Source organism: Mirounga angustirostris, unplaced genomic scaffold, assembly GCF_029215605.1.
Source record: "Mirounga angustirostris isolate CCGP_5_RB_7025 unplaced genomic scaffold, mMirAng1.0.hap1 SCAF_1, whole genome shotgun sequence".
NCBI lineage: Eukaryota > Metazoa > Chordata > Mammalia > Carnivora > Phocidae > Mirounga > Mirounga angustirostris.
In genome coordinates this window covers 23,960,261-24,104,439 of record NW_026991709.1, presented here as the reverse complement: position 1 = coordinate 24,104,439, position 144,179 = coordinate 23,960,261, and positions in this window count along the sequence as shown.

Sequence of the window (144,179 nt, the reverse complement as noted above, 5' to 3'; positions counted from 1 at the left end):
CTTATTCATTCTCTTAATGGTATCTTTTGATGAATAAAATTTGTTTAAATTAATGTAGGTCAAATTATCCTTTTTGTCTCCATGTCCTGTTTAAAAAATACTTGCTTACCTCAATATCATGAAGATCATAAATATCAAGATATTTTTTCTTCTAGATAGTATTGTTATGTCTTTCATATTTAAGTGTACAATATGTCTGGAATTAATTTTTGTGAATTCAGTGATATAATTAGGTATGTGTTATCCAGGTTATTAAAGTGATTTTATTTATTTTATATACTCTCATTCAGAATACTTTTCCACTACGTTTCATTGGATTGAAAATACAGAATAGATGCACCTGTTGAAGGTGACTTAAAGCATTTTGAAAGCAATCTTTTGCTAATGGTTAATGAACTGTCCTAGGGATGAATACTATTCATTAAAAGAACTGTGAAATAATTTACACTTGATTGTTATAAAATAGTTACATAGGGTTGCATTTGTCATTTTTATTTGGCAAAGTCATTCAGTTTGAAAATCAACAAACATTTATTAAGTGCCTTCTGTTTCTGTTTGTCATGTACTTTAACCAAATATTTTCACGTAATACTCAGAAATGTTAAAATGTGATTTTTTAATACTAAAAAACTTTTAATAGACATCGAGTTTTATATTTTTAAGTGACTAAATCTAATAAAAAAAAAAAAAACAGGTTTACTAAAACGGGACCAAAAGACAATACAAAAGATGTTATACATCCAAAACATGACGCTCCTCCTCATCAACACCTGAGTGCCACAGCCCTGACAGAACTCAGCAACTGAGAATCCAAACTACCTACACACTTTAGGTTTTGTTTCCTTAATTTTAAGGGTTTTTAAAATGCTACCCCCAGCCTTGGGCTGTGGGACCCGGTCAGCAGCACTTCTGGCCCAGCGTCCTGTTTTCGCGCCGCCTGGGCTCCCTCGTGCGCCGCACCCCTCAGCACCCTAGTTGGCGGTGTAGGCGAAGGAAGGCTTTCAAGCCACCTGTAAGGCACTGGTTAGCCAGTGAGTCTATGGTGCGGTTGGCCTGCGGGAGTCCCTGAGCCCATGGAGGGGCTGAAGCCCCCTCGGACCGTGGTGCGGCTCCCTCTGGAGCCCTGTCTGGTACGCGCAGAGTTTGAGCTGAGCGCGTCTCGTGCTTTCTGGTTTTCTTTAATTTCCTCCATGAGTTAAGGAAGTAAGTCACAAAACATTTTGTCTTTTGAGTGAAGCGTTGAACTTCGGGCTGCCAGCAGGGAAGCGTCAAGTCTCTCCACTGGCCGGGCTGGGGCCCTTCTGGGTCATGAAGCTACGGAGGTGAGGACGGTGGAGACCGACCAGGCAGTGTTGCACATGTCTGGGTGGAAATCTGTGATGGAAAGACAGCGCGCATTGCGCTTAAATCTTCCATCGGGTGTTGTATAAATTCTAGGAGGTTTAAAAAGATATTCTCTGGAAAAAAAAAAAAAATAGTTGTCTACGATAAGAGCCACCTTCAGGATGAGTCAATCATGTCCGGGCCTCGGGCCACATAAGTGCCATCCAAGAATATGGGAAGGTGGGGCGCTCAGGACATGCGTAAGGCACCAGGTCTCTCTTAATTCGAAGGCAGTCCTGCTCCAGTCTCTGGGTCGCTGTTGTTGGAGCTCTCTGATTGTTACTGTTGCTTGTCTCTCCTGGTTGTGGCTCGCGCAGGCTCGGGGTGATGGAGGCAGGCGCTGGGTGCGCGAGACCTGAGCGGCCGTGGGACAGGTGCGCTGCACCTGCACCAGCCCCCAGCCCACCGCCGCCTCAGAGCTGCTGGCTCAGGATTCATATTTTTGCAAGTGGCTATCCGACTGACCCACTCCCAGGAACAATTGGGATTATTGGGTACTTTATCGTATTCCCCTTGTTTATTTGTCTATTCCTGAACTCATGGTATACTATCATATTTATTATATATTTATAATTCATCTTTATACCTGGGAATAAAGGTTCTTCAGCTTTTTTATACTTCTGCCAAGATGGCACAACTCTTCTCGAATCTTTATTTTTCTTTCTTTTTTTTTTTTTAAGATTTTATTTATTTATTTGACAGAGAAAGATACAGCGAGAGAGGGAACACAAGCAGGGGGAGGGGGAGAGGGAGAAGCAGGCTTCCCGCGGAGCAGGGAGCCCGATGGGGGTCTCCATCCCAGGAGCCTGGGACCATGACCTGAGCCGAAGGCAGACGCCTAACGACTAAGCCACCCAGGTGCCCCAAATCTTTATTTTTCATATAAATTTTGGAAACAGCTAATTTTGCTAAGGTACCTGCTGGGATTTATACTGGGATTGCTTTGAATCAATATATTAATTAGGAGAAAATTTTTATGTTTACCATGTTGATTTTCCCAAACCCAGAACCTGGATTAGTGTATTTATTGAGATCTTTAATTAATGCTATTCACATTTTGTAGCTCTTAGGGGAGGACTGTTGTTCCTCTTCTGTTAGATTTATTACTATGTACTTTGTTTCTTTTGCAGGAAATATTATCTTTTATCTTTTATTTCCTAATTGTTTTTCCTCATATATAGAACTTGATTTTTGTATATTGCCATTGCTAAGTTCCATGCTTATGATTTGTATATAATTTGTTCATTTACATATATATAATCACATATATAGATACACAATCATATTATTTGTGAATGAAATCGTTTTAATAATTGCCCTTCAATCTTTATTCCACATTTAAAAAATTTGTCTTGGTGCGCCTGGGTGGCTCAGTTGGTTGAGCGGCTGCCTTCGGCTCAGGTCATGACCCTGGAGTCCCAGGATCGAATCCCACATCGGGCTCCCTGCTCAGCAGGGAATCTGCTTCTCCCTCTGACTCTCCCCCCTCTCATGTTCTCTCTCTCATTCTCTCTCTCTCAAATAAATAAATAAAATCTTAAAATAAATAAATAAATAAATAAATAAATAAATAAATAAATAAATAATTTGTCTTATTGCACTGGCTATAATTTCAGAATGATGTTGGTAGACTACAGTATCATTTTTTAAATAGCCATAAAATGTTCTCAGATAAAAACCCATATAATTCTTTTTAAATAAGCACCCTTTCATTTTCTTTCCTTACAGTGCAGTCACTCAAAATAGCACAGTTAGTATCCCTTGTTCCTTAATTCTCAATCATTTTACCACCACACACATACTGACTTTATCCTATTTCAGTGACTCTGCCAAATGCCATCCATCATTCTCTCCAATTGTGTAATTTTCATTTCACTTCTCTGTTGTGTCTATAATCCTTTTGAGAATCTTTATTGCCTTCTGTGAAACCATGCTCTTACCATGTTTCTGAGTTTTAGTTCTTAGGAGAGGAATTTCAGAATGATGAAGGCTTATGTTTCTGGCCATCGGGAGTTTATTTGACCGTTTTAACTTATCAAAGCCTAATTTCTTTATTTTGACAAGAGATAGTATATGCGTACAAGATATTTTTAGGAAAGTTGTGTGAAGGGCCTATTAGATGGCCAGGCACATGATAGATGAGTACTTTTATTTCTTTGAAGTGTCTACTTCTATTTTTGTACACCTTAATATTAGAGTTTCCTATAGGTTTCATTGAGAGCTTTGTTCTCATTCCAATCATTATACTTGAGTGATAGGATTTTATTAATGTCTTTTAAAATTCAGCTTGAGCTTTTCCTCCTTCACACTTCCTAAGCAAGCCTAACTTAAATATGGGGCGCCTGGGTGGCTCAGTTGGTTAAGCGACTGCCTTTGGCTCAGGTCATGATCCCGGAGTCCCGGGATCGAGTCCCGCATCGGGCTCCCTGCTCAGAGAGGAGCCTGCTTCTCCCTCTGACCTTCCCCCACTCATGTACTCTCTCTCTCTCTCATTCTCGCTCTCTCAAAATAAATAAATAAATCTTTAAAAAAACCCCAAAAAACCTAACTTAAATTTTCTTTATTTGTGCTCTCATGTTATTCTCACATATTACTTTGTATACTGTAATAACATATACTTCCTATTTTCTCAAACTTGTTAATTTGTTTTTTGAAAGGAAAAATCCCATTTCTTTTCTTTTCTTGAGGATTTTGGGACTTGAGGTTTTATCAAGCCATTCAGTCTTCCATTTGCAGATTATTTTATTTATTTATTTACTTATTTATTTATTTGTTACTAAATTTTGCAGATTATCACTTACGTATATGACTGCTTACCTTTATACAAGACTTTCACTGTTATTATTCACTTGTAAGTATATTAGGAAACACATAAGTTATCCAGAAAATTTTAGAAGAGGACTAGTATATACACAGATAATGGAATTATCATTTATGTGTATTTCCTACTCTGTGCTCCTCCATTTCTAATGAGATTTCTTTCCAAATTTGCTTTTCAAACAATGCTGCATTGAATCTTTGTTTCCCTATGGCACTCTTGATGGGTTTGGCAAAGAGCACTTTAAATCATACCAGTTATTCAGGAAATTATCTCTTAAGTATTTAGGAAATTTATGATCCCACCAGCAGTTTATTAGTACTTCTTTTCCATTTTCCCTCATGCTGGCCAAAACATGGGATTTTGGCGTGCCTGGGTGGCTCAGTCATTGTTTGCCTTCGGCTCAGGTCATGATCCCAGGGTCCTGGGATTGAGCCCCGCATCCTGCTCCCTGCTCCACGGGAGGCCTGCTTCTCCTTCTTCCATTCCCCCTGCTTGTGTTCCCTCTCTGGCTGTCTCTCCCTCAGTCAAATAAATAAAATCTTAAAAAAAAATATGGGATTTTGAGAGTACCTAATATTTACTAATTTAATAGAATAAACTGTCATCACAATTGTAGTTAAATCATATATTCATTAGCCTCTGTTTTTTCCTCTTCTGCTAATTCTCCTCTGTTGTTGTTTGTTGTTCTTGTTTGTCTTTTTCTTTTTGATATATGGTTGTTTTTAAATTTTGTATTTAAATTAGCTACTTGTTGTCTTATATGTGACTATCTTTCCCCAGTTCTTTATTTTTTAACGTTACTCATTATGCTTTTGACATCACAGAGATTTAAAAATTTTAATAGTGCCTAATTTTGATATGCAATGTGATGTAGCAAACTTTCCCTTTAAATTTGAAAAGTTCTTGTAGGATCATATAATAAGTTATCTGTCATATTAAATGGTACTTTTTCTTGGTTTTTGTAAATATAAATTCTTTACTATTGTTGATTTATTTGAATGCTATTATTTTTATATTTGATACAGTTACTCTGCTAAGAACATCTTAGCTGAAGAAGAGTGAATATTGATTTTCTTGGATTTTTGACATCATTATGTAATTTTTAAGAAAATCACCTTTTCTTTTCATTTTTTGCTTTTTGTTCCTCAACTTTTTGGTTATATTTCTTTGGCTAAGACTTTTAGTACTTTGCTGATTGTAAGCTATAATAGTGTGCAAACTGGTATTTTGCTTACAGTAAAGGAAATGACTGCATTTTTCCCCCTTCAGTATGATGTTGCTTTGATTCTTGGCAGAGAGGTTTACAAGTTGCTAGGATTTATCATAATTGGTACATTTTTACCAGATGTCTTTTCTGGATCTACTCTGAGTTTTTCTTTTTATCTTCAAGCTGTTAATGTGGTGATTTACAATGATAATTTTTCAATACTAACCCATTCTTGCATTCCTAAGGCAAATTATACTAGATAATGAGTTTAACAGCTTTCAATTTTTACTCTTTGTCCAAGTTATTTGTATAATACATAGGCTTATCTCTGTCCCTGATATTTTCCTAAAATTAAAATTTGATAATCTGTGGAACACCTATGTTTTCAGAGGGAAAGTTTTTGACTATTGATTTGATTTGTAAAAGACTATTTCTTTTTTAGAGTTTCTTGTTATTCTTAAATCACTCCTGTACTCTTGGGTAACTGTATTACTTTTCTGTTTCTGCCTAGCAAGTTGGCACAAATTTAGTGGGTTACAACATCAGACCTTTTTATCTCCTTTTCCACTGGTGAAGAATCTGAGTATAGCTCACCTGGGTTCTCTGCTCAAGGCATCCAAAGTCTGCAGTTAAGGAATCTGCAGAGATGTATTCTTATTAGGGGCTGAACTGGGAAAAAGATTAGTTTTCAAGCGACCTTGGTGGTTGGCAAAACCTATTTCCTTGTTGATAAAGAACTTACAGCAGCTTGCTTCTTCACTACCACTTGGGAGAAAACCTCTCACCTCAGGGAAAGTCCCTGTCCCTTCTTTAAGAACTTTAACTTGTAAATCAGGTCTATTCAAGCTAATCTTTTGATTTAACTCAATATCAACAGATTTGGGATTTTAATTACATCTGCAACATTTACTTTTTCTGTATTTTTCTGGTTACAAGCAAGTCACGGGTTGCACTTGTACGTAAGGGGAGGGGACTATATAAGGGTGTGGCTTATTATAGGTAACCTTAGGGTGTGTCCACCACAAAATATGCCCTTATAAAAATGATTTCCTAGGGTGTGTGGAGAAATGTCCCATTTTTATATGCCTAATATAACTGAATTCTTCTTTCCCTTTGTTTTTCATCGGTCTTGCTATTGGTTGGTATATTTATTAAGAGTTTCCAAGTCTTGGATTTTTGGCTTAGTTGATATGGTCATTTTTACAAGTAAATTGGAACATAATTATGAGAGTGCAGAGTTCTACTCACGTAGAACATTTCAGTTCCTGATTCAGATAACTTTTAATAGAATTTATTTTTTAGAGCAGTTTTAGGTTCACAGAAAAATTGAGCAGGAAGAACAGAGAGTTCCTATACATGCCCTGACCCCACTTCCATGCAAACTCCCCCACTATCAACATCCTGACTACCGTGGTACATTTGTTACAGTTGAAGTACTTGCATTAACATGTTATCATGAAAGTCCATAGTTTACATTAGGGTTCACTCTTGGTGTTATACATTCTATGGGTTTTGGCAAATGTGTAATGACAATTATCTACCATTATAGTATCATAAAGAATAGTTTCATTGTCCTAGAAATTCTTTGTGCTCCCTGCCCTGGCCTCTCTGGCAACTGCTGATCTTGTTATTGTACCCATAGTTTTATCTTTCCCAGAATGTCCTATAGCTGGAATTATACAGTAGGTAGTATGTTCAGATGGGCATCTTTCACTTAGTAATATGCCTTTAAGTTTCCTCCATGTCTTTTCATGGCTTGGTAGTTCATGTCTTTTGAGCAGTAAATAATGTCTGCTATGTGGATATACCAGTTTATTTATCTCTGTGTATTTACTTGCCAAAGGACATCTTTGTTGCTTCCCAGTTTCAGCAACTAGGTAAACATTTGCTTGCAGGTTTTTGTGTGGACATAATTTTTCAATTCCTTTGGATAAATATCAAGGAGTGTGATTGCTGGACTATAGGGTGAGATTGTTTGGTTTTGTAAGAATCCACCAATGGTCTTCCAAAGAGGCTGTACCATTTTGCACTGCCACTAGTAACAGAAGAGAGTTCCTGTTGTTCCACATCCTCACCAACATTTGGTGTTGTGAATGTTACACATTTTGGTTATTCTAACAGCTCTGTAGAGGTATCTCATTGTTGTATGAATTTGCATTTATCTGATGACAAATGGTGTGGAACATCTTTTCTTATGCTTATTTGCCTGCCATCTGTAGGTCTTTTGTGAGATGTCTTTTCAGGGTTTTTCGCATTTTTTTTTTTTTAATCAGTCTGTTCATTTTCCTATTGTTGAGTTTTAAGATTTCCTTCTGTATTTTGGAAAATGGTCCTCTATCCAAATATGTGTCTTTTGCACACATTCTTCCTAGTGTGTGGCTTGTCTTCACTTTCTCTTGACAGTGTCTTTCTCAGAGCAGAAGTTTTGATTTTAATGAAGTCCAGCTTATCAATTATTTCTGTCATGGATCATGCCTTTGGTATTATATGAAAGAAGTCATCATCATGCTCAAGGTCATTTAATTTTCTGTGTTATCTTTAGGAGTTTTAGAGTTTTGTGTTTTATATTCACCAGTGGGATCTATTTCAGATTAATATATGTGAAAGGTTTAAGGTCTGTGGCTAGAATCATTCTTTTGCTTGTGGATGTCCAGTTGTTCCAACACCATTTTCTGAAGTGACTCTCTTTTCTCTGTTGTATTACCTTTGCCCCTTTGCAAAGATTAGTTGACTATACAATTATTGTGTAAATTTAAGATTTACAACATAATTGATTTGATACACTTTTATATTACAATATGATTGCCACCTGAGTGACAAAACTAATGCCTCCATCAGGTCGCATAATTACCATGTCTTTTTTGTGATGAGAATATTTAAGATCTACTCTCTTAGCAACTTTCAAATATATAGTATGGTATTGTTACCTGTAATCACGATGCAGTGCTTTAGATCCCCAGAATTTATTCATTATTAACTGGTAGTTTGTCCTCTTTGACCAGCACCTCCTTATTTCCCTCCCCCAAATTATTCTACTCTTTTTTTTACTTTTTTTCTAGGAGTGTGGTTTTTTGAGATTCCACATATAAGTGATATCTTACAGTATTTGTCTTTCTCTGGCTGACCTATTTCACTTAGCATAATGTCCTCAAGGTATCATCTGTGTTGTTGCAAATGGCAGGATTTTATTCTTTCTCATGATTTGATAATATTCCATTGTATACAGTGGTCCCCCCCCCTTTATGTGGGGGGGAATATGTTCCAAAACTCCCAATGGATGCCTGAAACCACAAATAGTATCAAATTCTATATATAGTATGTTATTGTCTATACATATGTACTTACAATAAAGTTTTATTTGTAAATTAGGCATGGTAAGGGGTTAATGACAATAACTACAGTAAAATAGAACAATTATACTAATGTACTATAAAAAGATGTGGTCTTTTCTCTCTCTTCCCCCCAAATATCTTATTATACTCTATTCACCCTTCCTTTTGTGGTGATGTGAAATGATAAAATGCCTATGTGATGAGATGAAGTGAGATGAATGACGCAGGCATTGTGATGTGGCATTAGGCAATTATTGACCTTCTGACAATACATCAGAAGGAAGATCATCTGCTTCTGAACTGCAGTTGACTGTAAGGAACTGTAACTGCACAAAGTGAAACTGCGGTAGTGGGGAGGACTACTGTATATATACATCTTTATCCATTCACCCATTGACATTCACTTTGGTTGGTTCCATCTTGGCTATTATGAATAATGCTGTAATAAATATGGACTTGCAGATATCTCTTCAATATACTGTTTTCATTTCTTTTGGACCTATATCCAGAGGTATGATAGCTAGATCATATGGTAGTTTTATTTTTAACTCTGTGAAGAACCTCCATACTATGTTCCACAGTGGCTGTACCAATTTACTTTCCCATCAATAGTGAACAAGAGTTCCCTTTTCTCCGTATTTTCTTGCAAACGTTTGCTATCTATTATCTTTTTACTTACAGTCATTCTAACAGGTGTGATGTGATATCTCATTGTGATTTTAATTTGCATTCCCCTCAGGATTGCATCCCCTCAGGATATGGTGTTCAACATATTTTCATGAACTTGTTGGCCATTTGGATGTCTTCAGAAAAATGTCTATTCAGTTTCTCTGCCCATTTTTAATTGGATCATTTAAGGGTTTTATTGTTGTTGTTAGTGATTTATATGAGTTCTTTTTTTTTTTAAAGATTTTATTTATTTATTTGACAGAAAGAGACACAGTGAGAGAGGGAACACAAGTAGGGGGAGTGGGAGAGGAAGAAGCAGGCCTCCCATGGAGCCGGGAGTCTGATGCAGGGCTGGATCCCAGAACCCCGGGATCATGACCTGAGCGGAAGGCAGATGCCTAACAAATGAGTCATCCAGGCACCCCAGTGAGTTCTTTATGTATTTTGGATATTAACCCCTTATCAGATGTAAGATTTGCAAATATTTTCTTCCATTCAATGGGTTGCCTTTTCATTTTGCTGATTGTTTCTTTTGCTGTGCAGAGCCTGTTTAGTTTGATTTGCTCTTATTTATTTATTTATTTATTTTGCCTTTGTTACTTGTGTTTTTGGTGTTATATCCAAAAAAATCTTTGCCAAGACCTATGTCAAGGAGCTTTTTCCCTATATTCTAGTAATTTTACAGTTTCATGTCTTACCAGATCCATTTTAAACTAATGTTTATACATTTTTATAATGTTTAAAAATAGTGCCAATTTTTAAGAGAAAAACGGGTTCAGAGTAATTTAGGTCACTGTTATTGGACATACTATATCTACCATTATTTTTTTTTTAAGATTTTATTTATTTGACAGAGAGAAACACAGCGAAAGAGGGAACACAAGCAGGGGGAGTGGGAGAGGGAGAAGGAGGCTTCCGGCCAAGTAGAGAGCCTGATGCGGAGCTCGATCCCAGGACTCTGGGATCATGACCTGAGCCGAAGGCAGATGCTTAACGACTGAGCCACCTAGGCACCCCTATTTCTACCATTATTAACTTATAAACCTCCTTAAATAAAGTCGTGAACTTCTTGTATGGAGAGTGTGTTCTCCAAATACACAATTTTTTTTTCCAGGGAAATCCTTTATTATTATTATTATTATTATTATTATTATTATTATTATTATTATGATGTTATGTTAATCACCATACATTATATCATTAGTTTTTGATGTAGTGTTCCATGATTCATTGTTTGCGTATAACACCCAGTGCTCCATGAAGTACGTGCCCTCTTTAATACCCATCACCAGGCTAACCCATCCTCCCACCCCCCACCCCTCTAGAACCCTCAGTTTGTTTTTCACAGTCCATTGTCTCTCATGGTTTGTCTCCCCCTCCGATTCTCCCCCTTCATTCTTCCCCTCCTACTATCTTCTTCTTTTTTTTGTTTTTAACATATAATGTATTATTTGTTTCAGAGGTACAGATCTGTGATTCAACAGTCTTGCATAATTCACAACGCTCACCATAGCACATACCCTCCCCAATGTCTATCACCCAGCCACCCTATCCTTCCCACCCCCCACCACTCCAACAACTAAGTTTGTTTCCTGAGATCAAGAATTCCTCATATCAGTGAGGTCATATGATACATGTCTTTCTCTGATTGACTTATTTCACTCAAATACACAGACTTTTATCTGATCTTTAAAGATATCTGGGTGCAATCTTTGTTTAAGAAAATTTTAATGACATGGGAATATATCATAATGTGACTTTTAGAAACCTAATATAAAATATTTTTTGATCACTAACTTAGCTACAGCACGAAAAGTGTTATATGAAAGAAAGTAGTCTGGAGGCCCTAAAACATTTAAGAGTCATTGTGTTCAAATGCATTACTTTCTTTCTGTAATATGCATCGTAAGAGTTTTTTAGTTTTCATAGTGCTTGAAATAACAATTTGGCCCCACAGTTTATACTACTATGTTTTACAACTGAATCACAAAATTGCAAGACAGTTATACATATAATTGGCAAGACAGGAAGGTCAGTTATGCATATAATTGGGTTGATCTGAAGTCTAAAATGTAAAGGCTAAGTTATATCGTATTGTGATGCTCTTTTTCTTAAAACTTGTTCAATGATATGGCATGGATGTTGCAAAAAATAAAATAAAGATAAATTTTATTTCTTTCTCTACTCCTTCAAATTAATAGTGGAAATATGTACATGATTCAAATTATCTTTGCTTCTTTTTTTTTTAAGATTTTATTTATTTATTTGAGACAGAATGAGAGAGAGAGAGAGCACATGAGAGGGGGGAGGGTCAGAGGGAGAAGCAGACTCTCTGCCGAGCAGGGAGCCTGATGCGGGACTCAATCCAGGGACTCCAGGATCATGACCTGAGCCGAAGGCAGTCACTTAACCAACTGAGCCACCCAGGCGCCCCTTATCTTTGCTTCTTAAGTTATGAATATATACTCAAGGTAAACTCTCAGGCAAAAGATACTTCTATAACTTATAGTTTTTCCATTTTAAAATCCCCTTTCTTATTTATATGTATTTTCAAAAGTTGTTCTACTTGAGGACTTCAAGAAAGTAATTTTCCAAGAAATTAATTATGATAAATTAAAATGCTGGATTTTTATCTTTATTTTCACCCATGACTCAAGTAGTTAGTAAAAAATATCTTACTGAACTGTCTGGCACACCATAACTCTTCAATGAGCAAGAGTTCTCAGTACTTTTAGAAATGCTGATATATATCCTGTCTATGATTGTTAAAATTCACTTGGTTTAGATAAAAATAGCTAATATATGTTTAGCTTTTATAACATGTCATGTATAGTTCTAAATTTGCATAGTTTAGTAACCTTATAAACCAACTCCCCCATTTGAGAGTATACTGGCCCATCTGTGATACATACACTACACTATTTAGAGTAACTTTATTTACCATAAATTACCATGGTCTCTCAATGAAGTTCTCTAATTCTAATCATATTACCTATATGAAAATTTCTAGTATTTGATGAAGGAACAGAAGGCAAGCTGAGGACAAAGCAGGAGCTGACACCCCACAACATCCCCCCCAAGGGGTCTATGTGACATTCCTCAGGCACTCCTGGCTACCCTAAAGCTAAGGAGAGGAAAAACAAATAGTTAACTTGCAGAGATCACAATCCTGCAAGACATGAGTCTCCCTGTTTACAAATGTCTTAGCAATCTACAAGAACAAAGCATTTCTATCAATAACCTAGCTTCCAGAATGAAATGTAGATACAATTAAATGTCTTTATAACCTGCAGCTCATTGACAGATACTTGAGGTGGGCAGAATGTAAAGTTCCTCCAGGAAGCTCCCAACTATCTTCATGTTAATGTCTTGCTAGAGGGAAAAACAACCTTAACTTGATAATGGCAAGGCCTCTGGTACCCTGTGAGTCTTCTTTAACGTATGAAAATCCTCTTGAAACCTCCCTTTTCCTACCTCCCCCTACCCCATGGTATATAATCAGCCACCCCTCACATGCCTGGTGCAGCAGCTCTTTCTGCCCATAGGGTCCTGTCCCCATGCTTTACTAAACCACCATTTTGCACCAAAGACGTCTCAAGAATTCTTTCTTGGTTGTCAGCTCCGGACCTCACCCCACTGAACTGCAGTTATATTCCAAAACCCCTTCAGTATTGTCTTACAGAATGCCATGATCCTCTGCTGGATTTCTTTTTCTTCCTTTTATCTGAGGCTATGTAAGCCTAGAGTTTTTGTTTAGATTTGATCCATACTACTCCATAGCACTTATTCACCATGTATTAATATGAATAAGATAAATTTCTCCATGAATAGGGGAAAAATTGTTGCTGCTCTTCTAGATGTGGCCTCCAATTTGAGCTGGCACAGCATTGTTTCCAGGTTTAAATCTCAGGTCAGGAATTCAGTCTTCCTGAAATATCCACATATTCGGTGCTTCATGTCCTGAAGTCTATGACCTCCACTGCCCAAGTTCTATAAAACAGCATTCCCCTTACCTTATACTACCTATCTCTATTCCCCTGCTTTATTCTTTTCTCCTCAGCACTTATCAAAATCTAACATATCATATATTTCATTTTGTTTCTCTTCTGATGTTCTTTAGATGAGTCTGCTTCCTCTGAGATACACAAGACAGAATTGGTCATGCAAGAGATCTATAAGGGACAAAACTTGGGAGGAAAAACAGAAGGGAGCTGGGGAGTCTGAAAAGTTGTCAGACCTTGATGCCACTTGGCTCTGAGTAAAGGAAAGAGGGAAGGAAGGAAGGAGGGGTGAAATGCCTTAGACTGCTGTATGGACCTAAGAGAATTAGGAAGGGCTCTGGTAGAGTCCTTGACCAAAATGTCCCATCAGAGCAGTACCACACCTCCCTGGAATGGGCCCACCTGAGTATCCCAGCTTTACTCAGTTATTGGCAGGAACATTCTCACAAAAAGCATGGCCTCAAGTGTCACAAAAGCAGTGACAGATTTCAGAGTGCAACAGCTGTAGCTGGCAATTATACTTTGCACAAATGGAATTCTGAGTGAGATATGAGAGGTACATTTCAGGCTGCCTCTGCATATTCAAGTACAGGAGTTTTGCATACCGTTCCATGCCCATTACCTCCAGCAGTGCCTGGGTCATAGTAGCAGTCAGTAAATGTATATGAATAAATGAATTTTTGCTGGGAAAAATAGATGTGTATATCTCCTGAAGTGTTTTCTTGCACATTAGTGTTCTGCCAAGAGCTACTGGCAAGCCAGATCTAGAGACTAATTACCTGAGAGGATGTCTGAATCCTCATCCAAACTTAACAAAAGGGAAAGTAAAATGTGTTAACGGCACTATTTGTCAAAAGAACCAGAGGAGTGTCCTCTTAGTAAGTACACAACTTATCCTTATCATTAGCTCCTGAAAAGTAGTTTCATGGAATTTCAATGGCAAGCAAAACATGAGATTTCAATGGCAAGAATCAATATTGTTTATTTTCAGAAAGGGGTATGGGCAGGCTGAAGTTCAGAATCCTTGTGGTGCCTGTGGTCTCATTCATTAAACATAGCCATAGTCTCAAACAATTGTATTACTGGAGTGTAATGTTTATTTGCTCTATTATTGAAGACTATTCAATTCTGCTAAAGATGATGAAAAAAAAAAAAAGAATGGTTGAAATTTAGAGAATGTGTTAAGCCTAGAGAGTGAGTAATCAAGTAGCTTGTGAGACAAAAGAAGAATTCATAATTGTGTTATGAATAGAAAGTAATGCAAAGTAAAAGATGGAATAAATGGTCTATATAAAGGCATGAAAAAGAATGTCATAGATAGAAGGGGATTAAAGGAACAAGTAAATCTGAAATACTAATAAGCACAAATCCTGCCACATCCAGTTTGACAGTCAATCATCCCTAAATTAGACACCCACTGGTGACAGTCACTGTGGCCCCATTTGGGACTCAATGTGTCCTCTATCCCAAGAATATGGTCAGTAAGCACAGTTGCTCAGCAAGACATAGGAAAAGTGTAGTTATTGGTGAGGTGTACTCATCTCACATCTCTATAATAGAACTAGTGCACTTGGCTCCAGGCATCTTCTTTTTCTGAGTCTTCTTGCTCAAACCTCAACTTTGATTCTTTTAACCTTGTCATTGTCAGGAAATAATTTTATAACAGATAACATAAATTGCTAGTTAAACTTTGTATCTTTGATTGATGAAGTGGCCATTTACTTGGAGGTAAAAGGAAAAAATTATCTCAAGTAGTTTGTAGAAGAGAAGGTCTTGGCCCAAGAAGGATTGATAACAGTAGAGCTTGTGTTAAAGATGTGTAGAGGTATCGATTTCCTCAGCAGACAAGTGAACTGGTTTGGGACCGAGTGACCCAGAGCTCTTTGTTCTGGCACCTTAGGCTAGAAACAACCTTTGACACACCAGTTTCTAGAAAATATTATTATTTTCTGTGTGAGCTGTGACATGAAAAGGTTGAGATTCAATGGGTTGTGATAATACATTGGAAGATATCCATGGCAGTAAGAGCCCAATATGTAACAAAAGGGCCCAGGGTATCTATGTGTCATAAACTATTAGGTTGTGGGGGACCCTCTTAGCTACCATCTTACCATCAATATCCTCAAAATTATCCTTGACATTTTCTCACTTATCACTGATATTAACTTTTAGAGATAGATTCTTATATTACTTATGTTACAAATCAGTAAATGGAGGTTATTCAAAGATTGCTAAATATCCTTTCTCCCCTTCTTTCTTAGAAGAAGCCTAACCACAAATTTTAAAATTTAATAATGAATATAATGTTATATTAGTTTCAGGTGCACAACATATGGATTCAACAATTCTGTACATTACTTAGTGCTCACCAGGATAGTTACCATTTGTCACCATACAACATTATTACAATATTATTGGCTATATTCCCTATGCTGTACTTTTTCATCATTGTGACTTATTTTATAACTGGAAGCTTATATCTCTTAATCCTCTTTATCTATTTTGGCCATCCCCCACCCAACTCCCTTCTGGTAACCACCACTTTGTTCTCTATATTTAATAATATATTTGGGTTTGTTTTTGTTTTTGTTTTTTTACACTCCACATTTAAGTGAAATCCTATGGTATTTGTCTTTCTCTGACTTCTTTCACTTAGCATAGTACCTTTTAGGTCCATCCATGTTGTCACAAATGGCAAGATTTCATTCTTTTTATGGCTGAATAAGATTCCAGTGTGTGTGTGTGGTACATCACATATTCTTTATCCATTAATCTATCAGTGGCCACTTGGGTTGCTTCCATGTCTTGGCTATTGTAAATAATGCTGCAGTAAACCTAAGAGTGTGTATATCATTTTGAATTAGTATTTGCATTTTCTTTGGGATAAATCACAATTTTTGCAGAGGTAAAATGCAGTCAGATAGAGGACTAGATTTTTCTGAGACTCAAGTGTAAAGGCAGGAGATTGAATTTTCCAAAAATAAGAAACATTATCTCCCACAATATGTGTTTTTTTTAGAAATGTGTCACTGCCCCACTTAGAGTGAAGTCTAATTCTGTTCTTCTTTAATGTGGGAAGGAAGGTTTTGGTATGTATATAGGAAAAGATTGCATTCAGATGATACTGTGATACCCAAATCTAGATTAGAAAAGAACACACAGCTTCTTCCTGTTTTAAATGCTTACTCTTGGGTTCCAGGCCATTTTCTAAGGAAGCCCAAGGCCCCCATGGTGATGACTAAAGTAGATGTCCTAGATAAAGTCTCAGTCATCATTGATTATCAGATTCCAGATATGTCAGTGAGATCCCTCCAGATTATACCAGTCTACAGTCATCAAGTTGCTCCTAGGTTTTGATTCTCACTAGCTGAGTCAACAAACATTGTGAAGCAAAGACAAGTCATTCTTCTTATGCCCTTTCTAGATTCCTAACTCATGAAAACTATCAACATGATAAAATAGTTGTTCTTGTATTCCACTTAGTTTGAGGTGGTTAGTCAATGATAGTAAATGGAATAGTGACTGATGATGGCCAGGTGAATAAGTTTGAGCCAATAAAATGTAAGTGAAAGATGGAAATCACATAAAGGTTCCCAAAGGAAACAAACTGCTGGGTTAGGTAGTACCGTTTGTCCTTCCCTTTTCCCACCTTTTTGCTTCCTGAAATGAAGATATAATTGCTGGAGCTTCAGCAGCTATCATGTAGCCTTGAAGATGGAAGCTTGAGGATGGCAGTTGAGATAGAGAGATAGAAGGTGCCTGGTATCCTGATGACTTAATGAAGTCATCCTAGCAATTCAAGACCTCTGGCTATTGTAATTAAACTATTTGCAAGACATATAGCTATTTATGCATTTAGGACTTTATTATAATGGGTTTTCTTGTATGTGTTGCCAGTCCTAAACCTGATTCCTGCATCTAAAAAGACTAAGTCACTAGCCCAAATTAGTAAGTGGAAGAGAAAAAATTTATACTGTGATTGTCTGATTTAGGACCTACAGTTTCATTGCAGCAACATACTGTTCCAAGGGCAGAAGGCAATTGTCAAAAATGGGAAAGAACATGAACATTTTTTTAAGATCCCAAATTTTAAAGTATATCAGAAACAGAATTCTAAAAATTCTGGATAGAGGATATGGAATACCATCTTGTGGAGAATATACAGCAGTATATTGGATTCCCTGCCACCTGCACTTGCCATGGTCATTGTTAGTCACAAAAACAAATCTTTAATATACTTCTAAACCTGGACTAGGCAGAACCTTTAGTATTCAATTCCATAGGTGCTCAGGAAACTCAAGTTTTATATGTTAATGTAGTACTACTTCTGGGAAATATCTTAAAACTTATCTAAAAGGAATGATATATGTTTGGCCAAGTTTGTTGTTTTGTTTTTTCTCATCTAAACTCATTAAATATACTTAGGCATACAAACAAAAGTCCTGGTTGTAAGATCTAATTCTAAAATGAGAAACTTCCTTATGGCCCTGGGTTACAAATAATTAAGGAAACATCCAATTCCGTGTAAGTGAAAAGTTCATTCTTTCTGATTTTCTGTACATTTACACATTTGTGGCTCGTTAGTTTCATTTGCAAGAGGAATATTGAAACACATTTCAAGTGCTCCTACTGATTTAAGAAATTTATTGTACCTTAAGGGCTGTCAGAGGAAATTTGCAAATTACTTGCCCAAATTATTTCAACAAGAAAACATAGTGATATGCTCAGGTAATGGAAAGGGGAAAAAGATTAACATAAGTGTCATAAAAAAGCTATTGTGCTGCATAAATCACAGGTAGTCAAAGAAGTTTTGTAAGAAAGATGCTGTGTTAAAATGCAAGAAAGAATATCTCTTGTACACTCTCTCATTCAACAGAGAATATCCTTTTGATTTCAGTGTTAAAATAGACACTTCTCTTTTTCTGTCCCATAAAGAGGACTTTAAGTCACTTTTTTCTTCTTTGAAATACTATTTGGTGAATGAAAAAACATTGTCTTTCACCTAAGTAACTATGGATATATTTCTATATACATGAAAATCTTAAATAAAATATTTGAAGATTCAGTAAACCCAGGAGAATCTACTAAAGTAGGCTTCCTGTGTAACCTCTAATAGCAGAAATTAAATTCAGTTGTATTTTAAAGAGATGAGTTAGATGATAATAATTTCTTTACAAATCCCTGTAGGAACAATCTACGTAATTTATCATTAATATGGTCATATATAAGTTGTACTCTTCAAACACATGCAATTGAGAAAAATGTGTTTAAAGTATCTTAAAAGTTGGCACCTATTAGTGGCAGGACCATTAATGAGTTAGGAAAACACCTGCTAGCCTATTTAGATGCTGAAACAATTAGACCGAGGCAATGTATGAAAGGTGAGGGTGAAGGAAAAGCATTTCCATAAGAGCTGAGTTACTTTGCTTACAAAATAGGAAACTTTCTCTTAATTTCTATTTACTTCAGTTATTTTTTAAAGACATTTCCTTAGGGGAAATGACACTGGTGGTAGTGATAATGGAGGTCTTGGGATGGTAGTAGTAACATAGAAGGAGGTGGTGTGTTTGGTAGACAGGAGTTGGCATGCAGTAGGAGGATGGAAATAGTAGAATGGAAAGGACTGTGGGCTGTCAAAACACCCAATTTTATTTTATGTTTTCCATTGTGTTGTAATTTAAATTCCCATCATCCATGATTTTAGTAATGTTTCCACAGAACAAAACCTTAACTATTTATGATGTTACAGAGTGAAGGATATACCTATTCACCTTTCACATATTTAATTTTAAAGAATCCAAGTAGAGTGACTGAGTTCCGTATGCAAATAGAAGTAAGGAAAAGATACCAATCAAATTGAGCAGAACAAAGAGTGCTGATTTGGGGATGATTTAAACAGCTATAAAACTATCAGAATTGCCAAATCTCTCAGAGTTTAGCAGGGATGTTGTACTCTCATGAAACATTAGATAATCCTTGACTCCTGTGCATTTCAAAGGAAGTGTTGTAATCTGGGTTACAAAACACCCCCTACTGAAGATATTCTCAAAATCTGTGTGTGTGTTTATGTGTGTATGTGTGTGTGTCTGTGTGTGTGTGTTTAACTAAATAATCTTAAGCTTTGGCAGATGTTTGATTAGTCCAAAAGATATATTTAAAAAAAAAAATAATAGATCTACTTAACTAATCCCACCATATTTAAAGTTGTCATATGTTTCTTAATATTTTCTAAGCATACTTTTCTCTTTAATTAGGAAAAAAGTCTACATATTTTTCCCAACTGAGGGTGATGATGAAAGGCTATAACGTATTTCAGTTTTTAATACATTTAAGCAATTTTTTGGTTGTGTCTAGATGCATGTGTGTAGCAATTTAGAGTGAATTATTTGGTGAGACCTCAATGAGGCAGGCAGAATAATTTCAACAAGATACTTAGAATTATCTTAGTCAAAATATATTCATAGGCCAGTCTTTCTGAAGCATAGAACCGATTTGTTGAGAAGAATTTTAGTAGTGGTTGTCATATATTATTGGCACTAGATGAAAGTAGCTCACAACTTGTGCTCAGTGCAATCTTCAAGGAAAAACTACTGGCGAAATACTGTCTATTAAATTATTATTCCTAATTTCTTATAATTAATAGTATTGTTAGGGTGATTAAACTGAATGTATTTTAAAGAGAACAAAAACAAATTAAGGCATATTTTATCTAAATAAGACCTTTAAATAATATCAAAACTTAATATGATTGAGGAAATAATATTTTGCTCTTAGGGTAATTGTTTTGTTTCCAGAAACTAATGCATAGTATATTTGAAGTAATTTTTGCAAGTTTAAACCAGAAACTTAAGATCGCTTCCTATTCCCAAAGTATTATTTTGCATTGATAAGCTTCCATGTACAGAAACACTTGTAAGTGCTATAGGAAGTAAAAGACTAGTAACGTTGATCCATATCTTCTTGAATGTACCAAACTCATAAAAATAATGTCACTACAATAATTAATTTGAATAATACATGGCAAGTTACTGTAAATACACTGTTGGGTAATATCATGAATTAGTGCTCTAGAAAGTTATTTTTAATTGGAGGAGGGGAGTAGGGGAGATTTATGTAGGTCATAAATAAGTTAATGTGGTGATTGTTAAAGAAGTTGTAATAAGAATTCCAAATGAATGAAATATTATGACAAAGTAAGAAGGTGAGAATGTTGCATCATGGTTGAAATGAGATTTGGGTTCAAGTTGTGGTCCATAGTTTATGATGTGTGTACTCAGTATGTTACTCCTACTGCTTGAATTTCACTATTCTTATTTTTATGCAGTCTAGTTGATCTTCTTAATATCTCAATATAAGAAAAGTTACATCTCTTTATCCAAATAAAGTTATAATTAAGCTTTAAGCCTCTCATACGCCGGTTTGGTAGAATGTCTACTATCAGGCATTTTTTTTTTTTATTCCCTCACTTGGAATAAGACAGACTTAAATCTAATTCCTTCTCCTGTTCTTATAGATATACCATACTAGTTAGTTACTTAAACCCTTAAGTCTCAGTAATATTATCTGGAAAATGGAGATAATACTAGCTGCCTCCTAGGATTTTTGTGACTTTTAATATAGAAGGTAGAAATGGACTGCTTATATAGCAACTATTGTATGGTAAATGTTTGATATATTTTAATTAAATTTTGGGGGAGTAAGATTTTTATTATATCATTTCATCAAGAAAGGAGAATTTCCTTTAATTTATTCTCAATTTGAAGTTTTGAAAAAATCACTTGAAAGTGATTTTTAAGATAAAGCGCTTTTTTCCCCTCTTTGTTAAGAGATTGGTATATTGTAATATAAAAGCATGATATTGGATCCTTTATTTTTCTTTCAAAGATCAGAAAAATAGTTCTGAATTAACTTTACCTCAGCTATATTGCCTTGTTCATAGATCATCCAAATGTGTAACAGCCTTGACATTACGCAAAGAGAAAATTATATAGATAGTTTGACTCTTATCTTGTATATTTAATGCTATTTTAAATAGATGGTCTTTAACTTGTGCTTAAAATTTTGTTATAGCAGGATTCTATTTTCCGGTGATATGGTCTCATAAAACAATAGTTCTATGACATTGGTAAAACACTTACTGTGTTGTGTAGTAATAGGCATTCCAGGAAGCCTTTCACAGAAATATCAGACAAAACCCCCTTGGCAGGGGAGGTCATAAGATTTTTCCACTCCATTTCCTATCATCCTTTCCTGGTCCTGTCTCATTCAGTGCCAGTCACTGACTCATGAATTTTGAGTGGTCTTATTTTAAAATGGTGCCTTGCCTGTCATATACTCTCTCAGATTCATAAAGGGATAATTTCCCTTATTGTAGGTAGTATGCCTTATGTTAAGATGTAGAATGACTGTTGGTAGTCATTTGAGTTGTATTTAAGAAGAAAGGGATGTTGGTTGGGGAAAAGGATGAAGACTTCGAGAGTTGTAGCAAATATTCAGAGAGAAGCAATGAACTGCAGACCTTGTGACTCCAGAAAAGATGGTGATAAAGACTGATGGATAATCAGAAGGTATAGATATGTGTGTATGCTTAAAAAATTGGCAGTGAATTCTTTGACATTCTTGCCATTGAGAAGTAGGATCAGTGTCCCTTCCTAATGAGCATGGGCAGACTCTTAACTGCTATGACAGGGTATGGCAGAAGCAATGCTGTGTGTCTTTTGAGGATGAATAATAAAGCCAATGAAAGTTTCTCCTTGGCCACTGGGATATTTAGACCAGGAGCCCTAAGCCTCCAGATAGGAAGTCTGAGTGTCCTAAGACCACCATGATGTGAGGAACCAGAACAAATCAATTAGTCAACTAGAAGTGTTCTGGTTGGCAGTCTTTGTCTTCAGGTCATTCCATCTCAGGTGCCAGACTTCTGAGTGAAGGAGCTACTGTTAATATCAACCTCCACCCATTGTGGTACCTCTGGTGTTCAAGTCATACAAGCTGATGTCCAGACACTGTGAAGCAATGACAATCAACCTCTGCTATATCCTACCCAAATTCCTTATCCACAGAACCCAAGAACATTACAAGAAAAAAAGTTTGCTATTTTGACTCACTACATTTTGGAGTAGTTTACTTCTGAAGATGATATTAGTTGCTTTGGGGTACCAGTTCACAATTTCATTAGTAGGTTTGTTTTCCTGTTTAAGAATCATGGACTCTGCAAGTTTATAAAATTCTGTCTAAAATTGAGTTTCTACATGAGGAACTTCCTTTAACATATCTTATATGGCAGGTCTGCTGGTGATGAATATTCTTTATATTTTTTTTCTTTTTGTTTGCAAAAGATTTTATTTTGCCTTCATTCTTAAAAAATAGTTTATCTGTAACAAAATTTTAGGGTTTTTGGTTGTTTATTTGTTTTGTGTGACTTCAAAGAGTCACTTCGTTATCTTCTGGCATGCACACTGTTTGACAAGAAATTGACTATAATTCGTTTTTGGAATTCCTGTATGTGATGTGTCATTTTTCTCTGGCTGCTGTTAATACTTTTTATCACTGTTTTTCAGAAATAAGGTGTTCATTGTATTTCTTTTGCTTGGGGATCAGTGAGATTTTGGATATATAATAAGATTTAAGATTTTTCTCTTTATCACTATTTTTCAGGAATATGTTTATGTTATACTTTGGTGTTTTTCCTTTGTTTTAATTCCATATTTGCTAAGAAGTTTTTTTTTTTTTTTTTTTTTTAGGTGTGAGGTTTGATATTTTCCCTCAAAATTTGAAAAATTTTAGCTACTGTTCAAATATATTTTCTTTCTACTTCTCACTTATGTATTAGACCACTTGGTATTGTCCATCTGGTCATTTAGTATAAGGATTTATGTTAATGTGGCTAGGATCTAGGCTATATTTAATGTTTGCTCTATCTGTACGTGCCAGAGACATCACATTCCTCTAATATCCTCATGTTTGTCTTTTTGCCTTTGCTCTTTCTTGAGCACACCTCCCTAAGAGACAGTTTGTGTCTTAAATGTCCTTCAGCTGTCTGTTATATGGCCAATTCGTATTATCCACCATAGTCTATGTTCTGTAAATGTTACCAGGAATGCTGAATTAACTAATACTGAACTATTACTGCTGGGGACATACAGGGTTAGGTTCCTGTGCATTTCTGATCAGAACATTTTCACCAACTGAAATGGTCTTTGTGTTATGTTGGTCCATTTGCGAACATCCTTAAAGACAAGACAGTTCTACAATACTGAAAACCTACTTGTTTATGTAATGCTTTTCCTGTATAACATTTAGCAGATAAATATTCTTTAAATGTTTTCTACAGCTTCTGGCTGCAGAAACTCCCTTACCTGTAAGTTTAACATTTTTATGCCGCAATTGGCTTTTGAAGTGTGTGAGCTAGCCAGCACTAGCTGAGAAGAGTTTAGCATCTTCCTGAGCCTAGATTATGCTTTTCTTGTTGTTGTTTTTTTCATGAATTTGAAAATTTAGCCGCTTTTCCATATTTTTAATAGTTTTATCACACACTGTAGATGTTACTTGAGCATTACATGAGCAGCCTCATGCACAGATTGGTAAAATTCCTCTCCTTTTTTTATGGAGGTATCATTGTGATTCATTAGCAATGAATTCACAGCCAACAACACTATAACTCATTGCCTGAATGAAGCTAATTTAACACTTATGTTTGTTTTTTTTGAAAAGGCACATCACAGCCTTCTTGCTTTTAGAAGTACTAGACCCCATTTCAGCACTTAACTTGGCGGCAATTTTAAACAGCAAAATCACCAAAACCAGCATAAAATTTTTTAAAGGGTAGCACTGAATAGACCCCTCCCCCCAAAAGGGGCATATTTACAGGATGAACAAAGTGAGAAGGTAGAGCATCTCCTTGTTCCGCTTCAGCTTGGACCGTGTGTCAGGAAACTAAAATTCTTAACCATTCTGTGCATAGCTGTAAATAATCACACAGTCTCCCTAAGTCTTGATTTTGAGGTCATAAATAAATTTTAAGAAGTAGGTAAATATTCAAATACAGAATCCACTAATAATTTTTTTACATACAGGAAAGCACACATGCTCAGTGTTGGTCAATGAGTTGTCATGAACCGAAGACACTTGTGTTACCAGGCAATCGACTATACTTTGTTCCTGCTGGTGTCATAGTAAGATGTGTGGGAAAAGAATCTCACAATTAAATGTCAGTCTTTTGCTAGGCCTGTGTCTCTGGGGTGTGACCTTCACAAGTCTTTCTGTGGTGGTATAGCTGTTTCATACTGTAGTTGAGATAGGAAGGTAAAAGGAAGCTATGGTTGGTGGAGAGCTCTTCCTCGGTGGGATAAGACTCTGGTAAAGTCTTCTCTGCTGAAAAATCTGTCTTGTTATACAGAAATTTCTAAAAGGATTTAAAAATGGTTATTTGTCCCCTCCCTCTGTCAGAGCCAAGAGGGAATCTTTCTGAGATCTTCATCTTAAGAACCTGGTGGGATTCCTGGAGTTAAAGCCCATGCAACAGTGGGGGCGTAGGTGATGGTTAATCTTGTGTGTCAACTTGACTGTCCACAGGGTGCTCAATTAAACATTATTTATGGATGTGTCTAGGAGGATATTTCTGAAAGAGATTAGCATTTGAATCAGTGGCCTCAGTAAAGTAGACTGCCTTCTGCAATTGAGGATACAATTCCTTTATATCTCACATTAAGATCCCAACGCACTCATACTTACTTCATCCCCATGGAGGGCTGGGGGGGGGTGCAGAGGCAGCTTGAAGCACCAGCATTGAGGCCCCCATGCAGGAAAGGACTGACCTTTCAAGGCCCCACCCTTGAAAGGGGCTAAAACACAGGTGCAGTGCCTGCCAGGCCCCCACAAAAGTATCCACATGGCCTCGTAATGTAAGTGTACCAGGGATACTGAAATAACCTGTATAAAAGGCCCTGTGCTAGACTTCTGGATACTGGATACCAAATCCAGCCCTGCCCAGGCCTGGGTTAGGGGGGCAGCAGCTTCTTCTGCTGCTATGCTAGCGCCCTTGCCCATCGCAGAAACCACCTGCCCCAGTTCTAAAACCAAAAGTTCCTGGAATATAGATGTGAGCTGGGCTGGGTTGACAAAGGAGCCCTGGGTCCTCAGAGGCCGGCAGATGCCAGCAGAGCCTGCCCCTGTGCTGTATTTGTATTTGGCATTTGCCCAGAGCAGGTCCCTGCTGCACATGCCTATCACTCTCAGCTGCAGACTGCACGGAGCCCTGTGCCAAGGCTGAGAGGGACAAGGCCAGAGTCCTGGTGGTGCAGCCTCCACATTGCGCAGGCCTTCAGCTGGTGGTGTGCAGGCAGTATGGTCCTTTCTGATGGCCCTCCAGGGTACAGGGAGCATAGGAGCAATGCAGAGCCCAGCCCAGGAGGCCTGCAGCACTCACATCCATGGGCCCGGCTTGCTTGCTCCATGTCACATGTGTACACACATATACATAAATATATGAATCTCCTGTTGTGTAAGTATTTAAATTTAAAAGGTTAACCTCAACTTACAGGCATGCCAGAGTAAGGAAAGCACCTATGATGGTGCTTATAATGGTGTTTTAAACCTAATAAAATAGGTAACTTTAAAATATAAGTTTTCTATGATAAAATGAGGGAGGTATGCATCATTGTTAATTTAATTAGTGGTAAATAATGATTCCAAACCAAGGATGAATAATTGAGGTTGAATGACAAGGAATGTATAAATGACTTAAAAATCACCATGTCATTTTCAAAACATCCCAGCCACCTTCATGTAGGCATAATAGCAGATGGGTATCTATTCTTAAGTGACAAATCTTCAGTAAGAGTTGTAAAACTTGATTTGGTAAAACTTTAAAAAATTATAATTTTTAATGAATTTAACTTACAATAATTATAATGAATTAACTTATCTTACATATGATTTTTTCTTCCTTCTATACCACAAGAAGTTTATTGTTTTAAATTCATATAACACATACAATGAAATGTATTAAAATGTGTAAATTTGTGCAACTGCTTTGGAAAGCTGATTGACACTATCTACTAAAATAAAATATTCATGTAACTAACCTAGCAGTCATAATCCTAAATTATGCCAAAATGTATATGATTAAAAATGAGGGTGTGTGAGCTGCCATTGAGTAGTAAAAAGTATTTGATTGTGGTATCTCATGCATAAATCTCAAAAGGAATAATTGAATGAGCCAGACACAAAATAATAAATGATGAATGATGTCATTTATATACATTACAAAAATAAGCAACACTCTATGAAGGGGTAGTAGTATAATATAGTCAGTATAATAGTTACCTTGAAGAAAAAGGATAGACTAGTGATTGAGAAGGGACAATAGGGGTACTTATGGGGTACTGTTCAAGTTCTATAACTTTAAGTCACATTTACACAAATGTAATTACTTCGTAATTATCCGTGAGACACACATTCATAATCTGTATATATCTTGGATTTTATATAAAGCTATAATTTAAGAATTTATTAAGAAAAATAATAGTACTTCAGCTTCACCTCTAATATGTAAAGATCTTGGAAGTCACCACTCTTGTCCTTAAGAGAAGAAAAAACTGCATAAACTGGAAATAAATATTTTTCTTGGACCCTTCAGAGAACTGAGGTTGCAGGGTAAACCACTACCCCAAAATCTGACTTTGTAGATTTGAAGCATTCAGAGAGAGAGTTACAAGCTCTGACTGCCTGGAGCAGAAGCTGTTGGGACCATAATGTTATAGGAACACTTAAATGGTAATTTTGATGAATTCATGGAGAATGAACTGTGGAGTTAGCTTGAAAATGAGAATTTCCTGGTGGCCACAGTCTTGGGAAGCTGTATTAGTCAGGGTTCTCCAGAGAAATAGGACAAACAGGACATATGCATAAGAAAATATTTATTATAAGGAATTGGCTCACACAATTGAGAAGAGTGAGAAGTCCTACAATTTACTGTGAACTGAAGACCCAGGAGATAGTGATATAATTCAGACCAAGTCCAAAGGCCTGAGAATGGGATCACCAAGGCAGATCAATGTTGGCAGCTGAAGTAATCAGGCAGCAAGAAAAAAGGGGCAAATTTTCCTTTATTGCATACATGTATACATATTTTTTCCGTTGTGTTACATATAGCTGCATTCTCCAACAAACCGCATTCTCACTTATTGGCCATCATATACTAATTATCTACAGAACATGAGGTATATTGCTTGTAAGACTTCTCTGAAGAAATAGATCATGTTAAAAGTAAATTTCCATGACAAATTAAGGCAGGCAGCCTGAAGTTTTTATATAAAATTTTGTTCTAAGTGAGCAATATGTATATATGCATGGTTTCTCTAGGATGAGTTTATTTTTAAGTTTAAAATTTTTAATATCTATAGAATGCATAAAATGTTAACAGCCATTGCATTATATAGATTATATAGATTAATCACAAATATATATTATTAGCTTATTAATTTGGCAACAGATCCAAAGCTTGACAATACCTAGGTTAACAATGCATTTAAAATGTAAAATTAGATACAGTATTAAGGACTTGGAAGGATAAGCTTCTTTAATTTCATAGGTAAAATTGCTTCAGCTATCCCTCCAGTACAAAATCCCAAATCAAATGTTTTTCTTTTTGGATATGGTATTAGACCTTATAAATTTCCACCTCTGGCTAAAGGATTCAGAAGAGTGGAGGAACTAATGTGCTTTAAATGGAAGGTCTCTGTCTAATGAATTTAAAAGACAACTACATAATACATGATAATGAGGTTGGCAAGCACCAAGTTACAATGATTTGATTAAGTTAATGGAGTCTAGGGGGGGAAATCAGACAGAAACTTCACATATTGAAGGTAACATTTTCCTAGAAGTAACAAATTAATGAAAATAAAAAGTATTTTAAAATTAATTTTTTAATTTATTCTATAACTTCTGCACTTCATTGTCATTCAATAGTTTTGCATAACTCTATTAAGGTATAATGCAAGTCAGGGATTCACCCCTTATCGGTGACAAATAGCTATGAAAAAAACATGTGCCAGGTGGCCTTCATACCTGTGGAACCAACTCAGTCACCCCGTCTACTTCACGTACACACACACACACCCACCCACCCCCCACACACACACATTTGTCTCAGGCTTTCTAAAAATAGCCTAAGTCAAACTACTGGAATGTTAAAAACAAGCGATAAACTTCAACTATGTAATTTTTCTATATTGTTTATAGTAAATGTAATATTGCTTACATGTAGGTTACTCCATACTACCAGGTGAACTGCAAGGTATTGGTGTCTAGTCTAGCCAGACTTGGGCTCTGTTCTATACCACTTACACTGAACACCATTTGAGAGGCTCATCACTTAGGATTTTGTGAAATCACTAATTATTTAACTTGTGTCCTGGTGTGACATTACACCGTCCATAGAAACACTGTCAGAAATACTGATTTATGTTACTTTAAACAGTGTTTCTGCAGTGTGTGCTATTTTGTTATTAAATACAGCTGATTTCAACCTTTCAGAAAGTTAAAACATAAATAGATATTGCTTTGGTTATTTGAGAGTTTAAATTTAATAAGGAAGAAAGAAACTGGGAATATAGGCTTATATACATATATATGAAATATATTAAATATCTAAAGCAATATTCACTTGTACCTAAAAATAAAATAGTATTAGCTTCCATACTCATACTTATTTATATCTTTATCTTTTTCCTTTTCTTCAACAACAGGTTTCTCAAGAGAATACTCTGTATTTGCTCTCTGGTGTCCCTGCTATATACAGTACTTAATATATTCTGCAATCTACCCTCCTCCTTACTCCCACACCAAATCAGAAATGCTTTCTGAGGGAACATCATTGAGCTCCTAGGTTCACATATAGTTGTAAGTATGCCAATAAGTTTCTCATTTTCTTGGCATCTCTGTCAGTTGACAAATTCTTCTTACTGTTACTCTTTTTTCATAATTTGTTTATTCAAATAATGTTTTCATGTATTTCATGTATTCAAATAAGGTTTTCATGTATTAGATTAAAATAAAATATCAAAACCTAAGTATTGGTGAAGAATGCGAAGAAACTGGAAATCATGTCCATTGTTGGTGGGAATGTAAAATGGTGTAACCACTATAAAAAACAGTATGGATGCTCCTCAAAAAAACCCCTAAAATGAGAACTACCATGTGATACAAATATGCCACTTCTGAGTATATATCCACAAGAATTAAAAACAAGATCTCAAAGACATATCTGCACTCCTGTATCCATTGCAGCATTATTTGTGATAGCTGAGATACAGAAATAATCTGTCTTTTAATAGATAAATTGATAAATTGTGGTGTACATATACAATGGATTTTTTTTTTTTTTTAGCTAAGATACCATCTCTTTAAGTAAATAATCTTTTAATCTCTAATGAGTCCGTATCTGGATGAAGGTGCCATAAAGGGAGCACCATATGTTGGCAATTAGGACCTGTATTTTCCTATGTTGTCATTGTCCATTGCATAAAGGGTCTAGGTTCCCTCTTTCTGTTTTTCTGCTTTGTTTTGTTTTATCCTTGTTTCCTCTCTGCTTCCCTTAACCACGTACAAACTAGAATGCCAGGTATTGGTTTTACTTCACTTTTCACACTTCTTCTATACTTTCCTCTTGCCACATTTTCACTTATTATTAATGTTCAGCTGGTGATAGGACTGCATCTCTAGTCCCAAGATCCAATGCTGTATTTCAGGCTGACTGTATATAAACCAGGATACTCTTAGCAGCTAAGTTTCTCTTCTCATTATCACCATTTCCCATAAAGCTTTCCTTTAAAGCTTTTGTATTTTCTGTATTTTGTATTTTCTTTTTATATTTTGTATTTTTCTTAAATAAAGCTCCAAATCAATGAATCTCAAACTCTAGATGTATGTTTTAACATTTAATTTTCTTATTCCCCCATATCATTTAAATTATTAACAGCTATTAACTATCACTTCCCCTTCTCTTAGTTTTCGTTTCTATGGCCATTTTCCCAGCAAGTTGTCATTGCCATCAAAACAGAACAAAAGCCGCCACTCCGTTGTCTGATTAATATTTCTCATTCTTAGTTCTAGATTTGAGTCTCACATGCTTAAATACTTTCTTGAGTCCCTGACAATCATGATTTACCTATGCAAACTCCATCTCAAACGGGAACCTTTAAATGAAAATAGGTTGTAAATTACATTTGCGTGATTATGAACCTTGATACATATTCATTTGGGAACAACCATTCAGTAACACGAGCTCTGTGACAGGTTTGGTTAATGAGATATAATCATAAGTCTACTTAGAATTTGTGGGAAAGTTTTAAATTTCCTGATAAAATGGGAGTGCTGTAGCTGATGTCACCCATCCACATCTCTCCTTGATTGTAGGAACATAATGGGTAGAATTGCAGCAGACATCTTGATTCCAAAGGCAACAATCATGAAGAAAAAGCCAATATGCCTAAAGATAACACAGAATATATTAATCGCTGGAGTCCTTGCTAACATTTTTAAGTAACTGAATCAATGGCAGTAACGTCTTACTCTGCAATTTCATGGTATGCAAGAAAAATAAACTCTCTTTAGATATCCTTGGTTTGTTTTTTAACAGATGACTGTATACACAATGTATTCATCTAAAGCCCCTGGCATTCAAAACCATTTCTGGCCCTGAACCTCAGTTTTATATATTTTCCTCTAATTACTACATACACATATTATGCTTCCAGAAGCCAAGATTCTCAGTGTTCTGGAAAACCCCATCTGAGCTTAATTGCACAGGAATTATAGCAAATTGGTTATAGAAAAGTAAACAAAAATATAAAAAAATAAGAAAACATTATTCATATTCCTTCCTGAAATCTAGTAATAAAGATTATCATGGTAATGAAGTGGATAATTCTATATTACTTAACAAACAACAGGGAACTATAATGATTTGGAGTTCTAGGATATTTAGTGACATTTCTGGACTTATTTAATCTTTATAATCCAGAATAACATTTTTTATAAAGATTCATTTTACATATTTGAGGCCTACAATCTTTTCAGGTCCTTTTAGATTCTTGTTAAATATTTTGAAATACAAGGTTAGATGAATAGTATCTCTTGTGTAATGACAGCTGCTAGGTAACTGGAGTGGTCTTTTATATGTTTAAAGCCAATTAGACAAGTAAAGCTTCAAAAATCCTGCAAGAGAAAATTGGTATTGTCAGCTCACTTTATCCATATCTAATATTTCACATGTGTGAAATTAATTCAGGCTTTGTCACACATAGATGTTAAAGAGATAAGTGTAGTTAATTTCAGCTATTCTGTGATCAATGATATGATAATTAAATTCCTCATATGTGAATACCTATACCTCACTGGAAATGTGAAACAAGCAACAAATGACAATATAAAAAAGTACAGTATGAAGTTTAAAGTTGTCCATTATCTTTCTTATTTAATACGTCATACCAATATTGACCATCTGGTCTACTTCACATTATAATTTTTTTTTATGATTTTATTTATTTATTTGAGAGAGAGAGAAAGCACGAGTGGGGGGAGGAGCAGAGGAGGAAGCAGGCTACCTGCTGAGCAGGGAGCCCTATGCAGGGCTCTATCCCAAGACTCTAGGATCATGACCTGAGCCGAAGGCAAAGCTTAACTGACTGAGCTACCCAGGCGCCCCTATAATCCTTTTTTAAAAAGTTGAATTAATTAGGAGATCATTTAGGAATGATATTTCCCCTTATAAATATTCATTTTTTATGCCCAATTATAATCCAAATGGACTCAGATCTAATTTAGTAGGAAAACTGCTGAAGGGAAAATAAGAATATTATGCCAGGGAATAGAAAATCAATAAATAGCAAGTCCCTAAAATTAAAGCACTATGTTGGGGGGATGTCTCAATGGGAATTGAGAAAGGTAGCCAATCCTAGGTATTTGGCAGGCCTAAGCCATTAAATTTGCACGACCATGTCTTTTACCCAAAGGGATGTTAGGACAAGTTAGAACTTGGTCCCAGGGCATGGGTAGATGACAGCATCAGTTATCAACAAAAACAACAATGGTATTAACAAGAAGCTCCTCTACTATGAGGGAACAAGCACATTCTTGACTATTTTACCCTTCTTAAGTAGAAAGGATGGTGGACATTTATTTATTTTTTAAACTTGGAGATCATATGAAGCATTTATGTATGATTTGGAGGTCAAGTGCCCTTTGGTTTAATAACTCAGTATCAATCAATAAAGGCTTTTTAAAAATACCTTTTTGACAAATATTTGAAATATACAAGAATATATGTGGAATATATATCTAAGCCATAAAGCATTGCAGAGAATTGAATACTTACGGAGAACAAAACCACACCAACACTATTGTTAATAACATCGACGTGATATCTGTATTTCTTCATGTCTCCTGTTGTCACCATCCCTGCATCATCCCACACAGAAAACCACTGATGAGAATTCATTTATCAGTTTCTTTTCTCCTTAATAATTTTATCAATGTTAGGATCTTATAAGTAATATATTATTTAGTTTTGCTTATATTTACTCATAAAAATAGCTCCAGGTATGCCTGGATGGTTGTTACTTAAGTGTCCGACTCTTGATTTCTGCTCATTTCATGATCTCAAAGTTTGTGAGATTGAGCCCCGCCTGGGGGTCTGTGCTGGGTGTGGAGCCTGTTTAAGATTCTTTCCCTCCTCTCCCTCTGCTCCTCCTCTCCACCTCTCTCACTCTCTCAAATAAATAAATAAATAAATAAATAAATAAATAAATAAAAATGGCTTCATACTCTATGGAAAGTTCTAGGGCTGACTTTTTTTTTTCTTCCCCTGTTAGAACTTTTTTGTAAGATTCATGAAACCATAGTTCATTTTCTTTTAAATATATTAATCTCATGGTGGACACATGTAAGAGTTTCTAGGGTATATAGCTATGAAAGGATTTTTTGGATCATTGGATTCTTTCATAATAAAATGATTGGTTTGGACATTTCTACTCTAAAGTTCTATCTGAGGTTTCCAAAATGCAAAACAAACATTTTAACATATTAAGTCATTTTAAAAAAATACTGCATAACATGTTAGGAAGTATAAAAATTGTACCATAGTAAGCTAAAATATCTGATTCAAAGGTTTATCCTAACCTAAATAGCAGGTATATCTTACCTGCCTATTTAGAAATCCATAGGAAGAGTCATTAATTGCTATGATTTTTTTCTCAATTGACATAGTAATTATAAGTACTAATTAATACTTTGATGGAACATAGAACTATACTCAAAATAAATGGCAATCTACCAGATTGATTTTTTTTTTCCTGATTATATCATCAGGAAAGATCATTCCAAATTATTAAAATCTGTCTTAAAATCACATCTCTTTATACCTTAGAGAAGGATACAAGAAAATAAAAGTTTGTTTTTATTCACATTTCTTTTTTTAAATGTTCTGTTATGCTTAAGAGAAAGATGTGCATATGGATAACAATTTTTAAGAAATGAAATTTAGAAAAATCCATTCCTCATTAGGAATCTAAGGAAATGGTATCTTTGCTATGGCCAGTGTGACTCGTACTTATTGATGAGAACTGTTTTTAAGTACACCGCTATGATGGAAAGTATAACAGTCATCCATCTAGAAACACTTTATCAACAGAAAAGATAAATGGTGATGGTGATTTCTTTTTCGAAAGATAGAGCAACCATGCTTGATAAAACTAAACAAATCATCATTGAAATTCCATTTGCAACTCTATGGACTTCAGAGAACATGTGAATGTTGATTTGTTTGATTATGAATATTAAAGTGAATTCAAGTAAATTGCTAAAATCTTTAAAGTGCATTAAAAAAAAAAGCCCACAAAATTTTCAGAAAAGTTGTACTTTCCTGCTAGTTGCCGGCCAGACTTTTATGCCCTGTCTAAGGAACTCGAACTCTGATTAAACAGGTTAGAAAACGAGGCTGGCAGCGCTGTCACTGGATATTCTCTATCTCTGTGAAGAAATCTCCTGGGGCTACTGTTAATCTGCACTTCTCTGTGTTCTGCATCTGCAGACACTCATTTTTCTTTTTAGACCACCTTTTATTGCAGTGGAACATTGTACACAATTTCTGCCTTCTTTCTAAGTGGCTAAAGAGTGTCTGTGCTCTGTGTAGTCCCAGCACTAGTCTCTCCTTTATCCGAGGTCTATAAAATACACACAAAGAGCGTGCTTTGGGATGGGGATATTTTAGCTGAACAATTAAGGGGAATTTTTCCACACTTCTAGAAAAAAAAAAAAAAGATAAAAAAAGATGTCAAGAATCCTATGGGTAAGAAACAGAAAGAAGGTTCTGAAGTGCTCTGGATTACTCAAAAATGATGTGATGGGGTTCAAGAAAATCTAGATCATGCAGAATTCCTGCTTAGGTGTGCTATGAACACAAGTCAGATGTTAGCACCTAAAAAAGCTCATCTTCATATGGTTGAATGTATAGTGACAAAAAGTAAGGACCACGACTACAATATCCATGGAAGCTCAAAGCAAATTTGATATGTTATCTTAGAGCCAAAATTCTTTATTTCAAAGATAATTTATTTTTAAAAATCTTTTGCTCCTTTATATATATCTATACTTATATCTTTTTATAACATGCAGTATCTGGATGCATGGAAAATGAGTTTTGAAGAGATGTGAGGGTTACTCGTATGTTTAAAATTTTTATTTTGCTGTGCTTTCATATTTATCAAAACGTTGCCAAGATATTACAGAATTTTCATATGCCCTTGACCTAGTTTCTCTTAATAGTAACACATAACTTTGGTACTAGGGTCAAACTGAGAGACTAACAAAGACACCTCACTTTTGACTACACTCAGGTTTTATTTTATTTTAAGATTTTATTTATTTATTTGAGAGAGAGAGAATGAGAGAGAGAGAGCACATGAGAGGGGGGAGGGTCAGAGGGAGAAGCAGACCCCCTGCCGAGCAGGGAGCCCGATGCGGGACTCGATCCCTGGACTCCAGGGTCATGACCTGAGCCGAAGGCAGTTGCTTAACCAACTGAGCCACCCAGGCGCCCCACTCAGGTTTTATTTTGACATCAGTTTTTTCGCTATATGCTTTCCCTGTTCCAGGATCCAGTTAAGGTTGCCACTTTGCATTTAGCCATCCATGTCTCCTTAGTCTCTCTGGCATATGACAGTTTATCAGTTTTTCCTTGCCTTTCATGACCTTGACAGTTTGGAAGGGAACCGGTGAGGTATTTTGATAAATGCTCCTCAACTGGGATGTGTCTCATGTCTTCCTCATATTTGGTCTGGGGTGATTGGATTTTAGGAAGAATACCATAGAGGGGAAATGCCTTTCTCATCCCTTAGTCACGCGAAGGGAGGCATCAGTGATAGAAAGGGGCACGTGATCAGCATGACTCATCCCTGGTGGTGTTTAACTTGATCATTTGATTGAGAAATTGTCTGCCAGGTCTGTCCATTCTGAAGTTTCTATTTTTTCCCTTTCTATACTCACTAAGAATATTCCATACTTGAGGATGGGTAGGAAGATTAAAATCCACCTCCTGAAGAGGGCAGTATCTACATATTATATGGAATTCTTTAAAGATACTTTGTCCCATGGGGCGCCTGGGTGGCTCAGTTGGTTAAGCGACTGCCTTCAGCTCAGGTCATGATCCTGGAGTCCCGGGATCGAGTCCCGCATCGGGCTCCCTGCTCAGCGGGGAGTCTGCTTCTTCCTCTGACTCTCCTCCCTCTCATGCTCTCTCATTCTCACTCTCAAATAAATAAATAAAATCTTAAAAAAAAAAAAAAAAGGATACTTTGTCCCTTCTTGTTTGTTTGTTTGTTTTTAATCATTTATATCAGTGTGTTCTTGTTTACTTATATTATTTCTGGTTAAATCCAATACTACATCATTTATGTTGTTCAAATTTTTCTAAATCCCTCAGGAGCTTTTTCAGCTTAGCTCCTGTGTCCCCTTTGACACGTCTTTTGTTTTGGTTTTTGAACACTTCCTTATTCTCTGACACAATGAGATATTCCAGGCCCATCTTGCACATCCCTGCCCCTGCACTATAATCAGGAATTTCCCCAAGGAAGCATAGATCCATTTGTTGGAGAATAGTATGTAGAAATGAAGATCTCTTGGGATATTACTGTTTCTAGGCCCAATCAGCAATTCTAATCATAGGAAATGTGTGTTTGTAGCCTAGACCATTTATATTTATGTATCTATAATTATCTATCTGTCCTTCTGTCCTTTCATCTATCTTTCTACCTATTAAACATTTAATGTTGCCAACTCGTCCAATGGTTTATTCTAGCCTCTCTTTGCTTATTTGTAACTTTTTTCCCTGACAGCAAGAAATCTGGTTTCAATTACCTAATATTTATTTACTTTTTGTTTTCAACTCTGGTACAGATGTAATGTTCTTTCAGAATTTTTAATCCATTCCCTTGTGAGACTCAAATTTACAGACCATAGTGCAGTGTTTATATGCAGTTGTAATGGTCTTACAGTTTTCCAGTCAAAACACTGTTATCCACAGTTACTTAGTTAGGTATTCTGTTTCATTTGTTTGTTTGCTTGTTTCTTTCCCAACCCTTTTTGTGAGGTTATATCATATATTTATAATCCAGATTCATTTAGCACAGTCTGCATTCCATTCCAGCTCAAGATTCTCCAATATACTGATTGGTTGTTTTGTTTTATTTGCTTATATTGAAATTCACTTTTTATGATGTACAGTCTTACGGATTTTTGACAAGTACATAAAATATCTACTACACAAGTGCCATACAGAACACCTTCTGCTTTTACTGACAAAAACTTATAATTTACACATGTCACTTCCATCTGGAATACTGTCTTTCAGGTCCTCTTGCCAGGTAAATATATGTTCTCGTTCCAAGATTTATCACAAACATTACCTTCTTGTTGAGGTTTCTCTGACTCAGGAAATTTTAGGATCTTCTGAATCTAGGCTCCATTCAGCTGTGTGCAGTTTGAATGTCCATTTTGCTTTGTTTTCACACTCTGCTTTTCATCTCTGCACAACAATGCAGAGAGCAGAACAATAGCTGCTCTCTTCCCTTGCTTTCACCCTCACCCTCCCTTGTTATATGGAGGAATAATAGCTGGTGCCCAGACTTGCTACTGAAACAAGTTTTCTCCAGTTAGGCAAAAATCATGGCCACGTCTTAGTTTTCCTCTGGTTCTGCCCTATTTTTTATGTTTGCATAAGATACTCTTGTAACCTTCCTTTTTTTTTAATTTGACATTCATCACTTGATGATCTTAAGTTTGTTTTTTTTTTAAGATTTTATTTATTTACTTAACAGAGAGAGAGCACAACCAGAGAGAGCAACAGAGAGAGAGAGGGAGAAGCAGGCTCTCAGGTGAGCAGGGAGCCTGATGTGGGATTCGATCCCAGGACCCTGGGATCATGACCTGAGCTGAAGGCAGACGTTTCACCGACTGAGCCTCCCAGGCGCCCTGACTTGATAATCTTAAATGATACTGCTTAATGCCAGTTTTTCTCCCAGTTTTCAGACCAGCCCTTCAATCATATTGTTGATTACTGTTCCTCACGCACTTATTAAGTGCTGATAATCACAGGTATTTTGCCCTTAGTTTGCAGAGAACACAGTCTTCCTGGGAATTCTCCGTCTTACCTAAAAATCACCCTGCCAAGAATAATAACCAATAAAAATAGGTCTCTATCCCAGACTTAAGTAGTCACCTGTACGTTTTCATATTGAACTACCTACAGGGAAACTCTATTACACAAATAACTTAAACTCATCATTAACTAAGTACAATTTCCCCCAGATCTGCTCATCCTATTCTGTTGACCATACTAATTAGTGGCATTGCCATTTATTTTCTTAAGTCAGAAATCTGGGCAGTCATTTTCAAATTCAAATACAGATTTTTAGTAATCCCTTTCCAATCACCATTTTTCTGTATAGTCTACTTTCACCAAGAATCATTTAATCCCTGCTGAAATTGTTCCTATACTGATTTTATCAACTCTTTATAGTTTCTTATCCCCCACTTACCAACACCCACACTTTCTACCTTATTCAGAATAGGGTGAGAATTAGTTTTTCCCTTGCTTTCACCCTCACCCTCCCTTGTTATGTCCTTGCACTGGTTTGCTCATTTGGAAGAAAAATAAACTCTCATTCAGTCAAACACAAAATCACACTAGCTGGTCCCTCCTTAATTTCAGAACATCTCCAAGAACTGCTGCTACTTTTAAAATTTGTTTCCCTGTAAGGTTATTCTCCCCTATGGAACTTATACCTTGTTTTCTGATGAGTACTCATCAAATATTACCTTAGAATCACAGGTTATCATATTTGCTCGTATTTTTCTTTGAAGCTCTTTTTAACTTGTCAAGAAATCATCTTCAATTATACAAGTTGAATTATGATGGAGTCGTTTGTGTTGCTAAAATGTTTTAAGCATTGATTTATTTTATGTGTGTGTGTTTGGTAACTAAGAGTGCTGTTCTTTATTATTGTGGATTTTTTTTTTATTTTTTTTGTAACTCATAAGTTACATAAGTGGTTTGCAAGACTTCTTTATCCAATTATTATTATTTGCAGAAGTATCATCTTTGGAGGGGATTGATGACTTGTAACCATAGCATGATGTAGTATTTTTACAGATTAAGGATTGTGTCTGAGAAGAACTCTTATGACTAATTCAGAGAAAAGAGAGACACTCAGTAAACAATCAAGAAACAAATGTACAAAATATTGGGACCTTCCAGTGGAATGAGTTAAGAACATGGCCAGTGCCTGGTGGAGTTATATTGAACTCAAGGAGAAAGGGAAAATGTGTGTCCTGATATACATGTTTTTATTAATATTTATTAAACTTCACTTTTAAAAACAGCTTTATATTTACAAAAAAAAATAGAGAAGATAGCACAGAAAGTTTCCACTTACTACATATCCAGTTTCTACTATTATTAACATTTTACATTAATACGATTTATTTATTATAATTAATGAACCAAATTTAATCTTTTTTATTTACTAACATTCGTAGTTCATTTAGATTTTCTTATTTTTTACCTACTCTCCCTTTTCTGTTCCCAAATCCCATCAAGGATACCATATTACATTAACTTGTCTTGTTTCCTTAGGCTGTTCTTGACCCTGGCAGTTTCTCATTCCTTGGTTTTGTTTTGTTTGTCTGTTTTTATGATTTTGATATTTCCTTCATTAATTTTTTAAATGCTATTTCAGTAAGTAAATACTTCAAAGAATAACTCATTGTAAAAAAATTTCTCTTCCTGATTTTTAGAATCTGATGATATTAAATGTCTGTAAAAATTCAGCTCACTTACATGTCACCAGCTTCAGAAGGAAAATAAGACAAAAGCCTCTAACAATTGTATGGTACTACAGAGCAAGGCAGTTTATACCTTCTTTACATGTCCTTAGGCAATTTTGAAACAATTTTAAAATCTATGCCCAATGAGCTCTTTATTTGTTGGATGTACATTCTAGTTCCAGTTTTTTTTTTTTTATGAAATGATGAGTATGTTAGTTTATTGAATAGCTTTTCTTTCAAGATATGCAAGTATTTTTTTTTTTATTTCTTTCTCCTAAATCAAACAAATATTTTGAAACATAGAGAGTCTGTGAGATCTGAATTCTACTTGCTTTTCCTTCGCACCATTTTCCTATAAGGGATAGTTTTAACATTCCTGATGTTTGTTTTTAAGGAACTACAGGAAATGGTAGTTAAAAGAAAATGTATGACACCTTGGAATTATTTTTTTCTACCGTGGAAATTGCTGTCAGGGTGACACAAAGAATTATTTTGTCCATCAGCAATTGTCGATGCATAGGTCAAGCTTGTATGTGCCTGCAGAGTGAACACATGAGATGCAAAAACGAATAGCTATGTCTCCCTTTCATGGGATATCGCTGTCCCGTGATTCAGTCACATGCATTCCAGCCATGGATACAAATTCAGTGCCCACTCTATGCTAAAGACTGTGACAGGTTTTAAATATTTTAAGAGTTACCATCCTCAGGAAGCTTGCAACTGGTAAGACAGATTATTTCAAGTTTATATGTTTTGTACAAAATTATGTATTGGTTGCTATACGTATTGCGGAGTATAGTAGGGTAGAGTTTTAGCCTGCTTAATAAGAAAAGCCTAGTGGAATTCACACCTAACACTCTAATACTACTAAAGAAAGACCTTTTTCCCTTCAAATGTCCACATAAGTTAAATCCACCTACCATTTATAGTTTTGTGGCAGAACATTTCTGGGAATAAAATCAAAGTTGTGTGTATGAATTTTGGCCAAGGTGTGATTTTTGTAATGCAGATGGCACACCTGTGTGGTAACCTGGTATTCATCTCATTGCTGTCCTGAAAAATGAGCACAGAAAGAGTAAATGGAATTTGATTAGCAAGTCTTCTTTTTTAAACAGATGTTGTGCCTGTTATAAATTATTCTTTTAGAATTTCTAACATATGCCAAAGTATTTATCACAGATTAACTGCATGAACTTGCATGCGATTACCAGGCTTTCTGAGTGTGAAATAGGTGGACATATTTTTCATAATTCTGATCAAAAGATATATGAGATTATCTAATTGTAATTCAGGTGAGAAAAACGATTATTTAAAAACCTAACAAAATATTGTATGCAAAAAACTGAAATATCTTCTAACTTGTTTTTTTTTTTTTTTTTTTTTTCCCTGCTTAAAGTAACTGATGCTGAAAAATTCTGGTAGAATTATTGTACCGTCTGTTACATACAAATGCACCTTAAAATTAAACATTTCCTCAGAATTGCTCAAAGTATTTATATCTGCTCTTCTCTTACTTTTAATTGTCCATCTCCTTCACAAATGAGGTCCTTAGTCCCAGAAATTACCCATTACATTATATTTCAATTCATTAATTTGTATTCTTAGCTTGTTGGAAATTGTCAAGTACATATTTCCAAATCAAGTGGGAGCTTACTAAGCATCAGATTTTTTTATAAAGATTTTATTTATTTGACAGAGAGAGACAGCGAAAGAGGGAACAGAAACAGGGGGAGTGGGAGAGGGAGAAGCAGGCTTTCTGCTGAGCAGGGAGCCCCATGCGGGGCTCGATCCCAGGACCCTGGGATCATGACCTGAGCCGAAGGCAGACGCTTAACGGCTGAGCCACCCAGGCGCCCCAAGCATCAGATATATTTTGAAACATAACAGTGAAAATAGTGTTTTAAAAATTAATTTATTTGCTTTAGGGATTGTTTTATGTCTCATTTAAGACATAAGACATTGCGTGTGGGACAAATGGGTAGTTTGCTTAAAATCGTGATTATTATTTTCCCATGTTACTATTAAAATGAATTTACATTAAATTTACAGTTTCAATATATAAGCACTAAGGGATCCGTACCATTAGAGAGAAACAGGCTAGCTATTCACATTAGATACTACTTGTTTTGTTGCTGTGACATGTAAGATAACTTCTAATTTCTTGGCTCCGGTCACCACAGGCTAATACAGAGAAGAGTTATGTTTTCTCATTAATTTGCTCTTTAGCGATTTTCTTTAACTTTTAAAGAAAATCAAACTGGAAAAAAATCAGTGTCAGTATTCTATTGCTTCCATATCAACTCTGGATTTGAGCCTCGTGAAGTTATAGTTGCTATGGTAACAGAAGTGTGCTCTTTAAACAGTTTCTATCCTAACTACTCTGCTACTTATACTGAGTGATTTCTTCAAAAATAGGACTCGTGGGGGCGTAGTTATGAGAAATTGTATTCTTTATAAAGATACATATCCATATAATTTGTTGGGAGTAACTCTAGCATATGGAGGTTAATTAGATATAAACGTGGCCAACATGAATTTTAAAACCACAGTGTTCCCCCAGTAAGTAGCCAAGTGTGAGGAAATGTAAAATCAAAAGGTATCCAAAAAAGAGAACTCAGATGACACTGGAATCGATACAGACATCTTTTAGATTTATGAATCAATATGGAAATATCTTTCAGAAAGTGTGAAGATGTTACAGAAATTTATAGGTTAGACTTTTGCAGGTCAAAATGGGTGTAGCATGTTTAGCAAATTGCTTCAAAAAGACATAAAGCAGTGATTTTCCTTTTACAGTGTCTCACCGTATTGAAGTAAATAAGGCTCAAATCTATATCATCCTCACTGTGATAACTTTCATATCATTTCATTACCTTCCAATATTTTAAGATATTGATAGACTATATTGCAGATGTGTATTCTGATATTTTTATTTTGCTCTAATTTCAAGGAGAAGTTTCTTTCAAAATATTTTCTCTCGCATATGAAAATGGTATCGTTGAGCCACCCAGATATGGCTATTTTCCAAACTCGGTGTTTTACTGGGTCAGTTGGTAAAATATAAAGCTTTTCTATATGAAAAGGAATGGATCTTGAATCATAAATCCATCACTTACTACCTAGGTGATTTGAGGCAAATCACTCAAAATCTCTGACACTTAATTTCCTTAGGTCCAGTACTGATATAACAATAATAGTTAACCATTTTGCTTTATTATTATGCCAAATAAAAATAAATATGATGGTTATATTAGCCTAGGCTGCTATGACAGGTTTTCAGAATAAATGTCTTCAACAACAGAAATTTATTTCCTCCGAGTTCTGGAGGCGACAGGTCCAAGATCAAGGTCACCATCAGGCTTCAGTGTCTGGTGAGGCCTCTCTTTCTAGCTTGCAAACAGCCACCTTCTTGCTATGTCCTCATGTGGTCTTTCTTCTGTGTGTGTGGAGAGAGGTCTTGGATTCTCTTCCTCTTCTTTTTTTTTTTTTTTAAGACTTTATTTATTTGCGAGAGAGAGAATGAGAGACAGAGAGCATGAGAGGGAGGAGGGTCAGAGGGAGAAGCAGGCTCCCCGCCGAGCAGGGAGCCCGATGCGGGACTCGATCCCGGGACTCCAGGATCATGACCTGAGCCGAAGGCAGTCGCTTAACCAACTGAGCCACCCAGGCGCCCTCTCTTCCTCTTCTTATCAGGACACCAGTCCCATCAGATTAGGACCTCATCCTTGTGACCTCATTTTCCCTTTATTACTTTCTTGTAGGCCCTATTTCCAAATATAGCCATATTTGGAGTGAGGGCTTCAACATATGAATTTGGGAGGTGTCACAATTCAGTGCCCAGAAACAGTGCTTTGCAAACCATAACTTACAGACTAAATCTTGATGACTTATTTCTGTACTTTCTCTTGTTATGGGAGTGTCTCCCTTAGGCAGTGACTGACGAGCAGCGCAGCTCGAGCCAGACTAGTCCACCAAGCTAGTAAACTTTATGCACGTTCTTTGTTGTTAATGCATGTTTAACTAATTGAGCTGACTAGACCACTTTAAACAAACCAATAAGATGGTGACTCTCACACTTTAAAAAACATCTCTTTAAGAACAGTGGTTCTTTATCAATTTCAAGTGATGGTGACTTCTAGTTATTATTTCTTCTCTTCATTTTGGTTGAGCTCTATTTGGTAACTTTTTTTTTTTTTTAAGATTTTATTTATTTATTTGACAGAGAGAGACACAGCGAGAGCAGAAACACAAGCAGAGGGAGTGGGAGAGGGAGAAGCAGGCTTCCCGCTGAGCAGGGAGCCCGATGTGGGACTCGATCCCAGGACCCTGGGATCGTGACCTGAGCCGAAGGCAGCCGCTTAACGACTGAGCCACCCAGGCGCCCTCAGTAACTTTTTTTTTTAAGATTTTATTTATTTGAGAGAGAGAGAGAGAGCGCGTGCGTGCATGAGTGGGGGAGGGGCAGAGGGTGAAGGAGAAGCAGACTCTGCACTGAGCAAGGAGCCCAACACTGGGCTCAATCCCAGGACCTGAGATCATGAAGGCAGACGTTTAACTGACAGAGCCACCCAGGCACCCCTCTATTCAGTAACTTTAACTACTTATATCATCAGTATTTCCTTTCCCTCCAGCTTAAGTGATATTCTTGTGTTCCATATTTATTTTGTAGTTTGCGTTCATTGCTTTCTTTTGACCAAGCTTCTGGTACAAGGTGGCTCATGAAACAGAAAACAATTTGTTTTTTGGTACAGGTAGAGAAGGTATGTGTCAGAGGGAATGAGGGAGCCCACAGCGATCCTGATAAGGTCTGTACTTTGGGGCTAACACTCGACAGCCTGTATCACCGAAGTAGAAACAGCAGCTGCCAGGGCACTCCAGGCCAGGATGGTTCCCACCACGGTCCGGACCCACAAACATGAGCTTGTCATTTGGAGGCATATTAGGGTTCCATTATATTTGGGACTCAAAATTCTACACTAGGCACCACACTTTTAAGTATAGAGACTTTATTTTCTCCCCACCCACCTCTCTAAATATGCTTCAAAACAAGCCAAATCATTTCTATGCATATAAATCACATGCTGGGTGGAGTGGCAATGTTCTAAATATCTGGAGGATAATGTGACCTTGAAAATGCATGTCTTGTCATTGAGAAGTCAACCTATGGAGGATGCAGCGATGGCCGTGACAAACTAACCTGACACAGGATAGAAACTTGATGACAATAAATGACTATAGAAAAAATTAATTTGGGGGGTAATGAATCATCATAAGTTTTATGTTAGAAGGTGAAGACCATATCCTTATAACTCTCTTGTAAAGTTACGAGTACAAGTTAAAATACAACTGAACTTTTTTGATATCGAATGGAGAAGCATCAATTAATGAATAAAAAATGCAAGATAGAGTTTATGCATATGTCATATTATTAAAGTTTTTCTAGTCAATGTTTCATTTAAAAGGAATGTACCATCCTAAGAATAAACCATATTGTTGCTTTTTTTTCTAAGTTGATTCTATTTCATTATGGTTTGTTGAGGAACAAAATATTAAAGCATGATAGAAAGTGGTAAGAAAATATATATATATAGTTTGTAAGTCTGAAAGCATTCTTTGAAACTAAACCTGCAACTGTAAAAGCAGTAAGTTCTCTTCTGTTTTGTACCATATTGATACATCCTTTATTTCAATTTTCCTCCTCTTTAATTGTTTGCATCATGCTCTGCTCTCTCCGTGTGCTATGCGTAACACTTGGGATAGTTAACCTGTTCTCTGTCTATAAATGCAGCTTTCTACTGAAACCATTGTTCTTTTATAACATTTGGATTATACATTTTAAAATGTTTTGGAATGTTTCATTATTTAGTCAGCAGGTTGATAGGAAAAAAATGAGCCATATGTTCCTTAAATTGAGAGAACATTTTGTAAGAAATCAAAATATGAAAAAAACTGACTCCAAGTTGTGATGTCTTTTGAAATGAACATTAAAAACTCCCCAAAGTAACAAATCCCGTGGCTGATGTATATTTATAAATTAGATGTAGTTGTTAGTCACACATTTGAAAAAAAATAACTATTTTTTTTGTACCAAGTTTTGTACCTATACAATCTTTTACTTCATGGGGTAATAACCATATCAATATATATTAGAACATATTTCTGACAATCGTTTGTATAGAAATAAAATATTTTTAGAACTGAAAAGCACTTTATATGCAAAATCATTTCAACCCTGGAAAGAGAGCATCTATTGATAATTTTGTCTAAAACTATGAAATAATATTAGAGGTCATAGGGATTATTTTTGTGCTAAACTTAAATATTTAGCATCTAAACTTGAGAAGTATATTTAAATACTGCATCCATTTTTTAGATTTCTAAAAACTATTTTGAAAATATAAATCTAGGGGCGCCTGGGTGGCTCAGTTGGTTAAGCGACTGCCTTTGGCTCAGGTCATGATCCTGGAGTCCCGGGATCGAGTCCCACATCGGGCTCCCTGCTCGGCGAGGAGCCTGCTTCTCCCTCTAACCCTCCCCCCTCTCATGTACTCTCTAGCTCTCTCATTCTCGCTCTCTCAAATAAATAAATAAATCTTATAAAAAAAAAGAAAATATAAATCTAAATACATTAGTTGAAATGATGGCATATGTATTTTCTAATCTGGTACTTTGAAAGATACAAATATCTTTTAAAATGAATCAGCCAATGCGTGTTCTTTTCTTACATCTCCAATATAAGTTTATTATATCAAATATCAAAACATTGTGTTTCTTTTGACTAAAATTTGGCAGGATATTAAGAATTTTGTTTCCGGGGCGCCTGGGTGGCTCAGTTGGTTAAGCGACTGCCTTCGGCTCAGGTCATGATCCTGGAGTCTCTGGATCGAGTCCCGCATCGGGCTCCCTTCTCGTCAGTGAGTCTGCTTCTCCCTCTGACCCTCCCGACCCTCCCCCCTCTCATGCTCTCTCTCTCTCAGTCTCTCTCTCAAATAAATAAATAAAATCTTAAAAAAATATATATTAAAAAAAAAAAAGAATTTTGTTTCCATTAGCAGATGGATCCTAGAATCAGTTCTACTGTTCACTGTAACCTTTGGCTATGTACAGGACTAAATTTTACACACTAACCTTATGACTTCACCTTAATATATCTCTGTAGATCCAGTACAAAAAAGTATATTATCTTAGGGTTTATTAATGAATATTCCAATTCTCCACTGGGACTGGAAATAATCCCAGAAATCTACCTCAATCAGGACACTGACATCATTTTAGAACCTTCTCCCTGAACACACTGTTTTCCTTAAAATCAAATTCCTGTTAGTCACTGGTTGGGGAACTGCTTCAAATTGCTCGACCGTCGTGAAGAGACAGCCCCAGGTAGAGCACTCCTTAGAGACAGACCCCTTTTATCCTAATGATGTTGTAATGTAATTAATTTGGGTATCTGTTACCAGAGGACCATGTTACAGGTGGATAGTGGATATCCAGAGTTCACACTAGACATGGATATATGGAAAATTTCAAACCGATTACTGAGGTATTCACTCATAAATTAATATATAATTAGGTGACCGTTCCCACATCCAAGTCATTATCTCAATGTGTCAATACCTCTAGCATCTTGCATACTGGCTAAGATGTAATAATAGACAATTCATATGAATGACTATCGAAGGTAAAGAACAAGATTAAGAAAATAAAATAATTCTTTTTTTTTTTTTAAAGATTTTATTTATTTATTTGACAGAGAGAGACACAGCGAGAGAGGGAACACAAGCAGGGGGAGTGGGAGAGGGAGAAACAGGCTTCCCACTGAGCAGGGAGCCCGATGTGAGGCTCGATCCCAGGACCTTGGGACCATGACCTGAGCCGAAGGCAGACACTTAACGACTGAGCCACCCAGGTGCCCCGAAAATAAAATAATTCTTGAAGTAAAATATCAAGAAACAGAAATAATGTGATGGTTAATTTTATGTGTCAACTTGACCAGGCTACGAGATGCCCAGATATTTGGTGAAACATTATTTCTGTGTGTGTATGAAAAGAACCTCTAGGGGCGCCTGGGTGGCTCAGTCGTTAAGCATCTGCCTTCGGCTCAGGTCATGATCCCAGGGTCCTGGGATTGAGCCCCACATCAGGCTTCCTGCTTAGCAGGAAGCCTGTTTCTCCCTCTCCCACTCCCCCTGCTTGTGTTCCTCCTCTCGCTACCTCTCTCTGTCAAATAAATAAATCTTTAAAAAAAAAGAAAAGAAAAGAACCTCTAGGCTGTTACATATTCAAATAAAAATATTTATCACATGAAATTACAGGATCAGATCCTCTGTATTTTTCTTTATAGTATCTTATATTTGTAAATAGTATCTTACACTTTGATCTGATTTTCTCAGCTTCTAATTTTATAAATTTTATGTCTCTAATTAGATCACTTGGATATCTACTGATCAAGCTTACTTTACCCTACCTTAGTTAAATATTCCTTGTTTCTTTGTGCTTTATATTTTGTATTAAAATAGAGAAAAATATATTGTAATTACTGGAAATCTTATAATTATATTAATTTAAATACCTATATTTTTAATATGTATAATATATATATATATTTTTATTCCCAGGAATTTTTTGAATGATCTTATTATTTCAGCACATGTTTGAGAAATACTCAGAATATATTACATATGATACATTTTTGTATGTTATAGAGAAAAATTATTGAGGAACATAAATGCAGATCCTGCCCTCATGGACTAGGTAAGACAGAAACAAATTTTTTAAGTTAAAAATTCATTTGGAGGGTGCGGGGAATTCACCTTCAACCTGTGCTCATCAAGAGAGCAAAAAATGATAAAGCTAGATACAGGTTCACCTGGCTCTCTGTCAGGATAAAATGGAATCCAAGCAGAGTACAGTTGGGAAGGCAAAATTTATAATTTATAGTTTGCTTAATTTGCTATAATTCTTAGGTCAGAATGCTGGAGAGGATGGAACTGAGTCAGATTAGGGGATGGCATTCTGTATTGATTTCCCTGCTGGTCCTTGTGCACGTTTAATGCAAGATTCACAACACATAAGAGAGAGCAGTTGCTGTGATTTTTAGAGATGAATGATCAGGCATTTCAGAAAAATGCTGGAATTTTAGACCATCCAGAATGGAGAGACCTCACAACTCATCTAAGAAATTGAGTTGAGCCTCTAGAAAGCCCATGCTTTAGGAGAAAGGAAAATAAATAAATGTTACACAGTAGGAATGAAATTACAAAGGAAAGAATACCTGCTCTAAAAATAAAATCAAGCCTTTTAGGATACAAAAGTTCTGCAGTAATTTCACTGTCTGGCAGAACGAATCTCAACACCCTTTATTTTCATTATTATTATTATTATTATTTTATTATTATGTTATGTTAATCACCATACATTACATCATTAGTTTTTGATGTAGTGTTCCATGATTCATTGTTTGCGCATAACACCCAGTGCTCCATGCAGAACGTGCCCTCCTTTTTTTTTTAAATTTTATTTACTTATTTGAGAGAGAGAGAATGAGAGATAGCACGAGAGGTAAGAGGGTCAGAGGGAGAAGCAGACTCCCTGCTGAGCAAGGAGCCTGATGTGGGACTCGATCCCAGGACTCGAAGATCATGACCTGAGCCAAAGGCAGTCGCTAAACCGACTGAGCCACCCAGGCACCCAGAACGTACCCTCCTTAACACCCATCACCAGGTTAACCCCTCCCCCAACCCCTCCCCTCTAGAACGCTCAATTTGTTTTTCAGAGTCCATAGTCTCTCATGGTTCATCTCCCCCTCCGATTTCCCCCCCTTCATTCTTCCCCTCCTGCTATCTTCTTCTTCTTTTTTTGAATATATAATGTATTATTTTTTTCAGAGGTACAGGTCTGTGATTCAACAATCTTACACAATTCACAGCGCACACCATAGCACATACCCTCCCCAATGTCTACCACCCCATCCCTCCCAAACCCACCACTCCAGCAACCCTCAGTTTGTTTCCTGAGATTAAGAATTCCTCATATTGGGGCACCTGGGTGGCTCAGTCATTAAGCGTCTGCCTTCGGCTCAGGTCATGATCCTAGGGTCCTGGGATCGAGCCCCACATCAGGCTCCCTACTCGGCCAGGAGCCTGCTTCTCCCTCTCCCACTCCCCCTACTTGTGTTACCTCTCTGGCTGTCTCTCTCTCTGTCAAATAAATAAAATAAAAACTTAAAAAAAAAAAAGAATTCCTCATATCAGTGAGATCATATGATACATGTCTTTCTCTGATTGACTTATTTTGCTCAGCATAATACCCTCCGGTTCCATCCACATCATTGCAAAAGGCAAGATTTCATTCCTTTTGATGGCTGCATAATATTCCATTCCACATCACACCTTCTTTATCCATTCATCTGCCAATGGACATCTTGGCTCTTTCCACAGTTTGGCTATTGTGGACATTGCTGCTATAAACATCGGGGTGCATGTACCCCTTCAGATCTCTACATTTGTAACTTTGGGGTAAATACCCAGTAGTGCAATTGCTGGGTTGTATGGTAGCTCTATTTTAAACTTTTTGAGGAACCTCCATACTGTTTTCCAGAGTGGCTGCACCTGCTTGTATTCCCACCAACAGTGTAGGAGGGTTCCCCTTTCTCTGCATCCCTGCCAACATATGTCTTTTCCTGACTTGTTAATTTTAGCCATTCTGACTGGTGTGAGGTGGTATCTCATTGAGGTTTTGATTTGGATTTCCCTGATGCTGAGCAATGCTGAGCACTTTTTCATGTCTGTTGGCCATTTGGATATCTTCTTTGCAGAAATGTCTGTTCATGTCTTCTGCCCATTTCTTGATTGGATCATTTGTTCTTTGGGTGTTGAGTTTGATAAGTTCTTTATAGATTTTGGATACTAGCCCTTTATCTGATATGTCACTTGCAAATATCTTCTCCCATTCTGTCAGTTGTCTTTTAGTTTTGTTGACTGTTTCTTTCGCTGTGCATAAGCTTTTTATCTTGATGAAGTCTCAATAGTTCATTTTTGCCCTTGCTTCCCTTGCCTTTGGCGATGTTTCTAGGAAGAAGTTGCCGCAGCTGAGGTTGAAGAGGTTGCTGCCTGTGTTCTCCTTTAGGATTTTGATGGACTCCTGTCTTCCCTTTAAAGGAAGACAGATGTATACAATGCATTAATCTCCATTTTCATTATACAAACAAGACATGCAAAAAAACAGATGTTGATCACCAAATTTAGTAATTTTTATTTATGTTCTAATGATTTTCCATACATATAATTATGTAACTTGAAAATAAGACAGTCTTATCTTTCCCTCGTTGTACTTTTTATAACCTTTTTCATGCATTATTGAATGGGCCAGATTAAGTAGTACATTATTCTCTTTCTGCAAATTGAAGTTTTTTAAAAAACACATAATCATTAAAGCAACCATTAAAACTAATCAAAAAAAAAACATAGGTAAAAAACCTTGAAATAAATATAATAGTATCGCTATATCTATCAATCTGTTTATTTAAATTTCTAAATGTCAAAGGGAGGAGAGGAAGGAAAAGAAGATGAGGCAAATAGAAAATGAATAGCAAACCCCAAATAGCTCAATACTTACTTTAAGATATAAACACTACCTATATGCCGTCTACAAGAGGTGCACTTTAAGTATGGAGACACAGGAGGGTTAAAAGTAAAAAAAGATGCATCATGCAATCATTAAAAACAAAAAAAGTTTGGGTGACTATTATTATTGAACAATATAGGTGTCAAGATAAGGAGTACTAATTAAGATTTAAAAAGTGAAATTTCATAATGGTAAAATGAAAAAAAATTATAAAGAAAGATGTAAGAATCCTAATGTGGATTCTTCTAGTGAGAGAGCTTTAAAATATATGAAATAGGGCTCCTGGGTGGCTCATTTGGTTAAGTGTCCAACTCTTGATTTCCTTGATTTCAGCTCAGGTCAAGACCTCAGGTTGTGAGATCAAGTCCCCAACTCCACAAGGCTCTGTGCTGGGTGTGGAACATGCTTAAGATTCTCTCTCTCCCTCTGCCCCTCCCTCTGTTCATGCATGTTCCTCCTCTCTCTCTCTCTCTAAAAAAAAAAAAAAATAGTAATGTAAAATAAAATAAGATAAATGAAACAAAATCACATGATATTAAAAGGAAGAAAAAAAAACAAGCCTGCAATCACAGAGATTTGCCAGCACTGTCCTAGTGATTAATAGAATAAGTAAACTAAATAATCACTAAGGATATAAAAGATTTGAACACAAACTATCTATCAAATTTACTAATCACATTTATTAAACACTATGCCCAACAGCTATAAAAAACATTCAACAAAATAGATAATATCTTGTGCCATAGAAAATGTTTCAAGGAATTTTAAATGAGTGGAATTTACAGATAGGTTAAGAAGGTCATAGGATACAAGTTCAACATACAAAAAACTGTTTTATTCCTAAATAGTTAGTTGAAGCCCCAAACTGGAAAATAAAGATTCAATTTGTGAAATAATCAAAATACATAACAATAAGGATGAATGATATTTACAAATCTTCCACTGAAAACTACAAAACATTGGAGACAAATTTTGAAAATAAATACATAAACCAAATACCATCATTATTAATGGAATTTAAGATGGTTGACCTCAAATTAATTTATAGGCATAATGCAATTCCAATCAAAATCCCAACACACTATCTTTTTTTTCTATTTTATTATGTCATGTTAGTCACCATACATTACATCATTACTTTTTGATGCAGTGTTCCATGGTTCATTGTTTGCGTATAACACCCAGTGCTCCATTCAATAAATGGCCTCCTTAATACCCATCACCAGTCTAACCCATCCCCCACCCCCCTCCCCTCTAAAACCCTGTTTGTTTCTCAGAGTCCATAGTCTCTCATGGTTTGTCTCCCCTTCTGATTCCCCCTCTTCATTTTTCCCTTCCTGCTATCTTTTTTTTTTAACATATAACGTATTATTTGTTTCAGAGGTTCAGTTCTGTGATTAATCAGTCTTACACAATTCACAGCATTCACCATAGCACATACCCTCCTCAATGTCCATCACCCAGCAACCCCATCCCTCCCACCCCCCACCACTCCAGCAACCCTCAGTTTGTTTCTTTTTTTTTTTTAAAGATTTTATTTATTTATATGACAGAGAGAGACAGCGAGAACAGGAACACAAGCAGGGGGAGTGGGAGAGGGAGAAGCAGGCTTCCCGCGGAGCAGGGAGCCCGATGTGGGACTCGATCCCAGGACCCTGGGATCATGACCTGAGCTGAAGGCAGACGCTTAACGACTGAGCCACCCAGGCGCCCCCCTCAGTTTGTTTCTTGAGATTAGGATTTCCTCATATCAGTGAGATCATATGATATTTATCTTTCTCTGATTGACTTATTTCCCCCAGCATAATACCTTCTATTTCCATCCACATCATTGCAAACGGCAAGATTTTGCGGTTTTTTTTTGATGGTTGCATAATATTTCAGTGTGTGTGTGTGTGTGTGTGTGTGTGTGTGTGTGTGTGATATACCACATCTTCTTGATTTATTCATCTGTCAGTGGACGTCTTGGCTCTTTCCATAGTTTGGTTATTGTGGACATTGCTGCTATAAACATTGGGGTGCATGTACCCCTTTGGATCACTACATTTCTATCTTTGGGGTAAATACCCAGTAGTGCAATTGCTGGGTCATAGGGCAGCTCTATTTTCAACTTTCTGAGGAACCTTCATACTGTTTTCCAGAGTGGCTGCACCTGCTTGCATTCCCACCAACATTGTAGGAGGATTCCCCTTTTTCCGCATCCTTACCAACATCTGTCGTTTCTTGACTTGTTAATTTTAGCCATTCTGACTGGTGTTAAGTGATATCTCATTGAGGTTTTCATTTGGATTTTCCTGATGCTGAGCGATGTTGAGTACTTTTTCATGTGTCTGTTGGCCATTTGGATGTCTTCTTTGGAAAAATGGCTGCTCATGTCTTCTGCTCATTTCTTGATCGGATCATTTGTTCTTTGGGTGTTGAGTTTGATAAGTTCTTTATAGATTTTGGATACTAGCCCTTTATCCGATATGTCATTTGCAAATATCTTCTCCCATTCTGTCAGTTGTCTTTTGGTTTTGCTGACTGTTTCCTTTGCTGTGCAAAAGCTTTTTATCCTGATGAAGTCCCAATAGTTCATTTTTGCCCTTGCTTCCTTTGCCTTTGGCGATGTTTCTAGGAACAAGCTGCTGCGGCTGAGGTCAAAGAGGTTGCTGCCTGTGTTCTCCTCAAGGATTTTGATGGATTCCTGTCTCACATTTAGGTCTGTCACCCATTTTGAGTCTATTTTTGTGCCAACACACTATTTCATACCAATTAAAAAGTTGACTCTAAACCTTACAGAGAAAACGAAATGAGAAGACTAAACAAAACAATCATGAGAAAAAGTACAAAGTTGGAGGGATCAAACCAGGATGGATTTGAGACAAAAGCTGCAAACAGTATCTTATACCGTACATAAATTAATGCATAAGGATTTATAACCCAAACTTATGGTCTTCATTAGTCTAAGTAGTTTAAATATGGGCAAAAGCTATACAGATACTAGGACAAAATATAGAATATATTCATAACTTTGGGTAGGGCTTATATTCAACATATATAAAGAAATCCTTCAAATCAAGAACAAGATGTTTAAGATAATAAAATGTTAACAAAAGACCTGAACAAATATCTCACAAAGGAAAATATGCAAGGTCCTCAAAAGTGTACAAAAAATGTGTTCAGCATCATTATTCATCATCGGTCAGCAGGGGATGTAATAGAGTCAACTCTGCATTAACTAGAGGAGCTAAAATTTAAATAGACTGGCAATAACAAATTTTGGTGACAGTGTATAAGAACCAAAACTCTCATTCATATACTGCTGGGAGCTAGGGTAAATTAGTGCAAACATTTTACCTTTTATCTTTTGTTTTTTAAAGTTAAGTGTTTACTTACCCTATGATCTGGCAATTTCACTTTTAGGTATTTTCCCAAGAGAATTTTTTTTTTAATGTCAGTAGAAGATTTGTACAAGAATGTTTATAGAAGCTTTATTTAAACACATAAAAGGGTCATATTAAAGCACCTGTGTAATAAACTAGGGATCATAACAAAGGGACATGATTTAATATAATAAAAAGAAGAGCAAAATTATAGCAGAAAATACTGTCTCTGGAAAACTGCAGAAACAGAAAACAAACTTAACCCCAAGGTTTCTAGTAGCCAGGGCAAAAAGTGAATATAATGAGCTACATTGTTATCATTTGTTTATTAAAAGGAAGGATGTTTAAAAACCAGATAATGCAAATTATTTCCTGGAATCAAATTCTACATTAAGCAATATAAACAATTATAACTTTAATGATTTTTGCACCAAGCCCAGAGTCAGTACTCTTAAAACTGCTTCTTAAATTTTCATCAGTCAAAGATGAAAACATAGGGCGCCTGGGTGGCTCAGATGGTTAAGCGTCTGCCTTCAGCTCAGGTCATGATCCCAGGGTCCTGGGATTGAGTCCCACATCGGGCTCCCTGCTCCTTGGGAGTCTGCTTCTTCTTCTGCCTCTCTCTCTCTCTCTCTGTCTCTCATGAATAAATAAATAAATAAATCTTAAAAAAAAAAAGATGAAAGCATGATTAAGTCATAGTTGGCCAATACAATTCAATATGGATTCAGAATTCTCTGGTTTAGGGTTTTATTGTGATTTTATTGTGACTGCAAGAAAATAGCCCACTTTAACATGGGCATCCGTGTGTATACAGGTACTCACTTGTATATACACCATTGCTGCAGAAAAGACTTTTGTGTGTCTTTTAGGCTTTCTCTTAGTCACAGAGGTATTTAACTTAGCTCCAGGTCAATAGTAATCAGGGGCGTAATAGACTCCCCACTGAGCCAGGAGCCTGATGTAGGGGCTCCATGTGGGGCTCAATTCCCAGACCCTGGAATCATGACCTGAGCCGAAGGCAGAGGCTTAACCGACTGAGTCACCCAGGTGCCCCTAGATATTTCCCTTTAAACCTTTGTGTTGTCCAGTGGTACATTCTTGGAACATGTCAATCTCCTTGCCCTTCTTGGCTCATCACCTGGAGCTCACCTGTGGTTAGATTTGTACATGTAATCAAACCTTACCTTTCCAACTAGTCTCAAATGCAGAACTGCAAACTCAAAACATTACAAAATATATTTGCAATCAAGTAAATGCCTTAAACTCAAAATTTCCAATGTCAAGTGTCTCAGATACCCATATGAAAATATTAATACATCTTATATCAGAGAACTGCAAACTCATAATACTCAAAGTGAAAATCACCAAAACTTGTTTATCCTTCTTTATCCACTCCACAGTAAATGATATTGCATAATTTTTCAAAGAAGAACTATTAGGACTGTAGATTTTATTAAAAAAAAAAAAAAAAGAAATTATTTACTCACTTTATCAGTTCTCCTACTGCCCTAGATCAGACTTTTGTTATAGGAATGATCAAGAACATGGCTTTTGGGCCAAACATGAGAAACACACAGAATCTAATAACATGTCACATTCTCTTGGATAGGAAGAATATAATATAATTCAGAATAGAAAGAAGTGATCAATATGTTGAGTTTAAAACAATGATAAAGCAACCTGGATAAGGAGCTGTAGTCTCAGGGCAGAAATGAGCATTAGACATTTTTATACTTGAGCACGGGGAACTTGGGTTGTGGGACCCCTACACTGATAGACCATGGGCTGGCAGCTCCTGTTGGTTCTATAAAGGAAGACTCAACCTTGACTCTTATAATCATTAGAAATATTTTTGCACTGGGTGTTACACGCAATGAATCATGGAACACTACATCAAAAACTAAATGATGTACTGTATGGTGACTAACATAACATGATAATAGAAAAAAATAAATATTTCCTTGAGTTTCTACAGGTCCAAATTTTGTATTCTGATCAAATTCTCAGGACTATAAACAATTTCAGCCCACCATGAAAGTTACCCTAATTCAATTTTGGGAGAGTTGTAAAAACATTGTTTAGGATTATAAAATAATTTTCTTGGTGGATTATTTTCTTTAACACTGGAGAATTTAAAGTTAAATATAAATAAAAATAATTAAAACATTTAAATAAAATATTATAGGAATTCTCTGCATTTTAATCACTTAGCAACTCTAAGAGATCCAAGTGTAATAGAGTATCAAATAAATTACTCTTACAAATAAAATTTAAAATATTGAGTAACAGATTCAAACTTCAGATTTAAAGATAAAAGAGAACTGTAAATTTTTAAATACCACTGACATGTTTAGAAAGCATAAGATTAACCATATTTACATGTTTAATTTATTAGATTTATACGTGGGAAGGCTTTGTTTATTGATGCTTAAAAATCTAATATATTACACATAAATACTTTTCAAATTATTTAATTATAGAAACTAAATAAACCCTTAAATCTGCTTGCTAACCATTTGCTAGAATTATATATAGTGCGATAGGTTTGTCAAATTGAACATATGTATAATATATATTTATACATAAAACTTCCTAGTTTTCCCATTTAATTTTTCAATTAAATGTTAACTTCCATAACTTTTTATGTCACAAATATTGTTTTTATGTGCAACTAATAAGCTGAGTTCGTTACTATAAAGTTTGCATTGGTAGCTCTTTTTTTGTCTTTTGAATTATTGCTATCGTCATCATGATGTTTTCCATGTCCAGATTTGTAGCCATTAAATTCTTTCTCAGTTCAGTAGACAAAACAGTCTTCTGCTTAAAGTAGTGATAGTCCCTTGTCTCTACATAGGGGGCTGGAGATGGTGATTATGAGTGAGTTTAAATGCACCATCTGTGGACTCAAGTAAACATAAATATTTTTATAAATACAGTTGACCCTTGAGCAACTTGGCAGGTAAGGACAACAACCCCTTGCACAGTCAAAAATCTGCATGTAACTTTCTACTTCCCCAAAACTTTAATAGCCTATTGTTGACTAGAGGACTTACAGATAACACAATTAACACATATTTTGTATATTATATGTATTATGTACTATAGTCTTACAAAAAATAAGCTAGAGAAAATGTTACTAAGCAAATCATAAAGAGAGCAGACATTTACTGTACTGTCCTATAAAAGATCTGCATATAAATGAACCCACATAGTTCAAACTTGTGTTTTCCAGAGTTAACCAGAGTTAACTATTTTATTTATAACTATATATATAGTCATTTAAATACACATACATACATACACATGTGTGTATGTGTGTGTGTGTGTGTAAGTAAAAATATAGATTTTTCTAGGAAGGGAGACCAAAACTTTAATGAGATTCTCAAAGAAAAAGAACAAAAATGTAAAAATCACTGATCTTTAAGATCAAAGTATGAGTCTTTAGTTTTCTTAAAAGAACCTTTAAGAGCTCATGTTCCCAACATCTTTATCTTATTCCAGGACACTTTCCCTACACACTCTTGACACCCAGAATTACCATACTTTCTGTACCCACTGTGTTACTACACAACTCTGTTACTTTGCTTGTATTTTTTTTTTTAATTTTCTCACCATTTCTTAGGATTCATTGTCTTACTAATACTTTCTCAGTCAGCTTGTAGACCAATTTCAGAGGCAATGTCCTTGAGAAAATTCTTTCTTGAATCTCAAGATGAATCAGTTGGTCCTCATTACATTTTCAAGGCACTTTATAAGTACCCCAGTGTTAAGATTTTCTACATGTCATTACAATTACCTGTTTATATTTCTACATATCACTAGACTTTAAGCCCCTTGAGTGTTTTTTTTTTCATGTTATTTAGCTTAATTTCTACCATAGAGCACATTGAAAGTCCTCCCTAAATTGTCTTTTATTTAAATGAATGGACTCTTGAATACCAGTCTTCTTAGTTAGCTATGTTGATACAAACCAACAGGAAACTAATGAGAATTTAGTTCAAATTGTTAATGAAAGAAATTTTCTATTGCCAAGAAATTTGTTTCAAAACTATCAATGTATTTTATTAAATCCTTGCCTTTATCCACTCACCTTTCCCCCACACCTAGTAAGGACCAAAACTTCAGAAAGAGCAAGTCAGACAGCAAACTAAATAGGTTCCTCTGAACCCCTGGACAGCCTTAGAATCCAGAGGGGCAATAGGTGCAACAGCAAGTCAGCTGGTTAAAGGTAAGGGAATTGATTCCTACCCTGAGCTTGACCAATCAGCAGAATGAAGGACGGGCCAGGGGCACTTTTTTTTCAAATAATATGCAAGGATGTGGGGAGGGGTAGAGGTATAGTTTGTTTTTTGTTTTTTGTTTTTAATTTTATTTATTCATTTGAGAGAGAGCACGAGAAGGGGGAGGGCCAGAGGGAGAAGCAGGCTCCCTGCCAAGCAGGGAGCCCGATGCGGGACTCGATCCCGGGACTCCAGGACCATGACCCGAGCCGAAGGCAGTCGCCCAACCAACTGAGCCACCCAGGCGCCCCTTTTTTTTTTAGCCATTAAAGAGAAATTTATTTAAAAAAATCAATTATCAGTTGGTTAAGTGTCTGCCTTCACCTCAGGTCATGATCCCAGACTCCTGGGATAGAGCCCCATGTCTGGGGAGCTCCTGGGATTGAGCCCCCGACCCACCGTCTGGGGCTTCCTGCTCAGCGGAGAGCCTGCTTCTCCCTCTCCGTTCGCCCCTCCCCCTACCTGTTTTCTCTCTGTCTCTCTCTCTCAAATAAATCAAATCCTTAAAAAAAGAAAAAAGAAAAAAAGAAAAAAAAAAAAAAAGGAATGAAGGACAGGCCAGTATTGCCAAGCAGTTCTTTTTCCTCAAGTATGCAGGTTTAAATTTATGCTTCCATACATAAATCATATATTCTTTCCCTCATGACCATAAACTCCTAAACTATTTCCCTGCCTTCCTACAAAGGCAGAACAAACAAACTAGTCCATGCTTCTACCTACTGGTGACTTATTTGCCTAAGATTGTTCCAGTTACCATTAGAAGAATTCAAGCCACGATGAGTACCACTGTACACCTATTAGAATAGCAAAGGAAAAGCAAAACAAACAGACAACAGCAAAAAACAAACTTACCATGTAAAGTACTGGTAAGGATGTGGTGGTAACTCTTGGTGGAAATGCAAAAATTATAGCCACCTTGGAAAATGTTTCTGAATAAATTTAAAAATATACTTACCGGATGACCCAAGATCCCATACCTAGGTGTTTCCCTAAGAGAAAGAAAAGCATCTTCACCCAAAAGCTTAAAAGCCAATATTTATAGTGGCAGTGTTCATTTGGTGGTAATCCATAAATGCTGAAAACTGAAAACAAATGAAATGTCCATTAGTAAATAGATAAAATCTATGCTGTACCCACACCATGGATGACTACTTTGGCATTAAAATAAATGGACTAATGATACATGCAACAACGTAGATGAATCTCAAATGCATTATGCAAAGTGAAAGAAGTTTGAAGTAAGGCTATAAGCTATATCATTCCATTTATATGACATCTGGGAAAAGACGATGTTCATTCTACATTACTTTTTCTTCCCTAAAAGTCTATGCTCTCATTTACTTCTGGTTCTTTGTAAATTCTGTTCCCTTTATTTAGGCATTTTTTGTTCCTTCTGGTTCATCCAGTTCTCTTTATATAACCTGATAAAACACCTTTATTTTTCAGATTTCCATGTATACATTATTTATGACTTCTTCTAAAAGACATTTTCTGATCATTTCTCATAACCTGCATTGACAATGTCAAAACATGTTTACAATTGTCTGCTTATTTGTCTGCTATGTTGATTGTAAATATATATACATATATATGTAAGATTAAGATGTCCTTTATAATTTGTTTTAACAGCAAACTATATATTTTATATAAATATATATTTTATATATATATATATATATATTTTAGCACATGCAGTCAATTAATTGGAATGCTTTTTTAAGTGTTCCTTAAAATTCCTGTGAATAACACATGAAATGCGGTTGAGAAGCTTTTTGTATAAAACTATGTCATACTGTTCTTGATAAGAGAGAACAAAGTACCAAATGAAATTATATATAATAGAAACATTATCATTTACCACTGTAATTACTCTCAGCAGAGCAATTGGGTGCACAAGAAAATAATAGATTACAAGACATACTCAGTGAGAATAGGTTTTGGGAACTTCATGGCAAACCTAGGGTCTGTCTGACACTGTACCCCCGACTGTATTGGAACTGTGAAGTGGAAGAGATAAAGCAATCTTTCATATGGGAGAATATCTGAACTGACAAAGCAGTAAAATATCCAGGCTTTAATCTAAATATAACTTTGTCTTCTAACTTTTATAAAATACTATTCTTATGGCATACTTCTTCATTTGCTCTAGTGATTTCTATAATGATAATTTTTGTCTCAAAAAATTTTCATCCTTAGCCATTTTAATGCACATACTTCATGAAATAAAGGTAATATATAACTGACTGAGTTTCTATTTCCAATAAAATAAAATGAAATACTTCAAACAGTTAAAAAATGTAAATCTGAAGAGATATATGAACAATGGGTTACTTAAAAAATTCTCAGAATTTCTTATCCTTTGAATAAGAAGGCAAAGAAAGATTTGAGATTTGTAAGAAATGATGAGTTCAGATCACAAACGTTGTGCCCTACAATCCTCGCAACGCATACCAAAATGGTGCATATGTGCAATATAATTATCACATGTGACATGTCAGGTATAATCAAAACAATTATGGATAAATGAGCTAAGATTTAAAAATCTAAGATTTTATTAAGGGTAAGGTGCACTTTGTTTCTACACCAAGTATTTCAAGTTTAAAGGAAACCTGTGAGTGCACTTCCGCTTCCTGATTATTCGTAATGCAGTTTTTATCATCTTTCACATTTAAATGTTTTTTTTTAAATTTTCTTTTTGATTTATCTTCCATCCATGGATTATTTTAACTTCCAATTGTTTGAGGTTGTCCTCGATAGCTTATGTTGTTTATTTTTATTTTAATTCCCTTTTGATCAGACAATATACTCTACAGTGTTTCAATCTTTTGGATTTACTGGTTTATTCTATGACTAAGATAGTTGTTGAATTTCGCTGAGTATTACTTGTGCTTTTGAGAAAAAAATTATGTTCTCAGTGAGTTCTGTGTTCCGTCGATGTCAGTTTGGTCAAAGTAATTGATAGTATACTCCAAATCATCTGTGGATTTTCGGATTTATTTGTTTAATTTTATCAGATGCTTAGAGAAGGGTATTAAAATCTTCAACTAAGATAATGGCTTTGGGGCACCTGGGTGGCTCAGTTGGTTAGGCGACTGCCTTTGGCTCAGGTCATGATCCTGGAGTCCCGGGATCAAGTCCCACATGGGGCTCCCTGCTCAGCAGGGAGTCTGCTTCTCCCTCTGACCCTCCCCCGTCTCATGCTCTCTCTATCTCACTCTCTCTCTCTCAAATAAATAAATAAAATCTTAAAAAAAAATTAATGGCTTTGTTTATTTTTTTATTTGGTAAATTTTGTTATTTTACTATTAGGCACATGTTCATGATTGTTATGTCTTCATGATGTCTTGACACTTTTATAAATGTCCCTCTTTATTTCTGATAGTACTTTTGTCTAGAAGTCTTCTGTATTCCATAATAATGTGGTCATTTCATTGTTTTTATGTTTACCCACTGCATGATGTAATTCTCTCCTTTTATTTTCACATTATCTGTATTTTATGTTTAAAACTTGTCCTTGCAGACAGCAGGCACTTAGGTTTTACAATTTTATTCCTTTTTTTTCACTCTTTGTCTTTTAATAAGAGAGTTTAGTCCATTATCACTTAAAGTTACAATCCTTTTGGTTGTATTATGTCTAGAATTTTCTTTTTGGGGGGGCTCCTTTTTCTTTTCGGTTTCTTCTTTCTTCTTTTGTTTATTTGAAAGAATATTTAGTTAAGACACTTAATTAGAATTATCTTTTCTCTATTGGCATTTTAACATTTATCTATTTGCATTATTTGTTGCTTTAGGATTATAATCTACATTTGTAACTTTTTACAGTCTACTTAGAGTTAATACTATACAACTTCATGTAAAATGTAGAAAATGTACAATGGTGTAGGATAGTTTATTACCTCTGCCATTCTGTAAGCCATTGTTTTGTTTTATGCCTCTGTTCCTCACAAATCTTGTAAGACAGTCTTATAATTTTTACTTTAAATAGTCATATTTATTTTTAAGAAACGAAGATGAAAAACATAGTCTTTTATTTTTACTCAAATATTTTTTATTTCCTGTCCTCTTCATTCTTTCCTTAAAATCCAATTATCCATTTTGTATAATTTCCCTTTTGCTTGAAGTACTTCTTCTAATATTTTTTATTATGCAAATCTTTTTTTTTATATTTGGGAAGTCCTTTATTTAACCTACATATTAAAGTGTATGTTCACTGAATGTAAGATTGTTTTATTGTTTTCTTTTGATTTCGATTTGTTTGCTTTTTTCTTTCTAGCAGTTTTTACATATTATTCCACCATCTTCTGGCTTCCACTCATTTTGATAAAAATAAACCAGTTATACAAATTGCTTTTGTCCTTTATACATTGGGTTATTTTTCTCTGTCCCCTTTTACGATATTGTCTTTATTTTTAGAGTTCAGAAATTTGCCTTTAATGAGGTTGATGTAATCTTCTTTCTTATTGATTGTGCTTTTCTAATCCTCTTCACTATGTAAATTTCCATCTTTCAATAATCTGGGGTAAATGCTTGGCCATTATCTCTTAAAATAGTTTCCCTGAATGTTTGATTTCTCCTCCTCTTCTTGGTCACCAATTAAGACTATGCCAAGTATTTTTATATTGCCTCATAAGTTCTTGGTATTATGGTCATTATTTTTTCCCAGGCTTATTTCTTTTTAAACTTCAGATTGGATAACTATTTTGTTGATCTACTTTCACTCTTGATTTTCTGTCATCTCCAATCTTATGTTAGGCTCACCCAGTGATTTTTTTTTTTTTTTTGGTAATTTCCTATATTGTATTTTTTAGTTGTTTAATTTTTATTTTCCTTTTTATAACAAACATATTCTCCTTTAAATCCTTGAGAACAGATATAATAGTTTATGGTGTATTATTAATTCCAACATCTAAATTACCTCTGGGGTGGTCTCCATTTATTGTTCTTTTTCTTCAGTTTGGGTCACATTTGCTGTTTTCCTTATGTGCCTGGTAACTTTGGATTCTAACAAAGATATTATGGGGGCACCTGGATAGCTAAGTCGATTGGACACTTGACTTTCGATTTCGGCTGGGGTCATGATGTTGGGGTCATGGGATAGAGCCCTGCATCAGGCTCCCCACTCAGTGGGGAGTCTACTTCCTCTCCCTCTGCCCCTCCCCCCACTTGTGCTCTCTCTCTGTCTCTCTCTAAAATAAAATAAATCTTAAAAAAATATTATGAATGATACAGTTTGTAGACTTTGGACTCTGTTATGTTTCTCAAAGATATATATATATATTTTTTTTGCTGTTTTAATCAGGCAGCAACTAAGCTTTACCCAGCTCAGTTACTTTAGCTTTACCTGGCTGCTCGGATTGTGTCTGTGCATGCATTCTACAGAGATCAGCCAGAGATTTGGACAGAGTCTATACAAAGATTTGGGTGCTCTCCGTATGTTCCTCCTTTCCAAGATTTTCCCTTTCTGTAGACTTCCCAAACTCAGTCTTTTAGTTCTTTAAAGACTGTAGGACTTCTGTTTTGGATGTAACTAGCCCATAAGGTACAGTTGGAGCCTGTTCTTGAGGAAAAAAAAAAATCAGTAACTCAGTATATTTTCCTTCTGGCAAGAGACAACACTCCTCCAGTATCTTCCTGCTTTTGTTCATTCTCTAATGCTGTCAATTAGGTGTGTGGTTTTTTTTTTTTTTTGTATAACTTACAGTTATTCAGAAGAGCAACTGGTTAATCTAGTAGGAGGTATTTAACCATTACAGCGAAAATACCTTTTTAATTGTATGGTAGGAGTGAAGTTTTTGTTTTTGTTTTTTTTGTTTTTTAATGTGCAAAAATAGTTGATTTTCTTGTATTTCTCCTATAGTCTTAATTTGTTATTCTATACACACACTTGGAAAGCTATGTTATTGTTCCCAATAACCTATTTGGGGGTTGACAGTATTTTATTGAATACCTTAGCAATAATTGGCCAAAATATCCTGAACTTGCAGTGTTTTAATCTCATTTTATTTGAACCCTGTAGGCACAACACAATACAGATATGACTGCATTTTTTTCATTTCTCCATTAACTTATGTTGTAAAATTCAACTGCTTCAAGGTGAAGCTGTTGCTATAATATTTATGAAAGTCATATTATTGCAGAGTCCATTACAAGAAAGGATGCAGGTGGATCACAGGTTTTGAGATACAGCTTTAACTGCCTGAGGCTGTTATTTAAACTCCAGGACTGACTAAAATGATGTGAACACCATTTTTAAAACATACATACTATTTTCTGTGAATATTTACTATGAAGCCAAGACAAAAACATACGAAGACAACTGCATTAATACATGTATCCATTTGATATTTGGCATTCTGGTATCATTTTATTTTTGTAAAGCAACAGAAGCCTTAGTAGTGTTCATTTTGTGATTTGGTAAGAAACATTAAAAATTCTTATGAGCAGATGTTTTCCTAATTGGCTATCATCAACAGTAGAAGTCCTTTAAGAGAATATTAGGAAAATCATTTAGTTCACATGTTTAATATAAGATATGATATTTCGCTGACTATATAGAAAGAATGTTGAAGGGGGAAAAAGTAGGCAAAGCAGAATTTAAAAAAAATTGTTAGTTATAATTTTGAACAAGACTTTTCTGTGGCTACCTGATCACTTCAGGCTTTTGGGTGTTCTAATTGCTTTCTTGACTAAACTCCCATGTTTTTACTTTCAGTCAATTTTTTTTTTTATCTTGAATACAACAAGCTATACTATAGGCATTGCAACATTAATTTAATTATATACTTGGTCAAAATGTAAACTATATATATATTATATATACATATATATAATCATTACATTAATCTTTGAAACCATACTGAGAGACTGTGAGGACAGACCTTGGAAGGAGTGGTGAATATGAGGAGCTTCATGGACTTACACTCTAGTGGAAAAAAAGAATCTTACCTGGTAACAATTAAAAGAAAAAAAAGTTTTGGGAGATTTTCCTGAGGGGAGTAAAACCAATTAATAGACATTCTTTTTTTTTTTTTAAGATTTTATTTATTTATTTGAGAGAGAGAGAATGAGAGAGAGCACATGAGAGAGGGGAGGGTCAAAGGGAGAAGCAGACTCCCCGCCCAGCAGGGAGCCCGATGCGGGACTCCATCCCGGGACTCCAGGATCATGACCTGAGCCGAAGGCAGTCGCCCAACCAACTGAGCCACCCAGGTGCCCCCAATTAATAGACATTCTTAATGAAAATATACTTGGGACGCCTGGGTGGCTCAGTCGGTGAAGCGGCTGCCTTCGGCCCAGGTCATGATCCCAGGGTCCTGGGATAGGGTCCCGCATTGGGCTCCTTGCTCAGCAGGGAACCTGCTTCTCCCTCTCTCTCCCTCTGCTTGTGCTCTCTCTGTCAAATAAATAAAATCTTTAAAAAATATATACTAAATACTGGTAAGAAGAGGGAAAGTCTGTGACACTTGAGCCACAGTTCATGCCTCCCTGACTTCCTCCACCCCTCAAGTTGGCATGATGGAAGCTTCATTCTGGGTGTTTGTGACCATGAAAATGACCACAGTTGCTAGTCAGGAAGAGCAGAAAACCAACATATCTCATCCTTCAGCTTTTCATAAATAGGCTAAATTCTACGCAAGGGAACTGAGAAGTCTGGGGCTTCATTCCTCCACCCAGTCTCTGGATTAAGGTAGAGTCTCAACCTCAGGCATGGCAGACTGAATACTGGGGCCCAAGTTCTCCCTATCCAACTCCCTTATGAAGAGATGATTCCATAGTAGGATGACAAGAGGCTACCATCATTGCCAAACATTGTGCTTATAAAGCAAAAGTGTCACGCTGAGAGAAGCAGGGCATTTTTCCCACCTCCATTTATGGAGAATAGCTTGGAGATGTTGTCCAGGTGCAGAGACAGTCCATAAGAACAAAGAGCTCCAGAGCTGTCCCCAAATTAATTAATTTTTAATTAACTAGTTGGAATACAATGTGAAAAATTTTAAATCTAAAGGAGTTCTTGAAACAGTCGAGATTTGGATAGTAAACAATTATGAGGGACCTGTTAGCTTCATGAGAGCAACCAGCTTCCTTAAGCCAGTTACTTTTCTAGAGAGATTCAGGGAAAGAAGTAGCCATGAAGTTAGAACAAACATTAAAGTCTGGCCTCAAAATATATACTAACAAAGGGGTCAGAATTTATTCGGTTCAGACTATAGAGCAATTTCTACAACAGGACATTTTGAAAACAGTAGAGAACATAACCTGCAATTAGTGAAGCCTAACAGCTGGGTATGAGGCAGATGACCTTACAGAGAGATCAGGGAAAGAGAAAGTCCAAGAAAGTCCTGCTAAAACCATTGTTATCCAAGGATGAAAAGGGAACAATGATGAGAATCAGAAATTGTAAATAAGAAGGTCGATATAACAAACTCAATAAATATGTACTTACTTTTCTCTTATTTCAGTTTTTTTAAAAAATATTGTTTTATAAATTAATGATTATATGAATACATTGTTGGATATGTAACATATGTAGATGTAACATGCAGAGCAATGATAACACAAAAGGAAGGAAGAAAGTTACATATGAGTAATGTTTCTACATGTTGACTTCTCACTGGAATTAAGTTAGCAGAAATCTGAAGTATACTATTAAGACTTATAAGGTAAACCCTAGACAAACCACTGGAAAAAAAACAATTCAGAAGAATATAATGAAAAAAAATCATTAAGGCATTATGATGTTACACTAGAAAATACCCACTTAATGCTAAGGAAAGTAGTGAAAAATATGGAAAAAAGTTATAGGACATATTAGGAAAATTTAATCAGGAGATATAAAGCCAATTATATGAATAACGACACTAATGTACAGAGATAAGAAAATTCAATGCAAAGGCAGAGTCGTCAGACTGGGTAAAGAATTTGACAACTTCTAACACTTCTTCTGAATAAAAATACTCAACAAACTAGGGAAGAAAGGAAATTCACTAACTAGTGAAGGGCATTTATGCAAAACCAATAGATAACATAATATTTAATTGTGAAATATTGAAAGTTTTCTCATAAGATCAAGAACAAAACAAGTATGTCTTCTCTCACCACTAATATTCACCGTTATATAGTAAGTACTGGACAGTTAAGCAAAAGAATAAAATAAAAAGCATCCAGATTGAAATAGAAAAAAATAAAATCATCACTATTGGAAGGACACAATGTTATATATAGGAAATCCTAAGGCATATACGCATACATACACACACAACTTCTCACTAACTCTAATGAACATTTTGTCAAGGTTTTAGGAAAAAAGATGAATGTACAAAAATAAATTATATTACCAATAAAATATTAAAAATGAAATTGAGGAAATAATTCCATTTACAATAACATCAAAAGAGATCAAATACCTAGGAATAAATTTAACCAAGAAGGTGAAAGACTTGTATACTTATAACTATGAAACATTGATGAAAGAACTCTAAAAAGACCTAATTAAATGAAAGCCATTCTATGTTCATGGATTGGGAAAGTTAATATTGTTAAGATGACAGTACTACTCAAAGTGATCTACTGATTTAATGCCATTCCTATAAATATTCTAACAGCTATTTTTCAGAAATGTATACGTACATCCTCAAGTTTATATGGAATTTCAAGAGATTCCAGTTGAGAGAACAATATTAAAATAGGTAAAGTTGGAAGAGTCACAGTTTCTGGCTACTACAAAGGTACTGTATTACACAACAAGGTAGTATTAAATAAGTAAATGAGTAAATCAAAAAGACAAAAAGGATACAGTTGTCAACACTGTTTAGTGCTGGAATAGGGTTAAACATATATATAAAGGGAATAGGACTGAGAGTTCATATATCAACTCTTACATCGACACTCAATAAATTGATTTTGACAAAGTTTCCAAGAAAATTCAGTCAGGAAAAAATACTCTGATTTTCAACAAATGAAATTGGGACAATTAGATATGCACATGTAATAGAATGAATTTGGAACCATTCTTTCTTTTTGTTTTTTTTTTCTTTTTTTAAAGATTTTTTATTTATTTGACAGAGAGAGACACAGTGAGAGAGGGAACACAAGCAGGGGGAGTGGGAGAGGGAGAAGCAGGCTTCCCACGGAGCAGGGAGCCCGATGCGGGGCTCGATCCCAGGACCCTGGGACCATGACCTGAGCTGAAGGCAGATGCTTAACAACTGAGCTACACACGCACCCCTGGAACCTTTCTTTACACCAGATAAAGTATTAATTCAAAATGTATCATAGAGGGGCGCCTGGGTGGCTCAGTTGGTTAAGCGACTGCCTTCGGCTCAGGTCATGATCCTGGAGTCCCGGGATCGAGTCCCACATGGGGCTCCCTGCTTGGCAGGGAGTCTGCTTCTCCCTCTGACCCTCCTCCCTCTCATGCTCTCTGTCTCTCATTCTCTCTCTCTCAAATAAATAAATAAATCTTTTAAAAAAAAATGTATCATAGACCTAAATGTGAGAGCTGAAAGTATAAAACTCTTAGAAAAATACGTAAGAGAAATAATTAATGGCCTTGGATCAGGCAAAGTCTTTTTAATCTATCATGCCAAAAACACAAATAACAAGAGGATGATAAAAGGAAAGTTAGCTTCATCAAGATTAAAAACATTTGTTTTTCAAAGGACACCATCAAGATAGTGCAAAAAGAACAAAATTCGAGAAAATGTTTGCATATCATGTATTTGATAAGGGACTTGCCTCCTGAACTCTAATAACTCAGTAATGAAAAGGTAAATGATGCAGTTTAAAAAATGAGTATATGATTGGAATAGACATTTTTTCCAAAAAATATATACAAATGATTGACAGGCACAAGGAAAAATGCTCAACATATTTGCTATTACATAATGCAAATCAAAACCATAGTGAGAACCACCTCATACCTATGTATGACTATAACTGAAAAAAAGATTTAAAAAGACAGAGAAGACAGGTGTTAGCAAGGAGTGGAGAAATTTGAATCCTCCTATACTGTTGGTGGAAAAGCAAAATGTTAAAGACACTTTGGCAAACAGTCTGGTACTTTGTCAAAAGGCTAAACACAGAGTTACCATATAGTCAGCAATTCCATTCCTAGATGTATATCCAAGAGACAATAAAACATGTTCACACAAAAACTTGCATATGAATGCCCATAGCAGTATTATTAGTAATAGTCAAAAGTGGAAATAATCCAAATAACCATGAAAAGATGGGTAAGTAAAATGTGGCATATCCATAGAGTATAATATTAGTCAGCAATAAATATACTACAATATAGTGAACTTTGAAAACATTATGCTAAGTGAAAGAAGGCAGTTACTGAAAACTACATGTTGCATTATTAAATTTACATGAAACACACAGAATAGGCAAATCTATAGAAGTACAAAGTAGATTTGCACTGTCTAGAGCAGGGATGGTTGAAGGAGAAATGGAGACCGATAGTTTGAATACTTAATACTTAATACCTTAAATCCCAATAAGGGATTTAAGGTTTTTTGTGGTTTTGGTTTTGCTTTTGGAGTAATGAAAATATTCTAAATGTGGTCATGGTCATAGTTTCACAACTCTGTGAATACACTAAAAAAAACATTAAATTATACACTTAATTATACTCTTTCTTGTTTCAGTCTCATCATTCATTCTAGAAGTACGTGTCTTATTTATTGATGGCTGTATAGCAAACACCTTAACATTCAGTTGCTTAAAACAAGAATTTGCTATTTCCCATGATTCTGTGGGCTAGCTAGGTTAATCAAGTTGGTTCTTCTACTGGGTCTCTCCTGTCATCCTTCATATTGTTGCAGTCTGGGATTAGAGATACTAAGGTGTTCATTCACATGTCAATCATCTTGGTACCGGTTAATGGCTAGTGTACTTTCACTATATGATCTTTCATTATTAAACACTCTAGCCCAGGCTACCTTACATGGTGGTGGGAGCATTTCAAGAAGTAAAGGTAGAAGCTGCAAGGCTTTTTAACTCCTGGATTCTGGAACTCACACAATATAATTTTTGCCACAATTCTATTCATCAGACCCGGTCACATAGCCAGCGCAGATTCAAGGGGAAGGGAAATCTTGACTCCACACTTTGATAAAAAAGCTGCAAGGCATTTGTGGCAATGTGTAATTAACCATAATAAATATGATTTAAAATCCCTTTATTAATACAACTTATTTATTTATTTTAAAATATTTTATTTATTTGAGAAAGTGAGACAGAGAAAGAGAGCACACACAAAGGGAGAGGGAGAAGCAGATTCCCTGCTGAGCAGGGACCCTGATGCAGGGCTCAATCCCAGGACCCTGGAATCATGACCCAAGCTGAAGGCAAGCGCTTAACTGACTGAGTCACCCAGATGCCCCTATTAATACCATTTAACGCTTATCCATAATCTATAGAAAGGTTATTTAAAAAAGCAAATCAATAACTAATTTCAAGATAAGAATGCATTTTACCTGACTGGCAATGTTAAATAATGCAACTTAAAAACTGGAGGTAGGGAATCATATCTCAAGTTGCTGCTTTCTTCTTCATTTTATTTTGTAAAACATTTAAATTACCTGCCTATAGCTGTAGAAAGAGGAATTTGTAATCCTTAGTTCTACAACTTAAAATCTAAATACTTAGTGTGGTAAACAAGTTCCCTTCATAGTCTGATCATTGCTTGACTCTTCAACTAAATATTACCATGCATCTTGGAATGTGTTTTTTCATTACAAGCTAAAAAAAGATTTGATTGATTATACCATTTGTCTTTGTGATGATAATGCATAACTCTTAGAAAAAAGTAAGATGATGAATATCCAGTTTATTGGAAACAGAACTGGAGCAGATAGGAAAAATGTGTACACCAGTTCTTCAAGATTCTGTCAATAATCGTTAAGCCAAGTCCCTGGGCTTTTTAAAAATTTTATATTTCCTGCAGATAGTCTGATGGAATTAGAATGGCTTGAAAATTATCCCTAAACCAAGGAAGTAAGGGTTGTTGGGTCTGGCAAATACCAGACCCATCACAGTCACACTTGGCAAAAATCAGATTTTTTTGGAGGAGTAGGGGCAATGTAAAAAGTAAATCAAAGTTCTTGGAACTTTTGGGGAACATGGCAGAGTAGAGAGATCCTAGGCTCAACTTGTCCCATGGGTACACCTAGATAACACCCACATCAGTGTAAACAACCTAGAAAATGGCCCAAGAACTGGCACAACAGACTCTCCAGAGCTAAACTAAGAGAAGAGCCCACATTGAAAGCAGTAGGAATGGCAGAGATACATTCAAGAATCAAGCTGACCCTCTAGATTGTCCTCAAGAGGGAAGGACACCACAAGCCTGGGGATGAGAGAGGAGGGGACTCCACAACCAGGCATGAGGGAACTGCATGGGGTAGATGAATCCACATAACAATTGGCTTTGAAAACCAGAAGTGCTTAACTTTATCACTACTTAGTGGGGCTTAACAGCTGGAACTTTAAAACTCAGAAGGCTTGTCTTTGGAAGAGCTGGAGGGTGATAGGAAACTAAGTCCACATCCTTAAAGGGGTATCATAAAAACAACCCTGCCCAGAAATAGCACAGAAGCTGTATTTTGAAAAATGCTTGGGGTATATGGTGTATGAAATTTATTTGCTATGCACTGGAGGGGCAGGGATCTTTAAGCGATTTCTCTGGGAACAAAGGAGATGGGGGGTGCCATTTTCTTGGCTTGTTCTCCAGGAACCCATGCAGCCCAAACACCTTCTACCTAGCTTGTTAATAGCATGCTCTGCCCCATGTTCTCCTGTGGACTCACCCCTCCAGCCACCTTGGGCAGGAGTTCTAAGTGGCTCATGTCTCTTCCCACAGCAGACTGGCATAAATCTTGTTAACACAGTGTGCCACACTCCTGTATTCTCCTGTGGACCAGCCCCCTCCTACACACCCTCTGCAAGAGTCCATGCAAAACAGTCATACGAGCCTGACAGTGTGCAAGCAGCCCTGATAGGGTCTAGAACCACTGCAAACTGACACCTATCCTGGGGAGAGGGGAAGATAAGCACACACACCAGTTTGAATATTATCCCAGCAGTGGGCTAGAGGCAGACATCTGGTCTGATGGCAGGCCCTGCACATCAATGAAAGCTCAGGGGGCAACACAAAGAGAATGCTCTGTAATTTGATTCAATGGCAGTGCTGGCAAACATCTGGTCTGATCCAACTCAAACAGAAGGTGGCCCCAAAATGGCCCATTAACAACACAGAGACCAAACCCAGCCCATGACAGTCAAAGAGAGCCATTGCAGATGACTGAACTGAGGGCAAACATGGCTTAGCTATAACAATATTGCACATGCAAACACATAGGAGACACCTCTGAAACTCAAGGTTCTGAACAAGGGACATTACACTGTATGGCACTACAGGACCTCTTTTTCATAAGGCCACTACATTCAAAAGCAGGAGATGGAACTGACTTTCTGAACACATAGAAACAGACACAAAGAGTTAGATAAAATGAGGAGACAGAGTAATATGTCCCAAATAAAGAACAGGACAAAACCGCAGCAAGAGAGCTAAATGAAATGGAGTTAAGTAGTATGCCTGAAAGAAAATTAAAAGTAATGGTAATAAAGATACTCTCAAGACTTGAGAAAAAAGTGGATAACCTCAGTGAGACTCTCAAGAAAGAGGTAGAAAACATAGAAAAGAACCAATCAGATATGAAGAACTCAGTAATTGAAATTAAAAATACAGTAGATGGAATAAATAGGTAGACTAGATAAAGAAGAGTGGGTTAGTGACCTGGAAAACAGAGTAATGGAAAACAATCAAGATGAACAGAAGAAAGAAAAAAAATAATAATTAAAAATAAGAATAAGGGAACTAAGCAAAACCATCTCTCCCCTTTCATTCATGACTTTATTAAATTGGGTCCTTTCCCTTTTCTTTTGGATAAGTCTGGCCAGAGAGGTTTATTGATCTTATTAATTCTTTCAAAGAATGAGCTTCTGCTTTCGTTGATCTGTTCTACCATTCTTCTGGTTTCTATTTCATTGATTTCTGCTCTAATCTTTATTATTTCTCTTCTCCTGCTTGGTTTAGGCTTTATTTGCTGTTCTTTCTCCTGGTCTTTTAGGTGTAAGGTTTGTGTATTAGGGATTTTCTAATTTTTTTTCCATCAGGGAAATACAAATCAAAACCACAATGAGATCTCATCTTACGCCAGTTAGAATGGCAAAAATTAACAAGACAGGGAACAACAAATGTTGGCGAGGAAGTGGAGAAAGGGGAACCCTCTCACACTGTTGGTGGGAATGCAAGCTGGTACAGCCACTCTGGAAAACAGTATGGAGGTTCCTCAAGATGTTAAAAATAGAGCTACCCTATGACCCAGCAATGGCACTACTATGTATTTACCCCAAAGATACAAATGTAGTGATCGAAGGGGCACATGAACCCCAATGTTCATAGCAGCAATGTCCACAATAGCCAAAGAGTGGAAAGAGTTGAGATATCCATCGACAGATGAATGGATAAAGGAGTTGTGGTATATATATATATACATACACACACACACACAATGGAATATTACTCAGCCATCAGAAAGGTTGAATATTTACCATTTACATCAATCTGGATGGAATAGGAGGGTATTCTGCTAAGTGAAATAACTCAATCAGAGAAAGACAATTATATGGTTTCACTCACATGTGAAATATAAGAAATAATGCAGAGGACCATAGGGTAAAGGAGGAAAAATGGAAGGGGAAGTCCTCAGAGCAGGAGAAAAACCATGAGAGACTCCTAACTAGAGGAAACAAACTGAGGGGAGGTGGGTGGTGGGATGGGGTAATTGGGTGACGGGTATTACGTAGGGCACGTGATGTGATTAGCACTGGGTGTTATATGTAACTGATAAATTCTTGAACACTAGATCTGAAACTAATGAGGTACTATATACTGGCTAATTGAATTTAAATAAAAAAATAATTACTTCAAATGTAAGTGGAGTAAAAGCTCCAATCAAAAGATGTGGGGTGATAGAATGGATAAAAAGGAAGGCCCATCTATATGTTGCCTACCAGAGACTCATTTCAGAAATAAAGACACATGCAGACTGAAAAGGAAGTGATTGAAAGGCATTTATCATGTAAATGGAAGTGGAAACAGCCGAGATAACAATACTTCCATCTGACAAAATAAACTTTGAAGCAAAGACCATAACAAGCGACAAAGAAGGATTCTACATAATCATAAAGGGAACAATCCAACAAGAACGTATAACAATTCTAAGTATGTATGCACCCAACATGGGAGCACCTAAATACATAAGGCAGCTATTAACAAACACAAAGAAAGTAATCAGTAGTAATAAAATAATAGTAGGGAACTTTAACACCTCACTCACATCAATGGATAGATAGTCCAAATAGAAAATCAAAAAGAAAACAGTGGCTTTGAATGACACTTTGGACCAGATGGATCTAATAGATATATGCAGAACACTCCAACCTACAACAGCAGAATACACATTATTTTCAAGTGCATATGAAACATTCTCCATAATAGATCACAAAGCAGTACACAAAACAAATCTCAACAAATTCAAAAAGATTGTGTCGTACCATGCATCTTTTCTGACAACAACCCTATGAAACTAGAAATCAGCCACAGAAAAAAATCTAGGAAGAACACAAGTACATGGAGGATAAATAGCATGCTAATAAACAATGATTGGGTCAATCAAAAAATCAAACAGGAAATCAAAAAAGTACATACAGAGGAATGAAAATGAACACAACAGTCCAAAGTCTCTGAAATGTGGCAAAGCTGTTCTAAGAGGGAAGTTTATAGCAATACAGGCTTTCTTCAAGAAGCAAGAAAAATCTCAAACAATCTAAACTTACACCTAAAGGAACTAGAAAAAGAAGAACAAACAAAACCTAAAACCAGTAGAAGGAGAGAAATAATAAAGATTAGAGCAGACATAAATGAAATAGAAACTGAAAAAACAATAGAACAGATCAGTGAAACCAGGATCTGTTCTTTTGTAAAGATCAAACAAAGTTGATAAACCCTTAGCCAGACTCATCAAAAGGAAAATAGAAAAAAGGCGGGAGAGAGAGAATTCAAATAAACAAAATAAAAAATGAAAGAGGAGAAATAATAACCAACACCACAGAGATACAAAGGACAGTAAGAGAGTATTATGAAAAATTATATGACAACACACTGGAGAAACTAGAAGAAATAAATAAATTCCTATAAACATATAACCTTCCAAAACTGAATCAGAAAGAAATAGAAAAATTTGAAGAGACTAATTACCAGCAATTAAATTGAATCAGTAGTCAAAAAACTTCCAAGAAACAGAAGTCTAGTACCAGATGGCTTCACAAGTGAATTCTACCAAACATTTTAAGAATAAATACCTATCCTTCTAAAATGATTCCAAAAAATATAAAGAGGAAGGAAAGCTTCCAAATTCATCCTATGAGGCCAATATTACTCTGATACCAAAACCAGATAAAGACACCACAAAAAAAGAGAAATTTAGGTCAATATCTCTGATGAACATAGATGCAAAAATCCTTAACAAAGTACTAGCAAACTGAATCTAACAATAAAAAAAAAAAATCATTCAACATGATCAAGTAGGATTTATTCCTAGGTTGCAAGAGTGATTCAATATTCACAAATCAAAGTGATACATCACATTACTAAAGGAAAGAATAAGAACCATATGATCATTTTAATAGGTGCAGAAAAAACATTTGACAAAATACAACATCTATTTATGATAAAACCCTCAACAAAGTAGGTTTAGAGGGAACATACCTCAACATAATAAAGACCATACATGAAAAATCCAGAGCTAACATCATACTCAATGTTGAAAAACAGAGTTTTTCTCGTAAGATCAGGAACAAGACAAGGATGTCCACTCTTATCACCTTTATGCAACATAGTACTGGATGTCCTAACAACATAATCAGATATATATAATAAAATAAAAAGCACCCAAATCAGTAAGGAAGAAGTAAAACTTTCACTATTTGCAGATGATATGATACTATATATAGAAAATCCTGAAGACTCCACCAAAAAACTACTAGAACTGATAAACGTATTCAGTAAGGTCACAGGATATAAAATAAATATACAGAAATCTGTTGCATTTGTATACACTAATAATGAAGCAGCAGAAAGAGGAATTAAGAAAGGAATCTCATTTACAATTGCACCAAATATAAAAAAAATACCTAGGAATAAACTTAACCAAGGAAATGAAAAGACCTAAACTCTGAAAACTATAAAATATTGATGAAATAATTTGAAAACAACACAAATAAATGGAAAGATATCTTCTACTCATGGATTGGGAGAAGAAATATAGTTAAAATATCCATCCTCCCCAAAGCAATCCATAGATTTAATGCAATCCTTATCAAAATAACAACAGCATTTTTCACAAAACTAGAACAATTAATCCTAATAATTATATGGAACCACAAAAGACCTCAAATAGCCAAAGCAATCCTGAGAAAGAGAACAAAGCTGAAGGCCTCATACTTCCTGATTTCAAAATATGTTTCAAAGCTGTAGTAATTAAAATGTATGGTACTAGCACAAAAATAGATCAATAGATCAATGGATCAGAATAGAGAACCCAGAAATAAACTCATGATTAATTAATGTCAATTAATCTATGACAGAGGAGGCAAGAATATGCAATGGGAAAAGGGCAGTCTCTTCAACAAATGATGTTAGAAAAATTGAACAGCTACATGCAAAAGAACAAAACTGGACCACTTTCTTATACCATACACAAAAGTAAACTCAAAGTGGATTAGTAACCTAAATGTGAAACCTGAAACCTTAAAAATCCTAGAAGAGAGCACAAGAAATAACTTCTCTGACATCAGCAGTAGCAGCATTTTTCTACATGTCTCCTGAGATGAGGGAAACAAAAACAAAAATAAATTACTGGGAATATATCAAAATAAAAAGCTTCTGTGCAAAGGAAGCAACCAACAAAACTAAAAGGAAACCTACTGAATGGAAGAAAATATTTGCAAATGACATATCTAATAAAGGGTTAGTATCCAAAATATATAAAGAACTTATACAACTCAACACCAAAAAAACAAATAATCCAATTAAAAATGGGCAGAAGACATGAACAGACATTTCTCCAAAGAACACATCCAGATGGCCATCAGACACCTGAAAGGATGCTCACTATCCCTAATCATTGGGAAATGCAAATCAAAACCACAATGAGATATCACCTCATTCCTTTTATTTTTTTTTCATTTTTTAAAAGATTTTATTTATTTGTTTGACAGAGAGAGAGAGCACAAGCAGGGGGAGAGGCAGAGGGAGAAGCCGACTCCCTGCTGAGCAGGGAGCCTGATGAGGGACTCAATCCCAGGACCCTGGGATCATGACCTGAGCTGAAGGAAGACGCTTAACCAACCTAGCCACTCAGGTGCCCCTCACCTCATTCCTTTTAGAATGACTAAAACCAAAACCACAAGAAACAAAAATTATTGGTGAGGATGTGGAGAAAAAGGAACCCTCATGCAGTGTTGGTGGTAATGCAAATTGGTACTGCCACTGTGGAAAAGAAAAGAGAGGTTACTCAAAAAATTAAAAATAGAATTACCATATGATCTAGTAACACCACCACTGTATATTTACACAAAGAATACAAAAACACTAATTTGAACATTATTTTTGTAAAGATTTTATTTGTTTATTTGAGAGAGAGAGAGCATGAGCAGAGAGAAGGAGAAACAGACTCCTTGCTAAGCAGGGAAGCCAATGCAGGGTTCAATCCCAGGACCCCGAGATCATGACCCAAGCTGAAAGGCAGACACTTAACCAACTGAGCCACCCAGGTGCCCCCCAAAACACTAATTTGAAAAGATATATGCAACTGTGTGTTTATTGCAGCATTATTTATAATAACCAAAATATGGAAGCAGCCCAACTGTCTATTGATTGATGAACGGGTAAAGAAGAGGTGGTATATATATTACTTAGCCATAGAGAAAGAACAAAATCTTGCCATTTGCAAGAACATGGTTGGATCCTGAGGGTATAATGCCAAGTGAAATAAGTCAGTAAGAGAAAGATAAATACTATGTGATTTCACTCATATGTTGAAATTAAAAAATAAAACAAATGAACAAAGGAAAAAGGAGAGAACCAAAAAAACAGACTGTTAAATATAGAGAACAAACTGGTGGTTACAAGAGAGGAGGTGGGTGGGAGAATGTATGAGATAGGCGAAGAAAACAGTTATTGTGATGAGTACTGAATAATGTATGGAATTATTAAATCACTATATTGTACACCTTAACCTAATATAACATTGTATGTTAATTACACTGGAATTAAAAAAACAGGAGGTAAAAGTAAGTTAATGAAAGAAAGAAAGAAAAAGGAAGAAAGAAAAGAAAGAAAGGAAGAAAGAAGGAAAGAAAGAAAGAAGAAAGAAAAAGAAAGAAAGAAAGAAAGAAAGTTCTTTATTTGTCTGAATTTTGTAAGCTTGTTCAAAACATGTCTCTGAAACCCTTACCTTTGTTGTTTCTTCTTCCCAGAGCCAACTTGCACTTTTATCTTCCACCATCTTCTTGGACTGGTTATATCCTGCTTACCAAAAAATTCCACACAGCTCAGAAAATCAGGTCATATGCTGATGATTCCTCCAGCCACTACAATAGTATTTCCAACATAGTATTTGTCAAATCACATTTTAACAACCTAGAGAGCTACCAAAAGCAGGAATAAGATGGAAAAGGATCAGTCTTGAAAGAAGTAACTGCACTGGATGTAATTAAAAGGGTCAAAGAAGCTGCTTGGAGACGCCGTTAACTGAGAAATAGAAGAGTAACAATCAACTAACTGATGGTAGAGGGATCTGAGAAGGGGGTGTTTTGGACACAGGGACCAAGATGTCTAAAGACTTTCTGTCTGAAGAGAATATAAGTCCCCAAAAGAAAATAAATATGAAAGTTGGATAAAATACATAAAACAATTGATGAAAGGTATTGGAAAAAGACTAAGTTTAGAGGCAATAAATGAAAAATGCTATAGACAAGGTACAAGAAAAGGATCCTCAGATTTGCTTCTGTAATATCCCTCAGCTAATTTACTAGTTCACAGTGCTGGGAATAAAGGCTGAGGATAAACCGGAGGCCAGTGACATAGGAGTGTTGCTGAGATGGGGGGAGATGAGTTGGAATTTTGGTGGCCTACAAGATTAAGAATTGAAGTTCATTAAATAAACCGAAAATTCTGTGTTCAGTATTCACTCAAGGCATGTGTGAAATCCTAAACTCTCAATGCTCACGTTGAAATGCGGAGACCCAAAGGAAAATGTAAACAAATACACTGGGTGGCTAACAAGCTGACAAAAATTTCTATAATCTCTCTTTTAAGAAGAAACAAGGTTTGACTTTAAAACTCAAAAATCAGAGTAACGCTGGTAAAATTCCAGACTTAAGTTGAGTCCCAAGAAGCCTAGCCTCTGGGAATTGATTAGTGGTTATAGAAAATCTGGAATAACCTGGATCAGTAACATTATTTATAAGAATAATTACAAAATATGCATGTACCTAATTAAGTATATGATAAAATGATTTTAAACATTTATTTATTTTAGAGAGCACGCATGTGAGCGAGGATGGGAAGTTAGAAGCATAGGAAGAAGGAGAGAATCTCAAACAGACTCCCTGCTGAGTGGGGTGCCCGATATGGGGCTCGATCTCAAGACCCTGAGATCATGACCTGAGCCAAAACCAAGAGTCGGTCACTCAACCAACTGAGCCATGCAGGTGCCCCTAAAATGATGATTTTTTTAATAAGGAGAGTCCATAATGGATTTCTTTTTTTTTTTTTTTTTTTTTTTAAGATTTTATTTATTTATTTGACAGAGAGAGACACAGCGAGAGAGGGAACACAAGCAGGGGGAGTGCGAGAGGGAGAAGCAGGCTTCTGGCTGAGCAGGGAGCCTGATGCAGGGCTCGATGTGGGACTCAATCCCAGGACCCTGGGATCATGACCTGAGCTGAAGGCAGACGCTTAATGACTGAACCACCCAGGCACCCCTAAAATGATGATTTTTGATAGAATTATAGGAAAAGTGAAAAGTTGTAGGGTTCATTTTATTGTTTTCATATCTTAGCTGTAATTCAAATTGCTTTTCACAGAAAATAATGGAAAACAACAAAGATAACAAAACACCATTCAGAGAAAAGTTAATGTGCTTTTTTGCTTAAAAATTAAATATATATATATACTTTGAAACACAATTCAAATATTGTGTGAGTATTGCAGTATACTCTGTACTATTAACTCAATTTTTATATTAAAATCATAGTGAAATAAAGTTTTAAATATAATTATCTTGACATAAGCAGTAGAAAAATCATACTAAATTTCTAATGCTGACATAAACATGTTCATAAATGCTTAGACAAGTAAAATCAGAACGACCATTCAAAATAATAAATGACAAAGAAAATCTAGGAAAACCGGCTGAGAATATGAAATAACATTTATTGTTAAATTTTATTTTCAACTATTGATTATCTCTAGGCATGTGGAACTGGAAGTTCATCCAAAAAAATACTCCACCAGCAGTGCCAACAATCATTTATCCAATAAAGATCTCTCCTGACAAATATTTTACAAGGACTAGTTACATTTGCAAAATGGATTATAATTATTCTGTTAGTCTTGCACTACAGTTCGAAGTTACTAATGAAATTGCCAGGATATAAAAAGCCACATTTAATAACTCAAAAGTGTGAAAGTAATTAAAGTACTGTAATATAAACAAGTAAAATTATTCATGCCATTATAGGTAAGTAACACTTTACCTAACAGTGAACCGTATAGAATATGGGGAACAGTAAGAACTCAGTAGGAAAGAGTCAAAATGTTAGGTCATGGGCTTGTGTTCTAAAGCAAATTAAATGAAATGAGGATGTATAACTATGGAAGAAATAAGTGTGATTAATTTTGTCTATTTTTAACTTTAAAAAATAATTTTAACTTTAAAAAATAATTTAAGATTTATGGAATACAGTGTCAGTGATGGGATGCATGCTCCTCAAAATATGGCCCCTAGAGCAGCACTGTGTATCTGCAAACTGCTAGTTAAAGGTCAGCTGCAATTCCAAAAAATGAAAAGTCCATGTTTAAAAACATATAGTTCATTGCAATGACACTTTTTTTGTATATTTCAAAAGTATCAGATATTATTTAAAAAGTCCTTCACTGTAGAGAGTTTGAGAAGTCCTACCATACACCCCAAATGATGGCCAACAGTAGAAAAGAATAGAACTGAGGGATAGGATGAGGAGTGGCTGAAATACCTCTAATAAAAATATATTTACAACAGCATTTACAATATGTAGTCTTTGTGGAAAGAAATTTATAGAGATTGATACTTTTGTTATGGGTGAGAAAGTCAGCCTTGTGTGTGAGTGGAGGTCTTGGTCTTTGGATACCCCATGAAAAGATTTAGGTGGAGATCTGCTCTCAGAATAAAGACGGTCTGAAGGTGGGGCGCCTGGGTGGCTCAGTTGGTTAAGCGACTGCCTTCGGCTCAGGTCGTGATCCTGGAGTCCCGGGATCGAGTCCCGCATCGGGCTCCCTGCTCAGTGGGGGTCTGCTTCTCCCTCTGACCCTCTTCCCTCTCGTGCTCTCTGTCTCTCATTCTCTCTCTCAAATAAATAAATAAAATCTTAAAAAAAAAAAAAAAGACGGTCTGAAGGAAAGTAGCAAGCGCAAAGCAGTTTATTAAAGGGAAAGTACACTCTCAAGGTGGGAGAGAAGGCGGGTTCGGCAAGATGCAACCTGGCCCTATGTGGTTTTGGGATTGGATATTACTCTCTGGGCTGGGAGGAGCTGTGATGTCCAGTGGGGCGATCTCTAACGGAGGCCACTTCCAATCATTTGGGAAACTCCTCCCACAGGTTGGGAGGGGGAGTTTTTGACTCTGCAAGGTTTGTCCTGATTCCATCAGGGCAGCCTTTCTCCATGAAGGTGGGGGGCTGTACCCACAATGCAAATGAATTATAAGTCTAGGGGTTACGCTGGGGCAGAGGTGGAGGAGAGTGCATCTTCCGCACTTGTGGCTCTTTGGTCTGTCAGCCCCAAGGTCTTGGAAGCCACGAGATCAGGAAGGTGCACTCTTGGGTTTTAATGTGTAGCTTATATAATTCCTTCGTTGTCTCCATCTCATGTCCCTATTATTTCCCTTGAAGGACTTGGGACTCTGCCTCACAACGTTCCTTCCTCTGCTCCTGCCTGGCTTCTACCTAACACTTTTATAAATTTCTTTTTTTTTTATTTTTTTTTTAAAGATTTTATTTATTTATTTGAGAGAGAGAATGAGAGACAGAGAGCACGAGAGGGAAGAGGGTCAGACGGAGAAGCAGGCCCCCCGCTGAGCAGGGAGCCCGATGCGGGACTCGATCCCTGGACTCCAGGATCATGACCTGAGCTGAAGGCAGTCGCTTAACCAACTGAGCCACCCAGGCGCCCTACCTAACACTTTTATTGTTAAAACAGTGTTAGCAAGTATTACTATTATTATAATTTATAAATGCAGAAACTGAGATTCTAAAATATTAAATAATTCATCTTGGATGTTAGAAGTAATATATGCAGACCCCAAAATTGAATCCAGATCTAACCCAAAATCTGATAGGTAGTCACTTTTCCATCATGTCTTTCCCAAGAGAAACAACACTCATTCCAAAGACATCTCAAAAGATATTTCTAAGTGCAGGATTACCAACCACAAAGTTTACATAATCTCATCTGGAATAGAATATTCTCAACTGTAACATGAAGAGAAAAATAAGAGCCAAACTGTTATTTCTTCAGCTCTTACTCTGTGTCAGACAATGGGCCAGATGTTTTTACAAATATTATTTAATTTAAGGGGTATCTAACTGTAAGCCCAATTTAAATGTTGAGGGGAGCTTTACTGGCACAAATTAAATCTGCCTTTAAAGCATTGTGTGTTCAACAAATAGTTAACAGTTTACTTCTTCAGATTGGATGCAGGATTCCTTCTATGAAACCAATTAAAATCTGAAAGCATGGAGTTAGGAATAGATTTATTAAAATCAGACTATATTCATTACAGGCATAAAGAAAATTCCGACTTTAACAGGCACCTTGACCTTGGACTTTCCAGCCTCCAGAATTGGAAAAATTAGTTTCTATTGTTTAAGCTACCCAGTCTGTGGGATTCAATTATTGCAGCCAGAACTAAGACAATTACAGATGACATATTTTCAAGTTCATCCAAAATGTGCCAAATGTCTTAAGACAATAGATAGCGTTTGTTTTTCTTTTAGTTTAAAATCTGTTCTCTAGTCATATGGAAACTGCACCTTTTGCTTTTAGTAATTATAAAACACTTCCTCTATAATTCGATCCTAAGAGATCGGTATCCAAGAGAATTAAATCAAACTGTGGTTTTAATACAAAGTAAAATTCCTCTATGTTTCCAACATGTGTTCCTAAACATCCGTTAGATATAAGAGGTCATGGTTTTATCTTCATAATATTATACAGGAAGGTAAGAGTTTAAAAATCTAGTGTAAAATATTGTTAAATATTCTTTTCAAATTATGAAAAGTTATAGTTTGTTATATTTTTTTCTTGAATGTTATACAAATCTAAAGATAATAGCTATTATACAGAGCTTAATTCTTATAGGAGAAAAAAGAAGCACACTTTGTTCTACTAAATGTATCATAGATATATTGTAAACAGTTTTAATTTTGTTTATGTCATATTTAAACATTAATGGTAGCACTCCCTAAAATTTAATATCTGTAAGATTTTTAATATGGCAGATAGTTTTATTTTGACAAAATGCATATGTATAGTGTTTTTATTGTGTCATAGATTTCCCAAGTTGAGGAATATATCCTTATACATTTAGAGTCCTGGAAATTTTGACATGTATAAAATTTTAAATATGATTTTATTCAATGCAGTACACAAAAGAATGATGTATGATTCCATAAGTAAAATTTCACAAAAACTTTGACTATTATCATGATACTCTTGAAGTAATAATTCTTAAGAGTATAGGTAATATGAATATCAAGAAACAGGCCATATAATGTGTTCAAAATATGTCATTTTAATTGGTTTTACAGTATGTTAATAAAAATTCATGTAAGATTTTATTTTCTGCATTATACAGTATTATATACGTATATCTCAGGTACATTAACAGATATACAAACTGAAAAACAAGCAAAATTTTCTTTTTCTTATTTTTACATATGACTAGAAAGATTAAAAAGAGAGGACAATAAGTTTGTGTGTTTTTTTTTTTAATCAAGTATGGGAATAGCTTACACCGATCTGAATTAATTACAACCCCGGAGGTAATATCAAGCTAGGTAACAATAGCAAACCAATTCAGGTGGCTCATAGTCTTTGACAACTGTAATAAAACATACCAAAAATAAGCTCTATAGAGAATTAGTTATGCCTAGGAAAATAGTTTTTGTTGTATCTTCAATAAAAGAATTGCACCACAGAGACTTTACTCATTGTGATTAAAATGTAATGTTTTATGTTAAGTATGTGTATGGACAGTTTAAAGGAGGACTTTAATTAAATGTCTGGAATGTAAGAGAAAGTACGTCTGCTTGCAAAGCAAAATGGAGACTATAAGAAACGAGGGATGCAATGCTTTATAACATTTTTAATTAACTGATTATAAATCAAGCAATTATTTGGAGGTCTAATAGTTACAGATACAATCAGATCAATTTCAGACTAACCTTTAGGTGCTGACAGACAAGTTTTCAATAGTATAATAGTCTTGAAGTCCATGATCAGGCTAAAGTAATATAAAAGTCAGCAAAAGTGATGTGGAGCATTTTTTCATGTGTCTGTTGGCCTTCTGTTTGTCTTCTTTGGAGAAGTGTCTGTTCATGTCTTCTGGCCATTTCTTGACTGGACTATTTGTTTTTTGGGTGTTGAGCCCTTTAGCTGTTATGTCATTTGCAAATATCTTCTCCTATTCTGTTGGTTGCCTTTTAGTTTCCCTGGTGATTTCGGGGTCTTTTCTGGTTCCATACAAATTTTAGGATTATTTGTTTCAGCTCTGTGAAAAATGTTGAATGGTATTTTGATAGGGATTGCACAGAATGTGCAGCATAGATGTTTAACAATGTTTATTCTTCTAATCCATAAGCATGAAATGTTTTTCCATCTCTTTGTGTCTTCCTCAATTTCTTTCATATGGGCTCTGTAGTTTCTATAGATCCTTTACCTCTTTGGTTAGGTTTATTCCTAGGTATCTTACGATTTTTGGTGCAACTGTAAATGGAATCAATTCCTTAATTTCTCTTTCTTCTGTCTCATTGCTAGTATATAAATATCACTGATTTCTGTGCATTGATTTTTTATACTGCCATGTTGCTGACTGTATGAGTTCTAGCAATTTTGGGGTGAAGTCTTTTGGGTTTTCCAGGCAAAGTATCATATCATCTGTGAAGAGGGAGAGTTTGACTTCTTCTTTACCAATTTGAATGCCTTTTATTTCTTTCTGTTGTCTGATTGCTGAGGCTAGGATTTCTAGTACTATTTTGAACAGCAGTGATGAGAGTGGGCATCCTTGTTGTGTTCCTGATCATAGGGGAAAAGCTTTCAGTTTTTCCCCATTAAGAATGATATTCACTGTGGGCTTGTCATAGATGGCTTTTATGAAACTGAGGTATGTTCCCTCTATCCCTATATTTTGAAGAGTTTTAATCAAGAAAGGATGTTGTATTTTATCAAATGCTTTTTCTGCATCAATTGAGAGGACCATATGGTTCTTGTCTTTTCTTTTATTAATGTGATCTATCACATTGATTGATTTGCCAGTGTTGAACCACCCTTGCATCCCAGGAATAAATCCCCCCTGGTGGTGGTGAATAATTCTTTTAATGTACTATTGGATCCTATTGGCTAGGATCTTGGTGAGTATTTTGGCATCCATGTGCCTCAGGGACATTGGTCTGTAATTATCCTTTTTGATGGGGCCTTTCCCTGGTTTAGGGATCAGGGTAATGCTGGCCTCATAGAACAAGTTTGGAAGTTTTCCTTCCATTTCTATTTTTTGAAATAGTTTCAATTGAATAGGTATTATTTCTTCTTTAAATGTTTGGTAGAATTCCCCTGGGAAAGCATCTGGCCCTGGACTCTTGTTTTTTGGGAGGCTTTTGATTACTGCTTCAATTTCCTTGCTGGATATTGGTCTGTTCAGATTTTCTACTTCTTCCTGTTTCAGTTTGGCAGTTTGTAAGTTTCCAGAAATGCATCAATTTCTTTGATTACCTAATTTGTTGGCATATAGTTGCTCATAATATGAGCAATTGTCTGTATTTCTTTGGTGTTGGCTGTGATCGCTCCCCTTTCATCATGCTTTTATTAATTTGGGTCCTTTCTCTTTTTTTCTGGGTAAGTCTGGCCAGAGGTTTATTGATCTTATTAATTCTTTCAATGAATGAGATTTTAGTCTCATTGATCTGTTCTACTGTTCTTCTGGTTTCCATTTCATTGATTTCTGCTCTAATATTTATTATTTCTCTTCTCCTGCTTGGTTTAGGCTTTATTTGCTGTTCACTCTCCTGGTCCTTTAGTTGTAAGGTTAACTTGTGTATATGGGATTTTTCTATTTTTTTTTCCATCAGGGAGATACAAATCAAAACCACATAAGATACTACCTTAACACCAGTTAGAATGGCAAAAATTAACAAGACAGGACACAACAAGTGTTGGTGAAGATATGGAGAAAGGGGAACCCTCTCACTCTCTTGGTAGAAATGCAAGCTGGTACAGCCACTCTGGAAAACAGTGTGGACGTTGCTCAAGAAGTTAAAAATAGAGCTACAACCCAGCAATTTCACTACTAGTTATTTACCCCAAAGATACAAATGTAGTGACCTGAAGGGGCGATTGCACCCCAATGTTCATAGCAGCAATGTCCACAATAGTCAAACTGTGGAAGGAGCTGAGATGTCCTTCAACAGATGAATGGATAAAGAAGATGTAGTTCATATATACAATGGAATATTACTCAGCCATCAGGAAGGATGAATACCTACCATTTGAATCAACGTGGGTGGAACTGGAGGGGATTATGCTGTGTGAAATAAGTCAATAAGAGAAAAACAATTTTCATATGGCTTCACTCAAATGTGGACTATAAGGACCATAAGGGAAGGGAGGGAAAACTGAATGCGAAGAAATCAGAGAGGAAGACAAACCATGAGAGACTCTTGACTCCAGGAACCAAACTGAGGGTTGCAGAAGGGAGGGTGGCAGGGGATAGGGTAACTGGATGATGGGCATTAATGAGGGCATGTGATCAGATGAGCACTGGGTGTTATGCAACTAATGAATCATTGAACACCACATCAAAAACTAATGATGTACTATATGTTGGCTAATTGAACTTAAATTTAAAAAAAGAAAGAAAAGAAAAATAAAAGTCAGCGAAAGACACTGAGAGTCCATGCAGTGTAGGACACTTGGTGAACATATTTGAGATAATTTAAGTAAAATTCTATAACTTGAATGGCAAGATTAAAATGGAGATAGTGAAAGCTTGAATGCATATGAAAGAGGTAATTGTAGTAGGCTATGCCATTCACTCAGATAAACATGCAGATGAGAATTTTATGCCTAAAAAGTTATCTTAGCTCTCAGAGATGTTACAGTTTTGAAAGGAAGACAGAGTCTTAGTCTTTGTAGTAGTACAAAGCTACTGTGATTGGACAAAAAATTATAACATTTTATTTCTCCAAAAGTTTTATAAAATTTATAGGTAGCTTTGCCTAAAACATATGTGTGTGCATATATATAAATATATTATGAAAAAATACATATTTTCTAGATTTAATATCTGTATTTAATTGAAAATACAAAAGCTTGATTTTTTTTTTAAGATTTTATTTATTTATTTGACAGAGAGAGACACAGCGAGAGAGGGAACACAAGCAGGGGGAGTGGGAGAGGGAGAAGCAGGCCTCCCGCTGAGCAGGGAGCCTGATGTGGGGCTCTATCCCAGGAACCTGAGACCATGACCTGAGCCAAAGGCAGACGCTTAACAACTGAGCCACCCAGGCGCCCCAAAAGCTTGATTTTTAAGTGAAATTTGATAATAAAATTATTCCAATTTGTAGAGACTTTCAGTATGTTTAAGATATATTGAACATTTAATTTTACTTTTTTTACATGTACATGAGAGTTTATTTTAAATATCCACAGGTATAATTTTTAGAATTGTTTTATTTTGCCAAGACAAAATATGGAATGAGTCATCAGAAACAGACACAAGGCCAGTTTTGGTTAGGAGGAATGAAATAATCTCACCACATAAGAAAGGATTATGAGTTGGTTTCATTCTTCTAGAAATCCTTTTGACAGTATATTTCAAGATGCTTTAAAATGTCTGTGTACATAGAACCATCATTTCTACTTCTAGGAATCTATCTAAAGGAAAAAAGCCTACATATGCAGAAAACTGTTCACCACAGTGTTACTCATTATCATAAAAAAAGAATGTAATCTAGATTTAAAATATATCTGCTTAAGTAATTATATTAAATCCATTAAAATGAACATCAGGCAGCAATGGAAACTATTTACCATAACATTTAATCACTTGCAAAATTACTTTTGCTAAGTTAAAACAAAATACAATTATTATTGTATTGTAGCATTATATTATAAAATATAATGCTAAACCTAATCATGAAAATGACCTACACTTAGGATAGAAATTGGCAAGAAATTTATTAACTTATAGCACTGCCGGTGGTTTATGTGATAATTTCATCATCATCTTTCTGATACTTGTCATTTTAAGATTTATAAATTTTGCTAATGTGAAAGTTTTAACATATTCTATTGTAGTCTACGTTTGCATCTACCTAACGATTAGACAATTTGGAAATAATTTTATTTCTTGTAAGCTACATGTATTACTTTTCTAGGGCTGCCACACCACAGACTGGGTGGCTTAAACAACAGAAATTTATTTTCCCATAGTTCTGGAGACTAGGAGTCTGAAATCAAAGAGAAGGTAGATTTGGTTTCTTTTGAGGCCTCTCCTTGGCTTCCAAATGCCCACCTTGTGTCCTCTCATGGTCTTTTCTTTGTGTGCACAAGACCTTGGTATCGCTTTCTATGTGTCCTAATTTTTTCTTGTTATAAGGTTGGATTAGGGTCCACCCTGTTGACTTCACTTTAATTCACTTTGACTTAAAAGGTCCCATCTCCAAGTAAAGTTACATTGTGAGGTACTGGGCGTTAGGGTTTCAACATATGAATTTTGGGGGAACACAATTCAGCTCATAACACCACTGATAGTTTCTCTTCTGAGAATCAGGAAGATTTTTCAGGAAGCAGAAAGTGTGTTTTCTACTTTATTATTTATCTTCTTAACAATTCTGTATAAGACAATTTATTTTAAAATATTTCAGCAACTTTTGATTTGCGTAAAATGTTCAGTTTTTCACATGCACAGAATTTTTTTGTCTCTCAGGTCTTTAAAGTGCTGTTCTTTCCAGTACTTTTATTCTACATGATAGAGGCAGAGCAGTAACTAAAAGTGTGGTTTCTGAAATTAGACTGCGTAGGCTTGGGCACAGCTTTTTCACTTTGGGGAAGTCCCTTCTTTTGGCTCAGTTTCTTCATCTCTAAAGGGAATATAAGACCAACCTCATAGAGTTGTCAGAATTAAACGACATAATATAGACAAAGCCCTTAAAACAGTTCCTAACCCAACATTCAATGCTCAATTAAGGTTAGTGATTATAATTATTTTGAGGAATCCCATTGAAAGTTCCCAGCACAGACTTAAAAAAACAACAACAACAATGAAAAAAATAAAATTAATCTTCTAGTGTCTACTTCTTCAGGATGTCAGTGAATCCAAAATTGTTCTCCAGAACTGTGAAGTTAAATTTATTCACAGTCTATTAACAGATTTGCTTTGCTGTCATGTGTTCCTGTCCAAGACTTTATAAACCTCCATAGGTATCCTGAGCCACTGTGGTAGCCATTTGCCATGTCTTTGTGCTCAGGAGCTGGGCAGCATATATATATGTTCACCAAAACCTGACTCCTCAGCTAGTTATTCACTGAGGCATGGTCAACCTATACTAACGACACAGGGCTACAAAAATCTGTCATCTTCTTCCCCACTGAAGCAGGATATCTCTTTTCACTTTTAACTGAATCTTCCAAACAGCACAAAGGGGGAAAGATTGACAAAAATAGGTTCCCCACTCACTTTAAATAGCCTCACAAATGATTCTTTGCAAAAAAAAAAATCTAGTAATTGGAGATAATTTAAGTGTAAAATTTGGTCCTATCCATTTGGGATAGAATTTGACAACTTATGTCCCGATAGACTGATTTAATGAAGATGCCAGCATAAAGTCTATTTTTTGGCTGGAATAAAATTTATGTTTTACACTCAGTAGAATAGCAGCTGCCTAGTGGGCAGACAGTGGTGAAGCACCTCTGTCTTTGAAGAATTTAAAGAAAGAATTGAATAGTGTGACTTAATGTCAAAAAGAAAAACAAAATACTTAGAAGAGATAATATCCTACATCATGTTTTACAGGGATGCAAGGAGAATACAGATTGAGAACAGATAACTGAACTTGGATGTCAGAAATTTACAGTAGAACAGAAAAATTATAGAACTCTATAGTTTGTGAAGGAATGGAGACATCAGGATGTTTGACATGGAAATAACATGTATTTACTACCCTAACTAGTGAAATATTTTTATTTTTTATAATAAAAGTAAATGCTTTGTTTTACATTTGCTGAAACAAATACAGATGTTATGACTTGTTTTTGTATTTCCCTCTTCTATGTAATCCTGCTGACCTCTAGGAGGTTATCCAGGAGGCTGATTTCTATGAATTGCATGCAGAATTTTAGACCTTCTGGCTTCTAGGCGGCCTTGGCCAGTCAAAGGTACTCATGGATTAGAGGGAATGATGGACTGAATTTGTGTCCCCACAACATTTCTATGTTGAAGCCATCACTTCCAGAGCCTCAGAATGTGATTGTATTCAGGGATAGGTCCTTTAAAGTGGTTATTAATGGGGGGTGTGAGTGGCTCAGGAAGTTAAGTGTCAGACTCTCAGTTTCAGCTCAGGTCATGATCTCAGGGTCATGGGATCAAGCCCTGTATTGGGCTCTGCACTTAGTGGAGGAGTCTGCCTGAGATTCTCTCTCCCTCTCCCTCTGCTCCTCCCACTTGTTCATGCTCTCTGTCTCTCTCAAATAAGTAAATATATCTTAAAGAAATAAAGATGTTATTAACTTAGAGTGAAGACATTAGACTGGGACCTAATCCAATCTGACTGGTGTCCTTCTAAGAAAAAGAAATTAGAACATACAGGGAGAGACACCAGGAATATACACACACAGACTAAAAGGCTGAGGAGATGGCTCAGAAGAAACCAATTCTGCCAACACCTTGATCTCACACTTCTAGTCTTCAGAACTATAAGAGAATAAATTTCTATTATTAAGCTACCCAGTCTGGGGCGTTTTGTTACAGCAACCCTAGCAGACTAATACAAAGGGCACAAAAGGACTTTTTTGTTTGTTTGTTTCTTACTCCCCTTGATTCTCCCTTCATGTAGAGTGCATTTGGTACTGGCTGAATATCAGAAGCACAGCTTCTTTTGGGTGGCCTCTCCCACAGACACAGTTATCATTGGACCAGTTCTCTTTAGGTTTATGAAAGTCAATAGAGTCAACTGTTTTTTGTTTGTTTCTCTTAACTTTAAGTCTTTAAGTTGTTCCTTCTTTAAATTCTCTTCAGTTGACTCTTCGGAAATGTGGTCTGTTTTCTACCATAATCCTGCAAAATCATCAGGTAATAAAATGCCCATTAATGAAAGAAGTAAATTATATCTTTGAAATTATATAAATAAATTATATAGGACATAGTTTTACATTAAGACAGCATGACTTGGATTCATTATACATTACATATTATATGCTGTATATCATTTGTGCATTATATTTATATTTTATATACTATAATTTATGTAGTATATGTAATACATATTTTATATGTAATGGCAAATTTATTTACATTTTTGTAATGTTAAGTCAGATCACCAGGGTCTTTAAAAAGATATGTTTTTTTGTTTGTTTGTTTGTTTCTGTATGGAAGAGCATGTTTTCATATACTGAGGGAAATACTCAGTTGAATGAATGGATTTACACATTCAATGGCCTTTCTAACAAAGTATAGTTATAAAATATGAATTCTCAAAAAAATCAGGTAAAATGATGGAACAGAATACATGAAATGAATGTCTCCTTAATCATTTCTAATATGTTCAAGAAAAGATATGATTTTATATATTATCCAGGTTTTTCTTATTGTTAGAAGGAAAACAATTTTGTCTTCCATCTACCTCTAAACAGAAGTAGTGCTTTTATTGGTTTTCTTTTATTCCTTTTGAAACCCAACTTCTAAAAAATATGGCCCATTTGATATCTTTGAACATGAACCTACCCTTGGTCTTCTTTGGGAGTCAGTCTGATCTCCATTTATCTTGCTTAATCCTTCTGAGCAATTGGGGTGGGTAGAGAAAAAAAGAATTTGTGTTTACCCAGAGTTAATAATATTATTATTTCACCACACTTTTATGGAACACCTACCATGTGCCTATAATGTGCTAAGTTCTTAGGAAAATGTAGGGGGGCAGAAAAATGCAAGTCCTTGGGCTCATGGAGAAGACAACCATCCAACAAATTATCTGATGAATCCTATAAAATGACACACTCAGGTGGATATTGGTGGGAGAAGAGGCAAATACCTTCTGTTCAAAATACTAATGATCAAAACTAGAGGCTCAAAGAGCATTCTGTCAGATGGAAAGAAGTCAGGTTGGGTGATATGGTGAAGTCTTGTCAGACAGTATTTGAAATTTGGCATTTGTCCCAGGAGACATTGCCAAGTGCCATGCTAAGGTAGAGAGGTAGGGTTCTAGCCACTGGGAAAGGAGAAGATCCTGGCAGGCTCTCACATTCATGAAAAACCAGAGCATTAGTTTAGTTACTGATGCAGATACTCAAGGGGAGATGAGAAAATAATACTTGGGTCTGAGGTGGGGATTAAAGAATCCAAGTATGAAGTTAGAAGCTGAAGTAGGGCTAGACTGGGGCTGATGGGACAGAGGACACAGCATCTGCTTTTCCACTGCTGTATTTTGTCTCAGGGATACTAGTTATCCCTGGCGTCCTGTGTCTGAAGTCAGGATAATAGCAGGGAAGATGCAATAATGACCTGCCTGAGAAGGGGAAATAAGCCTCAAAGGGACCAGGGACAAGACAGGCCTGAGCTTGGCAGACAAATAAGCCAGTGCACACAGAGGGGGAGTCGTGAAGACCGAGACTGGAAAAGTGACACTAGGTACTGATAAGTGATAAGATGTTGTGGAAGGCAAAATCATCCTCTGAAGGTCATTCTTACTCTCCAGCAATCATTATTCAGCTGGGAACCAACCCTTATCTGAGAGATTCACAAAATTTATGGCAAAGCCCTTCTGTCTCCCAGGAATGTTGAAATTTTGTAGCAGTATTTTAAAAAAGACTATGCTTATACTGATTTAGTTTGAACAATTGTGTTTAGTAGTCAAAACAAACAATCAAACAAAAAACATTTTGATTTCTGAGCTGCACCGTCTGGTATCCTGTTGATGGTATCTTTAATAACAGATTACACTTGTTTTTAGATATAAATTTATAGACATAGTTTGAACACTGATATTGTTTACTTTGACTTTACACTGCTGCAGGTTTACAAATCCTGGAAACAAATCATTTCTGGAAAATACAGGAAACCACATTTTGTGTTATGTCACTGTTGGGCATGATACTGAATAAAGGATGATGGCAATGCATTTGGGAGTTACTTTCAGCATATCAAATCATCGACTTATCAACTGTCCAGGAACAGTTATTTAATGTTTTCCTTGGGGTGGCTTAATATTTCAAGTGGTTCATAAACCATGTAAATTAGGTTTCAAAATAATTAAACATGTACTGTGCAAAGTCTGCCTTCCTAACATCAGGTATCCCATTCTAATTGTAACAAATTAAATAATGTCACAAAAATATGAATCGACCTGTAAATAATATATGAAAAAAGTAATAAATAATAAATGCCATCTTACAGTATCTCAAGTTAATGCCAAGTTCAGTTTATTCTGCAAAATTTGTAATTTATATTTCAGTAAAAATCACTCTCTCCCAGGTATTTTATAAAAGTCGATCTGTCAAATCCTGTGTGTGTTAGAGCTCAAAGAGGCTCCATAAAATGAAAACAAAGTTAAACAACTTCACAAGAGACAGAAATGGCCTTTTAAGATTCACAGGAGTGTGCTTCCCTGTCTAATCTGAGCAGCCATCATGGCGAGATTGATGTGCTTTGGCTGAGAAGTGTTTCATGAGGCGGCTGTCTGCTCAGTGGTACCAGAATGGAGCTATCTGTCTTCATTGTGCTGCATTAACATGCCCCTCAGATCTATCAGGCAAATGTCTATATACCTACTTTATAAATTATTACCAGTGACAGTTAAATATTTCAGAACTTGTTTGGGAATATCATTCACCTTATAGTCCTTAATTTACACACACTCACATTTTTAAGCGCTTCAAGTTTCAAGGATTCCTTAGATCTATTTTATATTCCTGCTTTAGATGAATTTCTTCTGTCGGTAGTAATCCATTAGGCTTGCAGTTTATTTAGGTAAATCAAAAAGAAGAATGTAAATTATTCACTAACAATGGCACATTTCCTTTTAGAATTAAGTAGACAGGATTTCCTATCAGTTTGACCAGAAGAATGAAATCTTATTTGTGCCCTTTCAATGCAAATATTCCTGAACTAAAAAGAATGCATTGAAACTAACTATACTTATTTGGAATTTGTCTTTTATAATAATTTTATTTAGTTGGTTTACATTTTACACACTGACAACAGTTATGTTTGTAGTAATAATGCTTAAAGGTCCAGAGTGGTACTTTAATAATTTTAGCATGTTAACTGATAAGATTGCTAATTGTTAAGTGTTGTCCATGTAACAGTTATTCCAATGTCTACCTGAACTATAAAGCTAACTACATTTGATTGATTTGGGTGTGCAGTTACAGGAAGGGAACAATTATTTTCAATATAATAAAAAGAAATTTGGACAGAATAAAGGTAAACGAGTTTCACATTTAAAATCCATTGTATTTACTAACTTAAAATTTCCATTCTTGAGCTTATATTTTCCTGGGGACTAGAGGGGGCTTTTCATTAATCTCCTTTTTTAGTTGGATGATGGTATGTAACTGAAATATACATATTAAAACTAGACATTTTTCTTAGATTACAGAACAGTGTTTGGAAAGGAAGCAAATCATGAAGGTATCACCAATAAATAATTAAATTTGCTTATCACATTGAAAGGGCAGCACTGGAATAAAACACTCAGGATACTGTTGAGTGGGGGGCTCTATTTAAATTATTTTGTTATGGCTTCTTATCAGTTCTTTGTGGTAGATATATTTTCATATATTAGTTGACATATATATATATATATATATATATATATATATATATATATATATATATAGACATACACACACACACACACACACACACCAGATTCTATTTATATAAAGTTGGAACACAGATTCAGGGAGGTTAAGTGAATTTCAAAAATATAAAATGAATGAGAGGAGTAAATGGGAATTACATCCAGTTCTCCCTGATGTCAGGGATATTGATGTTCATGTTACATGTTTATTTATTTATTTTATTTATTTTTATAGTTTTTTTTTTTTTTAAAGATTTTATTTATTCATTTGACAGAGAGAGACATAGCGAGAGAGGGAACATAAGCAGGGGGAGTAGGAGAGGGAGAAGCAGGCTTCCCCGCGGAGCAGGGAGCCCGATGTGGGGCTCGATCCCAGGGTCCTGGGATCACGACCTGAGCCGAAGGCAGACCCTTAACGACTGAGCCACCCAGGCGCCCAATGTTACATGTTTATTAAGTCAAGGAAGGCATAAAAGAGACTAAGAGAGATGCTGAATGAAGATCAGAATTCTCTTTATTTTCACATTGCCTATTCCCGTTCCTCCATTTTAGAGTTTTATCGAAATATATTTGACATACGTAAACTATATTTAAAGTCTGATATCAAAATTGATAAATTTTAATATGTGTAGATCCAGTGTAACTAATGAAGATAATGAAAGCATTGTATATCTGTCAACCAAAAAAATTACTCATGCTCCTTTATAATTTTTTCTTCTTGCCTGTTTTTACCACCCCACTCTCCAACCTCAGGCAACCAGTGATCTGATTTCTGTCATTATGTTTAGTTTGTATTTTCTAAAGTATTATATAAGTAGACTGATACAGTAGGCATTCTTTTTTATGACTTCTTTCACTCAACCTAATTATTTTGAGTTTCACACATATACTTGTATGTAGTAATAGTACGTTGCTTTGTGTTGTTGGGTAGCATTCCATTGTATGGTGTACCACAATCTGTTTATCTATTCACTTAATGGACATTTGAGTTTTTCTACTTCCTAGCTATTATAAATAAACCTGCTATATAAGTATACTTGTCCATTCTTCATATAAACATATACTTTTACTCCTATGAGTGTGGGATCATAAGATAGATGAGTGCTTAATTTTTTTTAAAGAAATAGCCAAACTCCTGAATGGTTGTAATATCTTACACTCACACCAGCAATGAACATATGAGTGTTTCATTCCCACCACATTCTCACCTACATTTGGTATGCTCAGTTTTTCCTTTTTTTTTTTTTTTTTTTGGTGTTGGGGGAAGAAATCAATTGTCTTAATATGTGTAGGTATATTTCTGGACTTTTTCTCTGTCCTATTGATCTTTTTGACTATCTTTCCACCACTACTATGTTATCTTGACTACTGCATTTTTATACTAAATATTGGAAGCCAACTGTATTCATCTTTTTAGGGTTGTTTTTCTTATATGATAAACTTTGCATTTCCATACAAATTTTAGAAATAGCCTGCTGCTAAAAAAATCAATATTATTTTGGTTGAGATTACATTGAATCTATAGATGAATTTAGGAAGAATTGACATATTAACAATATTAAAACACTCAATCTGTGAACACAGTGTATTACTCTATTTATGTGGGTTTCTTAACCACTTTCAGAAATAGTTTGCCATTTATAGATACTGTATATTTTATCTCAAATATAACCCTAACTAATTCAAATTTTATGTTATCTTAAACACTGATTTTTAAAATTTAAATTTACGGTTTACAATATAAAAATGCCACCAATTTTTGCATATTGACCTTATATCCTTAAACCTGCTAACTCAGTTATAGCCTTTTAGTCTAGTAACCTTTTTTATACACTGTAGAATTTTCTACTAAAACAATTTTACTACCTATATCTTAGACAGTTTTTTTTTTCTTCCCAAGTAGGATGCTTTTTCTCCTTTATCTTTTCAATAACTTAATCTTAGGAGCAAAACGTCTAGTTTTTCACTATTACGTATGTTGTTAGCTGTAGACTTTTTGTTTCTTTTACAGATATATTCAATCAAGTTTTATAAGTTCCCTTTTAACAATTATTTTAATGAGAGTTTTTATCAGGATGAATGTTAAATATTGTCAGATTAATTTTTTCCATCTACTAAAGTGATAATACGGTTTTTGACTTTTAATTTGTGAATATTGTGAATTGTATTATTTTTATTTTTGAATGTTACACCAACTTTGCATTCCTGGTGTAAAACTCACTAGGTTATGAAATATTATTCCTATTTTAATATAATTTTATAGGAACTTCTGCATGTATATTTGTCTCTTTTTTTACATCTTTGATTTTGATATCACAATAAGTTGATCTTTTTCCTTAAATTCTCTGGAATAATTTAGAGATAATTGGTATTCTTTCTTCTTGGGGCACCTGTCTGGCTCTGGCCATAGAGCATGCAACTCTTGATCTCAGGGTCATGAGGTCAAGCTCCATGTTGGGTGTGGAGTCTACTTAAAAAAGAAAAAAAAATGCTTAAGGTGTTTTTTTTTTTTTGTAATTTTAAAAGAATTCACTAGTGAAACCAGAGTTTTCTTTGTTGAAAGGTTCATAACTACCAATCAATTTCTTTAATAGAAACAAAGCTATTCAACTTATGGATTTCTTCTTGAATAAACTTTGGAAGATTATATCTTTCAAGACATTTGTACATTTCCCCAAGATGTAAAATTCATTAACATGATATCATTCATATTTTATTATCATCCTTTTAATTTCTGTAAGATCTGTAATTATGTCACTTCTCTCATTCCTCATATTAGTAATTTGGGTCTTTTGTTTTTCGTAATCAGTCTGGCTAAATGTTTATCTATTTTATTAATCTTCTGAAAGAACCAGTTTTGATTTTATTAATTTTTAGCTATTATTTTATTATTTTTATTTCATTAACTTTGCCTTGATATTATTTATTTCCTGCTTATTTGGAGTTTAACTTGCTCTTCTTTTTCTACCTTCTTTGGGGTTAAGATGAAATAATTGATCTGCATCTTTTTGTTATTTTCTAATATTGATCTTAATTGTTACAAATTTACCTCAAAACACTCCTTTACTGGATCCCAGTAATTGCTAAGTAGGTAGACAAATTGATAGATGATAGGTAGATTGATTCTATTTATTGAGACTTTTTTATGGCTCATAATGCAGTCTGTTGGTATATATTCACTGTGTATTTATTTGAAAAGAATGTATTATCTTGCTATTGTTTTGGTTTGATAATATTGTACATTCCTATCACCTTGCTAATATTTTCTATTTGTGTCATCTGTTTCTCCCCCCACCCCGTTTTTTTTTTCTAAGAAATAAAAATGTCAGTTTAAAATTCTTTATCCTTGGAGTGCCTTGTTGGCTCAGCAGTTAAGCCTCTGCCTCCGGCTCAGGTCATGATCCCAGAGTCCTGGGATCGAGCCCCGCATCGGGCTCCCTGCTCAGTGGGAGGCCTGCTTCTCCCTCTCCCTCTCCCCCTGCTTGTGTTCCCTCTCTCGCTGTGTCTCTCTCTGTCAAATAAATAAATAAAATTTCTAAAAAAAGAAAAATAAAAAAATAAAATTCTTTATCCAGAGAAAGGTCTTTCAAAAATTAAAGTTACGTAAAGACTTTATAAAGACATAATGCCTTTAGTATTAAACCTAAGACTTAAATATTTTTCTAATTTTTTATTTAAATTCATTTTAGTTAACATATACTGTATTATTAGTTTCAAGGGTAGAATTTAATGATTCATCATTATATAACACCCAGGGCTCATTACATCAAGTGCCCTCTTTAATGCCTATTACCCAATTACCCCATTCCCCCACCCACCACCCCTCCGGCAACCCTCAGTTTGTTTCCTATAGTTAAGAGTCTCTTATGGTTTGCCTCCCTCTTTGATTACATCTTATTTTATTTTTCCTTCCCTTCACCTATGTTCATCTGTTTTGTTTCTTAATTTCCACATATTAGTGAAATAATATGGTATTTTTATTGACTTATTTCACTTAGCAAATACCCTCTAGTTCCATCTACGTCATTGCAAATAGTATATTTGCATATATATATGTATATATATACCACATCTCTAAGACTTAAATATTTAAGTGTTTTCAAAGATTATCACACATCAAATGGTTAAAGAATTTATCACCTGAAGAGCAACAGTACAAGAAATGTTCATGGAAAAGCTTCAGGCAGGAAAATAATACTAAATAAAAACCCAAAATTTGTAATCATGTAAGTATATATAAAATATTTTTCTTATTTTTATTTCCTTAAAAGATTATCAAATGTTTAAAGCAAAACTAATGGCAATGTATTGTTGAGAAACCAAAAAAAAAAATGCCTTATGAGAAAAAGATTCATCTTTGACCATCCACCAAACTCAGAAAACAAAATATCATGACTTTATCCACCAAATAAGACCTTTCCTGCTTTACATTGCTCTCCATTTCCAAAACTACCTGGACTGCTCTCCTTCTTCATGAATGTTCAAAAACTTAATTTATCTGAAATGTAATTGAGTGACAAGGCAGAAACAAAATGCATAAAAACAGTGATTGATGGGAAATTTTAAGTTGTTTTGGATATGTCCTATCCAATATAATCAATACAACAGGATTATTTTATAGGCATTGGAATATTTTATAAGGCTACATAATGGAGTATTAAAAATTATTATGGGACGAGATAAGGCATTAGTTTTCTATTTTACTTTATATATTTGGCTATTTGCTTATTTTTTAAGAAGTTATCACTGTTATAATAATGTGATATTTCAATCTTGAAAAAAATTCTAATGTTTTTAACTTTTTCTCATATATATATACTTTTTAAAGATTTTATTTATTTATTTATTTGACAGAGCGAGAGAGGGAACACAGGCAGGGGGAGTGGGAGAAGGAGAACCAGGCTTCCCGCGGAGCAGGGAGCCCGATGTGGGTCTCGATCCCAGCACCATGGGATCATGACCTAAGCCGAAGGCAGACGCTTAACGACTAAGCCACCCAGGCGCCCCTTTCTGATATTTATTGACGATGATATAAAACCATTGGGAGAATGGCTCTTTTAATCATCTATTGATTGACTAAAGCAGTGGTTCTCAAAATTTACTGTACATTAGAATATTGAGTTTCTTAAAGCAAAGATTGCTATATCCCATCCCCCAAATTTCTGATTCAGTAGTTCTTGGATGGAACCTGAATACTTGTAATTCTAAGAAGCCATCCAGTAATGTTGATGCTGATCTGGGAGTCATACTTCTTGAACCAGTATGTTAGAGTATGCACTGAATGTTTCCTTTGTCAAGAAAAATTCAAGAATAGGGACACCTGGGTGACTCAGTCAGTTAAGTGTCTGACTCTTTCTTGATCTCAGTTCAGGTTTTGATCTCAGGGTTGTGAGTTCAAGCTCTGCATTAGGCTCCATGCCTAGCATGCAGTGTACTTAAAAAAAAAAAAAAAATTCAAGAATAGTAAACTAAGTGGTATATATCTAAGCATATCTCAATTTTGTCATTATACAAATACCATAACTTGGCTGCACATACAAATTTTGAATTACATTTCTTGTCTACTCTTATCACATGATTTATTTAGATGTTAACTGCTTTAATGGTTCTGCATCCTATCACTATTTTTCTGGTATAAGCTCCCTGGTTTTCCTAGAGCAAATGTTCCATGCTTATTTTCTTTTGGGTGCTGTGGATAGATTTAGTTCCACACTCAAGTTCCAGGAATTAAATATGTGTCCTAGGCCAACCCAATCTAGTAGTAGTATGCCATCAAACCAGGTGTACTTGGTTCATGGATTGAAAAATATTCCAGTCCAGGTCCATACAACTAGTAAGAAACAAGTCCAGAACTTTCCAAGCTTTCTCTTACAGATACTGAAAATGTAAGATGAAATGCAAATGGGATTACTGAGAATGGAACCATCGCAAAGGAAAGCAGAGTAGGAAAATTAAATCGTGTGTGTGCACAAGCAAAAAGAGTCCAAAGAGTCTCTCTCTTTTTTCCACTGAAAAGCTTTCTGTCATTTTCAGTGAAAGAATCCTAACTAATACAGATTGATTCTAGCTTGTGTTGTTTGAAGTAGTGATCTGTTTATTTGTTAAATCTTTCCAAAACACACATTTTAGGGAGAATTTAAAGAATATTCCATTAAAACCATTGTTTGCATGACAAATATTTTAGTACTGCATTATTGTATAGCTTATTTTATTTTTTTAAAGATTTTATTTATTTATTTGACAGAGAGAGAGCACAAGCAAGGAAAGCAGCAGAGGGAGAGAGAGAAGCAGTCTCTTTGCTGAGCAGGGGGCCTGATGTGGGGTTTGATTGCAGGATCCTGGGCTCATGACCTGAGCAGATTGAACCATCTGGGTGCCTCGCATTAGTGTATAGCTTAGATGACTTTTCTTTGTTACTCCATTTGTTATTCTTTGTTTCATTTTTCTGAATTTTTCTTAAGGTATTTCTATGGCAATTATATAGAATGTTTTTTTTTTATTTTCATGTATTTCACATTCCCATTATTTTACATATAATCACTTAGTTTATTTATTTTTATTTTTTTATTATGTTCAGTTAGCCCCTGTATAGTACATAATTAATCCTTGATGCAGTGTTCAACGATTCATTAGTTAAGTATAACACCCAGTGCTCATCCCAGCACTTAGTTTATTTTGAACTACTGTGGTTTTCATATTAATATTTTATTCCAAACATGATTTTAATTCTGATATTTCATTTAGTCTTTTTTTATTTTATCTTATTATAAAAGAAAGTAATCATTTTCTAAAATGTTTTGATTCCTAAGGAAAAATATTTTTGATGAAAATGTTCATGCAGCAAATCCTTTATATGTTGCAGAATAATTTTCTCCCAAGTCCATCCTTAAAAATATATGAATTATATCTTACCTCAAGGAAATTCATTACAGCAAAATGTCCATATTCTGAGGAACTTAGCATCTATCAATAATCTACAAGTTGCCTTTATGATATGTCTTTCAAACTTGAGATGGATCTTGGTGGATGGGCATTCATTATTTTACTAGTTTGTCATATATAATATATATACTGTATTTAAATTAATGGTAATATAAATCACAAATAAATTATCTCTCTGTATCTCACTTATTTTACTTCATTGTATACCTGCAATATGGATAGGAAACAATAGTATGTGCATCTTGGTTTGTTGCATGTAAGTGGATTATAAATAAAATTAAATATTTAATATATTTTCTTGTGTAAGTTAAAACCATCTGTTTTATTTTAATTCTTCTCTTCCATTCCTAGAAACAAATGGTAAGATGATAGAAACAACTATAATATATTATCCATTACTTATACTTGTACCCATTTTAATATTGAAGTAGTATGAACAACTCAATAATTTCCATGTATCATTAATGACTATACTTTAGAATGCTGTCATCAATGTTACCTTGTTCACGGGTTCTCTCTGATAATTTTTCTCAGGAAAAGTTATTTGAATTAGAAAATGAACCCCTTGTATGTTTTATAATAGTACTAATGCACATTGTATTGCATAAGGCATCTTACTACAATATAATGTCTAATGTGTATAGAAATATGTGTTGTGACATTATTTTGAGGGGGTTGGTTTGATATTTTACTCTAAATATATTTATATATAGAAGTTTTATTACTTAAATCCATTAGGAAGGACAAAATTGTAGCAATAATTTCCTTTATAAAAAAATGCTTTCTCCAATAAAATGATTCATAAATGCTTTCTATTTTAAAGTAATTTATAATACTTTGGGTACCTATGAAAAATGAAAAAAGAAAATTATGTAAGTTCTTCAATTTCACTGTCCTGCAAAAGCACAATGGAACTAGATCTGATATGATTAGTGAATTGGGCAAATGGGAACTTAATAAATATGCTGGTCTTTTCTGACACATCTCTTTTCCTGGAAAGGATATCATCAAAAACAGTTCAACATGACATATGAACACTAGTATTTCAAAAGCAAAATAATGTAAATGCTGCATTAAAATATATAATTCTGACATATTATTTTAATATTAAATTGAATAAAATATACATGAAAGACAAGGTTTTATAGGTGATTCCCTCAGCTGTGTAATTGAATATTTTGTAATATTTATCTTACATATTGGCATCTAATGAAGGTATGAAAGTGAATATAGCACTAATATTTTTATTCTGGGCCCACTATCAAAGAGGCATATATTGAGAAACTTGGTCTTTTCCCATCAAAAATGTGAATTATCAATAAACTTAAAAAAATACCACAATAGTTTCAGGGGTAGAATTTAGAGATTCATCAGTTGCATGTAACACCAGTGCTCATTGCACAGTAGATTTGAAAAGTAGAAATACATAATATTTTCTGGGAAAAAACAAAACCAACTTGGAATGCTTCATGAGCTGAGCAAATAATTAGTAGTAGTAGTAGTATTTCCTTTTGGTTGAGTAATTGACTTTGGGAGGAGAACAAATTTCCAAATTATTTATGTCTACTATAGCATTCCCGCTTCTTCATATATATTAGAATAGAATGCTTTAAATGTTTTAATCTATTCTCAGGAGAGGAATTATACTTATTCAAAGTCAGGACATCAGTCTTCAGAGTAGAAAAGAATTCTTGAAAAAATTAAACTATTTTATCGGTAGAAATATGCTATATTTATTCTCATTTATTTTGCAGACGTTTGCAACATTACCATTACATTCCTAAATGGTAACTAATTTGTTTCTTACGCATAACATCCTTTTAATAAAAATTGTTTAACTTTTAATGGGAAAACTGAGAGCAAGCATACTTTTATGCATTTAGAGATTTGAAATGATGAGGTGCTGTTATGATTATCATCAGTTATTTCTAGTTTGCTTTTTGCCAATTTACCTGAAATGTTACCACCAGATTAATATTTTTTTTCATAGCAGGGTCTCCATGTATTTTAAATAACAGTGTTTTTCAAATAACAGAGTTGCTTAATTTTAATGAAGTTCAGTTTAAAAACTTTTTTCTGGGGGCGCCTGGGTGGCTCAGTCGTTTAGCGTCTGCCTTCGGCTCAGGTCCTGATCCCAGAGTCCTGGGATTAAACCCCACATCGGGCTCCCTGCTTGGCGGGAAGCCTGCTTCTCCCTCTCCCACTCCCCCTGCTTGTGTTCTCCTCTCGCTGTGTACCTCTCTGTCAAATAAATAAAATCTTTAAAAAAAAAACAACTTTTTTCTGTATTTTTTATTTTATATTATTTTAGACATTATATAGTTTTATGTTGTACATTTGGGTCTATGATCACTTTCCACATGGTGTGAGGAGCTTGTCATTGTTTTTTTCTTTAAAAATTTTTAATTAAATTTACAGGAAAAGAGACAATGTTGTAGTTTCCATTAATGCTTTACTCATTTTGGGTTAAATTATATTTGAAATATTTTTTCAATATTCTAATTAAAATATTTATTTTTTATTTAGGTAGTATAAATATATAAAGGAATTCAAATGAAACAAATATAAAATATTCATAATGGAAATCAATTAAATGCATTTCTTAAAGTATCTTTTGTCTTTATTTCATGATGCTGTACTTTAACACACAAAAAAATGACAGTTAATGACAAAACCCTAAATTGATAATTAAGAATTCAATAATATAAGTTTGTTTTATGTGTAGACTTATTATTTAAATTGAAATCAATTTATTTAAAAACTTCAGACTATATCTGATGTTTATTTAAATCTTCATATTATGGCAACAAAATAGACACCAAATGAAAACAAAAGAATGCTAAAAATAAATAAGTTTCCTTAACTAATTAGTGAGTATTTTATCTTGTTGGATGCACTGGGATTCTCATCCTCTAAACCATCCTATGACATGAAGACATCATTGAGAAATTTATCTTCCTGGGAAAAAATTAATTAATAGCAACAAAGTATTTATCCCGATTTAAAATCCTTATTTATGAAAGGTGTTTTTCCATTTTAGATCCTACAGCCGTTTGACAGCATAATAAAATATTTGCTACAGTAATACAAATCTAAAAATATGAATTTCCCTAATTTTATTATAGGAATAATAAGTATATTCAGTGAATTTATTTCATAGGATAAATATTTTTATCCTAAAAGAAATTAGGTAAAATAAGGGTAATATGCCAACTCCTAAACAAAAAAAAAAATAACTTATTTGCACTCTTCTTTACTTGACACAGTTGCTTAATTTTTAAAAATAATATTGGAGCTACACACCTATACTTGATCATCATTGAATTTTGAAGGTAATTCAGTCAGAAATACCACATTTTATTAACAGGTTGAGATACAAATATAGAAATCATGCAGAGGAGGATCAAATATCAGAATTATTATAGTTACAACACATTGTAGTACTCATGTATATATCTTTTAGCCTAAAAGTCTCTCCCACACTTCTCTCCAAATTACCACAACTTGTTCTCTTTTGATGATTTTGCCTAACTATAGGCTAATATAAATGTTCTGAGCACACTTAAGTTAGGCTAGGCTAAGAAGCTATGATGTTCGAACTACTGAGATAGTTTGTGATGTCTCCAGCAACTCAGACCATGGTATTTAGAATGATATGATGGATGCCAAACATCCACTGGTAAGTTATGTGTATTAAATGCATTTCCAATTTGAAATTTTTTTTTGAAATATTTTCAACTTACATTGAACCTATTGGGATGTGGCCCTATCATAAGTTGAGGAAGATGTGTATGGTAAATATATTACAAAAAATTTTATATACTTTCTTCAAATTCTTCAATGTTACTTCCATTTATTTAAAGTGAAATAAAGTTAATACTGCATATTCAATTAGTATATGTAAGATAACACTATTATGATTATATTATATATCTATCTTTTTGCTGTACATATCCATGGGAAGATTGTTAGGATATTCACTAATTACTTTTATTATCTTGGCAGATTCAGTGCTTTAATATTCATGTTTTATAAAAAGCCACATCAAAACCAATCATTTCCACATTCTATATCATCCAAACTTGCCTTTTCTCCCTTGTTGGTATGGAGATGGTGACTGGGAAAGGTTAGCACATTTGTTTTTGCTTTTATTTCATAAACTGTACACATACTGAACAATAAATTTGGTCCAAAATATGTAGAAGCAATTGGGAAAGATATTGTTAAGTAATTCCTCTCTGTATTCCTTAAAGGATGTTACTAAGTTAGATAAAGATTAGAGTTAGGATTATAATTTTTGCACAGGCAAGGGTCTCTTAATGCTTTTGTATTGTAAAAGTTGCATCAGAATTGAATATTCTGGCTCTGCTTGTCAACTGGGCAATCAATAACAGACTTTTATATATATAAGAAAAATTTTCCAACTCTTAAAAGGGAAAAAGAAAAAAGGAAAGCTATAGATAGCTTTTGGAAAATTATGCATTAGTTTCAGGCTAGCTCAGAAGTTTGGGGAATTAGATAGCAGATGTGTATCCCAGAAAAACAGTCATCTGGAGAACTTAAGGGATCTGAGAAGCAAATGAGGTGATAAAGAGCCTTCAAAGGTATCCATCATCATTGTTAAATACCATGGTCTGAGTTGCTGGAGAAATCACTAAGTATCTTGAATAGTTCATGTCCGGGGGGACACATGCAGTTTTTTTCTAAAAATTTATGATGGAAATCCAAGTGGATCCCATTAGTGCCCCCAAATTTTCGTGATGGCATGAGAGCTTAGGGAAGCAAATGACTTCCGAGTGAAGTATAACTTCCCCACTAGAAAAAAAGGGGAATTCAGATGTCCTTGGATGGGGTTGAAAAATAAATTACTTGCAATTATTTTTCTATTCCTATGATTCTTCAAAATGTAATTTGAAATCTTCCCAATTTGTGAGCTGAGAGATGATATATGTCTTTGAGAAAGAGAGAGTTCCATTAATATCTGCAGTATTTCAGCTACTGTTGAAAAAAAAATCAAGAATACAAATTTGGAGTAAACTGTTACAGCCTCAACACTGGAAAATATTAAAATCTAGTGTATGAAAAGAGGACTTGATTTTTTCCCCTCAGATGCTAAATCAACCTAGTTTATCTTGAAGAGAGGGAAAAATCTAGAATAGCAACTATATGTTTGAATGGAAAAGAAACTTCTTCAAATTAATGACACATGTATGCCCTTAAAGGAGAGAGTTCTATCAAGAAATTTAGCCCCTTAGGCTCTTATTTTTCACAAACAAAAAATTTCGTGTGTCTGATATTCATAAACATACTCATTATTCTTCTTCAACTTTGTAGAAGAAAGAATCACATTTTGACAGAGTTACAAGAAAAGTGAATCCAGAGAGCAGACTAAATGCATTATATGTCTTAAGTCTCTTTAAGAAAGCCCAGGTGGATCTGATTAATATCTGTATTTTAGGATATGTAAGCTGAGGCACAAAGAAGGTAAATTGCCTGTCCAAAGCCATATGATTTCTAAGTGACAAGGATGAGATTCTAATCCATCTATCAAAAACCAAGAGCCTGAGTACCTATCTACAATGTTTATTGGTTTTCTTCATCTTCATCATCTCCTTCATCATCACCTACTACACTTCTTGTCTTTACTCCTTTTCCTTTTCAATTGTTTCATCTTTATGTTCACTAAGAGGAGAGGAGATATGAAAGGTATTGTTTGGAAACAGCCTGTTTGCTCTTCCTACGCTGATGGTATGCTTTCAACACTCCTTAGGCCTGAATGTTTGCCACAGACAATTAAGCAGGTGATAGATGAACTCTTGGTTTTCCTGGGATGTAAAATAAACTACACTGAGTCTGAAAATATCAACATGCAATATGAATGATGCGTCCTTGCAGACTAGTTTGCATTTCTATCAGCCTCAAATTGGTTCTCATTGTTGAGCCATAAACATGTCACAATATTGTTTAACTGTCAACAAAGTGTATTTTTTTGCCAACGAAGCTAAATATAAAAATTCAATATTACTGCATAATCATATTTTGTTCATGAGATTATAAAATGTAGCAATTAATATATTTCAGTGATAAAAATTATATTTATAAAAATATGGTGAAAAATAAACATATACACACATTTCAATATATGCCAATGATCTCTAAATCATATTCCTAGCACTCTTTGGTGCTTACTCAATATTTGTTGGCTAAATTCATTCATATTCAATGCATGCTTTTATTTTAAAGTCTTTTTTTTCAATACTGACTTTTTTACCTAATGGAAAAAGAGTTTTCAAAATAAGTTGCACGCAAAGAATGAAAATGTACACACTTATCTTGGAAATGCAATACAAAGCAAAGAGGTCAGATAAAAGTAAAAACATTATCTAATTTAGTCTCTTCTTATAATTTTCTTCACTTTTTTCCATTTTGAATGAAAAAAATAGAGGAAAACTCAAAAATATGCAGTACCAAAAAATTTTATTAATACATACATATTTGACAGATGTATAAAATGTTCATGGAAAAGAGACACAAATTTGCAAGTCACTCCTATAGAATGTAGGATTTAAAAGAAATGCTGGTTGGGGTTTTAGTGTAAAAGGTGTTTTGTTTCAAACAAAACAAAATGAAAAGAGCAATTGAACAAATGAACAAATGACAAAACATGAACTAGTGACTACATAGGTGTCTCATTATTTTTGGCGCTTTTCTATAATATTTTATTATCTTCTTTAAAAATCAAACAGGGGCGCCTGGGTGGCTCAGTCGGTTAAGCGACTGCCTTCGGCTCAGGTCATGATCCTGGAGTCTCCGGATTGAGTCCCGCATCGGGCTCCCTGCTCAGCAGGGAACCTGCTTCTCCCTCTGACCCTCCCCCCTCTCATGTGCTCTCTCTCTCGTGCTGTCTCAAATAAATAAATAAAATCTTTAAAAAAAAATAAATAAATAAAAATCAAACAGATTAGAAAGATAAAGCAAAACCTCAAGATATGTGAGAAAATGCTAGTATATTTATAAAATATATTTTATTATTATTATTATTATTTTTTAAAGATTTTATTTATTTGACAGAGAGAGACACAGCGAGAGGAAACACAAGCAGGGAGAGTGGGAGAGGGAGTAGCAGGCTCCCTGCCGAGCAGGGAGCCCGATGTGGGACTCGATCCCAGGACCCTGGGATCATGACCTGAGCTGAAGGCAGACGCTTAACGACTGAGCCACCCAGGCGCCCTATAAAATATATTTTAAATATAGAAACAGATTTATTATGTAAGTAATTTTCAAATGGACAGTGCAGAAACTTCTTAAAAAATACTTCTTTGAAAATCAGACCCTAAAAATTAAGTAGAGTTCTTTGAATCCTTATACGATTATTGTGAGCATCTTTATAAAATCATGTCAAAGTATTTGAAAAAATGTCATCAGGATATGAATATTTATACTTAGAAAATAAAAAAGCTCAAGTTGGACATGATTTTTGAATTTAAAAAAGTCATAAATTATTTAATCAACATACCTGGGATGACAGATGTAGAATTGAATAATTTTTTTTCTCGAGAACACCATAATTATGAGAGGAGGAGAGACAGAGGATAGAGTTCATGACATTAAAATTGTTAGGAGGCCCACCCATGTCACAATTCTGTTACTAATTTAAATATTGCCATGTATCTACCCCATGCATAAAGAATTTCTCTATGTGCTAAACCTGATTATTGGCTGAGATACTGGATCAGTGCTGCCAAGTTTACCAGAGATGGAGCCAATAGTATAAATTCAGAAACGAGAAGTATAAAGGCATTCAGAGGGAAAACTTGGGAGAGGGGACTACGCAAAGCAAGAAACGAAAGTATAGTGGGCTTATGAGAGAAGAATGTCTGGTGTATAAAACTGCAAGGATGATGGTGCACTTGAATCGTAATGAAAAGCGGAATGGGGAAGAGTGTTATTGTGAGGAGATGGATGAGGTAGGCAGGGGCCAAATTGTGTTGGCCATGATATTTAGGAGTTTGAATATTTTTCAATTTGGAATGGGGATGTGGTTATTAAAAGACTGTAAGCCAAAGAAGTGCCATAATTTGAAGTATGTTTATTTTAGTTGTGAAAGTGGGAGAATGGAGACCAACAGAAGACTAGTGCAAGTAGTCCAGATGAAAAATGATGGTACCTTGGACAAAGATTGAATTACCAGAGATGAAAACAAGTAGACAGATTGAAGATAAATTTAGGAGCTCCAATATGTGAAAGGCAGTGTATCCTTGATGTTGTGCTAAGAAATCTCTATATTCATCAGTCATGCCATTTTTTTTAAAGATTTTATTTATTTATTTGAGAGAGAGAATGAGAGAGAGAGAGAGAGCATGAGAGGGGGAGGGTCAGAGGGAGAAGCAGACTCCCTGCCGAGCAGGGAGCCCGATGCGGGACTCGATCCAGGGACTCCAGGATCACGACCTGAGCCAAAGGCAGTCGCTTAACCAACTGAGCCACCCAGGCGCCCCAGTCATGCCATTTTTTAATAGAACACTTAATCTATTTGTTCATTCATTCTACAAATGTTTATTGATCATCCACCAAATGGTGGGCACTTTTCTACATCAGTAATAAAACATACAAGGATTTCTTTTATTCTGGTAAGGAGAGAGAGAATAAGCAAACACAGAAACAAAGCAGCATGTTTACTAAGAAAATATCATAGTAAGTGAGAAAGTGAGAAATGTCTACGGGTAGGTGGAAAAGTATAATCCAGTAAGGGAACGGTGATGGCCAGGAGGGAAGGGGAATGAGCAGCCTACAGAATGAAGGAGGATTGTTGGGATGAGGCTTCTTGTGTAGATGACATTTGAGATTAGGATTATATGAAGTAAAGAAATTAACCATGTAGCTATCAGAGAGAAGCTCAAATTAGGCAGAGCTATTAGGAAGGAAAAAGACCAGTAGACCAAAGTCTAGAATTTCAGTAATAGTCAATCCAAGCAGGGAGCCAGTGTGCCTGAAGCAGAGAAAATGAGAAGAATGAGGTGAGGACAGAGTGTGCAGAGGGAGGGCGTTAGCACTACAGGTCTTTTTAGACTATTGTAAGGACTCTGGAAAAATGGGTAGTCATCATAATATCATGAGGAGACAGTGAACCTACTAAACATGTTAAAGAACGTCTGTGGCTGCCATGTCAAGATTATATTTTTAGCAGAGTGGGAAACTAGTCAACTGATGCAGAGGGTATTTAGATAATTAAAGAGAGACAAGTTAGTGGTTACCTCCAAGGTAGTAGCTGTGGGTGTGATAATGACTGATCAGATTAAGAATATATTTTTGAAGATAGAGACAGTAGATGGGTTGGATGTGGAGGGTAAGAAAGAGATATTAATATGGCGCTATTTAGTATTTTTATTTATTATTGTATTTTGGCTGCCATTATTTTAGATTAGGAAGTTCTGGAAGGATTGATTTTTCTTTCAGGGAAGAAACACAAACACACACACACACAATTCAACTTTAAAGATGCCAAATCAGAGATATCGAAGTGGAGAGGCCCAGTAATCACTTAGATATATAAGTCTGAAGTTTAGAAAGGTTTGAAAAGAAGATGTAATTTACGGAGTCATTGTATGTGGATAAAAGTTAAAACCAAGGAACTTGAGAAAATTAAGAAAGTGTATGGAACAAGTGCCCATATGAATTATTTGATGATGGCTTTAAAGTGAGACTCCCTAACCTAGGTAATAGAAATTTGGGTTTGGACAGGGCTGTGGTATTGGTGAGAAAATATGAATAAATGATAGCATAGCAAAGTATATGAAAAAGACATTTGTTTCTAGCAATGTTCCATATACTCTTTCCATGCTCCCATTTCATCATTTTTGCTCAGCAGTAACACCGCCCTATCCAAATGTAACTTTTTCTCCTCACTTGAATTAATGCTGAAATAAATTTGCTTCTCACGTCTGGATTTTCTAATTTTTTCAAGGGAATATTTTTTTTATCTCATTTTATTTCTAATATGGTACATTAATATAAAGTTATAAATTTAAAGGTAAGTAAAAAGAAAATATTTGTCTCTTCTTTTTAGGTTACCATGTCCACAGCCAAGGCTAAGAACAAAACCAAACAAAACAAGACATAAATGAATAAATAAATGCTTAGGTCTTACTAATAAAAAACTATATCATTTTCTTAAATACTTGAACAAAAGATTTTGTAAACGTTTTGTAACTTATATTCAATAGGAATGGGAGAAAGACTATTACTTTTGTTTTGTTGTGCTTTGTTTTTAGTACTAAAACAAAATGCTCTGCTCAGTGTATTTATTTTAGAAGTCTTTTTTAATAAAAGTAATGCCAAAGAAAATTTACCTCAGTTCCCTTTCATATGTAAAGCCTGTATTTTTTTCTTATTCACCTTTTTCCAGTACTTTTAAAATTTTAATCCCTGTATAGTTAACGTAAAGTGTTATATAGTTTCAGGTTTACAATATAGTGATTCAATAGTTTTATACATTACTCAGTGGCTCATCATGGTAAGTATATTCTTTTTTTTTTAATTTTATTATGTTATGTTAGTCACCATACAATATATCATTGCATGATTCTTAATCCACATCACCTCTTTCACTCATCCCCCACTCACTCCCTTCTGGTAACCATCAGTTTGTTCTCTATATTTAAGAGTCTGTTTTTGTTTTTGTTTTGTCTCTCTTTTTTCCTTTGTTCATTTATGTTGTTTCTTAAATTCCACATATAAGTGAAATCATATGGTATTTGTCTTTCTCTGACTGACTTACTTTGCTTAGCATTGTATTCTGTAGGTCTATCCATGTTGTTATAATTGACAAAATTTCATTCTTTTTTATGGCTGAGTAATATTCTGTTATTGGTGTGTGTGTATGTATGTGTGTGTATATATATATGTATATATATATATGTATATATATATGTGTATATGTATACACACATCTTCTTTATCCATGTATCTACCCATGGACACTTGGACTGCTTCCATATCTTGGCTATTGTAACTAATGCTGAAGTAAATATAGGGAGGTATGTATCCTTTTTTTTTATTATTATGTTATGTTAATCACCACACATTACATCATTAGTTTTTGATGTAGTGTTCCATGATTCATTGTTTGCGTATAACACCCAGTGCTCTATGCAGAACATGCCCTCCTTAATACCCATCACCATGTTAACACAGGCCCCACCCCCCTCCCCTCTAGAACCCTCAGTTTGTTTTTCAGAGTCCATAGTCTCTCATGGTTCATCTCCCCCTTTTGAATTAGCGTTTTTGTCTTCTTTGGGTAAATACCCAGTAGTGCAATTACTGGGTCATATGGTAATTCTATTTTTAATGTTTTGAGGAAACTCCAGATGGACTGCACCCTCTGGATGTTTCTCAAAATATAATTACTAAATTTCTAAGTATAATTACTAAATTATAAAATGCAGTTTTCATTCCCACCAACAATGCATAAGGATTCCTTTTTCATCGTAACACTTGCTGTTTCTTGTGTTTTTGATTTTAGCCATTCTGACAGGTGTGGTGTGGTTTTGATTTGCATCTCCCTGATAATTAGTGATGTTGAGTATCTTTCATGTGTCTGTTGGAAGCTTATCTTTTTTTAAACCTCACTATATGGTATTTTCTGGATAGCATTTTACCTAAATATTGCTATTGGACATATTTTATTAGTAAGTCTATATTAAAATTTCTACTTTTCTATAAAATTATAGTCTCATGGCTCAATTCACATATAAGTCTTAACAGATCCTAAAAATCTATAAAACAGGGAAACTAGCATAGAATTTAAAATCTTTGAATACTTTTATTCATCACACATATACACACACTTAACTTCTTCTTCTCTGAATTCCCAATAGCATTATTGCTGTCACCTGATTCAGAGGACATTTGTATTAAAAGTTGTGCATCCATTGAACTTACCTCATTTATTAAACAGTACATCACTAAGTCCTAGGGACTATGTGTTTCACATATTTGAACCACATCTTTTGTACATCATTACTTGTGTTGATTCTTATTCAATAAATCTTTTCAAATGAATTAAGAAGCAAATTCAGAAATTAATATATGATGCCATCATAGGAAATCATGATGATCCCAATATTTCCTGATCATGGAAATATTTCTCCCACTTATATTATTAATAGAATTTCCACCACTTATATTATTAATCTACTGTTCTAATATTTTGTCAGTTGTCATAATAGTAAACTACTCATTCTCATATAACCCAAGCTACAAATTTCCCTACTTATTCTTGGCATGGGCAATGCTTCTTTGAACCTGTTGAGCCAATGGATTATAAATTGAAAGCTTGTAGAAAATAAGATATTTTGAGGTTGATATGTGTGACTTATGTGAAAACAAGTCAAAACATAATATTGATTGAGAGTAGACATGATGCATCTTATTGAGTGATGGTAATATTCTAGATCTTCATTTGGATGGTAGTTATAGTAATATAAATGAATATATTTGTTAAATTTATCAAGCTAAACACTAAGCTTGTGTACTGTATTGATTTTTGTACTTCATTAAAAATAAAATAATACATAAGCATAAACTAAATAACAACCACAATAAAAACTGTGATCTTATTACCTTTGCAAAATGTTTTCATCAGTACACTGTGAGGTAGCATAAACATTTATGCTACCTTTAAATGGCACAGGTTTTTTGTTCTGTTCTGGTGGGGTTTTTTTTGTTGTTGTTAGATCTGTGTGAGACCTAGCTCTGCCACATGCTCTGGTGTGGTTTTGAGAAAGATCGCTAATCTCTCTGAGCTAAGTTGAGGATAATGACATTTCCTACCTCATTAGGTTGTTGTGATATTTGAATAGATGACGTAGAGCATTCACCGGTTTATGTGATGTATGGAAAGAATGCAGCAAAGTCTAGTTGCTATCTTTGCCTTCAGATTTCAGATAAGAAAATTAGATTTGGCTGAAAATTCTTTTTCCCTAAACACCTCAATAATTGTTATTTAAAATTAATTGAGATATCCTGACTAGTGAACTCTAATAAAACAACAAAATAGATATATTAGCATAGAATCATAATCACAAATATAATTGACACAACTTAAAATAATATCTAAAAACATTAATCTTCTTGATGTCAATTTCACGATAATGAAAAGCTGCCGAGACCCATATTTTATTTCACCCTCATCAAATTTCCAATCTTTTCAATTTTTTTCATGTCAGTCAAAATGACGGAGTTTGAGTTCTACTTTGTCAAGATGGAGCACAGGGTATATAGTCTCTGTCACTAAGGGAATCTAAAAGTAAAAAGAATCAATGCACCCTTAACACTTCATTATTTTCCACAGAAAATTACATTCCTCAGGGAATTTTGACTTTCCAATATATGGAAAAATACTTGGTAATAAAATTTAAAGAATAATTAAAGAAAAATGTATTAAATCCTTTCCCATTTAAGATGCAAAATGAGATAAATAAGCACAGTTTTTCCAAGCTAGAAACTATCTCCATATTTGTTTAATTTAGACCTCCAGGAAAAGGAAGTGAGATAATGCAAATTGAAATAATTTTAAAAAGTCCTTAGGTAATTGTTAAAAACAAATGAAAGTTTACCATTTCAGTATGCTGGGAAAAAAAAAAAAAACATGTTGAATCCATAACATTTTCTTTTAGATAGTTTGAAAAATAAACTCAAAATATTTTTGTTATTCTTGATAGTTTCAAATACTACATGAATAAGAACTTTAACTTAACAATACGGATTATCTGGCTTCCTTTAGTAAAAGCCTTTAAAGCTTATTGTGAATATGAATCACACAATATTCAAAATGCTTCTCTCCTTATAACAAGAACAATCTTATCTTTTATTTTTCACATGCAGAAGCAAAAAAATTCAGGAGAATCAAGGCAAAAGAATGAAGTGAGCAAATAATCTTCCAAAAAGGATGTGATAAATTCACAAATATCAGTCTAGGTTTTAGAATGAAACACCCTTTTTTCCCCCTTAAAGAAACTTGACAAATAATGGAGAACAGGAGGGACTTGTAAATTTCCAAGAATCTGAAAGTATCTGAGGGGTCATCTCTACTTAGTTGTTTGTTTAATTGATGGACTTCTCAGGTAAAACTATTTATTATTGTGGTTATGCTTATGTTTACATATTAATATATAAAACATCATTGGCACATTTAACAGGTAAGATGTAAACTTTGAATAGTAGGCATCATTATGCATTTACTAACTAATGGTAGCTTTATCAGTTGAAATACAAGTTTTGTTTCAATTTTAAAAATGTCCTTAAAATCTTTAGTCACCACAATAAAGTTTTATTTCTTGCCCATGATCATGTCAATTGTAGATTGCCCATAGATCGGCTCCAGATCATCTACATCCCAGGATGCAGATGATAAGGCAGTCTCTCTCTGGACATCTTAGAAAAGGGAAAAGAGAGATGGAGAGTCACACACTACTGTTAAAGCTAATGCGAGCCATATTGGGTTCAACATAATGGACATAAGCAATCCTCGCACAGAGTGGACCATGAAAGGAAGGAATCAGAATATATGAAAACAATAACATATTCAACAAGTACTTCAGCAATTATTTTATTTTATACCACTTAGATTACAAATAAGGAAATTAGCCATGAACACAAGAAACTTGTCCAATAATGCAATTATTTAATGATAGTATCTGTCTTAACATGCACATGTAATCATGCTCTTCTCTCTTTCAAGATTAATAAACATAAACATAAATGTTATTAGAAATTCTCCATCATTTTTTTGTGACAGTGGAAGGACGGGAAAACTAGAATAAAGCAGATGGCACAAAATATGTCTTATGATACCATTATTAAATAAATTATTGATAGCAATATATTCACCTTGAGTTTATTTATTTATTGAGTTAATGCCTTTACTTCTTTTCTTTTTTTTTTTTAAGATTTTTTATTTATTTGCGAGAGAGAGAATGAGAGACAGAGAGCATGAGAGGGAGGAGGGCCAGAGGGAGAAGCAGACTCCCTGATGAGCAGGGAGCCCGATGCGGGACTCGATCCCGGGACTCCAGGATCATGACCTGAGCCAAAGGCAGTTGCTTAACCAACTGAGCCACCCAGGCGCCCGCCTTTACTTATTTTCATGTTTAAAATAATTATTTCTTTGGGAAGAATAGATTCTTATGAGAATAAATAATATTCTGTGGGAAACCATATGTTCATGTGCAGAATAGTTCCATAAATTCTTTGTAGAAATCTTTCACTTCTTCGACTATCTAAACTTTATACTTCCTCCAAGGGCAAGCATGTCCTTTATGCTTCTCTATTTTTCCAAACTATGATGAAGGGCCACAATTACTCATGTTATTATGTAATCTTGTGTGTGTCTTCCATGTGTTCACAAGAAAAAGAAAAAGAAAGGAAAAGAAGAAGAAAAGAAAAGACCATGTTTCCATTTAACTTTGAACATAAAATAGACAATGGGTATTCTATAAATATCTATTAGTTTTAAAATTGTATGCCTTGCATTAAAACAAAAATAATTTCATACTCTGGCTAACTGAAAACACTGAAAAGCCCTATCAGGGGATAGGAAAGAAGGAAAAAGGAAATACTGTCTCTCTCAAAACTGCTCATTTTTGCAATGAATTTTGATATAAATTATTTGATTTTTTTAGAAAAACTGAATTCAAAGAAAAAGAGAAAGATTAAAATTATTTTTTCACAGAAGTATAATAGGTTGATGAAGGTTTATTGAAATAGGCTCAGAAACGTATTTGACTCACTTCTGCCCAATTTAATTATATGAACCAGCCGAGGTCTTTAATGCTCTTGGTTTGGTTTCCTCATTGATATAATGAAGAAACTACATTACTTCTACAATTACTTTTACCTCACATATATATAATCTATGACTAAACAGCTGAATAGAATCTTATCTTTTTAGGAAAGAGAGGATACATTTGCTTAAAGCATAAAGTCACACATTTATTGTTCTCCTAAGCCACATAGCAATAGACTTATTTTGTATTTTGAAAGTGCAAAATAAAAATTCCAACACATATTTTACTCTTGCTATGCAAGCAATACCACTGTAATTGTGTTTTGCAATGAAAAGTAAATGCAAAATCAAAAAATAATATGTTATAATCCAATATAATGATGAGCAGTGTTTCTAAGAGTGCTTATCTTAATTTTATTCTATTTTGTAATATAACATTACTTACCCATTAAAATAGAAATAGCCAATGATAATGAATAGTCTCTATATATTTAACAATTATATATTTTAATCAGAAAGCAGTTATAGGCTAGAACTGTAGGAAAGTGAAAACAATTAAATTCTCTTTGATAGGTATTTTATTCTGCACATCTCATTCAAGCACTTTTATACATATTACCTGACTTAACACAACCTGTGTTCAGCATACTGCACACCCAAAACAACTCTCCTGTGCTCTCTCCCTCTGTCTTCCAAGAAATATGATTTAGTAAACTCAACTACTCCTGCCAATATCAGTTCAATAACGAGTTTGTGGGCAAGGTAATAGCCCATAATGAACCACTCAGGTTGCATATTCACTTGATCACCAATGATCTGATTTTCATTTTCTTCCATATCCTGGTATCATCTGAGGTACTGTTTCTCAAAAAAATAGTAGTTATCTGTGGAAGAGGGTGTGAGTTTACTCCTTAGCCCTGGGGTTTTCTGTACAGATTTACTTAGGATTCTCTAGAACTTATCGAGGCATTCCTATTTGCCACAGGTCCGTTGAGTTCATTGTTGTTTTATAAATTACAAGTGCAGAGTGCTTCTATAATTTCTGGATCTGCTACAGAGCTTCCCTGGTTCTCGGCCCTACACAAAGATGGCAGCCTTCCTGGTTTCACAGTAAGTGTGCCAGAGTAGCTCACTCAAATGTAGCACGTTGCCTCCAAAATCCAAAGAGGGCCACTGAGTGCTGTGCTTCTGTGTTAATGACAGGCAGTGCAAAACACAGCATTTTTTTTCCCACTTTAGAGGAGGATATCCTGACATGCTCTTGACCACAAAACCAATAGAAATTACTAAGAGTCTGGGTCCCTGAATTTCTTTTTCTTTCTTTCTGTTTCTTTCTTAACCTCTAAAATAATGTATGCTACCAAAGCATCTGAGTTATTTTTGCTTCTCTCATTAGGTCGTGTCAACAAAATAGTGAAACGGTGTGATACTCGGTGGGATGTCAAGAAGATCAGAATCTCAGCAGCCTAATCTATAGCAGATTGCAGGATTGACATAAAGCTGAGGTGTGAAATTGAAGGAATACTGTTGTCTGCCAGGTAAAAGTGAACTGCTTCTGGTCTTTTTTTCCAAATCACTATGGAGACAAATACATTTGCTACATCAATAACCACACATCGGACCACAGGGTTTTGTTGATTTGCTTCAGTATTTATACCACATTTGGAACAACAGCTTAAAATGGAGTTGCCTTCTGATTATGATAACCCGTAATCATTCTTTTTATTTATTTATTTTATTTTATTTTATTCTATTTATGTTATGTTAATCACCATACATTACATCACTAGTTTTTGATGTAGTGTTCCATGATTCATTGTTTGTGCATAACACTCAGTGCTCCATTCAATACATGCCCTCCTTAATACCCATCACCAGGCTAACCCATCCCCCCACCCTCTCCCCTGTAGAACCCTCAGTTTGTTTCTCAGAGTCCATAGTCTCTCATGGTTCGTCTCCTCCTGATTTGTCTGCTTTCTTTACAGATGAGGAGGTTAGAGTTGGTATAGAACTCATGAAAGTTTGAAAATGGCTTAAAATTTCTGGCATGTATTTGGTGACAAATAAATATCATCTTTTCTTTTGTTCATTTTATGTCTAGTGGCCTCTGTGCTTATTTAATAGAGAAGTGATGGTAAGCTCAATAAGACTTTCATGGGCATTTAACAAAGAGATGTGCTACCATTATTTTGAGGTAATTTAAGGATTTTCTTCAAGAGTAAACTCCTACACAATTGAGACATACAAAAACAAATGCTGTTTTTATACCAACATTCATAAATATATTTTAATTCCTTACCTAATCTCAACTATATTAGGATTTCATGTACTGCATAGTTTCCTTCTATTAAAAAAAATCAATTACCCTCATCTCCATCTGAATCCTTCCTTTTATATCCGTTTTCAAAGCCTTAAATAGTACCTTGTTCCCTCACCCATTTAATGAAGGCATGCATTTTACAATACCTCTGAAATATATTCAACCAGTCTTCACTGGAAACATATGAATTTGTGACACAAATGTCAATCAATATCATTGATTATATTAATCACAGTTTGCACAATATAATCTTTCTAGAAGCAAGTACAATATGCTTCGATAACTATACTCTGTATTTAACAAATTCAACAGAAACTTCATTTCTTTATTTAGTCATACAAAGAGTAAAGCAAAGAGTCAAATCCTCATGTATTCTTGGAGCTGGGGAAATGATTACTGTCCAACTCTTCACCCATTTCATCAAATACTTGTCTAACCATTGACAATATTTTTTGACATTCATTTCTTGGATGTTTCTTCCAACTTGAAATGCAACCATGTCTGTACTATTATTTGGTGCCAGAAATGTGGATGTATTAAAACACCAAAGACTACCAGATCATCTCCTCAACTTTCCCAACAAAAATACTATTTCCTTACATACCATATATTTTCTTTTTTTTTCTTATTTAATATATACAGTTTAATGAATTTGGACATACGCATACATTCATGAATTTATCATCACAATCAAGGTAATAGACATACCATATATTTTCAACTGCTGAGTAGGATACAATAGGCCAATGCACACACATACACACACACAAAAACCCCACTGAATTCCATAGGCCTAACCACATCCAGCGACTTAAGAATAACTTTTCAACAATGCAGACTTTTTAGTATCATGTTGGATCACAGCTTATTTCTCTTCTGTGGGCATAGTACATTGATGATCTTTAATGTCTCTCTTCCTGACTAATTGAAGTGCATGGTATACGTTAATTTTAATTTGTAGCACTTTGATTGTTGTTCAGTTGCCATGAGATCAAACCTATCATAGTTTAGATTAGCCATAATGTTCCATAGATGTATACCTCAGCTCAAGTAAGTCATTGACCATTTAAATATATCAACTTCCGTTGCAAGCAGTATACCAGTGAGTTCCTCCTGAGTTCCACATGACCTCCTGCAGAGTTATTGGCAAGTAGGAAGCTCTATCAGTTTAGTAATATACACACTCCATTTACACATTGCTTCATCCTCTTCTATGCCAATTTCTGAGTATGGTCGGTGCTCCAAAAGAACAAACCCTCCCTCTAGAGTCCCAAACTAGGTTAAAAAGTTTCCTCATCCAGGGTGAGGCTTCAGGAAGCCCAACAGTTCCATAGGCTCAAAGTGCCTTCTTGCATTTTGAGGCCATCAAATTGTAACCTGTTCAGTGTGAATCATTAATGATATGAGATCATTGGATCATGCCAGCATTCACTTTCTTTGACCTCATTCTGATTACACAAACTTCTGTTTACATAATGTTCTCTCCACTCTCAAGTTTGGTGTACTCACAACAGCAAAGTAGACTCTGAGATCCTTGTCTACTTTTATCCCAGAGGGTCATTTTGGTACACAGCATTAAAATGACTCAGTTGTTCCTTGTCAACTGCCAGTCGCATCCATATAATCTGATTCAAATGCAGAATTTCTTTGAAGATTAAAAAATATATTACAAATACTACAAAACATTTGTCAAAATCTTACAAAATAAAACAAAATATTTGTAAGATAAATGTTCAAATGTGATACAAAAATATGACTCAAATTATATTAATGCCAATCTGCTGTTATCCAAATGACCCAGGTAGGGTTCTTATGTAAATCTTTTTTTTTTAATGTTTTATTTATTTATTCATGAGAGTCAGAGAGAGAGAGAGAGGCAGAGGCAGAGGGAGAAGCAGGCTCCCTGCCTAGCAGGGAGCCCGATGCGGAACTCGATCCCAGGACCCCGGGATCATGACCTGAGCGGAAGGCAGACGCTTAACCATCTGAGCCACCCAGGCGCCCCTCTTATGTAAATCTTAAATTTTGGTTCTTTCAGCGTAAGTCATGATTCAGAATCACAATAATAAGAAATACCTAAGAGTTTTATTCTCTTGCTGTAAGATACTTTTTTAGAAATGAGTGATTATTGTACACTTTCTGGCATCTTAACTCATGTGATTTAATCATCTTTTTATCCTGGACATTAACAAAGAGACAGATGGGCACATTGATAGGTATTTGTTGCATTAATGAACTTAAATATTGAATGATGTAGAAGATTTTATTTCCCAATTTTATGGTTAATCAGGAATGTTTTTACTATAAATTTTAAGTAATTTGGGGATGTATGTGTGTATGTGTATATATACAGAAATATAATTTAATTAGATAAATCATTTGTTTCATAGAATTTTTATAAATATTTTTTTGTTTTATAAACTATATTAGATCTAAGTTATTATGCCACAGATCCATAGACATATTTTTGATTGAATGTTCTTCATTGTGTGTGTGCGTGAATGTGTTGTGTCTCAATAAAAATGAATACAGGAAATCTTTTTAACTCAATAAAAGTTAGTTACCTATCACTGTTTCAAAGCATAATTTTGATGACAATTTTTAAACTTGATTATCATCACCACTTTGGGAAAAGCTTATACTGTTTTTTTTAAACTTTAGATAAATAATACTAAAAATAGTTGATACAAATGTAATGTTTTAGTGACCCCTCCTTAATTGAACAATAGTTTTTGAATCTTAATAATTTATTTAGGTCTATCTTTTTTTTTGAAGATTTTATTTATTTATCAGAGAGAGAGAGACAGAGGTAGGCAGAGGGAGAAGCAGGCTCCTTGCTGAGCAAGGAGCCCGATGTGGGACTAGGTCTATCTTTATTTAACTATAATCATGTGATCAAATAAATACATATATCAATTTTTTAAATAAAAAAACTAGATTGTTTATATACTTTAGGAGGAATTAATATAGGATTTCATTTTGTTGTAACTAGAAACTATATGGATAACATAAAAAATTTCAAAATTAATTTAGCTACTAAATATGTAAGTAATATATATTGCAAATCAATGTATGCATTTTAAATGTTCAACAGAACACTAATCCAACCTTTAGAAGTAGAGGAGTACAAGACACTGTTAATTATGCTAGTTTGGTACATCTGTAAATATTCAGTTTCTCTTTATTTATATAAGTAAACCCTGATTTGACAAACTCATGATATAGAAATAAAATCCAGATAGAGGGGCCCCTGGGTGGCTCAGTCGTTAAGCGTCTGCCTTCGGCTCAGGTCATGATCCCAGGATCCTGGGATTGAGCCCCGCATCGGGCTCCCTGCTCCGCAGGAAGCCTGCTTCTCCCTCTCCCATTCCCCTGCTTGTATTCCCTCTCTCGCTGTGTCTCTCTCTGTCAAATAAATAAATAAAATCTTTGAAAAAAAAAAACTATACTGCAAAAAAAAAAAATCCAGATAGAATACTATTCTGATTTTTTCCATCGATGAGTAGAAATGTTAGTATTTCTCTTACAATAATTTAAAAATAATTCATGTTAACATTTTTGTAATATACCTGCATTTTCTCACATATTTTGAAGATCTTTTCCTTTAATAATGTTGGAAACTAACTGCATTAATAAAGAGAATGGATTTAAATATTATGAGGGGGAATGGATTTCTTATAGAAAAAATTATGTGACCTTAAGGCCATTTTATAGTTAATGCCACATAACATTAAGGCAAAATTTTCACACTATCTTAGAGCAAAATAAATTTTTAAAATTACAAAGAAGTCATCTATAAGAGAAATAAGGTCTTAATACATCTAAGTCAATTAAAGTAATATCAATAACAACTAAATTAAATGTAAATTTACAGAATATTATGCTCTGGTTTTCCATCACTTAATAGACTTTAAATTGACATACACTTTAATTAATATAAAATACAAAGTTGAAGTGAAAAACAAGATAACCCACATGAACAGAGTAAAAGATAAACCGTTCTTAGGTTGTAGAAATCAAAATTGATTCTGATGTCCAATTAACCCACAACTTGATGAATTTACAACTTGCGCAAATATTCAGCATATTAATTTGTTCTCCTTTCCTTTTATTAATGAAACAGTCTCCAGCTGTAAAATGAATCTCTGGAACTGATTAAAGCACTGATTAAAAAAGGGCATGGTATGCTTTTGTTTTGTTGTAGGTTTCAAACGGAGAGCAATGAACAAAATTGTGAGTTCAAATAATCTCCTAATTTATCTTAGTATTCAACTGGGACAAAATAAAATAATGTCTACTTTAAGTCATTATGTTGATTTGATCAAGTTTAATTTTATGTAAGTGGACAATAGTTAAATGTATTGATAGAAAATTACTTAAATTAGAATACAACTTAAATATCAGGGAATATAAAAGAGAATAAAGAGAATAAACTCTTTTTTAAAAGATGTCAATAACTAGGGGTACCTGGGTGGCTCAGTTGAGCAGTGGAACCTGCTTGGGATTCTCTCTCTCCCTCTCCCTCTGCCCCTCCTCCCGCTCAAGTGTGTGCTCTCACTCTCTCTCTCAAAAAAAAAAACAAAAAAAAAAAACAATAACTAAATCAAATAAATTTTGCAATGTATTTTTGATATATTAATTTTAACATTTAAAATTCAAAGAGGAAAAGTATCTTGCAGGTCTAAACCTATGAATTACTTATGCAGCACATGAGACTATGTCATCGTATATAGAACATATGACAAATACTTTGAGAAAAAAATTCCCACTCTAAACATTTTAAGATTTTATTTATTTATTTATTTATTTATTTATTTATTTATTTATTTGAGAGTGAGCAAGAGAGAAACAGCATGAGAGGGGAGAGGGTCAGAGGGAGAAGCAAGCTCCGCGCTGAACGGGGAGCCCGATTTGGGACTCGACCCCAGGACCCTGGGATCATGACCTGAGCTGAAGGCAGTCACTTAACCAACTGAGCCACCCAGGCAGCCACTCTAAACATTTTAGATTCTTTATTTTAGTGTTGTAAATTTCACTAATCAGAGTGGAATTTTTAAGAAAGTGAACATCAAAAAATAAAAACCTACCAATTAATATTTATGTTTTGTAATCCAAAGACAGATTTAGGATAATAATTAATATATTAAATATTGGTAGTCCAAACTTGATGTATGACTCCTTACAAAGTATTTTTCTTTCTGTGATTTTTCTAAATCATATTTGTTTCTAAATATTATTTAATTTCTATATTCATGGGAGGTTAGTAGAAACTCTACTCCTTTTAACTCCAATAAAGGAAATAATTTCTAAGAAATGATGATGAAAATATAATTTATTAAAATGTCCATTACAATTAATAATATTTCATAAAAGTTACTGGAAAACATTCCATTTTTCAGTGTTTTGGAACAGACTTATAATAGAGAATAGACCTCTCTGCAGGGATCATAACTGTTTAATATTGTAATTTTTTATTACAATATTCATCTCAAATTTCTTCCAAATTTCTCTTTTTCTCAGTCTAATTTACTTCCTGTTAAGTTCCCCTGTTATCTTTCAAATCATGTTACAGATTTGTGGTTTTCTTGTATTTTGGAGTCTATGGAGCAATTGTTTTCTAAAAGTATCCTGTGAGCTCTGTAATAAATAAATCATATTCAGAAATGTATTCCTCCAGTGATTCAAGTTCTTGCTGATCCTACCTTATTTTGCATATTTTTGATATGTACTCTGCTGTTTGTTTTCTTTCTTAGTTTTTTTTTTTTTTTTCTGAATAACTATCTGCCCAGTTCAGGTATTTACCCAAAGAATTAATGGCCCCAGAACCATCACAAAACAGTGGAAAGTTGGCTGAGGTTTGAGTTCTGTTTCCTAAAACTTTAACTTGGAGTAACTCCAAAAAAGTAGGTTTCTTCTGTGTTCACTGACTGTGACTCTGATTATTTTTCAAGAATCAGATTTATTATGTGACTTTATCAAAATACATCTACTTTAAGTCAGGGCTTGCTTTAGCATTATGTATGGAATCAAAAGCTTTGGGATTTGTCATTTCCTAAGTGTCATTGCACATGCAAATACAGCTAGAATCCACTTACTTTAAAATGATTCTTGAGACTTTATCCACAGTGCATTATGTCCCGGAGTTAAGCCAGTGTTCTTTGGTATCACAAGCCCAACATTTTTGTATAATTTCTTTGTTTTGCCTTAGTATTTTTTGCTGTCTCAATATCCCGAAGTATTTTATTGTGACTTTTGAAATTATCTCCTCATAATCAATAAAATTCCCCATATTCAATCTCTCTAAATGCTCTTTTCCCCACTACGTATCATAATTGACATGGTCTTACCCCAAGGGCACCAGTTACTTTGAAGCTATTATAAGTAGTGACTATTTGCTTTATGTCAGTCCTTATGAATTAAAAAAAAAAAATCTATGTATACCTATATAGCGATTGACACAGATAGAGATATACAGATTGTATAGATATAGATATGTATTTATTCTAGTATTTCACACCAATTTATCACTGAAAAATATAGGAAACTATTTCTTGAACATCTTTCTTCTTTAAACATAAAAGCTGTCCTTCTTGCTAGCTAATGTGTATCTCTGTACTCCATTTCCATATATCTCAAATGCATTCAACATCTCTCTTGCAACACTATCTTATTTTTAAAGATAGAAAAAATCTTGATTAAAATTATATCGACCTCTCCAAATACAATGCATTTCTTTTTCTTAATTTCCACATTTATCAAAATATTTTATCTAACTACCATCTTCTTTCTTCACTCTCTAACACCTCCTATTTCTCTCCTCTGGAAGTACTTTTATAGAGATTTTTTAGCTTCCATGTTATTCTCAACAGATTTTGTACTTGTTAAATACCCTGTCCTTTTGGAATATTCTATTCCTTCTTATCTGTGCTGGATTTCTCTTGTTTTTCCTTTTCTGACTCTTGCTGGCTAATGTTATATTATCTGGATATTAAAATTTGGAAAGCATCAAGCTTATTATAGGCTATCTGCTCTCCTAAAATTATAACCCCTCTCTAGGGAATTTTACACACATTCTGACACACACAGACCCACACCAACCCCTACATTTTCCAATTCTGCAAATGAATCAAAATGTATACCTTAATCACTTCTGTTCACCAACCCTCATATCCAACTTACCTATTTGGCAATGTCTTAGTGTTAATTTAAGCAAGTTCAACATGCTCAACTGGGAATTAATGATCTTCTTCACATAAACCAGTCTGCTTTCTGTCCCATTGGATAATATGCCTTTCCAAAGAGTTTCACATGCTAGAAGTGAAACATCATCCTTGCCTTCATGCATTCACTTGTCTCCTCCATTCTGATCACCAAGTCATGTCAGTTTTACCTGCTAAATATCTCTGACCTTTGAACTCTCCACCTGCCCAGTTTAGTCTTAGTTATTATTATGTCTCTTGCCTGAAGACTGCCATAGGCTCTAACTAGCTAACTGGCATCTAAAATAGTTCTTGCCCAATGTATTTTCATATTGTGGCCAGGTTTTTCTTCTCAAAGTGTGAAACTATACATTTTGATCCTCTGCATAAATCCTTCTAATATATTCCTATTGCATTTTGGATAAATATGGAACTTCTCAATTTGGCCAGAAAAGCTCTCTATTGCCTGGTGTCTTTCCTGCTTCTCTCACAATCCTGCCATGAAGTTGTTCTTAATTTCTGACTCACATCCATCCTGGGCCTTTGACATCCCTTCTCTCCACTTTGCCTAATTAATGTCTAATTATTATTCACATCTCAATTCAAATTTTACTTTTTTTTTAAGATTTTATTTATTTATTTGACAGAGAGAGAGAGCGAGAGCAGGAACACAAGCAGGGGGAGTGCGAGAGGGAGAAGCAGGCTTCCCGCCGAGTAGGGAGCCCTATGCGGGGCTCGATCCCAGGACCCTGGGATCATGACCTGAGCTGGAGGCAGATGCTTAATGACTGAGCCACCCAGGTGCCCCGCAAATTTTACTTTTTAAAAAAAAACTATTTTCTGACTTTCCTGACTTCATTAAATATCTCAATTACGGGATCATTATTTGGAACACTTGTTCTTATGTAAATTCTAATTTTGTTCAATTGATTATATGATTTGTAACTATTTTCATGACTGTACCGTAGGCAAAATAAAGGCAATGGATCCTGTCTACTTTTGCTTTATAATTAATTTACCTATCCCTAGATCAGTGCCTCACACATCACTGGTACTTGATAAACTCTTAATCAGTTAATGACTAACTTATGAATAAATGAATCATTGAACACAAATTACTTTAAGATTATCACTGTTCTGCATAACATACTCACAAGTTTTCCTGACATCCCTTCATATTCTTGAAAATAGTACACCTCACCCAAACTCTCACTTTTTCTGGCCATGTGACACACTTAGAGATGGATCTCCACAATGTACGTAAATAAAAGTACTTGATACTTGATAAACTTCTTATCAAGTACTTGGTATCAAGTACTTGGTACTTGATAAACTCTTACTCAGTTAATGACTAACTTATGAACGAATGAATCATTGAACACAAATTACTTTAAGATTATCACTGTTCTGCATAACATACTCACAAGTTTTCCTGACATCCCTTCATATTCTTGAAAATAGTACACCTCACCCAAACTCTCACTTTTTCTGGCCATGTGACACACTTAGAGATGGATCTCCACAATGTACATAAATAAAAGTACTTGATACTTGATAAACTTCTTATCAAGTACTTGGTATCAAGTACTTGGTACTTGATAAACTCTTACTCAGTTAATGACTAACTTATGAACGAATGAATCATTGAACACAAATTACTTTTTAAGATTATCACAGTTTTGCATAACGTACTCACAAGTTTTCCTGACATCCCTTCATATTCTTGAAAATAGTACACCTCACCCAAACTCTCACTTTTTCTGGCCATGTGACACACTTAGAGATGGATCTCCACAATGTACATAAATAAAAGTACATAAATAAAAATTATGCACAAATTATGCATAATTTGCTGTTAGACATACAGCATGCACTGTACAGAATGCACTGAACTTTTAGTCTGTTCCTTTGTGTCCTGGTGTTAGAGGCAATCAGTCTTAGAAGCTTTTCTGAAAGATAACTTTATAATTATCTTTATGTTCTAATTTAAATTCCTTTTAAATATCTATTGAAATGAACATAATCCTTGTGTTATTTATTCAGCACATAGTGAATCTAGGGTTATTATGGTTTTGTAGCTCTTCTAGGCTCTGGGCAAAGATTGAATTAAAAAAAAAATCACTACTAATTTCATGGAGGTACATTCTTATGGGAAAGGAAGAAAACTGACAAGTAAATGAGGTGATGAAAAGTCCTATTGGGACGCCTGGGTGGTTCATTTGGTTAAGCGTCTGCCTTCAGGTCAGGTCATAATCCTGGGGTCCTGGGATTGGGGCCCACATTGGGCTCCCTGCTCAGCAGCAAGCCTGCTTCTCCCCCTGCCTGCTGCTCCCCCTGCTTGTGCTCTCTCTCTCTGACAAATAAATAAATAAATAATAAAAAAGAAAAGTGCTATTAAAAAATAATAAAGCATTAATCAGTATAAGAATAAAGAGTCATTGGAAAAGATGTGGTCTAAAAGATTATCCAGAATGTGTTTTTTAATAAGACACTGGAGCAGAGTGCTCAATGAAGGGATGGAATAAACCAGAAGGGTTCCTGGAGAAAACTGGTGTTAACACTAAAGTAGGTCTGGGGAAAAGTGAATGGTAGAGTGAATGATAACAAGGTCAGAGCAGTAGCAACACAAAATTATTTAGAAACATGTAAGCCAGAGCGGGGCAAGATGGCTGCAGAGTAGGGGACCTTGTTTCATCTGATCCCTTGAATTTAGCTGGATATCTATCAAATCATTCTGAGCACACATGAATTCAACCTGAGATGTAAGAAGATTTATCTGGATCTCTACAAGCAGAAAACTGACTATTTTTTTGCAAGGTAAGAGGTGCAGAACATTGAATCTTTGGGGTAAATATCAAAAGATAAATGGAGGGGAGAGGGAGCCTCCAAAAGCTGGCCACTGGAAAGTGATATAACACTGGAGCACAATAAAAAGAAAGAAAGAAAGAAAGAAAGAAAGAAAGAAAGAAAGAAAGAAAGAAAGAAAGAAAGAAAGAAAGAAAGAAAGAAGAAAGAAAGAAAGAAAGAAAGTCAATCAGAGAAAGACATGTATCATATGACCTCACTGACATGAGGAATTCTTTTTTTTTTAAAGATTTTTTATTTATTTATTAATGAGAGACAGAGAGAGAGAGAGAGAGGCAGAGGGAGAAGCAGACTTCCCGCGGAGCAGGGAGCCCGATGCGGGACTCAATCCCAGGACTCTGGGATCATGACCTGAGCGGAAGGCAGACGCTTAACCATCTGAGCCACCCAGGCGCCCCGACATGAGGAATTCTTAATCTCAGGAAACAAACTCCGGGCTGCTGGAGTGGTGGGAGGTGGGAGGGATGGGGTGGTTGGGTGATAGACATTGGGGAGGGTATGTACTTTGGTGAGCGTTGTGAATTGTGTAAGACTGTTGAATCACAGATCTGTACCCTGAAACAAATGATACATTATATGTTAAAAAAAAAAAAAAAAGGAGGGGAAGAATAAAGGGGGCGGAAATCGGAAGGGGAGATGAACCATGAGAGATGATGGACTCTGAAAAACAAACTGAGGGATCTAGAGGGAAGGGGGCTGGGAAGATGGGTTAGCCTGGTGATGGGTATTAAAGAAGGCATGTTCTGCAAGGAGCACGGGTTGTTATACTGGTGTATGGTGATGTAATGTATGGTGATTAAGATAACATAATAATAATAATAAAAATGCCATGGTGGTAAAAAACAAACAAACAAACAAACAACAAACACTGGAGCACGAAATCAGGACCCTTAGAAATCTGCTCCATTGAGAGACATCCCTTTCTGAAAAGGGCACAGGGGTTGAATAGGTATATTCAATATTCAGATATAAAACAGCTTGCACCCATGGCAGGGCAACAGTTCTAAGGGTGCTGCAGCCCTAAAAAGACACTGGGGAAGCACCCAGCTGTGACCTGGGAGCTGCCGAAGAAGGTGTACATGTGAGCCCGCAGCCACGCTCAGTTACAAAGGCACAAAGCACAGAGATGCTTGTGGGTCCCTGGAACTGCCCTAGGAGAGTTGCAGTGGGCATGAATAGCGTGAGTCTGTGGAGTTTGGTACACACAGAAGTGGAGATGATTTGACCTAGAGGGCTTATTGAAGAAAGGGGATGGAGACCTTGGGGCTCTGGGCCAGAGATTACTGCACAGACATATTTGCTCTGACCCTCTAAAGAGAAGCAGAAAGCCACCAGGAAACAAAAGCCACATAGACAACCATCTCACATTAAACCCCCTGACAAGGGGTGGGACATCTCCACCCAGGCAAAAACACCTGAGAAGCTGAGCAGCAGGCCCCTCCCCCAGAAGACAGACTGATTGATAAGCTTATTCCCACAGGATTATAAAACTCCAGCATGAGGGGAAAATAATATAGGGAGCTCCAGGTGTTCCCTCACAACTCATTTATACTTCAATTATAAAGAAATTCTGATTTCTTTATAATTTGGGGATATAGTGTCTTCTAATATACAGACCACAAATCAATCAGGAACAGGCAGATCACCCTCCCTTGTCCACCCTGAGAGATTATAATCTCTCTCCCCCCACCTCCCTGTTTTGTTTTTTATTGTTTCAGATCATCTTGGCTTTGTTTGCATATCTGTGGTAGCTTCCAATAACCTCAGATTTTTTCTAGGGTATATTTTGCTTGGGTCATGGTTGATATTTTGGACTCTGTTCATTCGCTCAACCATCCCTCAACAGAAGGACTAGGAGGAGGAACTCTCAACAAAGAAAAGAACCAGAGACAATGTCTTCTGCCCCAGAACTAATGGATATGGATATATGCAAGATGTCAGAGATAGAATTCAGGATAGCAATCATAAAGTCAATAGCTAGGCCTGAAAAAATCATTAGTGACAATATAGAGTCTCTAAGGGCAGAAATGAGATCTAATCAGGCCAAACTTAAAAATGCTATGAATGAGGTGCGCCTGGGTGGCTCAGTCATTAAGCGTCTGCCTTTGGCTCAGGTCATGATCCCAGGGTCCTGGGATTGAGCCCCGCATCGGGCTCCCTGCTCCGCGGGAAGCCTGCTTCTCCCTCTCCCACTCCCCCTGCTTGTGTTCCCTCTCTCGCTGTGTCTCTCTCTGTCAAATAAATAAAATCTTTAAAAAAAATAAATAAATAAAAATAAAATAATAAAAAAAAAATAAAAATGCTATGAATGAGATACAGTCTCATTGGATACTCCAACAACCAGGGTAAATAAGGCAAAAGAGAGAATCAGTGATCTAGAGGATAAGCTGCTAGAAAGTTGAGGAAAACAGAGGTAGGCAGCTATTAGCCTATGAAAATAGACTTAGAGAGATTAACAATGCCATGAAATATTCCAGTGTCAGAATTATTGGGATTCCTAAGGGGTGGAGAGAGAGAGAGAGGACTAGAAGGTATATTTGAGCAAATCATGGTGGGAACTTTCCTAATCTGGGGAAGGAAACAAGCATTTGTGTGCAAGAGGCAGAGAGGACCCCTCCCAAAAATAATAAAAATAAATCAACACCCCAACATATAATAGCAAAACTTGCAAATCTTATAGCCAAAGAAATTATCCTGAGAATAGCTAGGGAGAGAAATTTCCTTACATATGGAGGGAGAAACATCAGAATAACATTAGACCTATCCAGAGACCTGGCAAGGCAGAAGGGACTGGCAAAATATATTCAGGGTACTAAGTGGGAAGAACATGGAGCCAAGAATACTTTATCCAGCAAGGCTGTCATTCAGAATGGATGGAAAGATAAAGAGCTTCCAGGACAGGCAGAAACTGAAAGAATATGTAGTCACCAAGCCAGCCCTGCAAGAAATATTAAGCAGGGTTCTGTAAGTGAAGAGACACCCCAAGAGTAATATAGATTAAAAATTAACAGAGACAATCTACAGAAACAGGGACTTTACAGGCAACACAATGGCACTAAATTAATATCTTTCAATAGTTACTCTGAATGTAAATGGGCTGAATGCTCCCATCAAAAGACACAGGGTTTCAGATTGGATAAAAAAGTAGAATCCATCTATATGCTGTCTACAAGAGACTAATTTTGAGCTTAAAGTCACCTCCAGATTGAAAGCGAGGGGATGGAGAATCATTTACCATGCCAACAGACCTCAAAAGAAAGCTGGGGTAGCATTCCTCCTATCAGACAAATTAGATTTTAAGCCAAAGACTGTAGTAAGAGATGTAGAGGGACACTATATCCTACTTCAAGGGTCTATCCAATAAAATCTAACAATTGTAAATATCCATGCCCCCAATGGAGCAGCCAATTACATAAACCAACTAATAACCAAAATAAAGAAACATACTGATGATAATACAGTAATAATAGGAGACTTCAACACTCCACTCATAGCAAAGGACAGAACTCTAAGCAGAAGATCAACAAAGAAACAAGAGTTTTAAATGACACATTGGACCAGATGGACTTTGTAGATATACACAGAACACTTCATCCTAAAACAACAAAATAATCATTCTTCTCGAGTGCACAAGGAACTTTCTTTGGAATAGACCACATACTGGGTCACAAATCAGGTTTCAACCAATACCAAAAGATTGAGATTTTTCCCTGCATATTGTCAGAACACAATTCTTGGAAACTGGACTTCAAATACAAGAAGAAATTTGGAAGGAACTCAAACACTTGGAGGTTAAAGAGCATCTTACTAAAGAATGAACGGGTCAACCAGGATATTAAAAAAGAACTTAAACAATTCATGCAAACCAATGAAGATGAAAACACATTGGTTCAAAACCTATGGGCTACTGCAAAGGCGGTCCTTAGAGGGAAGTACATAGCCATCCGAGCCTCTCTCAAAAAAATTAGAGAAACCTCAAATGCACAAGCTAACCTTAAACCTAAAGGACCTGGAGAAAAAAAAAGCAAATATATATTTTATCCAAAAGAAAAGAGAAAGGACCCAAATTAATAAAATCACGAATGAAAGGGGAGAATCGTGGCCAACACCAAGGACAACAGACAACTGTAAGACCATATTAGGAGCAACTATATGCCAACAAATTAGGCAATCTGGAAGAAATGGATGCATTTCAGGAAACTTATAAACTACCAGGACTGAAACAGGAGGAAGTAGGAAATCTGAACAGACCAATAACCAGCAAGAAAATTGAAGCAGTAATCAAAAACCTCTCAAAAAACAAGAGTCCAGGGCCAGATACCTTCCCAGGGGAATTCTACCAAACACTTAAAGAAGAAATAATACCTATTCTACTGAAGCTGTTTCAAAAAATAGAAATGGAAGGAAAATTTCCAAACTTGTTCTATGAGGCCAGCATTACCCTGATCCCTAAACCAGGGAAAGGCCCCATCAAAAAGGATAATTACAGACCAATGTCCCTGATGCACATGGATGCCAAAATACTCACCAAGATCCTAGCCAATAGGATCCAATAGTACATTAAAAGAATTATTCACCACCACCAGGGGGGATTTATTCCTGGGATGCAAGGGTGGTTCAACATTGGCAAATCAATCAATGTGATAGATCACATTAATAAAAGAAAAGACGAGAACCATATGATCCTCTCAATTGATGCAGAAAAAGCATTTGACAAAATACAACATCCTTTCTTGATTAAAACTCTTCAAAGTATAGGGATAGAGGGAACATACCTCAACATCATAAAAGCCATCTATGAAAAGCTCACAGCGAATATCATTCTCAATGGGGAAAAAACTGAGAGCTTTCCCCTAAGATTAGGAACACAACAGCGATGCCCCTCTCACTACAGATGACATGATACTTTGTGTGGAAAACCCAAAAGACTTCACCCCAAAATTGCTAGAACTCACACAGTGATTCAGCAACATGGCAGGATAAAAAAATCAATGCACAGAAATTAGTGGTATTTTTATACACTAGCAATGAGACAGAAGAAAGAGAAATTAAGGAATTGATTCCATTTACAATTGCACCCAAAACCATAAGATACCTAGGAATAAACCTAACCAAAGAAGTAAAGGATCTATAGAAACTACAGAGCACTTATGAAAGAAATTGAAGAAGACACAAAGAGATGGAAAAAACATTCCATGATCATGGATTGGAAGAATAAACATTGTTAAAATGTCTATGCTACCCAGAGCAATCTACACATTCAGTCCAATCCTCATCAAAATACCATCAATATTTTTAACAGAGCTGGAACAAATAATCCTTAAATTTGTATGGAACCAGAAAAGACCTGAATCACCAGGGGAATGTTGAAAAAGAAAACCAAAGCTGAGGGCATCACAATGTCTGACTTCAAGCTATATTACGAATCAAGATTGTATTGGTATTGGCACAAAAACTGTGATCATCAAGGTTCCATGGTATTGGCACAAAAACAGATTAATGGAACAGAATAGAGATCCCAGAAATGGATCCTCAACTCTATGGTCAACTAATCTTTGACAAAGCAGGAAATAATTTTTCCATATCCAATGGAAAAAAGACAGTCTCTTCAATAAATAGTGCTCGGAAAATTGGACGGCCACATGTAGAAGAATGAAATTGGATCGCTGTATTTTACCATACACAAAGATAAACTCAAAATGGATGAAAAACCTAAATGTGAGACAGGGATCCATCAAAATCCTAGAGGAGAACATAGGCAGTAACCTCTTCGACATTGGCCACAGCACCTTCTTTCAAGACATGTCTCTAAAGGCAAGGGAAACAAAAGTGAAAATGAACTTTTGGAACTTCATCAAGATAAAAAGCTTTTGCAAAGCAAAGGAAACAGTCAACAAAACTAAGAGGCAACCCACTGAATGGGAGAACATATTTGCAAATGACATTACAGATAAAGGGCTGGTATCCAAGATGTATAAGGAACTTCTCAAACTCAACACCCAAAAAACAAATAATCCAGTCAAAAAAATGGGCAGACGCAGACACTTCTCCAAAGAAGAAATACAAATGGCTAACAGACACATGAAAAAATGTTCAACATCGCTCAGCATTAAGGAAATGCAAATCAAAAACACAATGAGATACCACCTTACACCAGTTAGAATGGCAAAAATTAACAAGACGGGAAACAACAAATGTTGGTGAGGATGTGGAGAAAGGGGCAACCTCTTACACTCTTAGTGGGAATGCAAGCTGGTAGAGCCACTCTGGAAAACAGTATGGAGATTCCTCAAGATGTTAAAAATAGAGCTACCCTATGACCCAGCAACTGCACTACCAGGTCTTTACCCCAAAGATATAGATGTAGTGATATCCTTCATCAGATGAATGGATAAAGAAGATGTGGTTCATATATACAATGTAATATTACTCAGCCATCAGAAAGGATGAATACCTACCATTTGCAGCGATATGGATGGAACTGGAGGGTATTATGCTGAGTGAAATAAGTCTATCAGAGAAAGACAATTATGATATAGTTGCACTCGTATGTAGAATATAAGGAATAGTGCAGAGGACCATAGAGGAAGGGAGGGAAAACTGAATGGGAAGAAATCAGAGAGGAAGACAAACCATGAGAGATTCTTGATTCCAGGAAACAAACTGAAGGGTTACAGAAGGAAAGGGGGTGGGGGTGAGGGTGGGGGATAACCAGGTGATAAGTATTAAGGAGGGCACGTGTTGTGATGAGCACTGGGTGTTATATGCAACTAATGAATTGTTAAACACTACATCTAAAACTAATGAGGTACTATATATGTTGGCTAATTAAACATTAAAAAAAAAGGAAATGTGTAATCCATGAAAGGAATTTTCCATTTTATTCTGAGTAAAATGGAAAGACGTTGGAGAATTTTGAAAAATTAGATATATATGACTTGTATTTTAAAAGGATATTTTGACTCTTGCATGGAATGGACATTAGTATTTAAGTGGGGAACAGGGAAAATCAGTTTAGGAACTTTTATAAGAGGCAAAGAGAGAGCTATTGGCTTGGAATAGTATGGCATTTCTGAGTTAATGAGAAGGGGTTGAATCCAGAGTATACTTTGAGGATAGAGCCAACAGGATTTGCTGGTGCACTGGATCATGGGTGTGAAAAAGAATATAAAAACAACTTCACACACACAAAAAAAAATACATACATGCTTTTATATTGTTTTTCTTCTATTTTTTTATTTCATAATAGTTGGATTTTTTCTTTCTTCAAATAATCAAATCTAGCATCTATTAATCAAATTCAGTTTTCTAATTTTTTTCATCTCATTATTTTTTAAATATTTTATTTATTTATTTGAGATAGAGAGCGAGTGAACAAGTGAGAGAGCACAATTGGGGGGGTGGGCAGAGGGAGAATCAGGTTCTCCACTGAGCATGGTGTCTGATCCAGGGCTCAGTCCCAAGACCCTGGGATCATGACCTGAGCCAAAGGCAGACGCTTAACCAACTGAGCCACCCAGGAACCCCTCTCATTATTTTTGTCTCTTTTTTCCAATATATTATTTAGATTCTGATACTATTTTATTCTTTTCCAAATTTCTGGTTATGTTAAATAAAATATTTTATCTGTCTTGATTAACCATATGCCACATCGTTAATAATAAGTAGAATAGCTCAGATCGGACACAGCATCATCACGCATAATCTGTAATCAAATATATTTATTGGCTAGTTTTACCATTTCAAATAGGAGACAATTCTGCATATTACCTACTTGATATTATATCTGTCTATAAAGTAATGGGTTCTCCAAACTGGAAGCCAGGCTTCTGGAAATGATTGGGCAGGTAGAGATGACTGAATATTTGATTCCTTAATTTACCATATTTGAGACTAATTAAATCCCTATTTTGAGCCAGTCTTTCCAGGATGATACTGCCTGCATTTCAGTACATGCATTTCTTCTATTGCCTCAGTGGAAAAATTATCCTTAACCTGCTGTGGGTTTTTCTAATGTACTCCTACAATGTAGAAGTGCTGAGTTTTGATAGCATGTGCTGAAAATAAAGTCTAATTCTAGTTCTGACACAGGATATATCATGTAGCAAAGTCATGAGAAATATATTATGGAAAACTTGAACCAAAACACATTAAATATGGTCATAAAAATGATAGTCAATTATGGCTTTGCAAAAGCCATTGTAAAGCTGAAAAGATTGTTGGTATAAAAAGCTAATCTGTTTCTATTACTGACTAAGGTGTATAATTATATTTATGTTATCAAGGGTGAGCAGGCTATGGATATAAAAATAGATAAGAACAGATGAACCAATCTCAGTGTTATCTAATATATATCTGCTTTCCACAGAAAGGCATTAAGAGAAAGAGCAATGTTGTTATTCTACTGTGAAAAGGAAATTATGAAATTTTAAAGTTGTGCCAATAGAAGCAAAGAGAAATGGCAAGATGGGTGAAATTGATCACTCTAAGCAGCTGGTTTCAGTAATTCAGTCTGCTCAAAATAAATGTTTATGATAGGAAATCAGTAGCACATGCAAGGTGCTAATTTATGAATATGGGAACAAACTCCCCTCCAAAATTCTTGATCAAAATATATTTTTTTGAGCTCGTATACTGTGGAAAATATGCCTTCCATTTCTAGATGAATGACTACTAACAACAGGTTGGATATAGTTAATTCTGCTTTTCTAACATTGATATTCTCTCTCTCTTTTTTTAAAGATTTTATTTATTTATTTATTTGACAGAGAGAGAGACAGTGAGAGAGGAAACACAAGCAGGGGGAGTGGGAGAGGGAGAAGCAGACTTCTCATGGAGCAGGCAGCCCAATGCAGGGCTTGATCCCAGGACCCTGGGATCATGACCTGAGCCAAAGGCAGACGTTTAATGGCTGAGGCACCCAGGTGCCCCTCTAACATTGATATTCTCATTAGGCTTGTGTAAGCATAAAATACAGAAGAGTAACATAGTTAATATGAAACCATGCATTATGAGAAAGCACAATTTGAGAATGACAAATAACAGGTTGGGAATGCAAAAACTAATTTGTTACATTTTACATTTACATTTAGAAAAGGTTGGAACTTAAAGGTATCATTTGATAACCACTGGTTTATTTTTGAAATGGTTGTATAAGACCATATTTGAATTCCCATCTGTTTTCACTCTAAACAAAAAGCACCATGACTGACTATAACCATAAAAACGATGGAGAAATCAATACCTCTTTCTATAAATGCAACATAATTGAGTTGTGTAGTTTAAAATTATAAACTTACTATTTCAAAAAGATTTTTAAATGGTAACAGCATAAAAAATGGTAACAGCATGGTGTGTTGTGAATATATAACATCATAGTATCAAAATATGTTAAAATCTTGGACATCATCAACACCTTCTAAACCATTTCTTTAAAAGATTTAACTAAGATGCTATGCAATTAAAATTCAGTTCTAGAAGTGTTTTGTCTGATGTGGTAGCTAGCTATAGTAGTAAAGGCTAGTATTGGCTACCATATCATTCAGCAGAGAGAACATTTCCATTTTCACAAAAGTTCTATAGGACGTGCTATTTTTAAAAATTTAAATATATAAAAACATCTTTATTTCTTACCCATACAATTTTATTTTGTTTATTCTTTATTAAACGCGTAAGGCACTGTGGAAATTTAAAGTTAACTCATAATTTGCTTAAAACATAAAATCCATAGATATTTTGAATGCAAAGTGTCACAGCAATGACTTTTCTTTCCTTCAGGCGTTTTTCTAAGTCAATTTGGAAAAAAAGAAGGTAAAATTAAAACCCTATTGATTAAACATCTCCTAGCAATAAGTCTGTCATTCTGCCTTGTCTCTCAACTATATTAAAACTCGGACCAACTGAACCTTTCTTCAGTGACAGAATATAATGTAAAGCCAAGAGAGTGGAGGACTTGAATATTTCAGGGTGTAATTTTTATTTATTGATGTAGGAAAGTATATCCCTGTACAAGTTTTGTAGAACTATGAAATAATTATACAAGGCAATATTTTCTGAAACAAAGAACTTCTAAAGTTCTATGAATATGTGCACATACTTCATTTTCAAACTAATATTTCTCATGTAAAAATGATTTCAATTATATAATATGCAAAATTTTTGTAAGATTTAATTATTTAATAGTTATGTACTATTTGTTAAGTTGTAGAATGTCAATACCTGCATTCATCCACATTTCTCTAACCCCACATAGCAACCACTGTTTTAAAATAATGGCAAAATATCTGGTCACTTGATCCAGAATCTAATATTGTATCAATGCCAATTTAAAAATGTTACCTATATATCAGTCTCAAAATTAGTACTATGAAAAGACTATCAGTAGCTTCATTGGCATTTATTTAACTACTTATAGATAAATAAATATTTGTACTGAAGTATAGTTGATATGTAGCATTATATTAGTTTCAGGTGTACAACATAATGATTTGATATATGTGTATATTGCAAAATGATCACAATAAGTCTAGTGAACATCCATCACCATATATAGTTACAAAAATTTTTTTCTCTTATGATGAGAACTTTCAAGTTCTGCTCTCTTAGCAACTTTCAAATATACGATGCAATATTACTAATCATAGTCACCATTATGTACATTGTATCCCTATGACTTTTATTTTATCACTGGATATTTGTACCTTTTTACCTCTTTCACCCATTTCACCTGCCACTCACCTCTAGCAACCACCCATCTGTTCTTTGTATCTATGAGCTTTATTTTATTTTTAATTTTTTTAGACTGCACATATGAGTGAAATCATATAGTATTTGTCTCTGTCTGTCTGACTTATATCACTTAGTATAATGTCCTTAAGGTCCAAAGGTCCATCCATGTTTTCACAAAAGGCAAAATTGCATTAGTTTTTATGGCTGAATAATACTCTGTGTGTGTATGTGTGTGTGTGTGTGTGTGTGTGTACACCACATTTTCCTTATTCATTCATCCATACATGGACACTTCGGTTGTTTCCGTGTTTTGGCTATTGTACATAAAGCCGCAATGAACATAGAGGTGCAGATATCTCTTTAACATGGTGATTTCATTTCCTTCAGATACATACCCAGAAATGGAATTACTAGTCCTATGGTAGTTCTACTTATAATTTTGGGGGACTCCCCGACACTATTTTCCATAGTGGTTGCACCAATTTACATTCCTACCAATAGGGCACAAATGTTTCTTTTCTCCACATTCTTGCCAACACACCTCTTATTTCTTGTCTTTTTAATAATATACAGGACTTTATTGATTGACTCATTAAATGAGTTATTCATTCAATAAGTATAGGAAATTGGAAAATTTGACCCTGAAATAATGAGTATGTCAGCTAATATCTAAGGCATATACTTTTCTTTTTTTTTTTTTAAGATTTTATTTATTTATTTGAGAGAGAGAGAATGAGAGACAGAGAGCATGAGAGGGAAGAGAGCAGAGGGAGAAGCAGACCCCCCGCCGAGCAGGGAGCCCGATGCGGGACTCGATCCCGGGACTCCAGGATCATGACCTGAGCCGAAGGCAGTCGCCTAACCAACTGAGCCACCCAGGCGCCCCAAGGCATATACTTTTCTAATAATAATGATTTTTGAATTAAAACAGAAGTTCAAAAATGTTACAGCTTTTTCAAGTACTAAAATTAGTGTTTGGTAGTCTTGATAAACTGAATAATTCAGCAAAAACTACTAAACAGTTTCTATTGATCTGAAATAATTCATGCAACTTAGGAAGATTTGACTAAGGATCAGGCCTATCATTTTCATTGGTAATCTGAATAGTAACAAGTTGCAATTTATCTTATATTTGTAAGTGCTGAATTTACAGGAAATTTGATTACTTTTCCCGAATTTGACCTTATAGGCAACAACCACATTTTGAAATCCATTGCTCTAATTATATTCAGTCACTAAAACAGTGTTTTGTCAGTTTTCCTCCAGGACATGAATTGATGCTTTTATCCTCTATGAAAGTCAGCGTGATCACTCAGCAAGGATTATACCTTATTTTGTATAAATAGACTATGATATTAATATTGGATCTCTTTGAAATTATTTAAAACTTGTCATGTTTTCTGTCCTCATTGAGTGATGACTGATGAGGCAGTATTTGCAATGTGTCCTAAGTTTTATGAGTGAAAGCTGCTAAATAAGTAATAGAGTACAAGCTATTCTTATTAAATAATAATTAACTTGAGATTTCCCCATTTTCTCTCCTTCCTAAGAAACATGGAAATTCAAGCAATAAAATGTTTGTGACATAAAAGAAAC